The sequence below is a fragment of the Xiphophorus hellerii genome, chromosome 3 (genome assembly GCF_003331165.1).
Source record: "Xiphophorus hellerii strain 12219 chromosome 3, Xiphophorus_hellerii-4.1, whole genome shotgun sequence".
In the NCBI taxonomy this organism is placed as follows: Eukaryota; Metazoa; Chordata; class Actinopteri; order Cyprinodontiformes; family Poeciliidae; genus Xiphophorus; species Xiphophorus hellerii.
The window spans coordinates 12,106,857-12,230,805 of NC_045674.1; the positions used below are offsets into that span (position 1 = coordinate 12,106,857).

At 40.0% G+C, this 123,949-nt stretch overlaps 1 protein-coding gene across 5 annotated transcripts; it reads right to left on the reverse strand.

The window, feature by feature from the left end:
- Window positions 1–25,878: 25,878 nt before the first annotated feature.
- pou2f2b (POU class 2 homeobox 2b) lies at window positions 25,879–93,468 on the reverse strand. 5 transcript variants are annotated; one of them, XM_032557533.1, is made up of 16 exons: window positions 91,233–93,459; window positions 49,998–50,063; window positions 49,784–49,818; window positions 47,741–47,797; window positions 46,911–47,030; window positions 46,417–46,755; window positions 46,073–46,178; window positions 44,051–44,142; window positions 43,782–43,937; window positions 43,556–43,697; window positions 43,333–43,481; window positions 41,748–41,945; window positions 41,433–41,659; window positions 39,975–40,043; window positions 39,638–39,711; window positions 25,879–36,122 (listed from the first exon to the last, which is right to left on the reverse strand). In XM_032557533.1, exons 1-16 carry the CDS (start codon window positions 91,330–91,332, stop codon window positions 35,794–35,796), a joined length of 2,259 nt encoding a protein of 752 aa, XP_032413424.1. In that variant the 5' UTR covers window positions 91,333–93,459; the 3' UTR covers window positions 25,879–35,793. The 5 variants fall into 5 exon arrangements, with proteins under 5 accessions (XP_032413424.1, XP_032413426.1, XP_032413430.1 ...); XM_032557535.1 differs by lacking the exon at window positions 91,233–93,459 and adding an exon at window positions 55,690–55,821; XM_032557539.1 differs by lacking the exon at window positions 46,417–46,755 and having other exon boundaries at window positions 91,233–93,465.
- Between the last annotated feature and the right edge of the window lie 30,481 nt (window positions 93,469–123,949).

A 123,949-nucleotide genomic window follows, 5' to 3' on the forward strand; every position in this document is an offset into this window, starting at 1 on the left:
CATTTGGAGATCAAGAAGATACAGTAAACATCTTATAGTCTCACTGGAAGTACTTTACCCTCTTCTAACATATATACACACTACGTACAACAGTATATGTTTAATACTGGGAAAAAAAATAGATTTAGAAAAATGTTTTTTTCTGCATAAAATTTGTCATTTTGTAATTATCTATTTGTATCATATTTTCATTTCAGTCTTCAAATACCAGAATTTGCACATATTTTTATATTTTTGTCGAGTCTCATGTCTTTTGAATCCGTTTTATTTTGGAAGGTCAATGCTTCTGATAAAACTATCCTGGCCAGAAGTCTAATAATAATGTATGAGTTGATGCATTACTGCACAAAACATGCAGTGATTATTAAAGTGTCACACGTACAGGCATTAATTGATAAGATGCACCACTACTCTTCATTCAACTTAACAGAATATAATAGAATAGACTAGAACAGAATAGAATAGAAAATACTGTATTTGTCCGTAAATGAACGAATTCAGTGTGCAACATAAGTTGTACTGGAACATAGAGAGATATGTTGCATTTAAGAATCAATATAAAAATCAAATATGCATAGATTTTAACCGAATGAATGTTACCATTCAGACATAGCTTCAGATATGTAGAAAGACACTGAATATTTTACCAGTCCCTCTCCATGTGTCCATTGTGGCAGCAAAATATTAAAATATGCATTTCTTAAGCTCCTCAGTAAATACCTTGGATTAACCCATTTGCACTTTGGGAGCCATGTCCAGTGAGCAGTCATCTCAACCTTTTGGAAAACAGGTGAACATCCTCAGGAAACAAGAGAAAAAGACTTGTTGCCTTTTAATGAAGCACTTTGGATGATTTTCCAAATCAAGGTTTAGCAGCTGTATGTTTTCAACTTCAACACTTGCCTGCATGTTCTTTCAAAATCTAAGTTCTTTTGTAACAAAAATAAAAATAAATAAAAATCTATGTCTAAGAATATCCACTATGATTCATCGGTGACTATTTGGATAGAAAACTACTTTGCCATTTGGATTTATAGCTTTATTAGTGTTTTATTATTTGCTATAATCACTGCTTAATAAGGACAATAATATATTTTTATAGTGCCATTTTCATTTCAGGATATGAAAGGGCTACAAAAAACAAAACAGTGCTAACAGTTTATTTAAAAAACATCCAAGAGGGTGAACAAATTGTTTTGCCAAAAGGACATTTCTTAGAACAGTCAGTAGATTGTAGTGCCCTCATTTTCCAGTTCATCAATTTAACTATGGGATGTTGTGAAAGGATAAAATAATAATAATTTAAGTTATTTTTCCTCCATTAATTTACCAGCAAAGCGTGTCGAAATTGACATGGCGGTTTGCTGTTATAGTCCACTAATTTTATGTTATTTGCTTTTGCACATATAAAAGCATAAAAATTGAAAATAAAACAATGCCAGCCTTTTCTTTATATTACATTTTATAAACTGCTTTATATCACATTTCACTTATACATTTATTGGCCCCTAACTGAACATTTCAAAAGTTATACAGTATATTCATTCATTGTTTGTTTATAATTGATATGTTTTAAGTTCTTCTTCATTTTATTTTAATGTGTTAAAATAAAATGATGCAGAAGAAGCAGCTCTTGAGGAATGAAATGCTTCACTTTGGCTGCTGTAAACAGTCAACAATGACAATGTGATAAATGCTAAAATCAACAAAACCAACCTTACTGAAAAGGGAAAAAAAGATGTGTAAATGAATTCGAGTCATCATTTGTAGAAACTCTAACTATGTTTTCCTAAAACATGCAGTCAGCACGAGCGCTATTATGTATTTCACCCACGAGCATCACAAGCGGCTGTGCTGTGACCCGTGGCATTCATTTGCATACGCTGTAGGTGTGGGCATATTAAACATCTTCACATCACAGATTTATGTAATTTGTAAACGTTCTCTTTCTCAAAGGTTCAGCATGACCTGTTCGACTGAGACCACCGGTGTTAAGCCCCGACTTGCTTCCCGTCACCTCGAACACGCTGACCTTCTGCTTCCTCTTGCGCTGATAGCGAAGGGGTGAGGCGTCAAACATGGGAGGTGAAGTGAATCTCCTTTTGTGCCTTCTTGAACACTGGCACCTGGCTGAACAGGATGGAGGCCTGATATGTGTTTATGTGCTTCTTTTTCCCGACTGCACTGTTACATCAGTGATACACACCGCTGCCCTGCCCTGTCAACAGGATAAGACAGTGGTAGTAAAACAAAGTAAACAGAGTCCCCTGGCAGCAGCGTCCCGGTGGGGTGATTTACAAACAGGATTTCTCCTCCCTTCGCTGCCCATTCTTTGACAGTCGCAGGAAACGGACTCTGCTCTGCCAGATAAGAAACTAAACCAAAAGAAAAAGAATATTCAATTGGACACTGACGCTGTTGGTTTCAGAGCTGCTATATTCTGCAGGGGCAAGACAACCACAGAAACAAACCTGGATGACATGTTCCCACACTGACAATGGGACAATAGGGGAGCACTTTTCTCCTTCCTTCACTGGATGCTCTGTCACTTCCTCCAGCATGCATCTAAAACACTACATCTTCATTCAATGCTTTTCAAAACTTTGAATACCTCTTGAAACTTTTCACATTTGCTCATGTTACAACCATAAACTGTCATGTATATTCTATGACACACCAACTGAGAGTAGTGCATAATTATGAAGTCGAAGGAAAATGAAACATAATTCTCAATAATTTCTACAAATAAAAATGTCATGTGTGAAATTAAATGGATGATCAGTGAAGGCCTCAGAAGTTTGCTGGAGAATGTTAGAGGCCAATGATATTTTTAGAGGCTCTGCAAACATCTGGTGGGAGAATCATGTCCTCCACTTAGTCAGGCCGTTTGGGAAAGGGGTAAAAAGAAAATCCTTGTTGAAAGCAGGTGACAGGAAGTCTCATTTCCCTTTGACCACAATCCTTGAGAATCTGATAGAAGATTGGATGACATGGTAGGAAACAAAAGTTGCACAACATCCTGAAAGCTAGCTCCACCTTCAAACACGGTGGTGGCAGAATCATGGTGAGCAGATGTTGACGGATGACGCTAAATACAAGACAGCATTGAATGTTGTCTGACAACATTGGATGGAAGAATCCAGCAACTTTTATTAAAAATCAGACTTTAGCATACTCATTCAACACAATGGCTAAATACAGCCAGTGTTTTCAAAGAAACACTGACTCACATCCTGTTTTTGTTGTTAAAAAAAACACACAAAAATTAATAAATTGTCCACCTTTCTTTTAGGACACGTTTGCAGTTCCAATATCCTTTCAATCTCTTAGATCTGCAATGGCTTACAGATACACTATGTTATTGGCTTAATTAAAATATTACATTAGTTTGGGACTTCTAATTTAAAAATATACATTTTTGTGGCCAACGAGTAAACTTTTACCCTGACACTGGCTTGTATTAGAAAATTTACTTCAGAATGAGTTCAGAAGCAAATCATTCTAAAGTTCTCACAATTTCTTAGCTAAATTTCTCAAATTCATTTCCTTTCACTTCACAATTATGAACTAATATCACATAAAATACATTCAAGTTTGTGATTATGACCAGAAAACCCACTAAAATCCTTTTGGCTTTGAACACCTTTGTAAGATATAGCACTGCAAATGAAAATAAAGGAGAAGAAATGAGCTAGAGGACAAGTTTTCCAATAACATGGTCACATAAGAGATAATTAGCGCTGTGTGGACAGATGGCTGCCTCTGTTCTATAATTCTGGGTCTTTATACCTACGTGTATGTGTGCGCATGCTGCGGACTTGTGTGAGCGTGCACTATTGTAACTCAAGTGCAGCAGATGACATTTACAGACAAATCTACAGCACAGTACATTCTGAACACTAATAAACACGGCGGTTCGCTCAACCCGCTCCCTTTCTCCCACCTGTGTTCTCCTCCTCCTCCTCCTCCTCCTCCTCCTCAGCTTCCTCCTCCTTGTGCACTCTGATTGTTTTTCTCCCCATTCTGTCTTTGCTGTGCTTTGTCATCCTCCACCACCCGTCATACACGGCGTCCACTCTCCTTTCCTTCACTCTCACACCTCTTCCTTTCCTCCTCCTGCCTCTGCCTCTGCCACCTCTTTGCGCCTCCACCTCCTTTCCTCCTACCTCCTCTCCTCCTCAGGTAATGGTTTCACCTACATGCCTGATGGATGGAGGAAATGAGATTCATTTTGTATAATTTTGCTCAGTTAAAAGATTTTTTTATTTTATTTCAGTAATAGTGCTAATTTGTGATCTTAACCTCAATCGAACATTAATGAGACCTTGACATCATCCATGTAATTATGAGACACAGGCAGAAACAATATTCTGGTCCTCCAATTAATGCTCACATGTTGGCTTTATTTAGCAGCTGCTTTAGCACTTCTTTAGCTTTAGATGCTGATCCTCTGCAGTGCATCCATCCTGATAAGTTCACAATTTGGATCCTAATCAGACAAAAGTTTCTTCTAATTAACATGACTTTTAAGAAAGTATAGGTGAAGTTTTGAAGTTTTAAAAGAAAAACAAAGGTTTAGACAAACTTCTGTGACATTTTCTTATTATTTCTGTTGTGATTTGTGTGCTTATACTGTCAAAAATAAAGCAGCCTTTGATTCTAACTTTATTCTAAGCTGTTTGATTATACGGTTCCACAAAGGTACTTATACTTCTTGAACCTTTTTGCTTTTTTCCTCTGTTGCAACCACAAATGTGTTATTTTGGGATTTCACATGACAGACAAACACACAGTAGCCCATAATTGTGCTGTGCAAGGACATTTACATAGATTTGAGTAAATACAAATCAGAAAAGTGTGGTGGGAATTTCTGTTCTACTCCACTGAGTCAACACTTTGTAATTCACTTTTTGTTGCAATTAACCTCCAGGTCTTTTAGATGGACATTAATTGTGAACAATCAAAAACACTTTCAGCTCAGGTTATGTGCTGATTATGTCTGAAGAGGAAAAAACTTCAGATGTTACCCCACATATTTGTCTTTATCTTGAAGACTGATAAAAATCCACTGTAAAGACTCAAATTATTTTTGTTTGTTTTGAGAAATCCATGAATAATCATAAAAAGCGATTATAAAACCAGTGATAGTAAATTAATTATTAGATAATGTGAGGTCTTCTGAAGGTGGCAGAATGGGCTTCTGTGGAGAAACTGGAGCCCCAGGTGGGAGAGAAAGGAACTGGTTTGGTGGAGACGACACTTAACAGGTTTTCTCCGCAGTACTTCCTCATCCATCTTCCTGTGCATTTAGACCAGCTTCCCTGCTAAGGAAAGCACCCTCAAACCTGGATGCTGCCCATGGTTTTTTAATGTGGGCACCCTGAACTCAAGTCACGGTTGGGTTTCTGCCATACATCCCATTTTACTTACGCCAAACAGATGAGATGGATTTTGACGTTTTCCTCCCATTCTTCCCTAACGGTCAGAGTTGTGTAGTGCACAGCTAATTGTGTTCGTGTCAACAGATTCCTCCACCTGAGCTGCAGTTTCTCCAAAGTTATTATGAGCATCTTTTCTGCTTCTCTGGTTAATTAACACAGGGTACTGAAACATAATGCCTGAAAATGTTATTTCAGTTAAATAATTTTGTGATGTACTAATGAAGCTTCCGAACCAATGAAGAAGCTTTGTTAGTTGCTAGTATGACAATAACAGCACTTTTAAACAATTTCTATCAGTTTATTGTTTGCATATTTTGTATCTCTGCTATGATTTGTAGAATGAATACCCTTCATGACCTATTTTTGTGTTACTTTGATTTCTTAGTGAACTTGGTGATTTCAGATCCCCAGTGGGGGATCCAACCTCCACTTTGGATACCTCCGTTTTATGCAACAATATCAAATGCTTATCTCACACTCATTTGTAAGCCACCAAAAAACCCACTTCAGAAGTAAAGCATTAGTCAGAAAACTAAGGATGCGTGAAAAGTTACTCTTTGCACCAAAGAGGAAGATGTTCCCCCACATCCGCAGTGGCAATTTCTGGTACCATTTATTTAAATGAAATTCAAATTTCCAGCCGTTAAAGCTGAAGTGGCATGGGAAGTGAACATGCTAATGGCTCTGACAGACAGTACATCACAGAGGAGCCTTGTGTTATTGGCTCCACATCATCTGTAACTCCCTCCATGTCCCATCCCGCCCTTTTTGTATCACCACCCCCCCACACTCAGCTTTATGCGACTCTGTCCGTTCCTAATCAGAATGACAGACAGACGCTCTGCAGAGAAAGACGAAGAGAATGAAAGGGAGAGCTCGGATTTTGTCGCTGCAGTGTGTGTGTGCATCTGAATACACTCCAGACACATTTTCCTATAGATGCAAACCTTCATTCATATCCCCCCGCAAGCTCCCCTTCATCTTCTGAGAAGACTGAATTGATGCATCCTCTAAACCAAGAGCAGCCATCGCGACAGAAATCTTTGCCAACCACTTGAAGCTGACATATATTTTAGGCTTTAATTACCAAGGATCTTAAAACCTCAACATGCTGTTTCTTTTCAGTGGACATCAGTGGAGCAACTGCATACCAGGCCTTACAGTCAGCACTGACACATTCACTGATTTCCTCCACAACGCAGATGGCTTGAGTCTAGGTAATTACCGTGGACAATGGGTGTGGTAACCCACTAACCAGAGCCACCGCAGGCACAGCAGGCACACTCAACATTCACACACTTGCATGCATGTTGGACGCAAAACCTGATTTCTGCAACCAGCGGAGACCAGGCAGGGATTATAATTCCTGGACGGGGCGTTGAACAGCCAACAGAGGTGTAATACAGTATGTACACACTGAATGAGATGATTCACTCCAATGGGGAAGAGAGTAAATGCATTGACAAACAATTCATGCATGAATACACACTCACTTCCCCCTTTTATCCTCCTTTATTCACCCATGTCACATCTTTCTCAAACTTTGTTTCCTGGCCATTAACTGAAACAGTCAACTTCGGATAGGTTTATGCAAAACACCAACAAAACACCCCATCATTCCTGTTTCACACACGCAGAACTTGAAGACTGAAAATGTGCTGCCGGACTAAAAGCCACTGACAGTTAGCGCAGGCCAGATAAAAGAGACAGAGAAAAAGGCATCAGCAGGACAACAAGTGCGGCGAGGGTGGCGGTTAATACCCCGCCTACTCACCCTGCAACCTCATCACTTTGAACGACGAGCAGCAAGAAAAGACAGAGAGGGAGAGACAGGAAAAGAGCGAAGCTGTGGAGAATAAGGAGTGGGAGAGGGAGACGGAACAAGGGAGTCAATGGGTTCTTTGTCTTTGCAGAACTTGTTTATTTTCAAGCTTGCAAGTCCAACAGTCAGGAGGCACGGCCACACATCACTCACTGTTTCTCTCTCTGTCTATTCTCTCAGTCTGTTACCCCTCGTAGGATAATCAGCGCAAAAAAATAAAAACGCTGCAAGTTCCCAAAACGATAGGCGAATACTTATTTTTTTTACTTCAGCGTTCACAAATCTGGTCCTTGAACCTTGGTATTTCTAATTATGGTGGGCAGTTTGTCCTTAAAATGCTAAGTGATAAAGGAAGGACAAAAGAAGAAAGGATTAAAAACATTTCAAGCTGACAAACTGCTAAAGGATTTGTTCTCCTTGAACTTAACATTTTGCTGTATTAAAACTACAAACGTTATTGTACTATACCGAGGTCTTATGTCATAAACGGACACAGAGCACATATCTGTGGAATGGAATGAAAGTAAATCATGGTTTTCAAAGTTGTGGCATTTCTGAGTCAGTAATATTGAATTCTTCTTTGCTGCAACTCTTTTGAGGTGCGTCTCCACCAGCTTTTGCACACCCAGAGACTGAAGTTGTTAAGTATTTTTCTTTGATACAAAGCTGAAGCTCAGACAGATTGAATTTTAATCATCTGTTAACATTCACTTCAAATATTGCCGTAGATTGTCCATTGGGTTTCAGCCTGGACTTTGGATCTAAAGCAAGGGTGCCACCTCATTTTTATTTCTGGCCACATCAAGATTATGAATGTACTCAGAGGGCTGTTGTGGAAAAAATTATAGATAAAACTACCTATTAAAATGCCTGTCAATAAGTAGGTGTCTCGTTATGGTAATTCAGCCTTTTGGTTCAGGTGTGTTGGAGTAGGAAAGCATCAAAAAGTTACAGGAGAGGAGATGCAGACTGCTGTGGGGGTGTTTTTTTCCCCACTAGAGAGACTTGTTAGAGTGGAATATAAAATAGTAAAAGCTAAATACAAACTAACCATTGAATGAAATATGTTTTCCACTAAATACATTGAAGTTCTCGGCTGTACTGTCCTACAATGTCGAAAAATTCAGGGAGTCTGAATACTTTTGCAAGGCATTTAACAAATATTTCCCGTTGGTTAAAATCTTTTTTACTCTTTCAGTCTTTTCAAGGACATAAAAAAATCTACTCTTTTGCACAAAAAACTGCCGCAGCAAGCCTGCGTTCATCGCCTTTCCTACTGAAGGATTTTAAAAACATGTCTGAAGTGAGGCCTGCAGACAGTTTTCAGCTGTGCACATGTTCCCTCCCTCTCTGCCCCAGCTGGTATTTTCACATGAGTAATGGGATTACCACAGCAAGTAGTGGGTTAGTGCAGCGGGAGAGTAAAGGGAGAGCATGATGTAGGAGGAAAAGGAAGAAGAGGGGGATCAACAGGAGGGCTGACACTGGAGCAAAAAGTCCAACCAGAAGAAGACAGATGATTGGGATATTCATATGCGTCCATGAATGCGTGCAGAGCTCCAGATTTACACAGACTGATTTCTCAGATTCAGGGCCACTTAAAGAAACTCATCGTGACTTACTATTTTCATCCAAGAGGCCCTAGACAGAGAAACCGCACTCTCTTTTTCTGCTGGATTACCATGGCAATGAGGGAGCTATTCAAGAACAAAAAGCTCCCTTTTTGTGCAGTGGGTAAAGTATGGAAAAAAAACAAAAAAAACAAGTAGCCAGTGCCCATATGAAAGCCGGGGTGGTGGGAGTCGGAAAGAGAGGGTAATGTGGGAGCGGGTGGCAGCCACAGAGAAAGCGTGTTATATTAAGCCAAAGTCTGGCTCCGTGTCAAGTCTATGTAATATATACAGTACAATGAGGTGGAGGAGAAAGATGGGGAGAGAGCTTGGGAAAGGAGGGATCAGTTAATTTAGCTCCTAGGACGTGACATTGATGGACACGGGTTGTAGGGAGGAGAGGAGAGGAATATATAAGGGAAGAGACAAGAGGCACATGAGCAAGGAAGGAGAGGTGTTGAGGAAGGTGCAGGTGTCAGGCTGGAGAGGAGACGGAGGTATGCTTGGCTGGGTGACAGCAGCTATATTGAGCTCAGCGTGTGTGTTGACACTGTCTCCTGTATCTCGCCGAGGAACAAACTCTTCCTATTGGCACAGCGCAGAGCTTCCTCTTCCCCTCGGAGAGCAAAGTGCAATCTCTCTGTCTCCACACGTCGCCTCTGTTCCTCTGCCTTATCTTCTCCTCGCACCACATCTGTCTCGCTATCATCTGTCCCCACTCAGTACAATCACCTGGAACGACTCAGCTGCATACGTGCCCGCTGCGCCTTCTTCCTCTTTCTGGGCCAGTTGAAGCCAGTTGGGTTTCATTTGCATGAATCAGAAGCTAATTATCAAAGCAACAAATAAACACCGAGTTGAGCAAAGGCCTTCGCCAGCAAGTATTTTCTCTTTGAGATATTTCTTTCACAGGCAACATGAGAAGAAGAAATAAAACATTGAGCTGTATCAGCTGAATGTCATACTCAAAGGCATCATTCAAATTCAAAAAGTACCTCATTGATCCCAAAGGTAAATTAAATGTTGTTGTAGCTCATATTATTCGAGGTTCTTCAAAGAAATTATTGTTAGTTTTTTAACAGTAATAGTCAAGTTAAGTTTATTTGCATAGCACATTTCAGCAACAAGTGTTTCACATGATAGAAACACAATGAACAAGCAAACCCCCCCCCCAAAAAACAAACATGGTGACAAAATAAAGAGAAGTAATGAAAAGATGCATTCCTAACTAAAATAAATTTATGTTCCCATTGTTATTAAACAAAGACGACTCTAAGCAAGTGGGTTTTTTGACTTGATTTAAAGGAACTCAGTGTTTCAGCAATTTTATAGTTTTCTGGAAGTTTGTTCCAGATGTATGATGCATAGAAGCTGAATGCTGTTTCTCCATGTTTGGTTCTGGTTCTGGTTCTGCTCTGCATTCCCAGAACCAGAAGACCTGGGTCCTCTGGAAGGTTGGTACGACCTTTTTTAATGTATTTTAGTGTTAAACTATTCAATGACTTATAAACTAACAAACATATCTTAAAGTCTATTTTCTGAGGTTCAGGGAGCCAATGTAAGAACATATGAACTGGTGTGATGTGCTTTATCTTCCTGATTTTAGTGAGAGCGTGAAAAGTTCTAGAAAAGTAGCGTTATGCATCAGCTGCAGCTGGAGGATTGATTTTTTTAGCCACTGCTGCAGTAATCAACGCGACAAAAGATAAACAAGTCCTTTAATCCTGGAAATGTCCTTCAGGTGACAGAAGCCCGACTTTGTAATTGTCTTTATGCATCTTTGAAGGTTCAGGCCTGAGTTCATCACTACCCCCAGATTTTGAGCCTGATCATTAGTTTCTAGCTGTAATAACTGAAGCTAGGAACTGACTCTAGATCAGTTATGTTTATTTTTATCTGCATAATTACTCTAATCTGAGTTGGAAGGAGACATTAAACATTAATATAAAATATTAGTAATTAATAATATTATAGAGATACTAAATAAGAGAGAGTCAGGATGGAACCTTGAGGTACCTCACATTGGATTTCAGTCCATTCCGATGAAAAGTTAACTATTGACACAAAGAAATCCTGGTTCTTTAGGTAAGATTTGAACCAGCTAAATACTGCAGCAGAGAGTCCAGTTGCCTCAATAATATGTCATGGCCAACATTGTTGAACGTTGCGCTGCACCAGCACTGCAGTTCTTCCGTCTGTTTTTAAGTGGATGTCATTGACAACTGTGAAAAACTCAGTCTCTGTTCCTTGGTGAGCACTAAAACCAAAATGAAAGACTTTAAAGCTCAAAGTTGTTGGTCAGAAACTATATAACTGTTTTTGCTGATGAATGGATAGCTGGAGATTGAGAAACTTGTCCAGATTATTATGAAACCTTGAGGAAAAACACCTGATGGGAGGAACGAGTTTACTCTTTGAATCAGATCAGATGCAGCGACAGACAAAACTTCCTTTAGGAAATCTGTGGGTAGGATATCAACACAGCAGAAGAAGGATCGAGGATCCTTTTGGTCTGACACACAACATTTTGCTTGAAACATTACTTTTACATTATTATCAAGGGGATATTTTTTGTTTGCTGAACCAATTATTTCAGCAGTGACCTTTAAATCATTCAAGAATGAAAAAAGCCTGCTAAAGGAAAGAGAGTCAGTTCTGTGCCAGCACAAAAATCCCAGTTAACCAATGACAAATTAGTTTTTACCACCTGTTTGCAGAAAATACACATTTCCAATTTAATTTGTGGCATCTGCAAAAAGTCAACAACAACTTAGTTTACCACTCAAGCCTTAACAAGACTATCCTACAAAGCTGCTGGCTAAATCTGTGACATGCAGTGGATGGTTCTATTAAAATCTGTTGCAAAATAGCTGAAGACTTTTGCTAGACTCTTTGGTAGTGATTAATATTATTTCTCTTTTGATCAATTTTTAACTTGTGGTCTTGATAGGTAAATAAAGCTTGTTAATGTTAACTTTGTTCATGCAAACTTTTAAATAAATTAATCTACTGGATCTTTTTTTGTTTTCTTTTTAGCTTTTAAGGTGTTAAAAGGGAAAACTACACAATAACTTGCAACCCTGTAGTTGTATTGTCAGACATAGGGAATGAAAATGGACAAAAAAAGCTGTCAAAATGTCTGATGCAACGATTTGATAGACAGTTTTGAAAGGTTAGAAAAAGCTTTTGGTGTCATGGATCACGAATTCAGAGACATAAAGACAGAAATATGTTCAAACACCAAGGTGAACATGAACAAATTCAGATTTTTTTAATAACACATTGTGATTCACTCACAAATAACAAATGCACTTAAATTTAAAGTCAGATTTTTCTATGTTGTTAGATTAAGCTTCTGGAACACAAGATTTATTTAAAACTTTTGAAAGATCTTAACCCCTAATCACAAATATTCGTCTCGCCTGTCCTCTCATTCATCAATATGTGCCAAAACAACTGCAGAACGAGATCATCAGAGCAGTGCAGATCTTATGCTGGTGCATGCATGTGAATTATGCACGTACTGTATTTGAGGAGGAGGTCTGGGTCGGATCAAGTAACCGTTCCTGCTTTAATTCGTCATCCTCACAGCGGGCCAATTCAGGGTCACTCAGATTGGATCACCTGGAAGTACGCGGCTGCAGGCCATCAAACTCCCCCCTCCTCCACCACCAGCCGTCCCATCACATCCAATAATACACACAGACACTCATCACATTCAGAGAATAGCTCTGAGCTTACGACAGATGCAGTCACAGAACACCCAGAGGTCCGTTTGCAACATGTTTTCACATGTTGGGCTGCTGGGTGAGAAGCAGCAGCAGATGACTATTAACAGTAAATCAGCACTTTGCTTCGAAGTGACACTTGGTGATATTTTCAAGTTAAAAAGAGAAACATCTGAGCCAATCCAAGAAGTAATTCTCCACTCAGGAAACAGCCTGAGCTTGTAAACACTTTCATTCAGAGGACAATCGTGTAAAATCCGTCTCCTTGGCTGCTACCCTCAGTCCCCCCTCTTCCATCATCAGCTGGGCATGGAGACAGCAGGCCTGTAGGTGGTTCAGCTATGTGTCATGCATTACATGCCAGTGCAGGGGAGGAGGACTGACACAGAGCATGTGTTACACTTGCTCAGTTTGATGTGCTCTGCCCTCACGCAGGCACCACTGTGGGTGGCATAGCTATGTGTCATAATCACCATCATCCTTTCTGCTTTGTCGGATTTCTCCACGAACGTGCGTGAGTGTGTGTGAGAGGGATTGTTTTTGTGATGGTACAACGTAGGTCCTTTTGTGGAGGCGCCTTGCAGTGGGCTCATTCACAGTGTGGGAGCTGCTGTTATACAGTGGCACTGATTCATTTTTTCTTTCTTTTCCGACCTGAGTGTGCCGTTGTGACGGATAATGTTTTACATCATGGCAGCCCTCAGCTGATTAGTTGCAGGCGGCCCCTCTGCTGGGATCTGTTCTGTGTGCGCAACGTCTGAGCACTGCAGCTTATCCTCAGGGCTGAAAAACAGCAACTTATTTTTCATTAAAAAATAGTTGCAAATGATTTTTTAAGAGTGTCAAATGAAGGATTTATCCACCAATCTTCTTAAAAACACCTTTGTTCTTGTTTTCTTCAGTAGCTCTTAGCAAAAAGGTGAAAATAGTTTGATGAAGATAAACAAAATATCCACTCTTCAGCTAAATTCATTTTTATAAGTGAAGATTGACCTTAAACAAACCAAAACTCAGTATTTACATACAAAAAACGTTATCTTCTTTTCTTTTAGATCAACTAAGATAATCAACATTTTATATATTTGCTAAGAAAAGAGTTTGCTTTTTTTAAAATTCAGAAGTATCTATACCCAGATTTCTAATTTTAGTTAATGGAGCCACAACTGAAGGTTTTTTTTGTTGTTTTTTTTTAAAAGTAAAAATAAATCAGACAAAATGTCCGGAGCAGAGCTGCAGACCTCCATATCTCTGACTGGTTAAACTTTAGGCATATTCCCAGATTTCTAAAGGTGTTCATGTTTGTCTATTCAAACAGTTGCATGCAAATAGCAGCATCGGGAATATTCAACCATCATGACATTCAGGAAGGAGACAGATTCTGTGTTGCAGAAACAAATGTGTTTTGATGTGAACTGTGCATCAAATATGGAAAAAAAGCAAATTACCTTGTAAAAATGTTGGCTGAAGCTGGTAAGAGACTTACAAAATCCACAGTGAAGCAAAACCGGTACCAATAAAAGTTGAAAGGCCAATCAGGGAGGAAGAAGACGTAACTCCTAAACAAACATAAAAAAAGACACATTTCAGTTTGCACTCAGGGACAAATGCCTTAATTCTTGGAGACATATCCTATGGTGATGATTTTAGTTTACTGTGATGAAACTAAAATTAAAGTGTTTGGCCTTGATGACCATTGTTAAATTTGGAAAGAAATGTAATGTAAGAAAGTGGCAGCCTCATATTGTAGGGTTTGGTTTATTGTAGGACAGATTGGCGCACAGGCGGTTTCACGAGAAAAGAAAACTATGTGACAATATTGAAGATACGTCTCAAAACAACACAAGACATCAGGAAGAGAGTCATTTGGGCACAAGTGGGTCTTCCAAACGTCCTTGGCCATGTCGCCAAATTAGCTACAAAGTGGCCAAAGGAGAAGAATGTCAAAAGTTTCAGAGTAGTCATCACAAAGTCAGGATCTCACATTGATTTGTGATAATGTCTCTGAGCAAGGCAGTCTGTAAACTTGTCTCAGTTACAACAGTTTTGTCAGCAGAAATGGGCCAAAATACTAGCAAACTATTGTGAGTAGTATAGACAGCATGTTTATCCAAAGTCAAGGGCAACTCCACCAAATTTCAAATGTTTACATGCATCCTGAGCATTTTTATAATGTAAAAAAATTGTAGAAATATGTATATTGCAGAAAAATTCTCTCTCATTTTGGCATTTAGGGGTTAGTAATAATTTTGGTGACCTAAAATAGAAAAACCTTAATTTTGTTTTAATACTTTATTTTTAATATAATTTTTATACTCTTACAACAAGGCAAACCACAACAACAACAACAAAAAACCCCATGAAAAACCTTAATTTGTTTTAATGTCAGACTGTCAATCATATATGTATTGCAGTTGTCTTGCAGTTTGCTCATACTGTTAGATATTATTTGCCCCGTGTTATTGACTCGCCTTTCTATGCAGCAAACTGGTAGTGAATGGGGCATATCAGTTATCTCGGAGGACCAGGTGTATCAAGTACTCATGCATAGCCGTATTCAATAACTCCAGTGGACCAGGAAATGTCCATGTTCTCCTTCAGAGCCATTGTACCAGAGGCTCAAATTGGAGTCCAAACAATTGTGAACACATGCAGTGCCTGGTAAATTATTTCTCGACTTTTTTTTCATGATAGAATAGAATAGAATAGAATAGAACAGAAATACAGTTTATTGTCCCACAGTGGGGAAAATCTGGTGCAAACAGTAGCAAAGTGACAGGCAAAGTATGCAGGTTCACACAAAGAAAAAAATATAAAACATATAAAAAACAAGAGTTAAGAATAATATACTGTGCAGAAAGTGAAAAATACAATGCAAATATTAAAAATAGCATACTACAATCTAAAGGAGTGTGCAAATAAGTAGGATAATTTTTAAAAAATTACAAAATGTACATGTGAATTTGAGCATTAAAAGAAATGAGACTATTTACAATAAGTTATAATAAAACTATGCAACAGCAGAGATGTGCAAATAATAGCAGAAATGTTATTTAAAATGAGAAAAACTGAAAAAATCAGCAAAGGTGTAAACAACTATTGAGTTTGTTGAAAACAGAGACGATTATAAAGGTTTGCAGCTCCTTTGTGCAGTTAGGATGCAGCCACAGTCGCAGCTACAAACATCTATGTATTTAAGTGGAAATTATATAAAATCTTTTGGAATATGTCTGTAGCAGCTTTTTTCAAACTCAGTCAAAATGTGTAAATATTCAACAGTTACAAATGATTTTAGAATCTGCATGTATAAATCAAGTTATTCCACTGGAAGCCTTAAGCCATGAAAAATTTCAATCTGTGAGTGTGTTAAAAAGGTTTACAAATGCCTTGAGTCACAATTCCTGGAGCTTCTTTGTAAATATGTGAACTGTGAATATAAGTGCTTAAAAATTAAGTGTTACGATGGCGACTTGGTAACCCCAAGATGCCACTCTGAGCTTTGGAGATGTTGTCTTTACCTCCACTACGACCCTGCTAGATAGGCTTGCTTGTCATATTTCCAGCTGCTTTATTTTTTTTAATTATTGCTCCGACTGTATTTATGGGCAGGTTTGGGCTTGTGCTATTTTATTGCTTCCACTTTAAGAATTTACAGCATCTGCTTTCTGACTGGATTGCCTGATTCATCAGAGTATCTCCATCCAGCTAAAGCATCAAGAGAAATTTAACATAGTTGCTTGCAACCTCAGCACCACAAAATGTAGAAACCTTCAAAGAGGAAATTAAATTAGACCTATATGCAGAAGATCACAAAAGCAGCTTGAATTTCTTTACAAAAACTTTACAAAGTCTGCAAGGATATTTAACGCTTTTTGACAAATTTTGTGTCAATGAACGCCTGCAGTTAATTGAACCTGCATTAAGCTAATGTCCTACTATCCAGTGAAAAACACACAAGAGAAAACTGCCCCAGGGCTGCAGTATCTGTTTGTTCAACATATGCTTGAGCTTGAGTTGACTAAAGGCAAACTACAATGAAACCATTGTACCATTGTTTTAGGAGAACACCCACTGAAAAGAGTGGGATGAAGTTTTTTTGTTCCAATGTGATAATTGCTCTAATTATTTCATTTCATTCATGAGGATGAACCAGTAAACCTTTTACTTTCCATGATCGGCATACACATCTACCCATTTGTTCTTTGGTTTGTGACAAAGAGCTGCGGCTCATCAGTCTCAGTTGCTGATTGAGCTGATTACTGCAAGCTGGCAACTATTAGCATATTTGCAGATTCAATTGTTTCTTTTTAGGGTTATGAACGGACTTATTACATAAGGAATGAAGCTGTTGCTGTAACTTAAAGAAATGGGTAATAAATAAACTTTTCATTCAGCAATTTAAGAGTTGGTGCATGAAAACGCATGCAAAAATCCATACTTTAAGTTTGTCTTGGATGTGTGAGACAATATTGTCCTTACAAGGTGTCATGATCTCCATTTGTTGAATGGACCAAAATGGAGCAGGTGGAAACGTCAAATAGAGTTTAGTGAATTTAATGAAAAAAATAAACAAACATACAAAAATCACAGGGATCCAGGGCAAAACACAAACCATAAATCCAAGGGAAAAACCAACAAGGAGAGTCGAGGAAAACGCAAGGTAGAGTGAGGACATAATGGGATTAGATAGGAGGAACCTGCAAGGAGTATCTGAGAATGAGTTGTATACTGGGGAGGTTGATTACTGAACAAGTAACTGGTGGCTGATTAGAAACGGGTTGCAGGTGTGAGGGGAGATAAAGAGAAGGAAAGTAACACAGGAGACAAGGGAGAGTACAAGAGACTAGGAAATGAATCGAACACTAAAGAGAAACTAGAGATAAGAAGCAATTAAACTAGGGTAACAAGGAATAACTCGAAATAAACAACTAAAATACTAAGAAGGACTAAAATAAAACAGAAACAAACTGATCTAACCAAAGAAAGAGACTAAGGAAAACAGAGTAACCAAACCTAAAAAATAACTCAAAACAACACAGCACTTTGCAGAATAAGCAAACTTTGCAAATCATGTGTAGATATTTAACTTTAACCTTTGTTGCTGTTTCACTTCAAATGAGGTGTAGATGATTAATGTAAATGTGTTTTGCAGGTAAAATAAGATGTGCTCATAATCTACCCCTCACAAACCACTGTGACCCAGAAAGACAAATCTGACTAGAGCAAGTTTTGCAGATATTATGGTCTTTTCAGTTCTCTCTATCTTTACCATCTGGTGCATTAACATCTGCTAGTGCAAACATCTGCAGTGCATCCAACAGGCTGATATTTGGCAATATTAATGTTGCACACACGGATATAATAAATTTCTTTTTTCTGACATATTGCACAACCCTAATAAATATGTTTTTGTCCATAATGGCTACAACTGAATACTACCTTAAAATAACAGCGGCACTTCCACCTTATGCAAAAAATATGGCACTAAACAAACATGACACTAAACAAATTCATTTAAATCAATAGAGTGTAGCAAAGGATTTTGGTTGTCGCATAAATTTGGAGTCCAAACTAAATGGAGAATCAGTAAAAGTGAAGCATCCAGGCAAAGCTGATTTAAGGTAAAAGCAAACTTTACACTGTGTTGAATTTACACAACACACATTTGTAAATGCACAGTCAATTACTATATGTACATAGAAAAACCTTGGTAGTTATACTTTACTCTTCATGTGCACTTTAACTGTAAACAGATAAATGAAAAGTATTTTTAATACTCGCCCATCCTTCCCAGATCTCCTAAGTTGAATATTTAAGGACTTTTCTGTATCTTTGATAGGCAGGTTGTCTAAGTTTTCAGCCGGAAATAAAAAAATACATCATTTGAAATCGAAATTTAGTTGGCCAGGGATGAAACTGTTGAGAGATGTGCAAGGAGGAAACATCCAAATAAAACATAGACAAAGACTAGGACTTCTGGAGTAATGTTCTCTAGATATACAGTACAAGTCTAAAGTATTTCATGTTTACTTGCATAAATTTCACACAGCATTCCAGAAAAAGACTCACACCTTCTATGAAGTATGGTGCTGAAAGTACTTTGATTTGAGGATGGTTTGCTTCAGCAAGACCTGATCAGCTGACAATCATAGAATCAAAAGTGTGAAAATGTGAGACTATCTGTGGAGAAAAATAAAAGCTGCAGTAGAACTGAATCCTGCAACATACCAATGACCCCAAAACATACAAGTAAACTCACCAAGAACTGGCAAAAGTCTAATCTTCTAAATAAGATCAAGATTTTATTTGGAGACAGGCTTTTACCACATAGGGTGTCTTAACCTTTAATCAGAGGTTATCAAAAATCATTAATAGTTGATTTTTCTGCTATTAATTTCACAACTAAGTTTTCCTGATTGGGAATAATCCCAGATGATAAAATCTGACCATGGTTAAAAAGTTTTATGCTCATAATATAATATTCCTGGATGAGGAAGTATTAGATTACTCATGATGAGCCGTCAAGCGCCTTAATGAAACCAGGTTGCATCTAGAAGCTGCTATCATGCAGAGTCAGATTTCACTTCCTGGAAAAAATCAAAAACCTGGAGCCCAGCTAATTATCCGGAAGCTTTAAAACTTGTTTCCCAAGTCATAACTCTGTGTAAAAAGTAAGCCTGTCTAAATGTGCCCCATTGATGACTAAACGCGGTGATACTGCTGCGTGTAAACGCTGACTTGACCTTTTAGCAATCCCACTTAAGGCCCATTTACTTTTCCGAGAGGTTTTCTTGATTTCCTCAGCAGAAGGAGCAATCAGAGCTGTTTCAGCGCTCAGAGTGGTCTGAGAAGCTTTAAATCAGAGCAAGAACTAAAAGAGTGTTAGATTTATGGCGTCATATTGTTTTTTTGTTGTTTTTTTTTTTTTTTGGTGGAGGCAGCACGGACTTTGGGTGACGTGTGATTCAGGGCGGGAGGTGGATGACTTCCCTGTTGTGCCCACTGTTTGTGTAGACATTCATAAGAGTGCCTTGATGAAGGAATGGAGTAGGCACTGAATGTATCTCTCCTGGAGCGCTCTGATGTTAATTTCCATGAAGTGTCGGCGTCCTGCCTTCATTCAGGCTCTCAGCAGTTTACTGACAGGCTGAATGCAGAGAGAATGACAGCACAGATAAGATTAGCAGAGTCATACAACACATTAAGGCGATGCTGATTACACCATTGTCACAGATTTACCCGGAAACGCCAAGCTGAAACAGTCGCTTCAAATGAAAAGACGACAGGGAGAAAAACAGATCAAACAGCAGCAGAATTAAATGACGGCTCCTCAGACGCAGAGCCTGATCAGGAAGCAGCGCTGCCTGCAGACGCTCGCTGCTTCTTCCTTTATGCTTTATAACACACACATCTTAAAGTGACTGAGTAACAATGCAGCTGACAAGTTGAGGCCTTGTCTTTGATCTATTCAAAGAAATCTCTTAGAAGAATGGAGCAAAATTGACTCATTTAGTGTTTTCAAGACATTTTTGGTAGAAAGGTAAGAGCAGGAGTTATTTTATTTTATTATTCCTTTCTTGCTCTGATGAAAGGACTTCTGTAGAAATGGAGCTCGCTCTTGGTTTCTCATAAAGTAAGCAAAATAATATTTTGTCAAAGGATTGCAAACAATGACGCTGTCTTTGTTAATTCACGACTAAACTTCAATACATATATTAAATAGAAATTAAATAAAAATACATCCTCAGATGTTTTTGAGTGCATTTTGACATCTGATCTGCAAAAGATGTAGACGATAAAACTACACTGACAAGATAAGGGGTTCCTCTTTTTTGTGTGTTTTAAGAAAAGTCATGTATTTAAGCTGTGAAATTAAACTTTACACTAAATCGTGAAAGAAACACATGCAAAGTAAGTATGATGCAGCACTTTTCATCAACATTTCTCATTGCTGCTTGAGGGTTTTATTAAAAGTGCTTATTTTTAACTGTGGCTGTTTTTTCAGCCACTTTTAGTAAACATAATTATTCAGAGTAGAGAACAAAAAACACTAATCCTATATGGTCCCTGGAAAAAAGACATGTTGACCATAACCAATTACAGCTTCTAACTATACAATAGTAAGAACGATAAAATAATTTTTAGTAATGTTTCATTATTTTAATATTTGAATGTCTTGTTTGGCTGACATCTCTTTCCTGATTAAAACTGAAAACCGTGTATGATCTTACCTTTATTTTATTTGACGTCAAATGTTTCTGTCATTCTGTTGTAAAAAAAAACAACAACAAAAAAAGCTTCCTTGTCCCTCATTTTTCTTTCTTTTTCAAGAATCTGGCAGCCGGGTCCGTGTGTTTGTTTTTTCTGTGTTGTCAGTCTTTTCAATGCGTAGAAGAAGATCACTGTTGCTCGTCGTGTTTATGGGGCTCAGCACTGCCCCCTATCAGTGAGGCACGGTACGTTCTGCCTCACCTGCCGCATTTTCATTGACTGCACATTTATGGCTAAATACGTCACACGCATCTTAAACGTAGCAAACAGACTGTGTAACGTCAACGTATGTAAAAATGTGTAATTTAACAATTAAATGGGCGATATGAAGATAGACACCAATGGACAAGCGCCAAATGCCTGCTTCGTTCACTTGTGTAGTACAGCGCCCCCAGAGGTGAGGCACAGGACTGCACTGCCTTGTCTCGGTCTTGTTTTATGTATTTCAAGAGGCAATGGGTAAATTCAGCAATTTTGACCATAAAATTGTTGATACTACCAATTAGAAAAGCAACTTATTAAAAATAAATTGCCTCCTCTGGTTCCCCTGATTGCACGTATACTATACCGTATATTTATTTCCACTTTTCTTTTCAGATTTTACAACAAGATGGTAGCATTGTTGCCTTGCACCAAAAAGGTCCTGGTTTAAAATCCCAGGCTGGGGTCGTTCTACCTGGAGACTGCATAGAGACTGCATGTTCGTCCTATGCATGTGAGGATTCTCACTGGGTACTCCGGCTTCCTCCAATAGTTCAAAAACAATTTATCTCTCTAAATTATACAAATATGAGTGTGTGTAAGGTTGTGTCTCTGCATTGCCCTGGGATGGACTTGTACCCTCTGCAACCTTGCAAGAATAAGCGAGTATAGAGAATAGACGGATAATTAAATAAACGTCTCCTTTTCTTTGTAAAACTTTGGCAGCAGGTTGGATTTAAAACAGAAAAATGCAACAATAGCTGACACACGAAACACAGTCACCTACACAAAATGTGAGCACATTGCTGCTCAGAGAAGGAAACCAGATCTGCTAGTGGCACTTCACTGCTGGCACCATCTCTCACTGGCACCAAAAACACAACACACACATTATCATGGCTCTCCTGCATCAGACATTACCCTAAATTTAATCAACACCACAAGAATCCCACAAAACTCTTCAAACAGTTGTGAGGAAGATCGATCTCTGATAGTCCGAAATGTCCCTAGTCTGTTGAGCTACAGCTCACGTTTGTCCTCAAAGTGCTGAACACCCTCACCGTCCCGTTGGCAGCGTTCCTGGTTAAACCGACAGCTGGCGTTCAGTCTCTGCTACCGCTGACACACTGAGGCCCTTATTCGTGGCCAGGTCCACTTTTACTGGGACACTTCCAATCCTGGAGAAATTATTACGGCGTTAACTGACTCCTCACCTAACAAGATATGCTGTTCTCCAGTTACATGTCTCAGGGCCACGGAGAGACGAATGCATCTTTATTTAATCATGAAACACAGTCATTGGTGGAACAGTTGATAAAAGTTGTGATGTTTTTAGTCAGACAAAAAAATAGCAATTTTTATTCTTCCTTCTTGTTTTTCATCATTTATTTTCTTTCATGATTTGACATGTAAGAAACTCTAACTTAGGCCACTCCTTCACCACACATTCACTTAATCAGCCATCTTTTTCTCCTTTCCTGGTCAAGACTTTTTGATGGGAGGCCCCAAGTCTTAACCATTACCTTCCTGATCATTTATATCCTGTTTCATCCATCATTGATAATCCTTCATCCCTGATTCTTCACCTCTTATTTTTAATCCCTCATCCAGAGTTGGGTAGTAACTAGTTACTTTTGTTTGTAGATTTTTGGAAAAACTTTCCTTTTAGGAGTATTTTCACTATGCAGTGCTTTTTGCTATTACTAGAGTAATTTTTTTAATGAAGTATTGCTAATCTAGCTTGAGTTTCTGGATATTCTGCCTACTGTTAGTAACTTCACTGAATGAAGAACAAGCTTCTTTTAACCAAAAATTCATTTTCCTAAGTTTTATACAGAAAGAAATTGATTTGGAAAATTTGTTCTTTTGCCTGATTTATTTTATTTATTAAATGTGTTATTTATACTAACTATTTTCATTTTGGTTTTTAAATTACAAAAATTTCCATGTAATTTTATGTTTTGATCCATCTGATAATATAATGTCTAAAAATTAAATGATTGATGCTTTGATCAGTCACTTTGTACTTGAGTAACCTTTTTACTAAATACTTTTTTTACTCTTGAGTAATTTCTTGGATGGCTAGTTTTCACTTACCTGAGTAAAACAATGTAGTAGTGCTTCTATTGTTTTATTATTATTATTATTATTATTAGTTCTCTTATCCAGTTATTTTGAAGATTAATAATTCTTTTTGATGGTCTGTAATGTTTGTTCTGTGTGCACTAATTGGTGAAAAAAAGGAATTAGACATTTTCAGACTGAAACAAAACAAAGTCCTGCTCTTACTTGAGAAAAATGTGAGTTCTCCACCCACCTCTTCCCTCTTCCCTCCTTTTTGTTCCAACGATTGTACATAACAGTGAAGTTCTTGATTCAATCTGACAACTTGAGTAGTTTAAATATCTAACTCATGCAAAAAAAACAACTATGTTCCTCTTTAGTTTTTGATCGTTGTATGTTACATCATGGCACAAAACTGAATTAAATGAAGGAAACATTCAGCACTTACTGATACTGATGAGCAACAACAAACAGAAAATGTTTTAACTTTCTAGAAATAAATATGATGTTCAGATTCCTCCAAGATGTCGACATTTTGAGAGAGAACAAGCATTACTAAACGATGCGACAAACACAGCAACGCAGATCTTATCCGAGTCACCCTGGTGATGGGATCACATGCTCTCCGCTGCCGTCCATGACTCAACTCGGAGGTGGGTGTCTGAAAGCTGTCACACTTACACACTCCAGCATCCTACCTAATCATCCACCTACTGTGCCACCCAGCAGGGGGGAGCAGGAGACAGACTGAAGGAGAGGCAGTTAACGAGAGAGGGAGAGAGCGATGAGCCGGAGGAAGAGGAGGAGGAGGAAGGAGAAAACATGGAAAGAGACAGCAAAAACAGTTAAACCATGAAACAAACACATGCGCTTCTGCTGGAGGAAAGTGAACAAAATTATAGGGATGCACTTTGTCAATTAGCAGATGTCCCTGTTACTCAGCAGAGAGGATTTCACTAGAGGAGGAGATGAAGATGAACCGACTCCTTAACTCCTCCAACACCTACAAGAGCCCAAGGTGAGAACTTGTTTTAACGGAGTGGAGACACAGGATGAGACGCTGCAGCCCTCAGTTTCAACATCAACCCACCTCACACGCAGTTTTTATTTCCTCTTTTTTATTAGTTTCAGCCAAGACAATAAGCTGTTTGAGCCAGAGTGTTTTATTACTGTATTGCAGTTCAGAACGGCTTCGCCTCACCGGTTATCAGCTCAGTGAAGGAAGGATGCTGCCAACTTTGCTAAATTCCTCAGAAAACAAACTGCATGAAACTCCTCACTTTACGTCCTGGCAAACTTTTTCACTGCATTTACTGCTGGAGAAATAAAAACAATCAGCCTTCAGATACGGTGTACAAGCATGGGTTTGACTTTAAATGCAGAGTTTACTGTAATAAAAACAATGTAGATGACATTAAAACAGAATATTTTCTACTGTAAGGATGAAATAGTTACACCTGCAAAGCATCAGATTTTTACATATTTGTTAATTGACATCCAGCAAGAAAGTAAATGTTTTCAGTACGTAAAACCATGCACCACATCTATTCTAGGACTGAAGAATTTGAAAAAATGAAATCCCATTCATGCATCGCCACAAAAAGAGGAGAAATTTGAGTTATTTGTGTTTTGGCAGTGTATCTTATACCAAGATTGTTAAACTTACTTTTATTTTAAGCAACATAAAAATCATATATGTTATTAAAGGGTCGACTGTGGCACGATACAATGAAAAACTGATTTGATTCCTAACATATTTTTAAGCATCGTAGTCAGAATGTTAGTGCTTCTTATGTAGGAAAAATGCTACTAAGTATCTAGTTAGTTCTGGCTAAAGTGGAATAATAGGCTGGAAATGTGCAGGAGAGCAAAAAGTCTGGAGATGAAATGTCAAAAAATGAGGACATTGGGAAATTAAAGCATTCTTGTATTCATGTGCAGGGTTGGCTACCATCTAGGGAGTGGATCACTTGGCCTAAAAATACATCCAGGAATAAAAGAAAATGTGTCAAAAGATCATCCAGGAGCAACTCCACCCAGTGAGATGGGACCAATTAGGTGATGAGCAATCCTTTTTACAGCATAGTTTCCCATGTCAAAAGAAGTTATTACTACAGTCATACCAAAAAAACATCAGGACACCTTATGACAATCTGTGTTTTTGTAACTTATTCAGTAAAAATATTAACAGCAGTGAAAGCCTCAACTACTATAAACAATCAAGAAATTAGGAGAACTTTTGCAGTCTTCTGTGAAATGTAACAAAAATGCTTTTGCCTTAGCAAATGAAATGATCAAAAAAACAAAACTTTGTTTTATGTTCTAATAAATGAAATTGTCATTTGAAAAATGTGTTTTCTATTCATATCTTGATATTAAAATGTCTTTAATGATCTGAAACATTTTAAAAGTGACACAAAGCAGCACTGATGCTCATATTACGTCAGTGAAATTATATTGTAAAGGAACGTTAAACATCTTAGATTATAAACGTTTGTGATTTGTGGTCGTTTCTATCTATCAACAGGAATCAATGTCAGATATCACCTGATAGAAACGTAGTAAACCGGGCGATAATAAGTCTAACAGCCCCCTCTTCTGGTTAGAAAGAGGCATATCAAATATACGGTGGCGTGTGTTTCCTGTTTCATCGATGAGGTTTCTCCAAACCAAGTGAAACCTGTGGTTCAAGATAAAAACATCTCAACATTCAAGAGCTCAACAAACAAAAAAGGCAAGAGGCGAAGGGGAAAAGGGAGATCATCTGTACAGTTTTTGTCTCCTGTTTTATTTGGATGAATGAAACACTTTCAGTTACAAAAATGACTTAAAATGAACAACACTGTACAATGAACAAGCAGTTATTTTTCTTTCTTTTTTGGGGGTTTTCAAGATAAATACACTAAAAGTCTAAGTTGCTACCACGGGATCGGAAACGGGGAGGATAGGAAAAAAAGTGCAGATGGGAGACAAATCACAGAATGGAAAGAGACAAAAGGACTGGAAACGTTAACACAGCCGTACCTGCAAACACACACACACACACCCACACACACACACACACACACATGCCCACACACACAAATCCTACGCGCACCCCCACACATGCACGCACACATAAAATTAGGAAACACTCTGTTGTGACAGAGGTGGAGAGATTAAAGCTACATCTTTTGGGAAGTTGGCAAACAGTACAGATCATGAGCCGAGATGCATTATTGTTACAAGAACAAGGGCTCTTTTTGTCCTTTAACAGCCAAAAAACCCCCCGCCTATTAACCAACCGTGTACACACGCACCCCCCCCCCCCCACCCCACCCCCCCATACACACACGCACACACACACACACACGCATACAGGTACGGTTACAGTTGTAACAGCCTCCTCGCTGTCTGTAAACATGAACCAACTTCCAGAGAAAAATCCCAAACTTCCCCATCAGGATGGTTTTACAGCTCTCAGACAAACGCAGAGGGGGTTAAAACTCAGACAGACAGACAGACGTCAGGGTCAAACATTGGGAATGAATGAGCGTGGAGAAGAAGGGGGGAGTAAAGCGGTACTCTGGCAGCACGAGCAGAAAAAGACACAAACTTAGGAAGGATCTGAACAGCTACAAAGATACCAAGAGAAACTTCTTTTTCATCATCATCACCGTTGTCATCATCTTACTCATGAGAAGTTTAAGGTTACTTTTTTTCCCCCAGTGACAAATACTTAAAAATATACATTTCATCATCATCAATATCTTAATTATCATTATTATTATTATTATTATTATTATTATTTCCCTTTGGATAGCTGAGGTTAATGCTTCAAATTCTGGCTCACTAGGTGACGAAGGAGGGCAGACAGGGAAAGGTGAGGGATGGAGGGCTTGAGTTTAAAAAGAGGATCAAGTTAGAGCTCTTTGGTTTTATTCTTTAACATCTGACTTTGCTTTGCTGTGTTGCTGCAGAACCTTTGGACTAAAGCTGTATTGTAGAAAAGAGAAAGAGAGAAGAGTAGAGAAGAGATGAAGTAGAGGAAGAGTGTGTACGTGTGGATGAGAGTGGGTGGAGGAAGATGTGGCAGCTTTGTTGAGGGTTCCTTTTGCTCAGCTTGCTCTGCCTCTCCTTCTAAATAAAGGAAATATCGCTCACGAGTTTGGGAAACTGCTTCTCTTCACGTGAATCCAAGGAATAGCTGTAGTTTTAATAGGAGGTTGCACAAAAACAGAGAGCCATGCAGGCTTGTGGTTGGTAAGCTTAGCTTAGCACAAAGACTGGAAACAGATGGAGGAGTTGGCTTTCCTCTGCCTAAACAAAGTGGAAATTATGAATCACTGCTGATTCAGACCGTTTTGCTAACCTCCAGCATGTGCCATCACTGATTGTACAGATTGCATACCTTTTTCTTCTTCTTCTCCTCGTCATCATAGTTTAAATGCACTTTCTCACTCTATGTTTGTCACGCTGATTCATTTTCAACTTCACCGTTTTTCTGGTTCACTTGCAACTTTCGGTTCAGGACAGAAAAGCTCGTATTGCAGTTTTGCTGTTTCTGTGGCTTTTGCTGTCTATTAGTGAGACTTTAACAGGCTGATGACACATAAAGCCTCAAGCAACAGTGGCTTCAGTTACCAGTGAGGGGAGCTCAGCCACCGCTGCTTCAAATGAATACCACGCCTTGTTAAATCGTTATCATCTTCAGTCATCAACATGAAATTCCAAAGAACTGCTTAGGTGCAATATTAGGGAGAGTATTGTATTTCAAGAGCAATGCAAACAATACATTTTCCCAGCTAAATTCAAAATTTTCCACAGAATGTAGTCATCCAGATCCAGTTTAAATTAATTGCAAACAAAACTGCAACAATACTTTGTTTTACTGATCTTTCTTTTTTCTAATAGTTCCTACAAGACGTTACATGGATAATCAAGAACTAATGAAAGGGAAATGATTCATCTTCATTTAGGGAACCATCCAAATAGTTTTACAGGAACTGTGCACGATCTGCATGTGAAATAATCCAGACCCCAGTGGTATTGTATTATAAAAGTGTGTGCTTGCATCATTTAGGAGGATTTTAGTTCAGTTGAATAGGTTTGTTTTAACAGTAATAAATCCTGGGATTTAGCCAACTTCCCAGCTTCCCTGAAACTAAGCGAGGATCTTTTGCTGGTTTTCCATTCACAGAAACTGGAATTTCCAAGTTCCTTGATGGAGAAGTGGAAGGGAAGTCCTCTTAATGTTGTAATCCTGACTTGTAAAGTTGAAGATTTCTTAATCAACTCAAAAGCCAGCATTGATTTTCTGAACCAGCTGAACAGATACCCTTTTTATTTTTACCCCTGGCACTACTTTACTGCTATAGATTTAACACTTTATTCCTATATAAACAATTTTTAGACATGTTACTTGACACTACATTACACCCCTAAAACGTGGTTCAACACACATCATGGATTTAAAATCAGTGTGTTGAAGAAATGGTCTATGAAAACAGGTGAACTATTATATTCATTAAATTTTTTGCTCAAAAATGGTTCTTAGACAATCAGATTTCAATCTGCTCACTTCTGTCTCCTTTCAGAATGAGCGGTTTCCTGTCACTTTACATACAAATAAGCTGCTGCTGGCCACGCCCCCGACTTAACGCTTTCACTCACACATGAAAATGGCTGCAAACAGGTGCACAATTACACAACTGTACGTATTTGAAAAGCAGAACTGGAGCCTCCTGCACAACCAATGAGAATGCAACAATTGGTTCATAAATGGTAAGTTAAGAATAAAACACTTGTCTTTTCCAGCAGCCATTGTACAGCGCATTCAGCAGTAAAACCAGCTGACCAACATGGTGGAGTTCCAGTTGAGTTGCTAGGTAACAGGCTGGGCTACCTTAACAACTCATTTTTCAGACATAAGAAAAATTAACTTATTGCCAAAAAATGTCCAGGTGTGTTTTAAGTGCATTGGCTGTTTTCAGAATCAGTAGAGACCCAAATGGAAGTAAATTTGAATTTTGCATTACATGTCCGCTGTAAGTGCGTTAATTCCAGTCTTTGTGCTAAGATGACAAAAAAGAACCCTCTAAAGATCCTTGCTCTGAAATTGTTAAAGAGTATAATTTATGTACTTAATGCAAACCCTGCTGCCATTGTTTTGTAACAGAGCTTCTCAGCAAACACTCTGCCAGTATCAAGATTTTAGGGAGTGTGCACATAATGCTGGATCCATGGTGGGGCATAGACTTTGGTATCATTCGCTTAGTGGGGTATCCCCACCACGGTCCTGCACTGTGCACCAAGTCCATCAAACCCTGAGTTGCACAGCAGAGTCGCTCTTTCTCCTTTCCTCCAAAGGGGGAAAACACGGAGAATCCAGATGTTCAGACAATGTGCTCACCTCTCCCTCCAGCTTCCACTTCCTCAACACACACATACACATAACTGTCTGTACATGTCACCTAGTTACCTCAGTCAGCTGCTCCCTGGCATTAAACTGAACAACAAGCCCCCTCGTCGGGCGTTAGGGACCAGAGAGGGCACAGCTTTGGTGATAAAGCCGCTACGAGGCGGACCCAGATCCGGAGCTGATCTAAGATCCGAGTCAAAGAGCAGCATCAAGCCCACAGTCCAGGTTTGACAGGGAGGAAGCAGTGAGGCTCAAATGTGAGGAGAGGGTTGAGTTCCCAGGGAGGGTGGAGCAGCGTGCAGCTATGTGGAGACTGAAGAGGGACCAGATCTCACAGAGCAAACACACCGTCCTGCACCTGGACCCATTCCAGGACCCTGATCCGCACCTGAACCCCGCTTTTTAAAGCATTCATCTATTTGGTTTATCATCAAAGAATATGAGGTATATGATGAACTATCTCTCTTTTACATCCGACAGTGGATGAAGAAATCATTTTAAAGCAATCGTACAGGAAAGTGAAAACAAAACAAGATACAGAAGCAAAACGAAACAGAGACAAAACAAGAAGTTAGTTAGAGGGTAATGTGGGACTCTACCTCCTTCTGTTGTCTCTGTCATGAAAAAAACACTTCAGCTTTTTGCCACCGTTGATACTCCTCTTCTGTGTTTTTGGCGTAACAGTAAAGCTCTTGGTTTGATGTGGAGAGTATTAAAAGAAAGAAGCAGCTCTGTGCCACAACGACCTCACGATAAGACTCACAGTCAAATCGCTTTCCTGTTTACTCATCAGAGTTTGAACTTCAAGGAGATTGAAGGGAAAATGTAAGTCAAGGAAATCAAAAATGTTAACTTCTTCTGTGTCAAAACAATCATGAGGTGTTTTGCGCACAGTGCTGCCACTTTAAATTCACAGGGCCTGCAACATTAATGGAAACACCTGGTAGAGATGTGCAGAAGGCTTAAAATAAATTCATAATTTATTGCAAGAAGAAAGTTCGTTGTGGTGAAAATACCATATGGTAACTAGTGGTAAAATGGTTGGTACTCATGTTGTTAATTCATTTCACAACCACCTTTTGCCAACAGTGTGTAGGTCTGGGGATTGAGCTGTACTTCATTTTTCATCTAGTGGATCATGTTTTCATTATTTCGCTCAGTTTTTGAAACATTAATCAGCTGAATGATCTTTTGATGACCCATACTCATTTTTCTGGATAATTGCGTCAGGTTTTTATATAAAATATTCTGGTAGTTCAAAGATTTGAGGAGCTTAACTAGCTATTTTTGTGGCAAATTAAGATCAACACATCGGCCTTATTTAAATAGCATGATCTCCTGAGAGTCTTATTTTGAGATCTGTCAAGAAAAATGATCTTGGTGTCACAAAATACATACCCAAGGCAAACAGGAAGATGTGAATTATTAATTAGAAAATTATACTTTGATCCACAACTTAAATTAAATTGATGCAATTAATATAAAGGAATAATTAGATGCCCTAATAAGTGTGCCATCAATGATATTAAAAACAATTATCACTTATCATTGGATTTTCTAAAGATTTTCAGTGTAGGATTATGTTATTGCAATAAAATATTAATTTATTTAAAGGCTTGTTACACATCTTTACTGATGTTGAGTTGTATGTAGAGTATCTACAGGGCTTTTAAAATACATTTCTGGTATTATTTGGTGTAAAGAAGTAAAATAAAGACCTTTCACAGGGGGCATAAAATAAGAAAATCCATTACAAACCCATCACATGATCAGAAAAGCACCTCTAGAAATAAATTAACGAATAAATAGACAAGCCAATAAATCAACCCTGAATAAATAGTACAATCAAAAGTCTAAATCATGATTGAAAACAGAGAAATAACAATAAAAAAAAATCCAAAGAGAGATAGTTAAAATTTTTGGTCTAAAATCAAGTTATCAATGTTTTAAGGATCTTTTTTCTCAAAGTCTTTTTTTTTTAAAAGTTTTTTTCTTTTCAGTACATCAGCGATAAGTAAGCAGTAGAACATAGATCTTTTTTTCTACAAAATCTATAGAAGCACTAACAGATACATTCCGTCTAAGAGTCAATGTGGAGAGAAGGCCTCACCTTTAAGGTGCAAACCCTCCCTTCCACATCTAAAGCTTGGTTCGTGAAACGATTCTCGTGTGTCGACTGTTTCGCCCGGCGAGGATCAAACCAAATATTCTTTGGATAGAGTCCAACTCCCCACGCGTCAAATAAACCGAGGCCTACGCTGCGAGTACAGCTCTGCATCTTAAAGTGTAGCTCAGATTGCCGTCTTTGGGTTCAAAAATTACAAGACATCACTCCTGACCCAACCCACGTCTTCATTTTTAAGCCTCCAACGAACACTTGCATGCAGAAAACGCTCACCTCAGACAAACTGACCCGTTTTCTTTGTCCTCGTGCACAATTTGGTTTGCTTCAGTATTTGGTTTGACGAGTTCAAGGTTTGCTGCTCAATTTGGCTTTTGTGTCGTCTATTTGCCCCCCCGCCAGGACAGGCTAATAAAAATCTGGAAGCTAAATTTTCACAGTATTTTTTTGTTTTTATCGTCAACCACCTGATAAAAATCTCTAGCACGACTACAAAAAAAATAAGGAGCTCTTGTAGTAAGTAAGTAAGCGAGTACGTTATTCCAAATAAGTAATAAGCACTAAAATACAGTACATGAAACGGCATCAAGAGACACAGCAGAGGGGACAAAGGAATCAGAATCAAAACTAAAAACATTTGAAATAAAAACAAATTTCAGTTCAGTGAGGTCATTTGCGTTTAGCTCCATCCAGGACCAGAGAGCCGAGCTGGAGAGAGGGAGGCAGAGGAAGGGAGGAATGGACCCATTCTTTGTTTTTCTTGTCTTTCCGCCTGTCTGTTCATCCCTCCATCAGTGCTACACAGTTTCAGAGCAGGCCGCAGTTCTGCAGGCCTAAAGCTAACAGACGGACAGGCGGATATCTGCTGGTCCTCCTCCCCTCCTCCCTCCAGCCACATTTGGTTTGGGTTATTTTTGGTTTGCTTCAGTCATTCCTTGGGTAGTGAGAGTTCGCCGTTTTGGTTTGGTTTGGGTTTGTTTTTGGTATCCTCTTTACAAAAAAGTGTGACTACCCTTTGTTGTGTGTTGTGTGTGTGTGTGTGGGGGGGTGTTCAGAGTAAAAGATCAACCCCTAAATAAAGCTTTCAGGTGGAGGAGATTCTCCAGTGGGGCCTTTCAGTGGCAGCATCCTGTTCTCAGCCCCGTCCCTCAGAAATGCCCCCCACACAGGCGCCTTTTTATTGTGTTTACGTCTCGGCTAAGGCTCGAGAAGAACATAATGCTTTGGTATCTATTTGAGGATTAATGGAAGAGTGGGGTGGAAAATGACATGTGAAATGTGACTGATGAAGCGATGATGGAAGCAGACATATACATCGAGACGTACAGATGTCAGGCGGTCTGTGCTGATAGACGACGCAGGGACGAGAGCAAGCTGTGACTAAACTTGGCTTTATTGACTTATTTAGCCTTCAGTCTCAGTGGTTATTCCTTCAAATCTCCCATCACAGCCCCTATTTCATACTTTCAACATCATTTTCAGCGTGCAAAGTTTCCTGGGCATGTTCATTTAGACACGGACTGCCCTGATAACGAGCTCAACAAGTATCGAACACATCAATGCTTCTCTCAGTAAATATATTTCTAAAGTGGCAGCTGAGATGAAATCCAGATCAGATGTTGATAAAAAAACCCCCAAAAACAAAAGAAAAAAACAAGCAGCCCCAAAGAAATCAAAACAAATTAGTCCATAATAAAGTTATCTGTAGTAAAGTGGAATTTGATCTGTATTAAGTAAGCTTTTTATAAGTTAAATAAATATTGGTTAGTCCACTAAAGGTGACCTGTTGTGCTTCCTTCAACAGTTGAGGATACGTGTTTCTATTTCGTTTTTTGCACAAAATTATTCTTAGATAATGAGATTTTATCTATTTTGAGCTACTTTCAGAATGAGCTGTTTTAAGTCATCTTGTCACTTTAAATCCAAATAGGTTGCTGCTGGCCACGCACTTTAACTCAACGTTTACACGTGAAAATGGCTGCAAACAGATGAGTAATTATGCACCTGTACATCTTTGAGAAGCAGTAGTAGAGCCTCCTGCACATTCAACAACAATGCAGCAAATAGGTTCTGAATAGTTAGTCTACAACAAAACACTTGTCTTTTCCAGCAGCCATTGTACAGCACATACAGTGGTAAACTTGCTTAGGTTGCCAAGTAATGTTAATGGTGTTGCTAGGTAACGGCAAAGTGCCTGTTGATTGTGTCTTAACAATCAGGAGATTCATTTTCCAAAAACATTAACTTATTGCCAAAAAACAGCTGGCTGTTTATTTTAAAGCTGTTTTTAGAAGCAGTTGAGACCCAAATGGAAGCATAAAAATGTGCAATAAGTGAATTTTGCATAATAGGTCTTCTCTAAAAGCTTACAAAGAGCATGACAATTATCTACTAAGAGCTTTCCGAAAACCTTATTGTTGCAAATCAAAGGAATGCCGTTGGTTGCTGACATGTTTCTAAGGTTCTGAATATTCCAGAGAGCACTGATTGGGCTAAAATTAAGAGTTGAGTAGAACATCATTTCACCATAAACCAGTGAAGTGAGGAGGAGACCAGGTGCTCCTCCTAGTACGCATGATAACTGAGTTTAGTAGATAGTCAGAAGAGTTTCTCAGGAGAAAATTAGAGCCTCCAACGGCTTTAGAAAGAGTTGGACTCGGCCTCTATTAGGACACAATACAACAAGATTTATTTCATGTGATAAGCTGCCATTACCAAAAAAATACTTTTGTGGCTCAGTATTTAATACATTTGATCAATTCTTTTACATATAAATTCATTTATGGACTAACTTATTAGGATTTTTTTTTTTTTACTGAGAAAGAAACAACATTCAACACTTTCATCTTAAAGAGTGAGGGTCGAGCGATCTAAATAAGCGCTTCAAAATGTCAACCTGTTCCTAATGAATGAATTTGCACTGTAAGTTACAACAAAGTGAGCCATCTCGATCTGCGAGCTGGCGGCACTTGGCGAGGACTGGATCACTTTCGCCCTGCTGCAGGGAGAGTCGCGTTACAAACAAAATACATGGCAACGATGATGACACAGACGAAGATGATGGCAATGATAATGATGAGAGCTAAAACTACAGTAGCACACAACAATAAATAGGAGCTGAAATGTGTAACAGCACTAATAAATAGTAAAAAAAAAACTAATGTTAAACTGTACTTAGAAAATAACGTGTTAAAAAGTTGGACTTTAGAAAAACGAATGCAATTTTATGCTCTTCTAGCAGACGCTCACACATATGATGCAAAAAAGTAACACTATTTTACAAAATTATATTAAAAAAAAAATCCGTGAGAGACACATGAAGTGAAAGACAGAATGAGTCAGTGACAGGATGAGCTGGTTCTTCATGTTTCATATGCTTGTGTGTTTGCTTGTTGCAGTAGCAGTAGAGTCCTGGTCCTGGATAGCTTCAGTATTTACACGTCCTTTGAATAAAGCTTTTCTCTCCGTATTTTTGGTATTTGTGATTTTGGTTTGGTTGTCGTCTTTTTTTTTTTGTTTTGTTTTTTTTTTTTTTTTTGTCTCATTGTGTCTCCTCCACCTCCTCAGGTAAAATTTTTGGTTTAAACGTATCCTCCTCGCATCGCCTCTTCTTCTTTCAGACCCGCAGCTTTTTGGAAAATGACATTTTTTAAAAAAAAAGGATAGTTCTCCTCTTTGTTTCTTTGTCCGTGCTGCCATTCCTTCTTGTCATATAGTCAAAGTTATCTTTTTGTCATTTTTGGTTTATGCACTCGGACGTGCCGTCTCTTCCACCTCTTTGTTGCAGAGTCATTGGTTTGTTTTCCTTCAGAGAAACGTGCCACGTCGCACGTTTTAGAGAAAAATGTCCATTGCTGTCTCCGTTTCATCCGACTGGATACATAAAGATTTTTGGTTTCAATCTTTCTCCTCCTTTTCCCTTCTCTTACTTCTTTCCCTCCTTCTCTCCTCTTTCATTCTGTGTATTTTTGGCATCGAAAGACTTGGAGAGAAAGACGGAGAGAGACGCCGGGAAAAAACAAAACGAGAACAAAAACGGAAGAAGAGCACAAGAGAGAGAAAGAGATAGCTTTGGTGTGAAAGGCGAGGTTCTTCTTTAATCCTTTCTGCTCCTCTCTGATTGACCCCCAGCTGTGGTCACTCAATCTTGGGCCCCCCCAGGGAGGACGGGCTGTGTGCCATTTCGCTGGAGGAGCAGGAGGAGGCAGGGCTGGAGCAGGGGGAGGGGGAGCAGGGCGTGGGGCTGATGCTGCTGGCCGAGGGGAAGTGTGAGGGCTGGGAGACTTTGGCTATGGCAGCGCTGACCAGACCAACGCCGGGGTTCTGACCCATGTGAAGGAGGGTCGGGTGGTTGAGGAAGAGGGAGGAGGGAAGCCCGCCTCCTTGACCCCCAGACGACCCAAGCATCACCTTGCTGCCGCCCTCAAGAGTGGAAAGAGGCAGCTGGCCACCACTGGCTGCTAGGGCTGGGGACAGAAAAGGAGATGCTATAATTAAAAACAATAACTTTCATCATTTTATTTTATTTATTATCGTCATTTCAACATGGTTGTCATTTGAGCCTGTAGTTTACACACTGAAAAAACAAACAAAAAAAATGGTGATCCACCTTAAATATATGAATATATTTTAATTTATTTTAAAATATATATAAAAATATATTTTAAAATAAATTTCAACATATTTGAAAAGAAATATGGGTGTATATTTTCTTAAATTATGCAAAACATTTAAATAGATTTTTTTTAATATAAAAATATCTCAGCTGTTACTTTTATTGCAATGATCAACACAGTCCTCCACATTTAGACTCATTAAAAGCAGTTGATAAGGAGCAGATGCGGCTCTTTTGTGCCGCTTGCTGTTTCATATTAATTACTTGATTCTTGTTCGTAATTTTTCTCATGGTGGGTGGAAGATAAAAATCAGAGAAAGTGATTCATCGACATATTTTAGCATATGACCCCAAGATGAGTCACTGATTTTCCATGTAATAAAATCTTAAATGATGTCAAAAGAAAAGTCAAGTCTTAGATAATATAGATAATGCACAGCGCTCTGTAGGTCGTAAATCGTGTGTCACACAGCATATGATAAATAACGTCAAAACGGTGACAACATCCTAATGCATAAAAGTTTGAATTAAAGAACATCAAATGAACATTATGTGGAAATACTGAAGTAACATCTAAAGGCATCAGTCAGGAGGATAAAGTTTGGGAGCAAATGGGTCGAAACAAACCATCAAATTTGTTACCATGCAGCTTAATGACACCAAAGTCAATGTTTAGGACTGGCCATTACAAAACCCTGATCTGAGTCAGATAGGAAATCTACAGAAGAGACGGCCTGCGAACCTGACTCAGTTGCACCTGTTCTGTCAGGAGGAATGAGCGAAACTTTCAGCAAGCTACTATGAGAAACTTGAGCAAGGAAACCCAAGATATTTCACCCAAGTCATAAAGTTTAAAGGAAATTCTGTCAACTGCCCAGATGTGCAAACCTCTGAATTTTAACAAATAAAAACAAACACATGCATGTTTACTTGTTTACTATTCTGCCAGTAAGCAAATTGAAATTAGGATTCTCCATAATCAGACTAAGTTAAGTCTGACATTTAATCCGACTTAATATCAGACAACGAGAATAAAAAGGTAATACATGTAATAAAATGCTAAACTAAATATATCGTTTCAAGATTCAAGCTCCAACTAAAGTCCACAAAAACATCAAAACTCCCATTTTATTGAAGAAAAGCACCTCTTGGTGGCTGGATGATTATTTTTGAACATTTCTTGACATTAAATCAAATACACTCATGATCATATGATTCCTACACAGAAAATGAGCTTCTCAAACAGATGGTTTTCTGACTCAAAGAGCAAAATACTGACGTTCAAATGATTAAAAAAAAAATATAGAAAAAACAGACGAAAAGGGTAAAGATGAGCAAAACAGGACCTGACAAACAAAAACACGATCCCACACATTAGCGTAAGCACAGTGACACACAAGCACACACATGCTGGGATGGATTAATGGCTGTAGATGGCGACGTCTGATGAAAAATAAGCTATTTATTTCCTAAGGAGCGCGCTCTCTGTCTCAGCTGTTTCACACTGTTGATGAGCAAACACACTCGGCTGCCTATTCATCCGTGTCTCCAGTCGGTAGTCAACCAGAGCGCCTTGTGTGTAACAGTTACACACCCACTGTGTGTAACTGTATTAGTCATCATCGCCCTTCTGTTTTTGATGAGCCCCCCTCCCCCCTTCATCAGTCTCTCTCTCTCTCTCACCCCGTGGAGGTGATTAAAACCGATCGGTGTCAAACTGACGCTGGCTCTTCAGAGGTGGGGGGTCACTGCTTGTTTTAAGGCTTTTCTTGCGCTGTTCTCAAGTGTAGGAAGGTGAATAACGACGCGTGTCATGTTCTGTGTGTGCATGTGAGTTTCAGTGTTCACATCTGTGTGGGAGTGAGTGAGACTGTAACTGCTTAAGAGGAGGAAAATCTACTAACATGAGTTTATTTACAGTGCCTTGTCAAGCTGTTCATACCCCTCAAACATTTCCACATCTTGTCACATGACGACCACAGCCAGAAGAAAATATGAATATGTGGTTTTACAAACATTGCAAATAAAAGTAGGAGAAGTATGGATTTGTTTGTAGCTCCCTTTATTCTGAAAATTAAACCCAGCGCTTCCAATTATCTTAAGAAGTTGCCTGTTTAGACGATTAGTGTAGTGTTGAAACTAAATCCTGAGCTGAGCATTTTAATAAGATACAGCTGAGGCCATTATCTGATGGTGAAGAGAAACCTATCAACCCACTGAAACTGACACGGGGCAAGAAGCATTAATCTCTCATACAAGAGCAGCTTCAGAAGGGGCTGCAGAGATCCACAGTTCAAATAGAAAAACTTCTTCATGAGAAACCTATTACTCATTCACTTATTCATTAGGGTACAAAAGAAAGTCATTGCTGAAAGAAAGCCATAAAAAGTCCCGTTGTTTCATGCCATAGGGTGTGACACGGTATGTGTACAGTATGTAAGCTGCTCACACCTTCTCCATTGTGAATCAAATTGGTGGCACCATCAAGCTGAAGGGACGCTTTTTTTAAGCAGGGACAAGGAGTTAAACGAAGAAAGATGGACCTAAATAGAGCCTGCAAAACACTAGAGACTTGGGCCAGAGTAATGGTCCATCCATCCATTTTCTTACACCCTGGTCCCTAGTGGGGTTGGGAGGTGCTGGTGCCTATCTCCAGCTAATGTTCCGGGCGAGAGGCGGGGTACACCCTGGACAGGTCGCCAGTCTGTCGCAGGGCAACACAGATGGACAGGACACACAACCATGCACTCACACACACTCACACCTAGGGAGAATTTAGAGAGACCAATTAACCGGACAGTCATGTGTTTGGACTGTGGGAGGAAGCCGGAGTACTCGGAGAGAACCCATGCATGCACAGGGAGAACATGCAAACTCAGTGCAGAAAGACCCCGGGCCGGGAACCGATCCCAGGACCTTCTTGCTGCAAGGCAACAGTGCTACCAACTGTGCCACTGTGCAGCATATCTAACTTTTTTCCCACAAGAAAAGACCTATATTTTAATCTCTAAATGTATGAAGCTGATAGAGATGAACACTAAAATGCACAAGTTTTGAGTCACGGAGGCTGGGTACAAATGCACACCACACTTTTCAGATTTTTATTTGCAAGACCCCTTTTAACACAGCAAGTAATCACTCTGTATGCACCAACACTACTGTGGTTTTATTGGTCCATTACATAAATCGTAATAAACTAATATAGATATTATTGCAAGGCACTGCATTTTTTAAATAAATATATTGTTTCACAACAATCTTAACCATTTTAAGGATCAAGTGTTTATTAGCAGTTAAACTGTTAATTTTCCTTCATTAATTATTAAATGCCTGTGCCTCCGTTTCCCTGCTTTTACAAACACACACCTTGGATAGTGGCCAGGGGATTGTTACCGAGGAGGGCTTGGTTCATCCCCGTGTTAACTCCCATCACAGTGTTCCTGTTGCGGCACACGCGTGTGCAAGCATGTACACAAACACAGACAGGCAGAGGAGAAGAGGTGAGGGGAAAAAAGCAAGTTTAGCAGCAAGAAAGCAAAGGATAAACTCATCCACTTAGACAGACGTCTGTCTGAGGAAGGCTCAGAAAAAGCAAAGAGGAAAAACTTCAAAGCTCTAAATATCTATTCATTTTTTGCAGTTAATTCACACAAAGCTAAGGTGCACAAACTTGTTTTTAAGTGTGATGTGTAGCCTGTCTCACCTCAGGTTTGCAGCAAAGTCAGTGATGTAGTTGGACATTTCACCGTTCTTTTTACCCATACGCCACAAGCTGTGAACACAACACACAGACACACACAGGATTAGATTCTGTCGCTGCAAAGAGGAAGTTGAAGGAGAAAGTGGGATGGTTGATTATCAATGTAAACATTTGTTCTGGGTGTCAATAATTTAAATACAAACTGCAGATGAACTCTGCAGGCTGCTGTGCAGCGTAAATTGTAATTATATTTATGGAAATGTGTGGCAATGTGAAGCAGCATTGTGGGTTTAATTTGCCTAAATTTAATAACTTGTGATGGGAAGTGTGAAAAAAGAAACAGTGATTAACAATGCATTAAGTAATTGTGTGTTTTTTAAAATTTTTGTTATGAAACATCACAGATAAATACATTTTTATATGTTACAATTTTTCTTGATATATATTTTTATTTGATACTGTAAAAGTTAAACAAAACAGATTATTTTTACGTTGTACTTGATTATCCTAAATAGTCAAATGCACTTAAAAGTTAATTTCAGTGGCTAAAACAATTAGAAATATTTTCCTAAAAGTACTACTCAAACATGCAGTTTTTTGTTTTTGTTGTTGTTTTCCAAAACTAAAATTTCCACCAGACTGAATTCTGCAATCTAACCGAGTAGGCCTTTAAATAGAGTATTATGTAAGAGCCAGTCCAAAGTGCAAGCAAACCAAGCAGCTGCTCAGGGCTCCAGGGCAGCAGGGGGCCCCCAAGAGCCTTTGACTCATTGGAATACAGATGTCAAAATTAATACGTTATTTCAGGAACTAATTCTATATTAAAAATTTTTATTATTAAAATGGAAAAGAACTTAAAAAATATTTTTCATTAAAATTTTATATTTTAATTAAAAAATGAAATAGTAAAAAAAATAAAATAAAATCCAGACCATAAAATTTGTTTTCAGACACTGCACATTATTCACCTGCTAAGTCAAGTCAATAAAATAAATAAAGAAAAAATGTATTTATATTGATAAATATAAATATTTGGATCTAAGAAATTTCACTATTTGTCCCAAAACTTCACTTTGAAAATTGGACCATTGTGCCATAAATTGCAGGGTCAAGATTAAAAGCTTGGGAAGGTTCGGGTCTAATGTAGAATAAGCAACAAGGACAGCATTCTGCTGGCTTAGAAAGATTAGACAAGTTTTAACATTTGAAAATGCAGACGTGTCTTCATATAACCGGTTATTGAACACTCTACTTTTAGTTACTGAAGAAAAGTGTTAGCAGCTGCTCATTTTCTATCCACTACTGGGAAATCTCTTTACTGGTTTTCTTGTCAGACTCAAGCAGATTGCAAGTTTTTACTGCTCTAAATGGCATGGTGCCTTCATTCAAACATTCTCCTCCTGGGGCTCCAGACAGTTTTGTGCCGGCCCTGCATTCTGTGAACGTCTCCGGGTCTCTTACCCTGTGTTTAGGTTGAGTGTACTGTGGCTGGGAGTGGCAGGGCTGGCTGTGCTGCGGGGAGGAGGTGGAGGAGTCGCTGGGGAGGGAGTGGAGCTCAGAGGGGGGTGGGCTGAGGTGAGAGAGGGGTGAGTGGAAGTGAGGCTGGAGGTCAGGGGGCAAATGGAGGACATGGTGGTCACCGTTGTGCTGTTGAGACTGGTCACGGCCTGCGACAGCTGGCTGGACATCTGGTCAGAAAAAAACAAAACGGCACCGATAAGACGCTGCGAGACAATAACACAGTCTCCAAACGGAGACACGTCGTCTGATAGTCACCATATGAGGGCTGTAGCAGGGCGGCTTGTGCGTTTGTGGGGCAGTGGGGGGCTGGCTGGGCAGCGGAGGGGTGGCACTGGTTGGGTTGATGCGCTTCTCTTTCTGCCGGCGGTTGCAGAACCAAACCCGGATCACCTCTTTCTCCATGTTCAGCTGCTCCGCAATCAGCAGGATCTCCTCCGAGGTAGGCTTCTGGTTCTGAATGGAAAAACGAGTCCACATTGTTTCAACTGTGCTGAAGGAGCCAGGGTTATAAAAACGAGAACAAAAATGTTATTAGCTGTAAAGTTGGTATAAAAAACCTGCCAGTGTTTGCACAGAAACACAGGTAGCTACCAAAGGAACATAGAAAAGTTCAGATTTAAAAGTCACATGAGCCCTTTGTTAAAAAAAACAATCGTTACTCTTATGGGTCTATTAATGAGCAATTTATAGATTTGTGTTAACAGTTTAAGAGGTCAACACTGTGGGGACTGTGTAGTGTAGCTTTCAGTATTGGTGTTACTGAGGGATGTTGCTAACTTTGGTGACGAATAGTGACCTTGATACAAGATACAAAGAGACATAAAGCTGCCACAATCAGAACTGTAAAAGCCTACAAGACGACAAAATAATTGTTGTGTTTTTATGTGTTTTAAAAAAAGATTTTGTAATTTCCTGTCCTAGATCATCAAATCAGCAATTGTTAAATTTTAGTGACATAAAATACATAGATAATTGAACTGAAGCCATATAAATAAATAGAAGAGAAGAATTAGAATCTTCCTCTTAATTTATAATTACTATTAATTAATAAATACAAACATACAAACTTTAAAAACTAGGTACAGTGAACCCTCGCTATAACGCAGTTCACCTTTCACCGTTTCGCTGCTTCACGGATTTGCATCGTGTTTTGTGTTCTGCATTCTTATTGGATAAACGGTCTCTCTGCTTCTTCTCCACCTGTGTGTCAATAACGTTGCGGTTTAATATGTACACGTATGTAAAACAGCTTGTCAGATTTAAGTTTGCAAAATCTCTTGCAATTTCAAGTTTCTCTAAAACCCATAATGTCGACAAAATGTTCTGCACCGACAAAGGCACTTGCGGTCGGGCCCAAAAGGCAGCGGAAGATGCTAACTATCGCAGAAAAAGTTGAACTTCTGGACATGCTAAAGGAAGGTAGAAGCCATGCGGCTGTAGGTCGCCATTACGAAATTAATTAATCTTCCATTCGTTCCATAATCCAATGACTCGGGTCGCGGTGGGGCGGTGCTGATCTCCGCAATTTGAAGCCTTCAGTTCGTATTAATGATTAAAATTATTATTTTACAGTACAGTTGTTATTTGTAAAAAAAACCAAAAAACATTTATACAGTACTTTTATTTGTTAAACAAATGCTTGAGCCTGTAAAAGGGTTTTGCTTTTTGGTTTCAATGTATTATGGAGTATTTCATTGTATAATAATTGTAAAAAAAATAAAGGTTACTACTTCACGGATTTTGCCTATCATGGCTTCTTTTTGGAACGTAACCCCCGCGAAAAACGAGGGTTCACTGTAATAGATTTTAATAATAATAATGATAAAGCCTGATATCTTACCGTCAGGAATGAACGCTCCAGGGCCACACGTACATTCGTCTCAATGCTGGTTCTCTTCTTTCTCCTGCGACCAGGAAGGCCATCGAAGCCCAGAGACGGAGAGGACAGGGAGCTGGGACTGGGCAGGGTGCTGTCTATGGACATGGTCTCTGCAGGGAAAAACCCAAAGTTAGTCCTCAGTCAGAAGGAGTGAAACTGTAAATATATTTTAATAAGAACTCACCTGCATCATTGAGCCACTTTTCCAGCAGTGGCTTCAGCTTGCACATGTTCTTAAAGCTCAGGTTGAGCGCCTCGAAGCGAGAGATGGTGGTCTGGCTGAAGTCATTGCCGTACAGCTTCCCCATGGCCAGACCGACGTCTCCCTGTTGGCAGGGTGGAGGAAAACAGTTTGAGACAAGTCAAAGCAGAGATGCTTCAGTGCTGACGCAACATCTGCCTCTGCTCACCTGTGTGAAGCCCAGCTTGATGCGTCTCTGCTTGAAGGTGCGGGCAAACTGTTCCAGCTCCTCCAGGTCGCTGGGCTCCTCGGGGTGAGAGGTCACAGAGGGCACCGTAGTCATGCCTCCGCCTCCCCCCACATCTATGCTCTTATCTCGCTGCACCTGACAGGACATGAGATGAATGAAAGTGAAAATGAGAAAGGAAGTGTTTTTTTTCTCACCGTGCTTGTTCAGGGAGTGGGTTTGTCTTTTCCACTGAGTAAAAAGTTTCCTACCTGCGACTGGAGTCCCATTCTAGTTGGAGCAGCCAGGAGGCTCCCTTGGTTTTGCTGAGGTAGCGGAATAAGATTTGGTGTCGATAGGAGTCCTGATCAACAAGAACGCACAAGACACTGTGCATAAGTCAAAAAGGAGACTTTGTCTACATCAGCAACCATTGAACCCTTTCACACATCGACACGTTAAAATCAAAAACATCAATGTAGAACAACACAAAGCAGAATGTATTTATAACCTAAAAGAAAAATAACCCAAGGTACTCAACATTATTTTACTATAAGAAATCTTTTAAAGGGGAGCTATTATTATTCACATTTTGCATGTTTTTGTTCTGCCATTTGGGTTTCTGCTGCTTTTAAAAGAAGTCCAAGTGTTTGAAAAACCCACACAGTGGGCTTTTTGTCAATAAGTTTATTTCTTTTGGTGTCTGAAAAATTAGTCATTTCAAAAACCTGCCAAAAGTAAAGTTACAAATCAGCAGGCACTGGCCCTCACCTCGCAACTCCAGCAAATCCCAGACTGTTACCTAGCAACCCAAGTGCAGCTCCAGCACATTTGGTTGGTTTTACTGCCGTATGGGGTGTACAATGGCTGCTGGAAAAGTGTTTTTTTTTTTTTGTTGACTTACCATCCATAAACCACTTGCTACATTCTTGTTAGTTGTGCAGGAGGCTTTACTTCTGCTTTTCAAAGATGAACAGGTGTATAATTGTGCATCTGGTTGCAGCCATTTTTATGTGCAAGTGTAAACTTTGACCAGCTTATTTAGATTTAAAGTGACAAGACGCTGTACAACAGTTCCGTCTGAAAGGAGCTCAAAATAGTCAGAACTGAGCAGCTAAAATCTCATCATCTCAGAATGACTTTAGACTTATCCTAACCTGGTCAAAGAAGCATAATATGTGACCCTCAAGCAGGATGTGTTTTTGTATTCTCTGAATTAATACCGCCTTTCACAGCAATTACACTGTAAATTATTTGGGGTACATTTCTGCAGTTTCTTAGAACGTTTACAAATTGTAAAGAAATTGTGAAGACAAGCAATCCTACAGCATCAAGCTGCTAACATAATGAGCACCTTCTTCTTATATAGCTTGTGGCAAACTGCAAACAGGACTTTGTATGGAAGACTAACATTTATTCCATCAATAGATTCTGTGGCTCCTCTCAATATATCATGGACCACTTTGCTGTTTCTCCCTCTTCTCTCATTTCAGGTGGACAGCCATGTCTTAAGGAGTTTCTTGCTGTGTTTCTTGGTCTTCATGATGCTGTTTGGTCACTAATATATATATATATTAAAAACCTCTGAGATAGAGGTGGGTGGATCAATCTGAAATATTGATAATATCAATACCAAGTCATTATCTGTATCAGATTGATACTTTAGTTTCAGATTCACTGTTGATTTCTTATTTTTATTTTTGTATTGTAGTTTCTCAACTCTGCCTCAAAATAAATTTTGTTTTGATTTGCTCTCAAATAGTAATATTTTGCACTTTGTTTATTTAGGAAAAAAGCTCCCAAATCATGTCAATATGTTATTAAATGACTTTGTAGACGCCTTTAAACTTTGTCCAAATATTTTCCTAGGTTTGAAAAAAACAAGAAAAAACACTTTAAGTTCAGATGTTTGATGACATATCAAATTTAAATAAAATGTATTGGTATCAGTATTGATATAGGTCCTGCATTGGATCCAAAATATGCAATAATTTGGTATCTACTCTAGTCCAAGGACTTTCAAAGTGCAGCTGCATTATATGTAAAATTAGAGTAAAAGTTATTTGTAAATAATATTAGAGTAAAAATCCAAATGGCTGCTTCAATTTTCATAGTTTTATTTGTAAAAATAAATTTAACTGTGTATTCCAATTCTTTAACTTCACAATTGCGTCCGCTTTGTGTCGGTCTGTCACATGACATCCTCTGAATAATGTGACATAATGAGAAAAGGTTCAAAAGGCATCAATACTTTTATAAAACACTGCATAAATCAAAAAGTCTGGCATTCCCACCTTGCTGGCTCTGCTGTGCCTGCGGGAGGAGAAACTGGGCTGGAGACGGAAGTGGGTGACCGGGCACCAACACCAGCTGCTGAAGCTGCAGCAGCTGCTGAATGTCCTGTTCAACAGAGAAACAAGTTCATAAATGTTAGCAGGCGGGAATTGACTCATATTCGCAAGAAAAGGATTTCATAACGAAAAGGCGTGTTAATACATAATTTGTTTTCATTGGAAAAAGAGAATGGGTCTGGATGCGGAGAAGAATGATATGAACAAATAGGTGAATCAGGACGAGTTGTTCGACTGACTGAAGGCCCCTCTCTGATCAGGAAATGTCCGGGACTGGCGGTCAGTACCTGGGCTGTGAGCTGGATAGGCTGGGAGAGTGTGAGCTGAGGTGGAGGAGGCGGGACAGAGACACTTTGGGTGTTTTGCTCCTGTGTGCTCTGTCCCTGTCCCTGGGACTGAGCCTGCTGCCCTGTCTGTCCTGTGTGTTGCTGCTGCTGTTGCTGCTGCTGCTGCTGGGCTTGCTGATTTGCTGCTGCAGCTGCCTGAGCTTGCTGATTGGCTTGAGCGGCGGCATGGGCAGCATGAGCCGCATGGGCTGCATTGGACTGCTGCACGGCGGCAGCCAGGAGCTGTGCCTGAGCCTGCTGCAGCAGCAGCTGTTGCTGTGCTGGCAATAAAGCTGTCAGCTGCAGAAAGAAAGAAAGAGGCAGGTACAGAAGAGGAAAAGAGCAAGAAGTTAGGATGAAGAAGGGAAACAAAGTGTTCAAAAAGCAGCACGAGTAGAAGCAAGCGAGGTAAAGGCCTAGCAGCGAGTACGGCTGTGAATATTTGTTAGTCTTACCCCTGCTAGCTGCGAGCCAGTCAGCATGAGCTGAGTGTGTTGCAGGGCTGTCTGGGAAGGGGTCGGGCCATGAGATGGAGGAAGGCCTGGAGACATTTCTGGGCACTCATCCATCTTATTCTGGTTTAAAAACAAAGATCATATGGGGACAAATGTAGAAGAAAATCTAACAAAAAAAAAAAAAGCTGGTGGTGATATCTAAACAGTGAAAAGAAAATGGTTAAACGTAGAGGCTACTTAGGATTGAGATGAAATTTAAAGTTTTAGGACAAAAGGTTAATAATCTACTGATCCGGATTTGTGAACCTCAGTGGGGTTAGTTTGCTTTCTCTGAGTCAGTTACAGTGTTATTATTTAACCATAGTTGAACTGTGTTTCCAATCTGTGTTTGCTCAGCACAAAGGGATGATATTTTTTCTCCCAGGTCGGGGCATGTTTAGACTGGAAGACCAAGCTTCTTCCAGTGTACTGATTTGCATATCTCTCGTGGTATGAAAACGAAGTATAATAACTTGGTGAAATGAGTAATCTCACAGACTTACTTAATTTATCATTGGGCTTAGTGACAGCAGAGAGCCTTAATGCGCTTTTTTTGTGAATTTGTTTACACCAAAGACGGGGCGGAGAGTGGACACATTGTCAGCCTGACCATCCGATGCAACAAAAGAGCGATTCAGAGCTTAGAAATAAGCACAAAGCTTCAGCAGCCATACTGTCAATAAGCCTACAGCGTGACGCCACGATACAAAAGATGCACAAACTCTGAAGCAGAATCACGCAGCGACATGCAGGGGCAGCTCGTTAATACTGACACACAACAGTTCGCTCACCTTGCTGCTGTTCAGGTTTGGTGACAGAGAAAAGGGGCTGACTTTCATCGCCTGAACCTTGGAGAAATGAGTCAAACACTGAATTACATAAACAACCTGAACAATGACTGTTGATATTATGGACTGATATCCAAATGCTTTTCTGTCTAAATGAAGAGAGAAATTTAGAGATTTTCTTGGGGACATTTTTCTAAATGCTTTCTGTCTTGCTTTAATGCAAAATCTCAGCAGGCACACTTTACAAAACAACTTACATTTTATTTCAGTCCAAATTATTCAGACACAATGTATTACATTTTAAAACCTCGCTCTTAGTACATTTATGAGTAGGAGAAACCACAAGAAGAAATTTACCTTTGTAACTAAATTGTTTGTGCCACAATTATTAAAAATATCCTATGAAATGAAAGTAATTCAGACATTTTTGTAATTTTTCTTTTACTTTTTGAAGTATCTATTAACTTTTCATTAGTAATCAGTGGCTACATATAAACTGAGGTATAAACTAAGAATAAATGCTATTTATCAAATGTACAAATGAAGGGAGAACATGCCATTTACAAGAAGCAGGTAGATGTTAATCTTCCTAAGAATAGAAAGGACTTATCTTGCTTAAAGTTGCTCATAATTGTGTACAGTCAGAGAAAAAACTTTAAAAACACTGAAAAGTAACAAACAAAACTAGAACAAAGCTAAAAACTATCTTCTTATCAAGCAGACTGAGAAAGAAGGCAAAGAATGTAGATACAAAATCTACACCAAGTTTCCAAACAACTATTAGATGCTTGCTGCATGCCAACTGAATGCATGATAGAAATACATTTTTCCCCCCTGAATCACAAACATAAACATATAGAGCTTTGATAAGACTGAGTTTCAACTTTTTAGTGACAATCATTCCTGCCTGCTGTGAAATACGGTGGAGGATCCGTAATGCTGAGGGTCTGTTTTTCTTCCAAAGAGCTGATTCTTTGAAATGAATAGATACAAATCTAGTTTCCTAATAAACTAGTAATGGGTCATCATTTGATTTTTTGTCAAGGCCGGGATACAAAACAGGTACAAAACAACTCTCTTCTCAGTTCCCAACCTTTTAGAAAAGAATTAGGAGAAGCTCAAGAAAAGATACTCAGGACTCTGGATGATCAAACATGGTTTCATACAGACCATAAATATTAATGTTTTTATTTAAAAAGGAAAAAAAGAAAGTATTTTTTTGTTGCGCATGCTAACAATAAACTAATTTTAATTAAAGTAAGATGTAGGGTTTTGCTGTACAATAATTTATAAACTATTGTAGATTCGAAACAAAAAGAGTCTCATGTCCCTTATTGAAAAAAAAAATTAATACAACTTCTTACATTTTAGGTAGATTGTTTTCTGTTCTCTTCCTTATTAAAAAGTTTAGTCTGTTTAATTTTTTGTCTATCCTCAGAAGCAAGAGCAGGATATGGATCACTCTTTATTCAAAAGTTTCATGAATGGATTTTACCCAAGTTTGTTTTTGAGTAAAATTCTCTGAACATTTTTGGTCCTTTTTACTTAGAAGATTAAAACACAGGCAAAGAAAATGTGGGCAATGATGAGCAAGCTCTTTGTGTTGTATGAAATACTTTCTTTGGTTAATCTTTTTTTAATTATTTGTCAGTGAATTTATCATATTAAAATATTAAAAATGTGACTAAATTTACACCATTCCCAATTTGGATTGTGAAATTTTGTAGAAGAGCCATTTTACTAGCAAACGGGATTCTACAAAGTATTAATTACTGTACACATAATTTCAAATAAAAACAATTATTTCTTATTCATATCCCCCCAACAAAAAAAGTATTAAAATGAAAACTTTGATTGGAAGTGCTCCTGGCACAAAAGATGCTCTTATTTGACGGGTTGTTGGACATTTTTACCAAAATATTGTGAACTTTATTGTAAAAAACAAGTTCAAAAATTACTATTTGGAGCTGTTATCTCATTAAGCAGATCAGTTTGTAGGTAAAGGAGGCGGAAGATGATTGTAACGATCAGAAGTGTAAGACCTACCTGGTGATTTGATTCAGGTCCATTCCGCTCTGACTCTGCGTAGGAGGCAAAGGAAAAAGTGATAAATCTCATCTCCAGCACAGCTCTCTCTCTCTCTCTCTCTCTCTCTCTCACACACACACCAGTTTACACAAATACTTTCCAATGCCATGTTTGTTACACATCTATACTAAAGGAGTAGCTATTTATCCGAAATAACTGAGGCCGATCCTACCTGTGCCTTCTAACGGTGAGTCAGCCCCGACTTTCTCAACCTCTGCTGGCTTTGACATCCTGATATCTGCGGCAGGAAAGACACGAGTAAAATGTGTCACAGAAGAAGAAGTGCAGATGATAGCAGAACATGTAAGTGACCAGAATCTAGATGAGAGCAGGGGAAAGCGGAAGGCCAGGGCGGCGATCTCCGATGTGTTGGGGTTGAGTGTTTTTCAGGTCACAGAGAGAAGCCTACACACTGTAAACTTAAACTGAATCATTCACAACTATACATCCGACCCACATTCATTCACTCTTTCCAAATAGTGGTTGAACATAGGAGTGGGTTGACCTAAAGGTGTTTGCTTGTTCTAAATTTAACCTGGGTGTTTTCGTGGGAGTAAAGGAGCTCTGAAAATGTCTCATGTTGTTTGTCATTCATCACAAGACCGCATCACTTTCTGGTTCTTTTGTTTGGGACAGTCCCAGCGGCGACAGTCATGAATAGGGCAAGGCTGCAAATTTAAGTCTTTGCTTCTGTTTGTCAGGACAAAAGTGGAATTTAGGCTTGGGAAGACAGGGATGGGGATGTTTGAGAGGAGTTTACGCAGAATACAAAGGTGTGTGTGTCTATAGATGTGCCAGTGTGCGGTAACTTATGTTTGGTTATCAGCCTGTGGCATTATCTGCTACAAAAGCCTTTTTATTTATCTGAAACCACAAACTGTAAAAGAAAAACTTTTTGTTGTGTCCATTTGAAACCATTTCTCCCCCCACTCTCTTGCTCTGCCTTCCCTTAACACAAACACACACTCACACACACCCACGCCCACACATCCCCCCCCCCACACACACAGAGCAACTTCCCTTTTGTGAAAACATGCAAATCTGCCCAACGATCAACTAATTATATCTGCCACCTGCATAATAAACTCTCAGTCTCCCTTCTCATGTTCAGCCTCTCTTCTCTCCCGGTTCTGTTGTCGCACATGATGCCTCGATTTCATTTATATTTCTCCATGAAGACAAATGTGACCAAAACATGACCACTCGCTTTGCAAATGGTCAAGCAGTTTTTCCGCCACTGGGTGGCAGCAGCGACACACCGATTCCCTGACCACTGCTGACCAGATGTCCTGTTTTAAGTGAGCCAGCCATCAGTCAGATGTCACCTCTACAGCTCAGAGTAATTTCACCTCATCATTGGCTTGGGTTCACATTTCCTGCCTTGCTTGCTCTCATTTCACACCTATGCACTAAAAAACCTTTAGTATTCTTTAATTTTTCTTTTTTAAGGAAGGTATTTTCATAAATTATGGAGACCTCACATGTAGTTTAATTCAACTCAGTTTAGTCTAATTGAATTTTTGTCTTCTGACGGCTTCATTTTACTCCTTATTACTGTCAACTCTGATCAAACCAAAAGAACTGAGGGACTTTCAGTTGATAAGCATCATTTATTAATAGTCATAACATTTCCTTACAGTTGAATACAGAAAAGTGGCAGCCAAAGCAGGCATTGATTGATACATGGTCACTGCGAAGATGATTATTGCTTCTATAGCTAAAGATGTTGGGCTCAAAGCAACCAAGTCTACAAACAGAATGTTTGTAGACTTCTTAAAAAGTGTAAAGGTCTAAATTTCAGACCATACGATAATTAAACATGGTCAGACAATAGGCTAAAAATGATGTTTTTATGTATCTGTGTTTATTCATTTCTTTGGACTAAAACCTTTAAAAAAGTAAGCTGTGACAAAACTACAAATGTCATGATACGGAGACGCAATAAGCCTCATCTTAGGGACATTTAGGTTTCCTAATAAAATAGTTCAACCTGTGAAAATGACTTTCCGGCATCAAATTATGTTTAGGTCAATACATTTATAATATTCTTATTTCACTCCACAGGCTTCTTAAATCACTGGACACAGATATAATAAAATATAACTTGAGAGCAGCGATTATAATCGCTGTAATAACCATCATAAATTTTACTATCTGGTGAAGGACGGCCTTGAAGCGTCATCGAAATGCGTTCGAGTCGCATAGCACAGCTCAAAATCTGTGGTTGTTAAAGTTATTTTAAATATACTTAAGCTATTGAGCAGGTTATGTTATCTTTCATGTGTCTTATCTTTAATTAGTAATGATCTTACAAACTTTTAAATTAACTTTCTTGAAACCCTGAACAGCTGAATAAAGGAAACATTCAGGCGATGATCACCGCAGAACAAATATGCAGCCTGACAGAAAGTTTTATGCAAAACTTTTTAAAAACATTATTATTACGACTTTAAAAAACACAACACGTTTTAAAGAGTTGGAACATTGATTTTGATGTTTAATTTTGCACAGGTTATGCTTTATTTTCTTTTGAATAGTATGGCAGTTTTGAGTTTCCATCAGTCGCTCAAAAGCAAAAATAGAGCCACTTGATATTCTGATACGGCTCATTCTTTTGAAGCACCACTTCACCATTGTAAGTTGAACCCAGACACAGTTAACATTTACATCTGTTTTCACAACATGGGTTACATGCTGGATCAAACTAATTAGCTGTACCGATTTGATGCAGAGCAACTCCACGTAAAAAATTCAAACTGGTTGTAATTTTTAAGCATAGATAGTTAAAGCTGCTTGTCCAGATGTAGTTCACATGAAGTCAGTGCATCACATACGACAAGCCAATATTGAAACCAAACCAACTTGGTGTCCATCCAGCGTCAGCAGAATCCAAACAGAACCCACATACACATGTTGGCTGGTTCCTGGCTGGTTCCCTGCAGCAGCAACATGTTTGTTTTAGTGAACCAGATGTGAGATCAGTCAGCTTCAGAGCATGCATGAATGTCTTTAGGGAATGGAGGAGTTTAGGTGACGATCTGCTTGAGAAGCTCCACTCGCTGCATGACGGTGAGGGCCCACACACATGCGTGCAAACCAACATGCTGACTGCAGGATTTCCCTCAAAACGTGGAAGCTAATTTGGTCAGGATGCAAAATTAAGGATGCTGGTTAGTCTATTTTCAGGGTCAGTTTGTGGTTGTTCCCATTTTACATACAGTAAGCCCCCCTGTTTTGGGGACTTTGTGATGGCGGCTATTAGGGAAATATGAGAAGTGTCCACTGTTGCTCAATTTCTGCTGAAAACCACAGAATTTGCCCCAAAATAGCATCTTCCTCTTATTTACAAAAAAACTCACCACAAAATTGGTAAAAAGACACAAACGTTACTTTAATAGCTGCTTGGATCGAGACGTTTGGAGCTTACGGTCACAAGACCAAAATCAAGCGGATGAAATGATGCATGTTCTTCTCGTCCATGTGTGCAGCAGACGGGGAAAAGGTGTGTGCCGATTCATGGCGTGAAACGGCCTGCAGACGGTAGCATGGCGGATAATGTGGTCAGTAATATGGTGGCGGGACAGTATATCAAGATGCTGTGTACTTTTTCTCACTTCCCCTCCCGACTTCCCCTTGTACCGGGTTGAATGCTGAGTGCTAAACCCGACATTTACTGTCAGTGTAGCTATTAATATTAACCTGCTCTCCCTCTCTCACTCTCTCTTTCACTCCATCTTTTAAAAAAACCTGCTTATCTTTAACAACACACTGCTGCGTGTTCAAACACACAACTTATTTTACCCATCACAATAAGTTAAAGACGATAGTATTAGGAGCAAGAAGATGCATATTTCTGCACAAACACAATGAAAACCAGCAGAGAAAAGCTTTTTTTCTTAGGTATCTTCAGGGTTCATGGGGTTTGATCTGTGACTTTGTGAAGCCAGAAGGCGAAACCAGACGAAACGCTTAACCAGATAAAAATTAATGCTGTATAATCCTGTGTCATGAATAAATGATGCAACAGAAAGGAACGAGGAACAACGCAGTCTGTGCACAGTCTGGACTGTTTCTGTTATTCTCCTCTGGGTATTTTGGCTCAGATAAACTTCACTGCAACAAGTCTGAGCCCCAAAGCCCTCACCCCACTTCCTGAATCAGCTTTGGATGTGGAGTTATTGCGATTATTGTTCAATAATTTAAAAAATAAGAAATATAAATCCAGCAAGACTCTCACTTTAGCTGTAATAAAACAATTTTTTAGCATCAGAAAGAAATTTAACTCCTTCCAGATACCAACCAAACGGAGCAGCACGTAAACTATTATTGAATAATAAAATAAGACGACAAAATATTTTAATCAAATATCAACGTAAGAAATAAAATAATACAGAAAGACGTGTAAATTAAAACAGAAGTTGCTGGTTAGTGATGAAAGTTTGCATTTCATCATTGATCATTTGAACGATTTGCAACTTTCAGCTTGATAAAACAGTTAAACATGAAATAAAATAAACTCATAAACAGTCTAATGTGATAACTGAGGCTGATCCCAGGCTCATGTTTCTACATAGAAAAATTTCACATATTATAATACAATTTTTCTGCAAAAACAATAAGAAAACGTCACGGAAAATGAATTTGATGGAAATTAATGTAAGGATTTAAATGAATCAATTTTAAATGAATATTAAAATTTATTAGTTAATTTCTAATCTTCTCAATTGAGAAATTGTTTCACCTTTACACTCAATTATTGAGCTCATCCTCCAGTTGTATGCAAACACATGCAAAATAACTGCAGACTCCGTTATCAGAGCTTCTGACATAACTTTCTTCTTTTACCAGTTTCTACCTTTGCTTCGTCTGCATTGTTTTCCACTGTGTTACAGTGAAACTGTTACTGTTTGCTGCTGTCTGTGCGGCTGATGTGTCACCCTGATGATCGGAGCAATTTCTCCGAGGCCGCAGAGAGTGACCACATCGGGGTTAAGATGTGACTGAGCTTTTTCAAATCCGTGAATCACCCTCTGATAAAAGGTGGCACATCAGCGCATGAAAATTCGCAACATGTTTAACAAATTGAGTCTTGACGACGGGCACGGAGAAAACATGAGCTAATTGACATTTGAAAAATTGATTTCTGGTAATTGGTGAGTCAACCAGCAGCCCTGCTGTGTGTGTGTGTGTGTGTGTATTGGCGTGTGTGTGTGTTTAGCCGGTCAGCTCAGGCTCTCTCGCACTTCTCGCAACCTCTTTTGACCACCTAACTGAGGTCGTGAGGTGAGAAGAGCTGCAATTCATTCTGCTTTCCTCCTAAATATTTTTAACTATTGAGAAGGAGGATTATTTTAAGTGTTTCCCCTTTTGATATTCTGTTTCTTTGTTAACGTACCGACAAATTAAGGCTGGTCAAAGCAAAAGCAAACCCTCTGTGGCATGCAAAGTTTATACCACTTTAAAAGTTGCATGAAGCCTTCCTTATCAGTGAAACATCATTGAGGTAAAACCCTAATGCTACAACACTTGAGAAAAAAAAGAAAATGTTGTTGACGGTGCAGCACATTTTTCCATCTTAAATTGAATTTCCACAAGAATATTTAACATGTACCATTAATTTAAAGCATGCACACACATGAACACACGCAGGGCAAGTCAGGTGACCTTTCCCTGCGTCCAGTCCATCCTTTCACCTCTCATCCTTTGATGTTCTCTAATTAGCTGAGCTTGTTGGACCCAGTGGCATTAATCAACAGCCTAGAGATGACTCTTCCTCACACACACAGTTCCCTCTTCCTCACGCCTAATTGGTCTTGGCAAATGATGGGCAGCAACGACAGAGAGCTGCACAGACGGCCACTCACCTGGCAACCACATACTGGAGAAGTCCTTGGCCGCTATCGCCGCTGTCTTGGTCATATCTGTGTGAGAGCGTGCGTGCTTCCTAAAGAAAAACTCTCACTCACCCTCCCCGTGCCGAGTGTATTCAATCATATGGTTGAATTACCCCTCCCTCCCGTGCCTGCCTCTCTATCGCTCTCTCTCTTTCTGTACCAGTCCACACCCCCGAGGCCCCACCTCCTCCCCACATCCTGCAACATAACAGGAAGTAGCTCTCAAACGAATAGGAACTCAAACACAGAGTGGAGAGTAAAATACAACACATGCATAAAAAAAACTGAAAAAGAAAGGGGGACACAGCAGAAGAGAGTGGGAGCGAGAGTGAGTGAGCGAGGAGATTGATCAGATAGATTGAGGTGAAAAAGAGGGGGATGATAAGTGCCGTCGGAAAGTGATGGCGCGGCTGGAAACAGCCACTCACACACACTCGGTCACACACACTCCTGTTAACGCGCTCACACATGCGAGCCGAAAACAGCAAGCTTGACGAGTTTATGACGGATGGCTTGAACCCTGACCCATTGTACTTTGGGCCAGGGTACTTTCAAGAGAGAGCTCTTTAAAACTTTTACACCATCACAGTTTCTTTCGTCATACCTGTGTTTATATTTTGACTGAAGGGGGCGAGAGGGGGCACACGGGTGGGCGTCCGGTGGTCTGTCAGCCCCCAGCAGCAGAACAAGTGAGACATCCTCAGCTAAGTTTAACAATCTAACCCAAGAGGAAGGAAAAAGTCAGTCAGTACGCTCACTGTACCACTGACCACGCCACACTGAGGGCTGCACACAGTGACACACCACAGAAACCCACACTATGAATCTCTACACGTGACGGGTACACGGGGCATGAGTGGAACATTGCAGATAAAAGTAAATATGAGCCACTATCAGCGCCACCCACTTGGATTAAAAGACTAAACCGATAAACAAGTGAAAAGCTAACGTCGAGGAATGATGCTGCGGTTGCAGAACGGCGCGTTTCAGCAGGATTTATTCTCACCAGATTCTCGTATCTGAATGAGTCAGTGGGCTGCTGTGGCAGTGAGCCGGAGCGGCCACAGGGTGGCACTCTTTGTTCTTCTAAGCCGGGATCCGGCCCCTAAAGAGAAAGGTCGAATCACTCCTCCCTGTCCCCTCTCCCTGGGTCTGAGTTCACTAATTCAAAAGCTAACAGCAGCAGAGTTCCCAAGTTTAACCTTATAAATACTTTATGTGGTGATTTACAACAACCCCATGTTCTGCAGGACACAGTGCCGCACTTCAGGTGCTCAGTTAGAAAGAAACCGGATTGTTTTTTTGGCTGGACCCCATTTCTAGGTTTATCCCTCCCAGGTTTAGAAACAATTATGGCGCACAAAAGTTTATAAAAAATTACAATCGATTAATATTTCAATGTTTTCAACGCTTGTTGACCGCAAACATTTTTGTACCGGTGCTTTCTCAAAACAATACCTTTAAAAAGAAAGGTCTTCAATCATAAGAAAAGAGGAAGAAAAATGTTACAGCAGAAATGTTAGAGCACATTTTTACAGGGAATATTAAATATACATAACTTTATTTTTCTAACAGTCTGACGTTAAATCAGACAAAACGTTTTCTGTTTTAAGTCGGTCAATATTACCAAAATTATTTCTATGCACTGAATGCAAGAATAATGAGAGAGAGATTTTAATACGTTCTGTAAATTCAGACGTTTACTTTCACTAAAGTCAGTGTCTTTATGCAATTTGGGGAAGCCCATTTGATGATGTCATAGGGCGAAACCATTGCTTCCTTGTGTGTCTTTACAGGGAAACTAAAAGAAACCAGTGAAGCTCGCAGGAAGAGAACTGTAAAAAAACATGGGAATATCCGACCATCAGGCCAGAAACTGGATGTTTGTCCCACAGATAATATGGTTTTGGTGTGAAATGTGCCTTTTTATTTTATTTTATTAAACAAAAAGTATTTTTTATAATTGCTTTAACCGTTCAGCAATAAACTTTAACCATTTTCTGCAAATCATAGTGAATATAAAAAGATTCTCTCTTGTTTGCTTTATTACAAGAAAGGCACACAATTTCCAATTTGAGAGTGTTTTTGAGGTCAAAAATAAGTTCTAGTTTATTCTCAGCAACAAAAGAACGATGCGTTTTACTCTTTCGGTAAAAGTAGAGGTGTGTTTCACCGAGCTTGATGTTCAGGTGCATCCATGTCTGCTTTTGCAGCGAGTCACTGGGCGTTAGTGGTCATATGTACTATGTTTAAACAAAACAAAAAACATGATTAGTCAAAGAAGAATGCTTTGTGTTGTACCAGATACTTTCCTTTTTTCTTTTGTAAGTGAAAATGTCAAACCAAAAAATGCTTAGAAAGTGTAAATCTGCTTGAAGTATCTACGAAGTTTGAAATTTGCTCTATTCTTGTATTTCACAAAATCATAATCCAAAGGCTGCAAAAGATCCCCAAGCCGCACACTGGACTATTCTGCGATATGGACTTAAAGATTTATCACAATGTGACTTTTCTTTTAGGCAACTATGGGTGGCACTGCATGGCACAGCAATCAGAGCCCCACAAACACAAATACTGCTTTTAAAAAACATTCATTCGTAATAGGCTTCTTTAGGACACCAGTCACATAAAGAAGTGTGAATTTTAAAACTTATTGATATTGATATAAGTAATATTTCCAATAATACTAACAGTTTTGGTTTTTTTAAACAAGATTAATCTAAATTTAGCTTGAAGGATAAATTAAATTTCTTATCACAATAAATAATAAACTATACAATAAATCCCCGACACTACACTGGACACGTCATTAAAGGTCGAAAGTTTTAACTTACTGTATCAGATTTGGAAACCACTCAGCTGGACCAATCAGTGACAGAAGGTATTTTAAGGGAGGTCGGGGGGGCGTTTGGTGGGTTCTTGGGTCAGGGGTCACTAAGGCAGCCTGGCTTTGGCCGTGACCTTTGCTCAGACCAAAACCAGCCCACATAAACCAGAGTAAATATGCATGAATGCATAGTTGATTGAGAAACTCAAACAAGCTGTTGCAGTGAAATTACACAGCAAGCAAAACGTTCACAACTTAAACCACACAAGGACTTTATTCAGTCATTTACACTTATTTATTCAGACCAGAGCCGTGAGCCAAATCCGCTGTGGAAATTGATTTATACCAGCTGGAGATTTCAAAGCTTCAGCTGTTTATGGTGAGAATTTGCTCACTACTAAAAGTTGTGTTTGTAAAACGGTGAACACAAGCACGCAATCTGATTGTGCGACTCCAGGGAGGAGGATGGGAGGAGGCTGGAGCCTCTGGAGTGCCATCAATCACTCCACTGTCAAAGAATGAGGGAGAGGCAGGGAGGGAGAGTATTAGATGCTACAAAAAGAGAAAGAGGAAGGGGGAAACTGCGAGGGAAGGAGGAAGGAGATGTAAAGGTGACGGGGATGAAGGTGAGAAGGGGATGAATAAAGAGATTGGAGGGTGGATGTTAGCTGGGAGGAGGATGTTTGTATAATGGGTCATCACAGGGACATTTCAAAGGTCTCCAACTGGTTCAGTATAGCGCTACGGCGAGGCCCTCCTATATCTACCGCAGCCTCGGGCCTACAGCACACTCTGGCTTTAATTCATATAATCCATCACATTCCTCTCCTTCTGGATGGGGACAGAACGGGGCTCGGACACGAACCCCAAGTCCAAACAGTATGACTCGATTATACAAAGGGAGAGATTTAAAATCCACTCCCACGTCCAGGTGTGTTTGTGTGTAGCTCTACGAAGACTTGCAGGATTATAAACAGTAGCTCTAACAGTATGCGCTCTACAGAGGTTGAGGTAACCTATGGGAAGCAGCAGGGGCTAAAACACACTAACCCTGCTGGTTGCTTTGGGACCGGCGCCATCTCAACCACATACACCTTCACAACACCTCTTCCTCTCCTCTCCTAATACTTCTCAATTGCTTCTCATCCTCTACGCCCTCTGCCCCTCCATCCCTCTTCCTCCTCTCTGTAGCATCTCGGCAGCCCATTGGGAGCCAGGTTTGTCTAGACAGACACTGCTCTCTCCCATGGCGCGACCAAGGTTGAAGCTCAAATCTTTATCTCTGCTCGCCTAACCCTGGCCTGTTCTTTAGGCACAGGAGGGAAGGGACTGGCAGCACAAAGGGCCACCAAGGCCACTAAACTGCTCACTGACAAAAGAGGCTGCAGCGAAAAGCCATCCATGCTCTGCTTATTAAAATATGTACAGATGGACATCAGGTTGCTGTGGTTTCAGAGACCTCTCCCCCTTGTGGCCGCTGAGGGACATGGCAACGTGGCTATCAAATTTAGATTTGTTAATTTAAATTTAACCTCCTGGAGATGATGATGCTAAGAGGGATTCTTCATGAGGTCAAGAAAATTATGGACAACCCTGACCATCCTCTTCATGAGACTGTCTTGGGAAAACAGAGTTTCTTCAATCAGAGACTTTTTCAGATTCGCTGCAATATAGACCGTTACAAGAGATCTTTCTGCTAACAGTAATCACTAACTACAATAACCCTTCGAAGGCTTTGAAAAAATAAATTACAACAACATTTATCTCCCTTTGGGATTAGTAAAGTATTTTTGAACTTGAATTTAAAATTATTTAGACAACAATAAGTAGAACTGCAACTGAGGAAAAGAAGAACTAAAACTGAGTCTCGATGTTTTTCTGTTTACAAACGACTTAGTGTGTCTCTGCAACACAATTAGGTGCAAGAGGAAGTTAGAAAAAAGCCCATTAAATGTTGTGGGACTTACTGGACTACATTTTTACATCAAATGCAATGTTGTCTGAGTTCAAAGTTAAAAAAATTAAAAATCGGCTTAACCCTGAAAGATTGACATCTTTCCTGGAAAGTCATCAATTTCAACCTCAAAACCCAATATGGCTTCAAACACATACAACGTACAAACACCTACATTAAAGATGTGTTTAAAAGCATTTCTATCAGTTTGCATTTCTCAAGAATGTGTATACTATATAGTAGTAAAAGCATTACTTTTTATTTTTTCTTTCTTTGAATCACTAAAATTATATAATAATTTTATAAAATGTATTGTAAGGTGGGAAAACAATTATAGCCATAAGTGACACTGACGTCTGTCAACTGTGACTCATGAGGTTTTTGAAGCAGCAAATTTTTTAGACATTAATTTATTGGCAAAAAATAAGTGTTTTTAGAAGGAGTTGAGACCCAAATAGAAGAATAAAAACATGCCAAATTGGAATTTAACATAATAGATCTCCTTTAAAAGAAAGTAATTACTGTCCACTTTTGCCACATGCTTACTCAGGATGAGCTATTGCCTGAGATTCATCAATAACTTTTTACCAGTCAGCCATTATTACTCAGTTAAATCAATTAAACAAAAGTGAATCCAACTGGGTTTAAACTAACTGCATAATTTAATAGGAATTGATTGGATTGAAATTAACTGAATCTGGAATCAAGTGGATTCTATGCAAGTAAGATATAGAGTTAGATGGTATATCTTTTAAAGTGGTTTGATATATTTGTTATAAATAGGTATTATCTAAATAAAAAGAATTGAAAAGATTACAGAACGTTTTAGAATGACCTCGTTCACAATAAACAGCACATAGTTGCAAGTTACAGAAACAGTATGTCAATTATTGTTATTTTTTTTACAGAGCATTCCAAAGTTCAAGTACAGACACTGATTCCAAGCTACATATTGGAAGTATTTAAGATTATAATCTATTGTCCTGAATATTTGCTTACATTCCTCCCTGGAACATTACCTTCTCTGCAGACGGAAGCTCAAGTTCAGAGATGGACTGAGAAATGGTTTATTGGGCAGAAATGGAAAATTTTGGTTCTGACTTTTTTTTTTTTTTTACCAACCAGTTGAAAACTTGTATCTTTCTGTAATCAGTGAACTTTATTTAACTGCTACCATGTTTCAGTAACCACAGCTGTATGTGGATGCTGTTACTGAGGGGAAACAAGTTTGATGTTTTTAGCTTCAGAAAAAACTCAGAGACTCAGATAATCTTTTCTAAGTCAACGCATTTGCAGTTCATTCAGTCTGCGAGGGAGAGCAACAGTTTAGCAGTTAACAGGAAGGCTGCACAGAAAACTTGCTTTGTTTCATTCATTGTACGTTTGAATCTCTGTTTGCTACGGATCTGCTGGATTATCAAACATCAGCCTCAAATATCAGAAAAATGCTGCTTTAGTAACACTATCAGCTACCATAAGATGGAAAAAGTTGGTTTAAAAGATTTTCCCTTTGCCTTAAAATGTTAGCAAACCCCTGTTTTACAGCGTCTGATCTCTCACACGGCATCATGACATTGCCTCTGCTAATATAAATAATTAATGATGGCTCATGGCAGGAAGGCTAAACAAATATATTTTTAATTCTCCTCTTGGCTCCTTACATGATAGTTCTTAAAACAAAATTGGAATCGACTAGATTTGGTTTTGGCAGTTTGAAGATGTACCAAACCCAGAGATTCACATAATTCAGATCAGAACATCTCTAGTGACTTCAGCTGTGGTCATCTTCAGCCTAATCTTCATCTCCTCTTCTTCTTCTTTCATGCCAAACCCTGTCATCATCATCCTCATCAGCGTCCTGCTCTCTCTTTGCAACCTTCCTCGTCTTTCCTTTCACCCAGTTCAAACTTTCTCCTCTCCTCCTCTGCCTCTCTTTCTCCCTCAGACCTGCTGGTCAGCAGCAGCTGTGACATCACCGGCCACCGTTCTCCGCTTGGATTGGACACTCGGCCACGTTGCCAGGCAACAGCAGCGAAAGGTCTCGGTGAGAGCGTGCTCGCTCGTGTGTGCGTGTGTGTGTTTATGTCTGTTTGTAGCTTCGTGAGTGAAAGGTGTGTGAGCGATTTTCCTCGCCTTGCCCTTTATCTGTGCATGAAGAATGATCAGAACAGATATACCTCCATGCTTTATCACAGATCAAAGCATGTAGATGATTGGGCTGCCTCGGCGCCGTCCTCCTCCAACGCAGAAGAAGAAGAGGGATATGTGTGCGTTAATAAAGAAGAAAGATGGCACAAGTGTGCACGCGCGTCAGTGTCCAACTAAATGAATGCGCATGTTGGTGTTGGAAATGGGTATATGTCTGTATGCTGTGTGTGTGTGTGTGTGCGGGTGTGTGTGTGTGTGTGTCTAAGCCCCCGGGAGCGGGTGGTTATTGTATCTGACACAGCGGCTCTTTCTCGCGCCTCATATTTCTGGGCCGATCGATTCCTCTGACTCCCGACAAGACAATAATCGCACCTCCCTCTCTCACTCCATCACAACCATTATTACTGACCTCCCCAGGGAATGAAAAAGGGTGGAGGAAGGGAGAGATGAGGAAGGAAGGAAGGAAGGATAGAAGGAAAGGAAGGAGTCTGAGGAGTGATGGAGGGGGACGCAGAGTTGACAAAATGAGAGTAAGGTGATGAAAAAATGAAAACTGGGAAAGGACGGCAGCAGGAGTCGGCCTTGGATGGTGCTGAAAGGAGAGGTGCTTGGAAGTTGAGATAAGGTGATAGAGGGATGAGCTCTGAGGGAAAAATACAAGACGAAAGATGGGGTTTGATAAAGTGGACGGAAGAATTAGAAAAAGACAAGTGATGGGGAATATGGTGAGAAACAGGAAGGACAATAACAGGGAGAATTAGTGGAGAAAGAGATGAAGGATTCACACTATCTCCTTCTAATAAAGGAGAGAACAGGAGACAGGGACAGAGGGAGGGAGACGGAAAGCAAAGAGAGGTGAGGAGGGGGGTTAGACTGAGGTGAAAGAGGTAGAGACAGAGAAATATAGAGGAACACACTCAAAAACACCCCTACACACACACACAGAGAGTGATGGCTGTGGAGAGCTGTGGAGGTCAGCGCTCAGAAATATTATTAAATTGACAAGAGCACAATAGTTGATTGGCAGCCTGACTCCTGCACCGCCATTCAGTGGAGAAGAATGGAGACGCTCGCGCTCACATGGATCTGCAGTTCTTCACAAGAATCAACACAGCATGTAGACACACACACACATGCACACGCGCACCCCTTTGTCTGTGGAGTGTGTGTTTGTGTGTCTGCTTTGAATCTAGATGACAATTACAGCGATTGGCTCTCAATTTAAGGGAGTTGCTCTTTGACCCCATCACCTCTCTGGGCCTTCTTCACACATTTTCTCCTCAACGCTCCTGCCTGCCTGTTTCTACAGATTCACTTCCTCCCTTGTTCCTTTTCCATACTATTCCATTTCCCACCTAATACCATTATTTTTGCAAGAACAGACTCTCCTCATGTTGCATTTATAGTGAGAAATATTTGTTCAATTATGCAGTCAAATGGATGTATTGTGCAAAGAGGTGAAAGAGGGATAGGTAAGAGAAATAAGAAGCTAAGGAAGGGGGTGATATAGGTGGTGGTGAAGCAAACTAGAGAAGGGGGGCGCAAGGAAATTGGTCTGGCTAGCGGAACAGCTTTTCACCTCTCTCTCCCTCTCTTTTCTCTCCCTCCCTTTCCTCCTCTCTCCCTCCCTCTATTCTGCTTTGTATTCTGCAGAGATGACAGGGGGAAAGCTTTATTGCTCCGAGTTTGTATCGATCGGGGCCCCTGTGAGGGGGGAGGCCGGGGGACGCGCCGAGCGGGCCCTTTCTCAATGACGAGGCTCCCCCTCTCCTCCCAGCCCCTCTCCTCCTCGCTTTTCCTCCCGACTCCAAAACCTTCTGCTCGCTCGCCGGCTCACTCTGAAATTCAAATTCGAGGTTGGAGAGCTCAAGAAAGAGAGACTGGATGAAAAAAAGAGAGAGAGAGATGGAGGCGTCTGGCTTCTCCCCCTGACTGAGGCCTTGAATGAAGCTGGGATCTGATAAGGAGGGCCCACAAACACAAACAGGGGGAAGAAATGGGAGGAATAAACGAGCAAAAAGGAATAAATCAGCTCCTGTACTCCTTCTTTTCTCCCCCTCTCACAGTAACTGTCCTCCTCCCAACCGTATCCCCACTCTTTTTGTTTTTTTCCACTTGTGTATGGTGAGAAGGAATTTGTTGACAGGTGAAGAATGAACCGGGCCCAAGCATGCATAAAGCTCCCTGTTTCTGTCCTCGTTAGAGGGACAGCAGGGGAGACTGTACCCACTGAGTGACAGGAAAAAGCCCCTGAGGATGACGCTCTGTAGCATGCTGAACTACTTCAATGAGCGCAAAAAGGAGGAAACGCATCTCACGCCGACGTACAAATAGCAAATATCAACAAACAAGTGACAAGAAAGGGGAGAACTGAAACAGCAAAATGCCACTCCTCGCCCCACTCTTCTTCTTCTTTTGTGTTGAAGAAGAGATTTGAAGACGAGGCCAGCTAATCAAACACTTGACTTCAACATGGCTGGATGAGGGGGCTATTTATCCGTTGATAGGATGCGCAGCGCTGCAGCAAGGCCGGGGACTGAAACAGATTGTGTGTCACAAAGGTTACAGGGTTCAAGTTTATGACCACAGGGCTAGATGGAGGTCAGGGGTTGTAGGTTCAATTCCCAGCGGGCAAGGAGAATCCCCTCTGTCTCCCATCCAAACATCCCTCTCCCACTTAGCCTGATCCCATGTAAACCTGGGGCTGGACCGCCAAGCCACTGGCAAACAAATACACACTCACAGCGATAACTCAGTGGAACATATTCATAAAACTCCAGCACGCTCGTACAATTCAAAAACAAATGTTTCCCTCCTTGCTGTTGTCTGTTTTTTCCCCCACATTACCACTGATCATGTAATTCCCAGCCCCCATCATGACTGAAACAATCGCTGCCTTCGCCAACTCCATCTCACTTACTCCAGAAACATGTCAGGGCCTCAGATATCAGCAGCAGCAGATGTGAGTCAATGTGACAAATTCCTGTAAACAGTGGATACATACACTATAAATATATATTGTCATTGATATTGCCTGTGTGGTTTAGCGCAGCTCCAGATTGAGTTCAGTGATAGAGTATACATCAGAGACTTGGGCTGGATACTACGCGTTTGATTTGTAGAAAGATAGACACATACGTGTGCCACTGCACACACTCACATGGAAACACACACAGGCACGCACGCACACACGCACACACACCAATAGTACAATAACCTGCAGGCCCATAACCTGCCTTGTTGGCTGGATGGGTAAATGCATTATTAAACACATAGGATTTCATATGTAGAGACAGAAAATGAATGCTGCACTGCTGTGGATATGCACTCGTTCCCTTCAGTTTTCACTATTCTGGACCAAATTTACTGACTGCTTTTACCTCATACATGTTAGTGTGTTAAATTAATAGTTTAATAATAATTATTATTAAAAGATTATTGCTCTTTTTTCCTGCAAAACAATTTTTTTCTTAATCATTTTTCCTGTTTTTACTCTTAGCAAAATTCCGACTGTTCCAGAAAATAATTTAATAATAATTTACATTTTGATTCATATTAAAAGACAGAATCTTTGGCAAAAATGTTTCATGTGTGCTGATTAGCCAGGCTGAACATGGCGGTCACACTTGACAGGTGAGGCAGGAAAATTGTCTTGTTACAATGCAATGTTCTGCTGGGAGACAAGAGAAGCTGGCATTCATGTGGCTGTTACACTGACACATGCTGCCCACCTAAACATAGCAGAGCATACAAAGTGCAGACCACCTCCATGATGGCAGTCTCTGACAGCACCCCCACCCGTTTCCAATTCAGCAGGTCAACTTGAACTCGAACAGCAACTACTTTCCAGAAACGGCTCAATAGAGGGCTCACAGGATTGATTGGCCTTGAATAAAGGGTCCAAAATACTGATAATATCAAGTTAGTATCACTATTGGACCAGTTTAACTTCCATGGCTTTGCATGGTCAAACTTCTTTGTACATCAGGAAACTTGAAGAATCAACTCGACTCCTCAGGTCCTAAAAGAAATATAATTTACATTCAGAGGCCAGACAGTAAAAGTTGAGGCAATCATACTTTTCCACTTTTAATTTTATGTTCTCTTGACAATTCAATGTTTTTTTTATTAGTTTCTAATTATCCATACAATTAAACATTTCTTTTTATGTCTCTATTTACATATTTTGTCACAGAACAGGTCTCTTCAACACACTTCCAACTTGATTCTTTGACAGATGTGTTATTTGTTGCAGAAATATAGACAAAATAATAATTAAGAAAATAAATATAAAAATTAATAACCAAGATTGTCTTACAACATAGATGTAAACAAAAGATAACTTAATCTGATTTGTCACGTTCGAAAAGTGGTTAAAAAATAATTTTAAGAAACTTCACTTCATCACGCCAGACAAACAAAAATTATATCCATCAAGCCAACCAGTTCTTACTTTCTTAAATTAATTGGAGCATTTAAAAGTTAGCAATCACAATATTTTCAAATGTGATAATTAGTTCAATATTTTAGTTACAATCCAGATTAAGCATATTCTAACAGTTTAAAGAAAAATGCTTATGATTTACAAAAATGTTAAAAAATGGCCACACCACGTTTTAATTCTCATTCCTCGACTCTGTAAAGGAGCATTTTGTGATTTTCTTCTGTAAAAATTGTCAGAAAAATAAACTGTCCTTTACTTTCAACATGCCGCCAATGGAAAATATCCAGACCATTTTTGTGACAGCAATAAGTGACAGTGACACCCCTCAGCAGGTCAAGTTGTTGTTGCTCTTAATGGAAACACTGTACGTGTTGTTTAATGAAATGTTCTGCAGGAAATCAAGAGGCCCCGACATTCATGTTGTTGTTATGTTGACATATTCTGCCCATATGAACATATAAAAGGACCATGACCACATTCATGACTGCAGTCCCTGACAGCTGCCCGCCTCTGCAGGTCAAATGTCCAAGTTGTTCTGCCTGCGCAACTTTTGGTTGGTGGCTTTAATATTGTAGTTTCGTAAATGTCTGATAGGGTCAAAAAGATAAAACAGAAGATCCTCTAATGAACAAAAATATAAATCTTAATGTGAGCCATGTGTATTTGATAATTGCTCACAATGAGGGTGAGCAAGAAAAAAACAAAACAATCGTCCGATTAACCAAAGGGCCCACACACGTGGAAGAGTTGAAGGGCAACTAAACCACAACACGAGCGCCGTGTGTGTTTACATCTGCAGGGCGGGCAGGCCGGGCCCCGACTCTCACGGTAATCGATGAACAAGGGAGGAAAGGGAGGCAGTGGGTGAGGAAGGGATGTGTGTGTGGGGGAGAAAATCGGTAAAGAAAGCAGGTTATCTTTCGTCATTATGGGAGGGGGAATCCCCGTCTGGGAGGGGGGTGGGGAGGGCCTGGTGGGTGAGGCGGGGTGAGGGAAGACCGGGGGTTCATTGATAAAAAGGGAGAGAGGGGAGAAGGGGAGACTATGTTTGGCATCGAGAGAGAGAGCAGACAATTATCTGTATTGATTAGAGCGGCCCAGTACTGTGAAGACTGAGAAAACTATGACTGGATCAATAGAGAGGGAGAGTCAGAGAGGAAGGGAGGGAGAGGGAGGTAGTTAGAGGATAGACAGACCAACAGAGAGAAACAAATGACACAGATAAAGAATACGTATAATGAAAAATATGAAGAAATAGATTGTTTGCTGGGCAAAGCAAAAGGCAAAGACATGAGGTGGCACAAAAGTTAAGAAGGGAGTCTGGGGTCAGGGAGTGGGGAAAGGAGCATCAATAAAAACATTAAGAGGTGCATTGTGCTGTTGATGTCATTCCTCTTTATCATTGATTTGTTAGTACAACCACAGAGTTCATTCAACAAGTCATCCAGTGCCCTCCCATCACCACAACACATGGCTGCACAGAGGAAAGGGAGGAGCAGGAGGACGAGCCTAGAAAAGACAAGAAATACACCAAGAGCAACTTAAACTTGACCACTGAGTATAAATAAACTTGGCTCACAATGATTTGGTCCCTATAAATCAAAACGAGGGGGAAAAAAGTTTCCTCAGTTTTTACTGATGAATTCTAATTTCCCTAATCATGATAAGAAAAGTATACACCATGTTCCAAATTATCATGCAAGTGATATTTTCTCAGATTTTCCTAAATGGTCAATGCAAATGACATATACTGTATATAATTTTTAAGTCATGAACTATTACAGTATAAATAAAATTTTACTGAACAAAGCTCCCCATGAGAACAGTATTTTTTTCAAAAATAAAAAACTCAAATTGCACTGTTCCAAATTATTATGCACAGCAGATTTTCTAAACATTTTATGGATTATGAAGAACTGCAAACGGTCATTCTATGAATGTGCAGCATTAAGTGGTCACATGGACTAAAATCAAAGCTGTTTCAATCAAAAACATCTTAACAGACCGAATTACATGTTAACATAGAACCCGTTTTTTGATGTCACCTGCACAATTCTTGCATCCATTGAACTTGTGAGTTTGTGGAGTTTCTGCTTGAATTTCTTTACAGGATGTCAGAATATCTTCCCAGAGCTGCTGTTTTGATATGAACTGCATTCCACCCTCAGATCTTCTGCTTGACGAAACTCCAAAGGTTCTCAGTAGGGTTGAGGTCAGAGGAGGATGGTGACCACACAATGAGTTTATCCCCTTTCATGCCCATAGTAGCCAATAACACCGTGGTATTCCTTGCAGCATGAGATGTTGCATTGTCATGCACAAAGATGATTTTGCTGCTGAAGGTACTGCTCTTCTTTTTGCTCTGGTTAGGGGCCCAATAGTAGGTTCATGCACCGTAAGCCTCTGGAGGATCCTCCACTTTGAGGTTCCAGAGGCACCAGCAGCTTCAAATAACTGTTTGCTGCTTGTAAGGACATTTTAACAGCAGCTCTCTTAGTCCAATGAATTTATCTAACAGAAACCTTCCTCATTATGCCTTTATCTGTACAAACCCATCTTTGTTCTGAATCAGCCACAAATCTATTCACTGTATGATAACGCTTCAGTTTTCGTTAAATATCTAATGTTTTCATACCTTGTCATAGGGCACTACACTATCTGATGATTTTCATCAGCAGAGATCCTTTCTCTTTCCCATATTGCTTGAAACCTGTGGCCTGCTTAATAATGTGGAACATCCTTCTTAAGTAGATTTCCTTTAGTTAAGCTCACCAGACAAACTAATCAACCCAGCTCTCTGAAATTAATTATAGTGATTCAAAGAGCTCTGACACACAATACCATCATAATAGTGAAGTGAGTGAACCTTTTGAAAATTTGTCTATTTTACGATGCCTTTTTAATTATGTGAATTTTCAAAGAACCAGACAGATGTTTCTTTTTTCATTTAAAACCATTAAAATGAAATCAGTGACATTTGAATCAAATTAAAGAGAAACCTCACTTTAATTCAAACATCTATGCTGTAGTTTCAGCTACACATTTACAGTGACAAATAAAAAGTGAAATGAGAGGCACACATAACCAATGATGTCCTTCCACAGACACAGATCTGTGTGCATAGAAGTTTAAAAATTTCCTGTGTGCATAAACACACGCAACAAGTCAAACGCTTACCTTTGAGGGTTAACGTAATTTCTTTTCTGCATAAAATACCTAAAGTTTTGGGCGTGCCGTGGCGGCGTAGTGGTTAGCGCGACCCATATTTGGAGGCCTTGAGTCCTCGACGCGGCCGTCGCGGGTTCGACTCCCGGACCCGATGATATTTGCCGCATGTCTTCCCCCCTCTCCTTCCCCGTTTCCTGTCAGCCCACTGTCATATAAGGGACACTAGAGCCCACAAAAGACCCCCTGGAGGGGTAAAAAAAAGCTAAAGTTTCTGCTCTGCAGAGCTGTTTGCAATGTTTTGCTCATCTGTTTTTTGTGACAAATAAAAGTTAAAAATTTGAATAAAGAATTCATGAAAGTATTAATGCCTGCTTTTGCCACAAAATAAATACATAAAATTAGGCCAGCAAAAGACTTCAAATAAAATACTAAATGCAAAAGGACTTATTATCATACAAAATATGCATATTTGCTAAGTTAAGATAATACATGAAGTTGCAGATAAGAATAAAGTAAGACTGTGAGCTGAAGAAGCCGGTTCAGCTCTAAAATGTGTTGAACTTTCCATCACTAGTGAGAGCAGTGCTCAGTTAACAACTTATAATGCCTAGGATATTAATATTAATGTAAACATTAACATTAAGTTCAACAGGTTTCAAAAAGACATTATGATTTTATATTAAAACTAGTCCGTTTAGCTGCTGACAAAACATTTGTTCCTACAAAATACTGAGGTTTGAGTAAAAAATAAACTGGGGAAAAAAAGCAAAAAGAAATGAAAACCAAGATGTGATAGAGATTTAGAAGAATGTCAGGTGGGAGGCAGTGAGTTGCTCAGGTAGGGGGCCTTTCAGTGGGACCTCTCTTTTTGTCCTTGACAACACCCAAAATGGTGGAGAAGGGGAGGAACAAAAGGCACACGAGGCAAAAACAAGAGAGTGACAACCTGTGCTGAGTTCATTATATATAAAAAAGCTCCTACTGCCACATATTTTCTACAATGCCTTCCTTTTCTCCCAGCTTTCTATTTGCAGACGTCTAAAACTCAAAACTCAAACTGGTATCGGTGAATCTAGCTGTACCACACATACATACACTCATGCCCACACAGGGTGTGTCTTTTTATGGTTGCAATAACTTTGCAAAGATTTCTATTCATTTTTCATTCATTTCTAAACCCTAACCTGAACTGAATTCGCACCGTAGACCTAAACCTAACCAAAAAACAACACATTCGTATGAGGCCTGGGCTTTGTAAGTAAGTACAATTTATTTTAAAGCACGTATCACAGGTATTAAAATCACACTTCGCAGTTGGTCATCAGAATGTTGCATTTGTTGGACCGATGAGCCCCATAAGATGACAAATGCTAGACCTAGCCATTACCAGTACATGCCTGACCCTAATCCTAACCTAAACTCAATTCACACCTAACCTAGAAACAGCACTTCTTCTTATGGGACCCAGGCTTCTGGCCCCATAAGGACTAGTGGGACCAGGGAATAGGTAGGAAAATGGTCCTTACACTGTAGCAAAAACAAGACCACACACATACACACAGGATAACATCTGTCATTTCTTAGTTTATGGAACATTACAAGATGATAGAAATCAGCCGCCCACTCATTTGATATTTTCTGACACCAAAAGAGCAACATATTGTCAGAAAAGGTTTATACAAACGCATATAAATAGATGGGAAAACATAAACTCTGATTGAGCGAGCCGGAGCTGGATATTGAGGAAACCTTTGGTAAGGGCAGAAAATGTCAGGTTAGACAAATGACCTTTTAAACATGGAGCAGATGTAGAGAGTTATGCACACTATGGACAGAGGGCGCCTCAACTGTCCGTCTCTTAATGGCTAGTGAAAAGATAAGTGTCACGGTTTCACAAAGCCCTGGAATAAAACTGAGTTATTCCTGAATCAAAGGTGAAATTTTATAGTTGATGGTGCCACTGCACGTTTGGATAAAAAACACTGGAGCATGCCTACAACAGAATATTCAAGAAAAAAAGGGGCGGGGGAGTATAAAAGATGCAGTACAGAAAGAAATAAGTGACAGTGACAAAGAGGTTGGGAGAGTAGGCCATGAATTACAGGTGTGGAGTTATGCATGGATGACATCACTGCACCCCTCCTCCAGCCCTTGGGAATGGGCACCTTGGAAACGGTCGCGAAGGGAACAGAGTAGAGGGGGCGGGGGGAAGGTGGAGCAGGTAGCATGGAAGACTGACAGCTAATCCAGCACTGAATTTAACCATTTCAACAATGTGTTTTGCTGATAAACAGCAAAAATTCACGACATACCAACATTTACCTTCCCTGAGTCCGATTCAGCCAATGGACCACCTCTGCTCATAAAAGGCAACGAGGAGAGGCTCTATCACAGCCACAGCCCGCATTGTCCTCCTCCTCCCCCATATACTGTGACCTCTCATCCACTCCAGTCATTTAGGAAGGGGAGATTTAGAGCGGCATGATGGTAAAAAACAGGCACATGACAGAGAGGCAGGGACGGCCTCCATTGTCTCTGTTTTAACACATGGAGGAATATTGATGGAAAAACATGTACACGCAAAAAGAGAAGCTGTCATAGTGAAATGTTGGCCGTTAATGTATATACGGGTGCTTTGGAGGTCATTCTGACCAACAAGCAAAAAGCCAGGAGAGTGCACTTAGGAACTAAAGTTAGCAAACAACACGTTCCTTGATCTTTTCAGGCATTGCAGTAATGAACAAACATGGCTGTGGCCACAAACCACTCTGACCTTGGAAGGCTCTCCATGTTACTGTAGCTCTGTCTGTCTTTTCCTACAATTAGTAAATAAAGCATTCTTAACTTTCTACCCAGCCAACATTCATATATCGGTAGAAAAAAGGCAAGAAGGTACAAGATGGCCCTGTGCTAATTGCAGTATGGGCTCTATCTGTGTTTCTTGATTTGAATTGGTTTGCTTCATATCTAAGATCCAGATAAGACTTAAGGTACCAAACTGTTTTTTTTTTCCATATGGGATGCATTTAGGAAATGCAATTGATCCCATATGAGAAAGCTATTGTGATCCAAAACCCACTCCAACCTGACCTGAATCATTGAGCCCAAGTATGCTGACTCAGGGTGTTTTCACACCTGATAGTCTGTAACTCTGGTTCGATTGGGAAACCAAAATTGCAACATTTGTTACTTTTTCAGCTGGTGTAGTTCACTTTCACACTGGACAAAGGATCCAAACCTTTTGAAAAACCTGTTCCACTCCTCACCTCTAGTGGCACTGCAGCAAGAACCACTGAACAAAACGACATAAAAACCTCAGAAGAAGATATAATCTCAACTTCCTTCTTCAAATAATGTAAACAAAAATGGAGTATCTGCAGATTTTAGTAGTAGTAGGATTTCTCTTTTTTCTTTGGTAGAAGACCATGAGTCATTCCTCTAACAAGCGCTAGATTCATGCTTTGTTTTGGTTGTATTTTCCCAGAATGCCCTGTGCTATAGTTCGCTTCGTGCTTTTGGAGCGGTCTCTGGTCCTCCTTGTATTCACATACGCATTCGAACCGCATATGTTCGAACCTATGCACAACCGAGGAACAACCAAAACCGAGGTTTGGTTGTTCCGAGGTTCAACCAAACCGAGGTTGAACCGAGGAACAAGAGTTTGATTTTTTGGTCCTTGTCAAAGTTCAATTGTGCATTCAAACTCCCCAAACGAATCAGACTACTTAGAAAACCTAGAGTTCAATTAACACAAAATAAGCAAGACTGGTGTGAATGCATCCTTAATTTAAAGATTAACATAACAGAAACATAGAGAAAAAGGCTGAATCAGATGATATTCAGCTTGATGAACACTGACTGGTGAAATGCTGCTTCAAAACTCAAAAAAAACAAATTTTGGGGGATCAGAGAACGCAGCGAATGATTTTCAAGATCAGAAGGATTTTCAGAATGAGATCAGAGGGAGCACAGAGATTTAGGAAAGTGCTAAAAAAAACTTGTGAAACATGGCAGGTCTCCATATACTGTTGGGTCCCATCATGTTGAGACTGCAGCCTGCAGTCCTCTCAGGCTGACAGAAAGAAAGAGCTAACTCCTCCACACATAACAGGAAGCCTTAACAAAGTACGTAATGTTGCTCTGTTTGATGTTTTTGAGGTTTTAACCATCATCTGTTATGGAATATGACTGAATTTGAAATGTTGCTCAACCTATGGTACAAGAAAGAAACAACATTCTCTATAGAAACCACACAGAGACTTTGGTTTTAGCTGCCTTAACCATGCTAATTATTAAAGTCAGAGTCTACTGACAGGTTAAATAATAATATGTAATCATACTGTAGTTATTTACAGTGATTCCTCTCTTATTCAGCATTATGGTGTTTATGGTGTAGCTTCTAATATAAATAATTATTAACTGTGAGGAAGGGAAGGCAAGGAAAACATTTTTGAGTCCTGTTTTAATATTGTCTTATGATATATATTTTAAGAATAACCTGTATTGATAGGCAAAAATGAAGCCCAAAAGATTTTTAATAAGCATAATCCTACAAATCAGTATTTTGGCACAAAAAAACATATGCTTTGCATCATACCAATTCATGCAAAGTGTTCTAGCAGGACACACCTCTCACACATGCTAGAGGTTTAAACTTAGCATACAACGCATATTAGATATGCATGCGAAAAGTGTGATCAATATCTTTTGCTGAATAAAAGATGCAGCTGCTTTTTGACTGGGGTCGATTTGAAATGGAGATGCTATGCTAATACAAAAAGGCTTTGGTGAGATTGGCCCTGAACCTTCCACATACCAGCAGTTCACATTTAGACGAGCTCACCTGCACTCTCCATAATGCATGAGCTGACTGCATATATATCATCCTCTGCACAGCTCACTCACACACTCCGACACGCGCGAGAAGGCACGAGGCCCCCGGCGTGTGCGCAGGTATGCACAAGACGGCCGAGCCGATACGTTGAGACAAGATTGAAAAAAAAAATAGACTCTGTTAAAAAGTAATTCAACATGAAAATACTTTATGTCCTATAGACGTGTGTTATGTTTGGTCTAATGGTATAGTTTCTGGCAAAACTTTGCTTGCAGAAGCTGCTTTGAAAGCGTTAGCTTGCTCTGAAGCAAGTTGGAGACATAGCTGGTTTAAAAACAGATAAAAAAACCCGTACTTTGATCAAGCGGTGTGAAACACACAGACAGTGCTTAATCAAAACACTGGTAAGCCATCCTGAACTTCCAGGCTTTCGGCTGCAAGAAACAGGGTCAAGGCTGCTGAACAACTCAGTGTGAGCCAGCTTCAGTGTGTGTGGGGGTTTCTTTCACTTTTTTTTTTTTTTTTTGGAGGGGGAGTTTGGTGTTTGTCTGCTAGAAACCATGTCAGTGATGTTTGTGTGCTGCCAATTAACACACAGACTCAGAGTTAGCTGGAGCGGGAAATGAGGAATGGGAAGATAAAGTAAAAAAAAAAAAGAATGAAAAAAGCACAGGAGGTGGAACAATTGATGTTGCCTCAGCATGAAAAACTGTGGTTTGCATTACATTGTTATGTCAGTGGACGATAAATATGCATTCACGGGGGCAGTATGTCTGATTTAGAAGACAAGTGAATTTACTTTGCACTGCTATCTCTTTCTGTCTCTCTGCCCCGGATAGTCTTTAACCTTGGCCTCTGGTGCTTCTGCCTATCGCAATAAAGTCACCCCTCCTCCTCCTCCTTCTTCTCCTCCTCCTCCCCTCTTTCCGTCTCTCTCTCTCTCTCCGTGTCCCCCCGGCACCACTGTTGTCCACTGTTCCACTCATTCATAGTAAACACTATTGATTTTCAGCAGGGAAAATAAAAAAAAGAGCCATGAATTTTAATGCCCCTATCTGTCCCCTTCTCCATGCCTCTCCCTTCTCCTTCCTCCACCTCTCCTCCTCCTCCTTCACCACCAGCACCTCCAAACCGTCTTTCCTGAGGGGAGGATAAAGAGATGGGGATCGTGTGTCCACGTGTGTGTGTGCGCTGGATATGTGAGTATAAGGTAGTGGTATGGAGAGGGGGGTTGCATTTCTCATTTCCCAGCTGTGCCTCTCTCACACAACAGCCAGCACCCCCCTGGATCCTCTACCCTTAATACAAAAAAAAACACACACACACACACACGCACGCCCCCACACACCTCTGTTTTTCCTTTTCCTTGTCCCATCCCTTTCTCATTGGTCCCCCTTTTCCTCTTCACACCACTTTCAGCTCTGGGGATCGGAAGACGATGAAAACAGATAGGGGCTCCAACTCAAACAACCGCCGGCATTCACACCACAAGTGATGCAAACCGTCACCTGGGTCAAGGCCATCGACAGGCTCCACAAACATATACATATAAATGCGCTGCTCTCCTCACTTTGCCCTTTTCCAGTTTTAAATCTGCTTACAGTTGTCCATCTGATAGCAGCATTTATCTACCTCCAACACACACACACACACACCCACACACACACACACTAAAAAAAGCCCCGTCTTCCCACCCATCATCTCCAACCTTTTCTTTTTCCTCCATATCTCCCTCGCCTGGCCTCTCTCTTCTACTCTGTGTATTGATTTTGCTATAAGCGATGTCCCGGTTGCGACAGGTTAGCGCAGACAGACAAAGGCAGACTTCATCAACCAGTGTTAAACACAGGAGCCACGTCCTCAATAATCACTCCATCACACAAAAGACGACAAGAGACAGAAGGAGAGGAAGGGAACCATGGAGAGGAAAGCGCTGATGACGAGCAGTGACGACTGGGGGGGAAATGCGTTTTCAAGGTTGTCTTTTTGTTTTCTGTAATTTGATGGAAACAGTTTCAAAATCTAAGAAGAAGTAAGACTGTTTTGCAGTACGTCTGTTTTGTATGAAAAACAAGCACATTAATCAGAAGTCCTGCCAATGTTAGCCCAGATTATTTTCAGAAACAAAATTTTAAAAACGCAAACAGCGGCTTTGGTGAAGAAAAACTGGTCATATTAAAGAGAATGCTTATCAAAGAGGATTTTTTTCTATACATGTGAACTGGATATGTGGAGAATATGACTTAGAAGCCCATTTTGCCCATTCCTAATCTTTAATTTTCATGCTAGGAAACACAAAAATTTAGTAATTTTATGTCAGTTATTCTACACTGGTATTACTTTGTCCAGATTCTGTTTTCATTAAACTTTAATTATAAGCTGAAGATGTTGATGACTCAGAGAAAAGGGTAAAATCTTTTATAAAACATAAGTAAAACTCTGCTTTAGGACAACCTCTTGCTTAGCCAGAGTTCCCAAGAATCAGGAGCTTATTCCTCTGAATATTATATTATAATATATTTGTCTAATGTTGACCTGCTGGTGTGTTGCTGGCATTAAAGCATAAATAGTGTAATATTTGTCAAATTATAATTATAAAACATTTACACCATTTTTGAAAACGTAAATATGCATCTACAAAATCTTTGCTGTTCTCATAAAAAACACACAAACATGTCCCATCAGTAGGAGTGATAACACTGATATTAATGTTAAAATAAAAAGATTATGGACAAAATTAGCCGGTCATTATTGAGAAAGGTACAAATAATTTTTAACATCTTTTTTTTAATAAAATGAAAATAAACAGATAAGCAATTTTCTCACAAGATATAGTTTCTATACATTGTTTTATATCTTTTGAGAATTACTTTTCGGTATGAATACTGCTTGGCTTAACTATATGTAGTGATGATGACTTAGCTGTAGCTATTTCATCTATGGCTAAAAGACGTTTAAACTAAAGAAGTATTTTTTACTCTAATTAGAAATTTACTAGAACTACAAACAAGGCCAATAGAAATGCCAAAACAACAACTATAACTTAACTAGCTTGACAGTGTTGTGATATGACTAAGCAATGAAACTGATTTCAAAATGCAATAAAGCATATGAATCCATAAGACAGAATTATTTATTTCAGTGAGAATTATTTCAGGATTTATTTACACCTCTGCTATTTGGTTACTTGGCAGTATACTTGTTTAAGTGAGAAAAACTGAGAAAATAATGCAAATGTGACAACGTATTTGCAGCTTGTGTTCCAATTTAATTGAGTAGTAAAGTTTGCAGGCTCAACTTGTAGTTGGGGTCACAAGTCGCTTCCTTCCTCTGTTATTCTGAGGTTGGAAAGCTGAACAGTTTGTGAGTTTTGCTTTTGGTTCCAATCTTATTACAGGAGTGAGCAGATGTGAACTTTGCTGATCTTTTCAAAACACTCTGAGTCATCTGTCTCCGTGTGTGCGTGTGTATTTGTGTGTGTATACACAGACCGTTTTCATCTCCTCTTAATCTCTTGCTCTTAATTCACAGAGTACATTGAGCCGCCTAATAGGATGTGACTGCTGCAGCGCTAGCCACAGCTAGCCGCTAATGAGAAGGCCGCCACAGCCGGAGAATCAAAGCGCCTCATCAGCACTTCTAATTACTCTAAACCTCGTTAGCCGGCTGGAAAGCCAACATCTGCTCTCTGTGACTAGCTAAAGCAAAAATGTAACATCAACATGGCCTGACGTAGCGGAGCAGGAAAACAAAGACCGAGCTGGTGCCACAAGTTGGAGTTTCAAAATCAAAATCTGGTTTATTGTCAAGTTGTTACATTTGTCTCAGAGTTTTACATGAGTAAAAAGATGACTCCAGCTTTTCAGTGGTAGCAAACACACACAAATTAGGGCTGGCTGGTCTAACTGCGAAAAGCAATTAGTGGTTAAGATGTGGCGTCCACCACGTGATCTTTCAACGAAACATTGGTTCAAATTCAAACTCAGAAATACATCAGTTCTCCCAAAAGGAAATTAAATGTTGTTGTAACGCATTCATTCAAATTCTTCAGAGCTATTATAAATAGTGATGGCCGTTAGCAGAAAGGATGTAGCAGTCAGTATTAAAGTGAATTTGAAGAAGCCTCTGACTGAAGACACTCTGTTACTTTCTGAACATTTGTTGCACTGAGTCAAATGCTAAAATCTCAACAGTTCAAAATTGGATATTGGAAATCAGGAAGTTCAAAGTGTTAATTGTAGAGGCAAAAACTGCTATTTTTTTATGTAAGCTCCTATAAAAGGGCATCAGATTGAATGGTGAATACAACTTCAGGGGTTTATGTGATTTTATCTTTATTTTTTAAGGTTATTTTCCTTATTTAGTTTCTCTTATTTGTTCATTTTTGTTAAAACTATTGTCATGACTCGGATCATTAAGCATCTGGTGGTGAGTGGGGACGATGGGGTGTAGGGTTGGCAAAAGTTAATGTGAGAGGTTTTGGGATTTTTGGGAAACTTTGAGATGGGAATGTGACATTTTACAGTGTCATTTGTGCTAAAATAATAAAAACTGTTACAAACAAAAACGAAATCACAAAATATTAAGAACAGACAAGATATCTCAATAGAAACGCATAGAAAAATGTCCAAACCTCTGTGCAAAAGACTGAAAAGTGCAAACTCTGGCTGAATTTTGTAAATACTAATAAATTACTATTTAAACTCTATTTAGCATGAACTGTGTTCTCCTTATCTGCTGCTGTGGATTTTTCCTGAGCTGTTTTGTTCCACTGTGAGGTCCTGAGGGTACTAATGCTGCCCATCTCTGAAGCAGCAGGTGTGTGGACAGCAGGTTTCCATGTTGCTCTGTCAGTTTACCCACTCGCCCCCTCTCTGCCTCTGATCAAAGCGCATCCTTTCAAACTCACCCCCCACTCATATCGCCTCCTCCTGCCCCCCAACCTCCTTCTGTTGCTCCTCTCTCCCACCTCCACCTTCCTCCTCCTCCTCTTCGCATCATAATTTGACTGATGATTACACTTGTCACTCATGGCAGCATGTGGCCAATTAGGAGGACGGGGTGAAGGGGAGGGAAGGGACAAGCAGGTTGCAACGTGGGGGAGGGAGATTTTAGGCCCATCACTGCTTCTTCCACTTAGCTGGTCTTTTCAGCTCTTACCTACGGCGGAAACCAATATTAATTCCTGTTCAATCTTTCGTACGGGATTCAAGAAACAAAGCAGAGAAATGCACTTTCCGTCTCTTTCCACGATGCTTTGGCCTTGTCTCACACTCTCTTGGCCACTTCAGCGTGTGCCCATGTTCCAAGGTAATCACAGACTCATTTAAAGTCACTTTTGCACACTACCTCTGACTGGTGGTTAAGAGTGCGACGGCAGACTAGGCTTTTATGGGCCTTAATGTGTCCTAGAGACACTTTGGCAACAAGGCTGCGGTCCCCCACCCCCTCCACTCCCAAGAAGATGTGAGGACAGCGCGAGGGAGAGAGGGCCAGGACACGCGAGGCCGACTTAACCAGGCTGAAAACTGGGGGAACGAAACAGGATGAAAGGGAGGGAGAGGGACAAAATGGACAGAACATGGACACGTCAAAAGAGAGGGGAGAGAGGGGTCACTTAGTCACTCCCCCGGTACCCCCGCTCTGCGCCTCCTCCTTCATCCCCCCTTGTTTTTCTTTTTTTTTACAAGCAGACAAAGGGACAGAGGGGTGCAACCCTTGTACAGAGGAGGGAGGGGTTTGTGCCTCCCTCTAACATCCTAAGATACCTCCTCTCTTTTCTACGCTTGCTAATATTTCCAGACAAGCAGTTAATACCACAAGCGTATTAAGATGGTGGGCAAAGTGTAACATTTTTATTTAGACAGCATCTAGATTTTAAGTTAGGGGTTGGTCAAATAAAAATCAGAAAAATGTGGCTTGACTATATAAATAGTAACCAGAATATTCAGAAATGAAGATTCTGAAAAGTTATGTTTGCAAACTATGCAAGAAGATGCTTTGATTACCCTGAAAATACTACTACCACTTTAAAACACAGTGGTGGCAGCATCATGATACGGGGATGCGTTTCTTCAGAAGAGGCAGAGAAGCTAGTCATTATGTAAACACAAAGCAATCCTGGAAGAAAAACTGTTCTGCCTGTTTAAAACGGCAAGATTTTAATATTTTTCATTGATTTTCCAAATCGGAGAGGCTCCACACACGACGAAAACAAATCATGCATATAATAGACACAAGCAGATTTCACTCACAAATATTTCAGTTGCCGGAAAGAAAATCTCACAAAACCTCTCGATACAAAACGGTAGCTCAGAGTACGTAAACAAGGCCGATGAGGAAGAAGCAAAGGTGATAGTTTGTGGATTATTTTTAAAAGAGAAACAATAACTCAAAAATAAAAGGAGTTAGTTGAAGAAGTTATAGTTTTTTAATAGGTGAGGGTTTAATTATTATCATGTGTTTTGGATTCCCCTCCATCTTTCTGTCAGTTCACTTTCTGACTGGCTACAGGTCACATTCAAGAGGCTGCATCCTCGTTTTTCCACTGGGAACAACTCACACTCCGAAATATCAGACCAAGACAATCCGACTTGTTCAATATCCCCGATTTGAGGTCATAGCGGTCCAGACATCCTTCCGAGCAAACCAGATCACTCCTAAGACATCACACAGAGCAGGAATATCTCCTAAGATTATCTTAAGAGCCATCACGATAATCGGAGAGACCTTTAGACTGGAGGAAGACGAAGATCGGGCCGAAAATCGGCATAGAAATCAACCAGGCTTTAGAGGTTGAAAAAGACTTGAGGCTAGGCCAGAGGTTCGGCTTCAAACAGAAAAATGACCCACAATCCAGAGCTACACTGGGATGAAACCATATTCATGTGTTAGAATGGCCCAGTCAAAGTCTGAACCCCAACTCCAACAGAGGCAAAACCTGAAACTTAATTTTCACAGAGGCTCAGTACGTTCGGTTCAGTTTTCTTCCAGATTTATTCCAGCTATGCACTATATGTGTTGGTCCATCATATTAACTTCTAATAAAACACATTGAAGTTTTGTTAGAAGTTAAAGTTTGCCGATGAAGTTTGATGATAAAGTTACACAATTTTAAATGTTAAAGAACGTGAATATTTTTGCAAGGCAACAAAGACTGTTACATGGATTAAAAACCATCAAATAATTGCCAAAGACTGTCACGTGTTTGCAGCTGCAATAAAAAAAAAAGTTTATGCACTTTTTGAAGAAAGACCGGAGTGAGAGAAGCTCCACAAGGGAGGGAATGAGAAGCAGAAGAGGTGGTGAAGTACAACAGATTAATTTCAGAACAGAATGCTCCTGCTGAGAGAAGGACAGAGAGCAGGAAGGATAGAGGGGATCAGGAGCGGGGAAAACGCTGAGAAGAAAAAGAAGAGAACGGAGATTAAACATGCATTCAGCTCTCTCAAAGGGCTGCAGTGCTTTCCTTTTTTTTTAGGGGAGTGGGGTGTGTGGGGGTCTCTGCTGCCTGTGAATGTGTGTGAATGTGTATGCATTTGCAGTGATGTGACATAGCTTCTGGAAGACACATTCACCGGCGGGTTGAAAACCCCGAACGCTGAGCACTCTCATCCGCCTGCACTCTGAAGGACATGCGATGGAACCCCGGAGGTTAATAGGACGTCTTCATTACCATAAATCTTATCAGCTAAATGAAATGGGCGAGAAGGGGCTCTGATTTAGGCCTCCTGCTCCGCTGGACTAAAAGGGAGACACCCAATCAAACCCCTGGGTTTTATTGGTCTTTTTTATTATCTAAATGTACTGGCACATGAGCCGGGTGGCAGAGGTGACAGCCCGTAGCAATCAACAACAAAAGAAGACAACGGTCGGGGGAAACACAATTGGTAGTCTGTAAATCAGTCATCTCTGCAGATGTTGCACAATGTGCATGAAAAATATGCATGAAATGTAGCCCTTATTTATGAGTAAGAGGAGGAGAGTAGTACACACAACTCCAATCCAATGGAAAAAAGAGGGAGGAGAAAATGGATTTAGCTTCAGTTTAGGTTAGTTTAGTTTAGTTTATATCCACATTTAGCTCCATCAATGCTGCCACTATTCTTACAGTGATCCACGCATCACATGAGTCACATCACTAAAACAGTTTTTAGAAACTAAATAAAAACAAAACAAGACAGCATGGCATAAATCATATTATACAGTATATATACAGTATATGTTAGTGCAATATATTCAACTCACAACCACAAACTTACATTGTCTGCAGAACACTAAAATATTTGACCTTTAATTTCCTATCATTAAATATAACATATGCTGGCGTTACACAGAGCAGAACTGTACATTAGTTCTAACCTTTGGAAAAATGCATTTCTGTTTAATAGCATGCCTAGTAAAGTGAAAAGGTGTATTTTGGCTAAATGATACATTTTGAAATGAAATCACTGGTGTTCAGCGCGAGTAGTGAGTAGTTTAATCTACCTTTAAGAGAAAATCATCCCAACATATCACACAGTCTTCTAACACTTGTAGAGTAATGACAACAAAGCACAATACAAGCTGCTCTATTACAGAATAATTTCAGTTTTATATTATGAAACTGAGATTTCATATTCCTAATGTCCCAGGGAGGACATTAGGAGTAAACTGTGTGGAAATAATATATTTAATAAGTTAATAAAGTGTTAGAAACAGTCTGGTGCGATTCATACTGTGACTTCCTGATAGTTTGAGGTTTGTGATTGGCAGCCTGTTGAGACGTCCACTCAATCCCTGATAACAGAGCTTCTACCTCTGACCAAGCATCCAAACGCAGCCGGAGAGAGACGCTCCGAGAGAAAGGGTGCGAAAGAGAGAGAGAGGAGGAATGGGAGCAAGAACCAGAGAAAGGAGTATAAATCAATATCTAGAATGGAGTCAGGAGGTTTGTATGTGTTTAGTCCTGCTGATGTGTTGATTAACTGCACTGCACACACCTCACCACATACCACACACTCTTCTTCCATCGGGGTGTGTATGTGTGTGTTCTGCAGCTGATTAAGGTCTCGGGGTGTGATTAAGTGGCCCGCTCATCCAGCTCCTGGTTGGGGCTAACGTTGGGCTTTATTTCACCGGACACACACCGACCAACACCACAAAATGCATCTGCAGCGATTCAGTAAACAAATTCAGAGCTAATCAGGCTGTAGATGCAACTCATCGAGGTCGGTGAGTGATATTTTTTTAATGACGTCCAGCTGCGTACGCTTCAAAGTGTCATTGTGGAGGTATGGACATTTAAAGCATGGCTGTAAAGGTCACTTTCCCTTCGCGTCTTCACATCACTTGAACTTTTTCACCCTTTTTCATGTGACAACGTCAAAATTCGATGGATTTAATTGGGAGTTTATAGACCAGCACAAAGTAGTATATAATGTGTTGAGGGATCAAGGATGCGTTATTTCCAATTTATTTTTTAGTGAAGTAAAAATCTGAAAATGTGTTGCTTGTCTCTCTCCACTGCCAAATCAAATCTTCATATGATTACGTTTTGCTCTCTTTAAACACCAAATGACTGATTTTTTTTTACATATTCTTTACCGCAAAGTTAGGCAAGCTTGGTCAGAGTGATTGAAGATAATTTGTGAACATCAGTTTTAAAGCTTTACCACAGATTTCTAATCTGGACTTTGACTGGACCATACAGAAACATGAATATCCTTTAAACTGATGTGGCTCTGGCTGTATGTTTAGTGTTGTTGTCCTGTAGAACGGAGAACCTCCACCTATCAAGTCTTTCACTGCCTCTGACAGGTTTTCTTCCAGGATTAATCTGTATCATCTTCCCATCAACTATTACCAGTTTTCCTGTTCAGGCAGAAAAAGCCATTACCACATCATCACACTGCCACCACTGTGTTGTGTAGAGGTAGAGTGAGACCCGTATATTGAACTTTGTAGCAGCAATCCAGAGTTTGATTCCAAACTTTGGGACTTTTGCTGCATTTACTCTCTTCTTTCTCTGCCCATTTACTTTCTGAATATTGCAAATAAGAGCCACAAAAACCTTTTAAGAAAATGTATAACTTAAGACTGGTCATTTTCTTTACATTTACAGTAATGCATTACTTTGTATTGATTTAGCACACAAAATTTTTGTTTGTAGTTGTAACATGAGAAAAATACATATTAAGATGCCCCTTATATGTATGCATCTTGATCCCTGTGGTTCTTAAGGGAAATTCAATACTACTAATGCTGCTAATGAGCATTAATACTAAGAAGTACAAATAAGACATCTTAACTAATGGTGTCATTACATACAGTCTCAGACTGAATCTGTGTGGATTAATCCAGAACCACATAACAGGTTTAACTCCCAGTGAGTATTTTAGGAGAATGAAGTCGCTGTAATTAGAGCGGGTATGATTACATGCTCGTATTGCCATACGCCGATTTTAAAATTAAATCCAATCCTGACTTCCATGGCTAAGGCATTCCACATCAGCTAAACATAAACCACCCCGCCTCCAGCGTTCTTTGGGTCTTGTCACATTGTCAAACTAATATAGACCAACTGATAGCCCATTAGCTGCTGAAGCATCCTGACATAAGTGTGCTACATTCAGGACTCCGCGGCTGCCTCATAAACTGCAATCTAATTCTACTACCACAGGGAGAGCGGAGCGGAGCGGAGGGAGTGAGAGGGATTCGGGTTGTGACAGAGAGCAGAGAGTGGGAAAGAAATGGGAAAAGAAGAGGAGAGGGAGGGAGAGAGCCACAGAAGAGGAGAGAGGTAGCTTAATGCAATAAAGCATGTAGTATTGACATCTTTCTCGTGTCTATTGATTCCCCATTATGTTGCTAACAAACCCAGGTTGACATTTTGTCATTTGCAATCATGTTAACACTGCGACTTGCACGCTCCCCCTCCACAAGCCAATCTATACCTGCACACACCAGTTTGCACACGCCTTCTTGCTTGTGCACATTTATTCCCTCTTCATTAAACACACACACACAAAGTAGATGCATGCATGACATTACATCATGTTCCAAGTAAATAAATGAAGGAACAAAAAACATGAGCAAAAGAAGGAGTTGAAGTGTTGAAGAATGAGATGCACCAATCAACCAACCAGAGATTGGAATTCATCAGTTTTCACTGATTAGCTCTGATTGGTGGAAAAATGGGGAATGCATTTAAGCTAAGAGATCCAATCATTGAAAAGGGCACTTTTTCAGTCTTGTTACAAAAAGGGGGCATTTATTGCCCTTAAAAAAACCCAAAAAACAGAGAAAGCCCAAATCAAGCAGAAATCAGTATCAGTGTGTCAAAGCCTGACTGTTGCCTGTCTTGAATTATGGCAAAATCATCTTATATGAGTAGAAATATGACCTGAGTTTGGATGCAAGGTCCCAAAGGAGCCAGAGTTTGGCTTTGAGAAATATGGCTCAAAAGAATTTCAAAATATTAAAAGACTCTGAGGCAAATTTCTGCATAACGAAATGTGGAGCTCAGACTTCTACAGCAAAAATGTGATGAGTGTAAATGGAAATGTGTTGATTTCATATCAGCATTTATGGCTTTAAGGGAAAAAAAAACAACTAATCAAATAAAAAAAAAAACAAACAGAAATTTGTATCCCTCAGGAAAATCCTGATCTGGATTCAGGTCACATTTTTAATTCGTCATATGAATGAAAACCATGGAAGAGCTGCACAGCGAAAATGTCTCTAAATGTCACTAAATGATAAAAGCAGATAAAGAAATATATATATAAAAAATAAAAAAACAGCATTTTAAATCTGAAATTTGAAACCCATTTGTAAGTGTAAGCGCTTGCATGCGTGAAAGAGAGTCAGTCTTGTAGGAAACAGTGGCTAATGGTGTGTGACAGAGAGTGCATAGCGAAGATGAACTGAATCTATGAGTGTGTGAGGAAAAAGGCAGTTTTTGGCCCCATCATATCATATCCCAGCAAGCCCAGCACTGTACGGGAAACTCACCGGTTTCTCCTCTATGTCCCATTAAACTTTCATACGCCGGTTAATGCTGATGGCTCTACAAACCACTTTACTACGTACACACAGGTAGTTCACACAGCGATGCCACTGACCTGTACCTTTCACAGACACGGTGCCATTAAAAATAGAACAAAACCTGGATGGGTTACAGCAGCTCGCCATCCAGGTGGAAAAGGGTCTAACACGCTTGTTTTATGCTACTGTATGTGATGGCTTGTCTGTTTCATGACGGTGTGTGTGGGTGTCTGTTGGGGTGTGTGTGTGTGAGAGCCCCCACAGGGGTTGTGCATGAGTGCTCGAGGCCTGTTGTAACATAAAAGAGAATGAACACACAGGGGGGCAGAGCAGGGTCAGGTGGGGCTGAGTCTAACACTGCCGCTGTGACCTCTGACCCCGCACAAAGCTGTGACGCAAAGGAGTCAAGTAGCTGCCACCAGTCAAAGAGACAAGTTAACCGAGAGCTCAAATCAAAAGCCCATCGACTACACGGGAAATCTGCAGGCCTTGCAAAAGTGTTCCCATCCGAACTTTTTCACTCTTTGTGACGTCACAATCACAAACTTTAATGTATTTCACTGAGAGTTTATGTGGGAGACAAACACAAAGTAGAGCATCATTTTGCAGTGGAAGGAAAGTGAAGCACAGTTATGTTGTATGAATAAAAATCAAATATGTGCGGCCTGCATTCGTATTTAGCCATTTTGAATCAGCACTTTGTCAAACCCCCTTTTAATGCAGTAACAGCTTTGGAGTTTGTTGCTACCTGCTTGAACGGAAGTTTTTTTTTAAACTCTTTCTCTTTGCAAAGAGCTCACAGAGTGTCTGCAAGCATCAATTTTCCACATTTGAAGCCTTCACAGAACGGCTGGATTCCTATTGAGATTAAATTACAGACATTTTGACTCTGTTTACCAATAAGTTGACTTCTGAAGCCAGCAGGTTTCACTTCTTTAGGGGGTATCAGAGTAAAAGCGCCTGAATCCATATCTTTGACACACTTTTGTAATTTTTATTAGTAAAAATCACATACATCCCTTTTTCCTTCCACTTTTCTACAAATTGTTTTTGGCCAAACACATTAAAGTCTGTGGTAGTAACATGACAAGATATGAGAAAGTTGGTGGCAAAAATACATTTACAGAGCAAAAGCTATGAACTATTAAAGCTCAGATGTTAAACAACTTTAAAATGTCGGTTAATTTACTGTTTAGTTGGTTTCAGTATTAATTTGTTGCCGAACATCCTCGCTTCCATCTTGTTTCCTCGTGTTCCCAGTCTCGTTTCACTCCGGGGTTTGTGAATCGACCCAGCACCCTTGCAGCAACAAACCCTGCATTTTTCAAGAAGGACATTGCGCCGTTCTGCTTTATCTAAACAGAATAAAATCAGCATAGCATTGTGAATCACTGTCATCCCCCTCATTCAAGTAGCTCAGCTGCCTGCGCAAACTTCCCATCCGTTTGTCTGCTTATTCAGATGCAAGGCCACGGCCCGGGACGCTGCAACATAATGGCTCATCTGTGGTTTATCCTCACCTCTCCAGCTCAAACTGAGTTTTCCTCACCTTCCTCGTTTTTCACTCTGTCATCTGACTCACTTTCACGTGATTCTCCCCTTTCTCTCTTTCTCTCCTTCCACATTTTTTTTTTTTGTATCTCATTCTGACATTTGCCATTTTTCAACACTTGGAGCGCAAAAACTCCTCCCCGCGGGCCCCTTTGCCTCACCCTCCTTCCAACATCTGTCCCTTCTCCTCTTTGTATACGTCTCTGGAGAAATGGCAGGTAACAGGTCATTCTCGTCCCTGCACGCTGTTTTTCTCTATTTATCTCCATCACTTGCCCTTTGTCTTGGCTGCAGTGAGAGGTGAAACTGGCTGTCTCCAAAATCAAATGATTCAAAACAGATTTCTAAAAGCGATACTAGGAATTTGGGACGGCTTGTTTTGGTTGTGCCGTTAAAGAGATAGTTCGTTACTTTTTTCCCCACATTAGCTGAGAAAAAAAAGTTCCTCTTCAGCCTCTGGGTCCTAGTAGTCTGGATTTATTGGGCATCGTCTCTACAAAGGGGAAATTTTAACTTTTGGGTTCCCCGTACAAAACAAAACAAGAACGTCCCCCTGAAACCAGAATTGTAACTGGTGAAGCTGGAAGTTGCCGAGAAGCCCCACATTCAGCATCCAAGATGGCTGCCATGCATAAAAATATCCTAAAAGTTGCATCTATTTAATATATAATTTATATTTACTATATGTACTGTAACACCGCTATTTGTGAAAAATGTAATTTAGTGCTTGAATGCATGAAATGGAAAGAATTGTTCATTTAAACAATAAAAACATAAAACAATTACAAATAACACTGGATTACTACATGCAGCAAGGATGCACATCACAACACATATGTGGTCCCCTACATTATACTTAATGAAAATGTGGAATAGCACATTAAAGGTAAAATAATAGTTTTTTAGCAGAACCTCACTTCCAAAATTTTTAACTGGCCCTTTAGTAGCTAATTTAATTCAGTGCACTAAGGCAACATGCGTCTTGAGAAAATCATTAAAGAGTTTTCAAAAAGTCAAGTTCGAGATTGATGACACACAGAAATATATTTCCGGCTTTTGTTGCTGTTTAGATGGTTACAACGTACAACTATTGGCAATCACAAATTAATTGTCCATCTTTTTCTACAACGCCTTTTTCCTTCTACTTAACTATCCATGAACATGCTAGGATACAGCGCTCTGTGAACATTTAGCTTTTTTTTCCTTTTTTTTTTTGTGGAGTACTCTCCTTGTGGAGATGCGCCATTTTCTGTAAACCAAAATTATCGAAATTAATACAACACACTGTGTAGTCAGGTTTTGTAACTTTAGTTTCACTTTTAAAATAAATTACTTAATTAAATAAAACTTTTGATAGTATAATTTAAGTTTTATGCAACTGCATAAAACTTGTGCATTTGTGCAACTATGCAGGTTCAAAGTTTGCTTATACCTCAGGCCATCTTCACAAGCTATGGAGATCTACTATTACAACACTTTGCTGAACTATTTTGATTTTTATTCGTCCACAAACGAGACAGAAAGAGGAAGCTGTTGCATGTCTAGAAATCAGACCAGGCTGGACTGCGCTCAGAGTCCTCTGACAGCAGCACTTATATACTGAGGCCGGTCTGGATGCTCCCAACATGCGTCCCTTTTCTTCCACATGAGCGCAGATAAAACACAGACGGCGCCACTGCTTCATCCCCCCCTCTCCCCCTCATCTTCCTCTCCTCTTCCTCCCTGACTCCACACTCCCTACGCGCCCAACCGCGCAGCAGCCAAGCCATGGGACTGAAAGAGACGCAGTCAGTCACTCCAAGTAGAGATTTTTGCCAAGATGGGAGCATTCGTGCGCCTCAATAAACAATGATAAATACTAGTATGTGGTTCCCCTGCAGATTATGTTTGTGAATGAAGCTCATGCACACAATTTTAAAAAATAAATAAAGGAATAAAAGGGTGTAATTCTATTCTCCTTCAGCATGGTTGCACTTCTCCGTACACCTTGCTCTCTCCTTCTGTCTCCCCCTCTCACTTCTTCCACCGGCCCCGGAATCGATCTCCGCAGGATCGATAAGTTGGCATGAATATTCCCTGCCTGCCGAGAGTCTAGTTGGGGAGAGTCGGAGGCTGAGGCTCAGGCGCAGGCAGCGGAGGAGAGGGGAAGGACGGGGAGCGGAGGCTGGAGAGCGAAATACCCGGAGAAAGGAGCACAGAGGCGGAGAGGAAATAAAACATCACACGCAGGGGGTGGATGGAGTAACGGCGCATCGGACTGGACAGCAAATACGAGGATATACATCTATATATTTTTTTTATCTTAATGCACGGATAAATTAATTCCGATTCAAACAAAAGGTTGCACAGGAATCTGGTTAGGAAAAAAAAGAGGAGACCGGGGGAAGTGAGTGTGTAAAGTGGGTGTGTGTGCGCCGACAGCTCTTCCAGCTCTGCAAGCGCATCGGGGCGGGTCTGCAAGGCTGGCCGACATGGAGGAGGTGTAGCACAAGGAAGATAAGGAGGGAAGATAAAACAATATAGTAAAAATAAATACAATTTAAAAAAAAAAATGTCTTACCAGAGTTGGAGCGGAGAGCCAGAGGAGACTTGAGACGCCAGGCGCTGAGGTCAGGGGCAGTTCTCTGAAAGACGAACGGCACCGGCAAGGGAACAAACATGATCTTCTTCTTCCTCCTGCTTCTCGTTTGGATGCAAATAATCTGACACAAGCTGGGTGACAAGCTCTGTCCTCCGCTGATGCTTCTGGCTCTTCTCTGGCAGACAGCTTTGGGGGAATATTTGGTTTGTAGAGCTCACAACATTCGCAGTTAGATGTGTGCACATGTAGCCTCGGCTGCGCACTTTTCTATGTACACGTGTGATGCATTAGAGTTTTGGTGTAGCCTAAATGTGCATAGAGCATTCATATATAGATATATATTTATATAGACGTGGTCCCTTGAGTAACTATCACGCAGACGGGGAAGAGAGGAGCTCGACTTCTGCAGCTACGTAGAAAGTTCCCTTAGAATTAAAGCTTAGAATAAAAGCTGATGCACCTACGCCTTTCTTTCACTACCTTTGCTCTGTTAAAGCTTTCTCCTTGAGTAAACATAGAGGCCCCCGGAGCTTATTTTATCCTCTCACTCCTCAGCAGTTCCTGTAGGTGTGAAGAAGGCATGAGAACAGTCGCTGAGCCTATTCCTGTGGCGTCGCCGCTTTGGTATTCGCTTTTGCAGTTTAGAACAACACCATCGGAGATTACACAAAGACAGGACAAGAAAAGACACGCAGAGTTGTTAAGATGTATGCATTTTGTGGGGATATTGTATATATATTTGGTCTTTAGCTGCTCCTTAGTCGTCTACATTCATCCAATACGCGCAAACGCGCCGGATCCCGCATTCAACACAGCTCGGTTTAAGCGGGGTTTTTTTCCCCTAAATCTAATAATAAATAGGTATAAACAAATGGTAAATAAAAGGGGGCACAAACAAACAGGAGTCAGAGAACACAGCAGCGAGCGCGCATGGCACTGACGCTCCTCCTCCTTCGCTCTCTGTCACAAGGCAGTAATTAAAACGCAATCAATCGATAGATAAATAAATAAACATCTAAATAAATAAATACTAAAAACGGAAATCCCCACGAACAGAAAAGAAACAAAAAAAATAAATAAAACCACAAGACGGCGTTGCTATTCTAGAATCCGACCATGGTGCCGCGTCTTATCGGAACACTTGCCTATATCTCCGTCCATCCGCCTGTGTGTCTTTGTTTTTGTTTTTGTTTTTTTTTGTTTTTTTGTCTTTCTTTCTCTCTTTTTTGATTTTTGTTTGTCTCTTTTTGTCCCCCTCCCGTTATAATTTGGGAACCCCCAGAAAGCTCACTCGACCCGGCTCCCCTCCAGGATTGTAGCGATCTGCCACCAGGCTGGCCGCAACATTGAGGCGAGAGAGGAGCCGCTACTACTCACACATCACCACCCCCAACCTCCGCACCTCCCCTCCTCCCTCCTCCCTCCTTCAATCCCTCCCTCCTCCTGCCTCCTACACCCGCCTAAGCACCTCACCACCGCCCCTCCTTTCCCACCTCTCTCTCGTTTTCACTACCGCTGCAAAAGGTATCCTGTATTGATTTTTTTTGCACCGCCACCATCACCCCCCCCACCAACACCACCTCCTCTTAATAATACCGACTATAATGATGCCAGCGTTGATCAGTGCATTACTGTTTAGACTCCTTGAGAAGGGACAAAAGTCCCCATAAGAGGCGCCTATACAGCCGATATCCGTCAGGATGCAAGGCTTGCTCATAATGAAGTTATCACGCTGCTCCTGTTCAGAGCCGGCCCAAGGCATAAGCGAATTAAGCTTCCCCACCCCAGTCAGCAAGAGTGACTTCTGACAGAGGGGCAAGCAGGTACCAGGTTGCCCAGGGACGCATTGAAAGGGCAAAGAGCACCAGATAGAAACATAGAAGATATTTGTCAGCTGGGCCATGAGGAAGTTTTCTATTGCTTGATGCATGAGCGGCCAATGGGGAGCCGCGTGCCTATGGGTTGAGTAGAAACCCCCTGGTTGCTGCTGAGAATAGCAAGATTAGCTTGCATGCTTTGTGCAGAGCTGCATTGCATTTTATTCTATAAATTTATCATTTATATCGGTTGAGGGGTAAACATGTAAAACTATTTTCTATTTTCTACTTAAACTCTGTAGGGAAAGAAATACGAAATCCCTCATTTATTTTTGTTTTGATCTGGGGTCATATTTAATGAGTCACAACCAAAATAAAGTGTTTTTTAAAAGGTTTTCAGAAAATAAAGTCCTAATTAAATTGCATTACATGCCATCTGAGTATGTTTATGATTATTTATGTCTGCAGGTTTTGTATGAAAAGGAAATGAAGTGACCCAGAGCTGAGTTACCATGAGGGTCCAGCTAACCAGATTATCTCATACAGATAACTTATTGTTGCACTGCTAGTAAAACATGAATCTATGGGGGTTAAATGCAATACATGGAATAAAGATTTGGGCTATTTGAAGGGATTTTATAATGGGCTCTATTCATACTTCACAGACAGATTTTCTCTAGTTTCCAATATAAATGGAACAAATGCCACCTAAAGTCAGAATTTCGACCAGAAAGGTCAGAGGTCACAGGGGTTCTGTATCCAGTAAGGCTGCTTTGTAGACAAAATTTTATAAAACATGAAATCAGAACAAAACAATCTGTAAATATTGTGTAATACAAAGCCAGATGAGACTTTTCATGCAAAGATTTAATTTTATTAATGACTATTTATCACCATAACTTATGAACTATAGGAAAAATAAACTTACTTCCTGAATTTATGTGTAACTACATACAAAATTAAATGGGTTTTTAACTTTAAAACATAGTGGTGGTAGCTAATCATCATATAGCACATGAAATGAATTTGACTATAGATATTTAGCATTCAGATGAGCTAAATGTGTGCAAATATGGTGCTTGTTGGTATTCCATATGCATCAACAGGCATTAGTGGTATAGAAACGTCACCATGGCTGTGTGGTGGTTTGAGGCAAAAGAACAACAAGTTTCTCCCATAGTTCAATAAAATGGGTGTGAAACAGTTTGTTTACTTGCGGTAAATGGAAGTAGACAAAGACAAAATGTAAAGCATAGATGATAAATGGGGTAATGAATAAACAAACATCAGCGGTTAATAAAGTATCACTTCGTGAGCTTGAAGATTGCCTTCAAATAGCATCTGCTATGTTTCACAAAGCATAAGTAAACGTCACTGCTAAGGCAACACTGGTTCACCATTTAAACAGACTGTATATCCTTCAGTCTTTTTTACATTAAAGGTTTTTGAACATCAAATTTGAAAGAATTTAAATTGATCATAATTTGAATAATTTTTTTTACTAAAAACAGAAAGATAGTTGGAGTTATACTGAGATAAATTATAGCATTAATTTAATTATGCTAGCTTGATTATTTATGCTATTTTCTGTCACATTTCATATAGTTGCTGCTTTATTCAATGAATAAATTATTATTTTCTTTGTGAACTTGTAACCAAAAGTAATGTAAAAGTCCCCCTTTACAAACTATCTAATTCTGCATTAAAAATGTTCTCTTTTCATTTCTTATTGTTGTAGTGTTGGTTGTTCTGTAATCAAATGTTTTTGGGGGAATGCAATTAAATGTTTTGCATTTCTATAATTCATAAAAAATACTTAACAGAAAAACATACTAGCATGTGAGAGTGTAGGTGGGCCACGTTGGTACAAAATATAAATTTATTATACTTTAAGGAAACTGGAAAGAAATAAATGGCAATGTGTAGTTATGAAGTGGGGTACAAATCAGCAGAGGAATAAACTGACCCAAAAAGTATATTGTGTGACATAGTTATTATAGTTGTTAGTCTGAAGGGGTTACTTCAAAACATACAAAAAAAAGTAGAAGATGAAGAAAAAAAGAACTTAGACAATTTACTTTAAATATTATGTTTCATTCTGTTTGTACTGGGAAGTCAGAGTTTTCAAGTTATAAATACAGCAAATAACTAGTGCGTGTTGAATCGCTAAACTATTTATTAGCACTTTAGTTTCTAAATGCATAAAATAAAGAAAAAGCATTTTGTCAAGTTGGCACCACAGCAATTAGGAGACTCAACTGCTTCTGCTCCAGAGCTAGAACTGGTTCTTCTCATGTGCCACGTTATTCCCAGATCTGAGCTCTGACCTCCGAGACAAATCAAACAGGACTTTTGTGGTCCTGTTGTTGGTGATAAAAAACTGACTCTAAATCAAATTTTGCTTAGAGCTGCAAACAATCTTGGCCTGTTTTGCTCCTGACCACATTAAGCCCTCCCTTAGTGGACCAAAGTAGACTTTCAGGTCAATGCTAGAAGACAGGAACAACTGCATAATATATCAGATCACCATTGCCATGCAACAACAGCATGTGCAACTCACAATCACAAAGGACTGATTGGATGCAATATTTCGTTGGCTATGATATTTCAAGTGTAGTGCATTAAATATGTCATGGCATTAACACATTTTACCACTTGGTTTCTGTTTTATGATCCCTTGTGAGATGGATTTTACCGATTCACATCCTGAGAAAAGGGAGGGAAATAATTGGAAGTCCTTGTAGCAAATGGAAAATATTGAAATAATATTGAAATGTCATGTTTTCCTGATACAGTTCTAAACAGGAAGCAGCACTCCTGGTACGAGTAACTTGGCTGAAAAAACCCTTTCATTTATTTTTTTTTAGAGTGAACTGCATGAATCTGATAAGTGCATGAAAAATCCCCAGGATTGTATTTTGAATAAATGTTGACGATGCTCCCGGGTTACAGGTAAAATCACTATCTGCCCCTTTCGTCCCTGGATAGCTCCCCTCTGTCCTCGCTTCCTCTGCAGCGACGTGTTACATGCTTGTCAATTACGGGCCAGCATCAGTCAGCGCCGTGCGCTTACACACCAGATTATTGTCGATATAGATTTTTAAATAGAAAAATCTATACTTTAAACATCACAGTCAATACGGGCAAATCAATAGGAATGAGCCCGCTCTTGCTCTTGCTCCTGTTGGGGCTGAGAAATCCCCCCCACCACCACTAACCTCCACCTCCTCCCTCCATGCCTCCATCATCAGGGCTGCATGTTTTAGTATCTGCAGGTGATTAGGCCTGCTTGAACTTGAGATTGGATGCGTGCAGTGAGTTATTTGCTTCTCATCGCTATGTTCCCCGTTCACTCAGTCATCAACCGACATCCTAATTGCCAGAAATGTGAGCGGCACACTAATCTGGTGTGCTCTTAATTATGAAAAATGCCTCATCCCCTGCAGAAGACAACCCGGTTTTATTGTCCTTCTCCCTCCGCTTCACACATGACAGATGACATCCGCAGGTCCAATGAAGAAGAGGAGGGAGAGAGGAGTAATGAAAAGGTAGGAGAAGAGGAGAAAGGAAGAAATGAGGGAAGGGAGAAGTGACTAGTTGTCCTTCAAAGACCCCCTTCTCTCCACAAAGGGAGCCATGCGCGCCCCCTTTCCCTCCTCCCTGCACTCCTTCCAGACAAAAGCAATTATTTCTTGTAGAATGTAGTGTGGCTGTGCGCGTCTGTGGAAGAGAGGGATGGAGGGAGGGTGTGTGAGATTGAAGGAGGGGAAAATAAGATGGTGTTGGAAAGGGGTGAGGAAGATGAGGAGGTGAGGAGGAGAATGGGGGGGCGGGGGGGTGAGGGTGGTGGCGCTAACAGCATCCACCCGTTTGTCCTCCACACACTCGTCTTGCCAAACTCTTCTTTTTCCTCCACCTGACACAGAAAACTGCCAACCAGGTAATCTCCCCGACATGAAAACCTTTTTAAAACACCTGCCTGAGTTTCGGGGTCGTTCACTCACCGGCAGACTGAGGCAAACGAAGGTTTCAATTGAATTATTTTTTTAACCCAATTAAGGCGGCTCTCCCTCATCATGTTCCACTGCGTTGTGTAGTTTGACAAGTACAAACCCCAACACAAAGGGGGTGATACCTGGTGATGACACCCGTCTGCGGTCTCACATTGAGTCCATCTGTCCGTCTCAAGCCCACATCGTGAGTTTCAGCCCAGTCGGTGCTTCTCGTCTGCTGCCTATGGGGCCCCCGCAGCGAGCTTCAGTCCCCTGGGACTTCTAGGGAGGACTCCCCTGAGGTGGGGTAGGAGGGGTCGCTACAGCCAATAACCCCCACTGGACCGCTCTCACTGACTGTCCTGACTGTCCCCCCCACCAATCCCACTTACAATCCATACAGACCCATGATATCTGGCTCCATTGTTTTCTATTCGGTGCTTTCACACAAAAAAACGGTCTTATAGAAAATTGTCTCTTTTTCTCTTTGTGGTGTTTTGCTTCTATTCTTTTCTGAGATACGGTAATGGATGAAATATTGAACAGTGGATACTCTCTGCAAAGTTCAGAGATTGAAGATAATTCATGTAGTTTTGCTGCAGAATTCAAGCTTTTATCAGAGAAATTCAGGAGACTTTTCCTCTAAAATCAGCAAACTTCATTTCTTCCAGTTTTTCTGTAACATTCAGAATACACATATCTCATCTGTTAATGTATATATATTTGTTAATTTTTTTATTGTGTTTGTTATTTTGATTGCTGCTTGTTCTAAATGCTGTATTTAAATTTAGCATTACATTAATCATATTTATAAAGTAAACTACAGTACTCTTAGGAAGTAAAATATTCATGATACACATTTCTAAAGTGTATACATCTTGAGAATAAACAAGTTATTGGAATAATCAATAATTGTCTTTATGCTTGAAAGGTTTAGAATTGCCATAATCAGTTTGTTAAAAAAAACATGTCAGTCTCACCGTATATTAAAATAAACAATCATGCTTTAATTAATAAATAAAACATGAATTGTTAAACTTTTTCTGTTACAGTTAATTTGATCTCAATCATAAATGGCTATCTATCTATCTATCTATCTATCTATCTATCTATCTATCTATCTATCTATCTATGTTTTTTTCCAAGTATGTCATACTTTTTAATTATTTTGAAGTATTTTTGTTGCAGATCTACTTGATCATGTGATTTTCTATCACAACAAACAGCAATTTGTTCAATTTCTCACCACCACATGTTTTCAATGTCACATCCATGCTGTAGGTCAGGACGCTGCATGAAATATTTATCCAATCAAAAGGAGACAAAAGTATCCTCAGGCTACACATTAGTCATAAACCGGAGCCATCCATTAGTCATTTTGTTTATTGCACTCTTGGTAATCGCCCTTTTATTCATTTTTGAATGATTGATTTGACCGATTTTCAACAGGATTTGAATAATTAGCATCAGTTTTATGGGAAATGGTGCAGAAGACATAAAAGGGAAAATGAACTAAGTTTAATTTGAAGAAAAACTGGTGTGTGTGCGCGTGGGCGGGCGGGGGTGCGCGCGTGTGTGTGTGTGTTCTCATGTGACCCTGCTCTGTTGTGGGTGTTCGCATCCATGTCATGGTCACAGTTAAATGGTGATGTCACGATGACAAACGAGCTGGTTGAATTAAATTCTCACTCATCAATAACAGCTTTGGTCAGGAATCAATAGCGGGCCAACGGTGGCGTTTCTGGCTCTGTCAGCGACCTAACAAGGCCCCCTATTAGGAAGGACGCAGCGGCCCCCCCGTTCCGTCTCAAGAACCGTCCAACATGTTTGTCTCATATCCTCTCCGCAAAACCGCACCAATAACATCCAGCAGAAAAAATGCAATATTCACAGAAAACCACATTCTGACATGATGTATAGATTTGTCAAGATAATATGGATATGATGCATGGGCTTTTATGAGCTTTATTTGTTGGTGTCTCAGTCTGTGTATATGTGGGCAGGTATGTTGTTTGTGCATCTCGGTGGGTGATGGTGTGTGGGTTGGTGCGAGGTTTTCGGCAGGCTTTGGATCCCTCACCACCACCAAACTGCAGAGTTCAGATCCAACTGAGATCCAATCAATTTCCAAGAAAACACACACACAAACAGAAGCGGAAAGAGCGGCAGTTGTGCGAGTCTGTTGGTGGATGTAAGCATGAGGATGTCAATGCTGGTTCACAGTCGCACACACACACAAAAAAAGTACCACATACCCAGCAGGGAAGATAAGACCTGGGAGTCAGATACAGAGCCAGAAAATGCAGCCCATATCTCCCACCTGCATACCTTCACCGTCCACTCCCTCTTCCCTCCGTCTGATCCAGCTAAAGCCCTTGTTCTTTCTGTATTTCTTGTCTTTTTTTATGAGTTTTTATTAACTTTGCCTCCATCTCTCTGTCAGCACCCCCAATAATCAATGCTGATATATTGCCAATATCCAGCTCGGTCCCTCGTGCCATCTTTCACTGAGGCTCTGTTATTGGGGGAGATTGGCCCAATAATAATGATATTTATAATAGATATTTATTATCTGGGTTTGTGGCACTGCTGTAGATGCACCCTGCTGAAGACCTCTCACACACACACACACGCCCACCCCCACACACAGGAGAGAACACACAGTCTCTCTGGGAGTCTTTAATTTACACTGGTAATATCAGGCGATTATTCCCCACACAGATAGTGCAGGGTTATCGGGCCGCGGCCGCTCCATGCATTCACCCGGCATTATGGAGTCCTCTGGCTGTGTGTGAGAGTCCATGAAGAGCGGGAGGCTCACCTGGCGGCGCCGAGCGGCGTTTAGCAAACCGAGGGAGTTTCTACAGGAGGCAGGAAGGGAAGAAGGGTCAAGATTCAAACAGCACTTGGTCAAGGGGAGGCTATGTCGGAGAGAGGGGACAGGACAATCTGGCCTCTCGCCCTCCTTAATCCACCCCGTACGCCCCCCTCTCTTACTCCACACCCCCACAGGCCTCATCTACACCCCCCCTCCGCCTGTAGCCAGGGCCCCAGACGGTAATCCACCCCAGTGCTCCTCATCCTTTCATGTATTGATTTCCTCTCCTGCACCACGGTTACATGTCGCACCCACGTCATTGGGCCTGCTTCTTGCTACCAGCCCCCTCCCCTCTCTGTCTCACCCTTTACCTCCTCCTCACCCCATCTACCACCTCCACCTCCATCACCACCACCAGCAGCAGCTCCTTTAACAACAACAACTAAAGGTGTAGGAGGTGGGTCGTGGAGGGGGGCAAAAAGGGAGGAAAAGGAGGGCAGATAAAGCACATTGCAGTATTTCAGTAAAGCAACCAGCGTTTTACAGGGACAGAAACAAACAGGAGAGGATGGAGAGAGAAATAACAGGAGGAGAGAGGAGGGGAAAAAATCTGCCCCCAAGGGGGGTTGCAGAGGATATTGTGGAAATTATCAGAGTGCGACACATGCTGGAAGTGCATGGCGAGAGATTTATTTCGAATTTGTCTCTGACAGTGAAATTCATCACCGGGTTCGGCCAAATCTGCTCTAATTTTATAGACATATTTTGGGAAGAAAACCAACGAACAAACACACAGAGATGTGAGAAATAGAACTGAAATTCAGCTGACCAACAAAGCAAAAAAAAAAATTATTGAAAACATTTTATGGTTTAAATTCTTTACGTTACAATATTTTTTGTTTTAACTGCTTCACATATTATTTTTTTGAGTTACCTTGTTAGCATGTAACAACTGGGAGAGGAGTTTATCTTACTCCCAAAATGTGGAAACAAACATTTACAAAAACAAAAATTAATCATATCCAGCCCCAATGCAAAGGCCAGAAAAAATATTTAAACTGTTCTGGTGCAAAACTACTAAAATAAAGGCTTTGACCAACAATATTTAAAATCCTAAACCCACCATCAACCTGATAGAGAGAGGTACATTACATGCAAACAGGATTTACAGCTACTCTAGTACTCTGATAATAAAGGTCCAGTACTTTGAGTTTGTCTTAGTTACTATTTGAAGGTGTGATAAAGCATTCCTCACAATTTTGTTCTGCCTTTCATTCAATTAATAACTGGACAAAGAGTTGAATTGATACAGTCCAGCCAAAAGTTTGAACTTTTCTGTATATTAGCATATTTATGTAGCATTTCATTGGGATTGAAAACCATCACAGAGTGGCGGATTACTGGGAAGTGGGAAGATACTTTAACTCTTGTGACAGATATGAGGTATGAACCATGACTGGGTGATATGGGCTTAAGTTTATCACAATGTTTTGTGGTACTATTGTGAAAATGATAAAACCGATGAAAAATAACTATTTATTACTTCTTTTTAGGAACCTGTACGGGTGTGACTGCATGACATTCATAGGCCCACAAACACAAATATTGCTCTTGAAAAAAAATCCTATTTGTTATGTGCTACTTTAGGACACCAGTCACATAAGGAAGTGTCATTTTTATTACTCAAACTGCACACAGTAGTTGTATTTAATTATATATTAAAATTTATTGGTATTTATCGATAGTCTCATTGATCAAACAGTGGAGATAAATGGTGAAAATAATCCTGACAGTATGGACAGTTTTTTTTTTAACCTATTTGAATTTTTCATGATACACAAGACAAAAATCTTATCATGATAAGACATTTGTCACAATAAATACCAACCTCTGATGGATATTTCTAACACATGATGAATATCCTTTAGGCTATTCTGGTCAGTTAGTTTAATGTCCTGCTGCAAGGTGAACCATCACCACAAGTCTTTTGCTGCCACTGATATTCCCATCGTTTTTAAAAGTTTAAATGTTTCTTGTGAATAAAAGAGTCATCACAACATGATGCCGCAGCCTCCAAGTATTCAGAAGTGGAATCTTGTTTGCCATGTCACCTCCAGGCCCGTTAGCAGACAGCTGAAGGAAATTAACGTGGGATTCTTTCAATCTTATTTTAGTCTCTGCCACCTGAGCTGTTGCTCTTTGCAGCTCATCCAGAGTAACTTCTTGGCTGATTTTTTAATTAACGCTGTCGTTGCCAAGCCTATCAGTTCATGACCAGCCATGTCTTGGTAGATGATGTACTGAACATTTCTCTGTGGAGTCTGCAAGGCTTGAGATAGTGTTTTATAACTTAACCTTGCATTGAATTTATCCATATCTTTCTCCCTGACCTTCTGCTCTCTTCCTTGGTTTTCATGAAGCTGTTTGTTAATTAATGTGCTCCAGCAAACCTCTGAGGCCTTAACAGAGCAGCTGGATTTATACTCAGACGGTTGCACTGGGTTTTATTTAGGGGTGAAAGAGCAAAAAGGGAGTCGAATAAATGTTACACTATATAAATTATTGAAAACCAGGCAACTTATTTTATTCCACTTCACATAAATGTGCTTCTTTGTGTTGGTCAACCAAGAAAAAAAAATCCCAATAAAGTACTCAAAAGTTTATGTTCATGTGAAACAGTTAATAAAACTCTCAACATCATTTTACTACTTGAACATTTGAACACCTTAAGTATTTTCTATCTGTTCAAGTAATTTAAAACAGTAAAATATCTTCACAGCTTTTTCCTATTAAATATTGATTGAGAATAAGCAAACACACAAGCATACAAGGTTGCCAGCTCAAAAGCTTTTTTTTTCAGATCTCTCAGAGAAGACGGTCTGAATTTGTGCTTGTCGTTGACGAGTGGTCAGTATGTGCTAAAAGATGCACATAAACACGTGTGACATCCCTCTGTCATCGGATGAAGCACGTGCAGGCTCAGAGCGCTGCAGGTCAAGGGTAATTTTTGAGTTTGTGTTGAACAAAAAAGCTTGTGGGATCCAAGGATAGAGCGTGTTTGTGTATGTGCATGAGCTAGGAGAAACGTGTGTGGCTGAGTCCGTCTGAGAGAGCGGCCAATTTGAGCAGCCATCAGTTCGTCTGAGCATCATTAAACCAGAAATAGTAATAAACAGCGAGCAGAGACACATATTTTTAATGCATCCATTAGTTTGTAAACCAGCTGTATGTGTGTGTGCGGGGGTGTGTGTGCGTGTGTGGGTGTTCGAGAGCATGTGTTGTCAGGTCAGGCCTATCATCAGAGCAAACACAAGCCCCATCACTACAGGCAAACAGCTCGGCCCTGTGGATGCATTTTAAGCACTTTATCTTGCATTGTTTATTTGCACAACCCTGGAATGAATTATTTTAATCCAAACTTGCTTCTGCAAATGCAAACGTTTATACATATTGTCTGTGCTATGATAATTAAAGCTTCACCATAATCTCAATAAAACATCTGTAACAAATACAGACACAAACTTTAAATCAGATCAGAGCACTGAACCATTTCCGACAGCTGCAAAGATATTAAAGTTTTGCTAGTGTTGCTGACAATGGTTGCTTTTCCTCCTTTCGCCTTTTGAAAGCACTTATCTTAAGTGGATCCACGCAGAGTAAAGTGTAATTGCAAGAGAGTAATGGTACATATGGTCCATGTATTGGGCATCATGCAAGCCGCTTAAACCACAAACAGAATCAAAAAAGCAGCAAATGACTCCAGAAAAGGTTAGCACAATTCCATCAAGTACAGAGGACACAAAAGGAAAAGCTACGTCTGAATGTGAGCCTCAACGCTTAAGTCAAGAAAAGGTCAGACGCACACATACACACGGAAAAATATACAAACAGATTATAAAAAACACACAAAAAGCTTCCCATGCACATACAGAATTTAACGTTCGCTACACGTATAGCTGAGCCGCCGTGCACACACAGACACAGTGGAGTGTGTCAGCGTGCGCTCCCACACATGCACAGACTCGGATTCAGCCAATTAGGCCCACCACCTTCTGAGAAACACCAGTGGGCATGTAAGATTCAGAGTCTCGCAGGCCTCTAAAACCCTAACACAGTCATAAGCCAGAAATAACACACACACACACACGCCTTCACACGCGAGCGTCTCCAGTAGGCTCTGCAGACCATGTGAAATAGCAAGGCAAAGACAAAACACTCCATTCCATCTCTGACATTTCCAATATCTGTCTATCCCTTATAAACCTCTGTTCACTCATAAAGTGTCTCATTCTTCAAAGATGAACATGTTCCATCCAGCCGGCTGCCAGCTTGCCGACAGACAGCACGCCGCGATTCTTGTTACCCGCACAAAAATATTGATTCTTTTTAAATGTGGCAACTGTTGCAAAATCAGATGCATTTATGATGAGTTATCTTAAGTACTCAGGATATCTACGAAGCCTTAAAACTATTCAGACCACAACTTACACCACAACTTCATGTTTACACAAAAATGTGGGTTTTGTGTGACCAACACTAAATTAACCATAAATGTTTGGTGGAACAAACCAAACATAATTTTTACAAACTTTTTTACAACAAAAAATCTGTGAGCATTTGTTTTCATCCACCTTTACTCTGATTCCTCTAATTAGTAAACAGATTGCATTGATGTATAATTTACTCAAGTGAATTCAAAACTACTTTATTTAACCCAGAGGGAAATTAGATGTTGAGGTGACTCATATCATCCAAGTATCTTCAAAGAGTTGCTAAGGTTGGTGATGTTGAGGCAGGAAGGAAGCAGTTAGTTTTGCAACAAATCTGAAGAAGCCTCTGACTGAAGCCTGAAGACTGTCATGAAACGCTCAATATCAGGATAGCAGGGACAATATTTCACAGTAACATGTTCTTGATGACACCATCAGTCATTGGCAAAAACTACTAATCCACCTCATTTGCTTTTGCAAAAAGATGATTTGAGCATCCTCGTTCTTTTGCTGCTCTTCGGTCCTGCTACTGTTAGCCCACGTATTATTTGACCTTTTAAGATGCAATCATCTGCTCCCAACTGTAAAAAAATAAATAAATAAATAATACTAATAATAAATACCTTGTCACCATGGTTACTCACCATAACAGTTCTCCAAAAGTAAAAAGGTAAGAGCAAGAATCCTTCCAGCTACACAGCGTCCAAAACCAGAGGGAATAATCGTCAAAAAAAAAAAAATCCACTATGAACAAAAATCTACTAAACAAATCAGATCTAACATAGCAGAGCTGCTCCAACATGCTGCCACCATGAAGGAGGAAATTTTGGAGTCTCAGTAAAAATCCAGCTGTTTCCGAAAGAGCTCAGAGGTTTGTTACTGAACATTAATGACCAAACAGCATCATTAAACCTGTGCGATGTAACTTTCACAAAAGTATGATTTTAAAATATTTGTAAAAAAAACATAAAACTGTCACCATGTCATGATGATGACATGATATGAAACAGATAATCTGTGAGAATATCAATCTCCTCCTCCGCTCACAGTGGAAAACAACCAATCATAGCCAGGAGGAAGGTCTCAGCACTGTCAATCAACATTGTGTACGCGCTGCTCAATGTGGTAAAGGTGGAAAAACAACTTAATGTTACAATAAAAAAAAGTTTATCTGCCGTCATCGGTGGCCATGTTAACTAGCCTGGGCATTCACAACATGCTCTATAGCTGAGAACAAAGGAGGAGGCTGTGAGCAGAGTCTACACTAGAATGATTGACAGCTTGAAGACCCGCCTCCTGGCTCTGATTGGTTGTTTCCAGTTGGGAGGACTGGGGGAAGAACTCGATACTTTCACAGATTATTTGTCTTGTACTATACGGTCATGACATGGTGACAGTTTTAACAAATATGTAAAAACGTTGTTTTTTCTTTATAAAAGTTGCATCGCCAGCTCTAAGACCAAGGAACAGAGAGGAAGTTGTAGAGAGCAGTTAGGTTATGAGACAACATTTCAGTATCTAACAGACAGCCGTTCAACACATCATTTAAAAATGGAGATAGTTTAACAACTGCAAAACTAACCAGAACTTGTCTGGTTTACCTGAACTGACAGACCATCACAGCAAAGGATCAATCAGAGAAGATAATGGCAACTCTGGAGGAGCAATTGAGACCCACAGCTCAGGTGGGAGGATCTGTTGACATTATGTAAATCTGGCCTTCATTAAAAAGTGAGTAGAAGAGATTTGCTATGTGTTGAAGTGATTCACACCTTCTCTCACTTCCTAACTTAATCTCTGCTCTCCTTCAGTCAGTCTGTTAATTCACACCACTGTATAATTACAAAACACCGACCTCTCCTCCTTTTTTTCCCGCTTCCTCTTTCACTCCTCTTCCTCCGTCTTAGCCCTGGCGAATGCTGTAGGGCTGCGCGAGTGAGTGTGCAAGAGATTTAGAGCGAGGATCAATAAGAAATTTAAAAATCAATGCACTTAGCGCCAAGAAATCAATGGGCCTAATCGGGATGCCAATCGGCCCAGTCAAAACAATTAAGAGGGAAGAAAAATGTTTAACAACCTCCTCTTGCTTACATAGACAGAGGGAGTAGGAGGAGAGAGAGTGACAGTGGGGGAGAAAAAAAGGGCCTGGAGAGGAATATCCGAGGTAGACACAGAAGGATGAGATGGAGTGATATATGGGAGGGAAAGGCTCAGGAGAGGAAGCTCAGAGCTCATATCCAGGGAAAGAGGGATTGGACAGGGACGAGATAGGCAGTGAGTGAAGGATAAAAAATGGAGATAAAGAGTAGGAAAAAAAGAAAATGATGCAGCAGGTTGACAGTCTTGTAGGAGAAAAGAAAAACTTGAAGGATTTGTGTGTTATTTTTTTTTATAAATCCAGCCTTTTTCTCTGAGTATTCTTTGTCCAAGACAGGAAAAAAAAGAGCATGTAACCATTACAAATAAGGTCACACTTTGTGATCAGAAACACAAAAGTAATGCTGTCCCTGTGGAAGTGCAGCTATTTCGCTCATCAAAGCCTCCCGAAGCAGCTGCGCCCTACAGTCACTCACTCATCCTCACAAGACGACCAATCAAGTGACAGCAAAATCACAAACAAGCAGCACTTCCAAATCAGGAACAACACACAAAAAATGAGGCATTTTGCTCCCCACCGAAGCAGCCAATCAGAACCAACGTTCAACAGGGTGGCGGCCCAATGGGACCGCAGCCGCTGAGTACAGGAACGACAGGTTGGGTGGAGGTGGAGGGAAAGTGGGTGGAGGGTGGTGGGCTAATTTGGGGTCAATCAATAGATCTCCCCTCTCTCTATCTTCTGCCTACTCACCAAGCTAAAATCAATGGGGAAGCCAATAGTTCCCCACCCCGGAGTGGATTAGTGAACACACAACTAATCAGCCACTCACTGAAACTGACATCTCAGCTATTAACCTATTGATACAGGGAGACACGTGTTGGACGCACACGGACCGTCGCTCACGTGGACGGATTCCAACACAGAGCCGCGGGCTGAAGAATGACGAAGAGCGAGGAGAAAATACTTACAGCACTTTGTAAAACCATTAACAACCGTTGTATATTTTATTGGAATATTTTGGGATAGAGCAACACAAGCACGGCCTTGGTGGCATGAACTGAATACCATCTTTGCACTATAAAAACACAAAGACTGCCTAGTTTCAAGTACAAAAATGTTAGTATGCATGAAATAAGACAAAAACTTAGAGGTAACTTTCCAGAAATATATAGGAGCTTGTTTTAAGTCACTTAGTTCTTATTATTGATTAGAAAGTACCAGTTTTACTTTTTCTCGAGATTAAAATGTCTCGCTATTAGTGAAATAATCTGCCAGTAGAACTTGTACTTTTTCATCAATATTACAAAATTATTGACTTAAAACAAGCTCCTATTTTTTGTTGAAAATTTACTTGTAAGTTATTTTTGTGTCATTTCAAGTTATTTTTACTACCAACAAGACCAAAAAATACGTGGTAAGGTTTTGTTTTTGCAGTGTGCAGAGCTTGAAATTGTTGCTCATTCTTCATTACTGCAATCTTCAAATCTTGTCTCCGATTCTGAGTTGAACTTCAATCCGGACTTTGACTGGGCCGTTGGCATGTGACAATGTTTCGATCTAAACTGTTCCATTGTAGCTCTGGCTGCATGTTTAGGGTCAGTATCCTGTCAGAAGGTAAAACCCCGGTCTCAAAATCTTTGCAAGTTTTCTTGCTCTGTATTTAGCTTCATCCGTACTCTAAAGCATCTCCATACCTTGGTCCAACCACTCATGTGTTTCAACTACAGAATATTTAATCCGATTTATTTTTCCTCTACTAAAAGTGTTTATCCTCCAAGTCATCTATTTCAACATGTGTGCCCTGTCTCTAGTTTGACTTGTGGCAAATAGGGCATCCATCGTTTTCTTTTATCAAGAAGTTTCTTGTTGCCGATTCTTTCTGTAGATGAGCTGAAAGTTGATGTGAACAGATTCACCTGAGCTGGATCACTGCATCCCCTCTTTGGGCCTCTGGAAGGCTCCTTAAATCAAAGCTTCCCTGATAGTTCAGGTGGACAGTCATGCGTTTGGTACATTTGCACTAGTGTCATAATCTTTTCATTTTGTCATCTGTCCTCTGTTGGTTTATAATCCAACCTTGTTTCTTGGCTTCGGTTTCACCAATTTCCTCTGACAGACCTCTGCCTGCACTAGTAAGCTGACTAAGTGGGTGATTTTTAAAGTAAATTAGCTGCAGTAAATTGCATTGAGGGGTCTGAGAGTAAACAGGATTGAATGCAAATGTTGTGTTAAGAATCCTAACATTTTAGCTTTTAGTTGTAATGTGGAAAAATGTGGGAAATTAATACCTTTTCCAAGGCTGGATCTCTCTAAAGAGAGAGAAAAACAGAAATATTTAGTTTTCTTTTGCAAAACTTGTCCTGAAAAGCAGGATTTCCAGGCATGAAAGGTGGCTTTTTTCATTTTTCAAACACATTTAGTTATCTGCCTCATCTTTCCAGCCGTGTGATTTTAAGGTCGGCCGTAATGACTGCATGGAGACCGCTGTCCAGTCAGCTCCGGCCTTCATTGCAAGGATGCAGGTCCAGAGCCTGTGGAGTCACTCTTCCAGTTCTGACTGAATCATTGGAACATTTTCAAACATCTAGTTGTTAAGAATCAGTGAAAAGTAACAGCAAAACAATCCAAAGAATCAGAATTTCAATACTCACTAAAGAAATACCAGATCTGATCAAAAAAGCCTTTTACAGCGGAGATAGCACGCAGCTGTCAGAAATCACATTAAGAACAATAAAGTGTGCAACTTAAAGGAAACTGTTGCAGATTTCCTTTGTGCCAAAGCACCTCGCTGAGTGTCCTCAGGAAGATAAAATAATATGTACCTGGCTCTTAAGAGGAGCACTACACAAGGATCATTTTTCAAAAATAACAGCCCGACTAGCTTTCATCCCTTACTTTTGAAAGCCCCCTTGTTTTCTGAGATTGCCTCTCCTTCCTCTGTTCCTCCTGCCCTCCTCCTCCTCCTCCTTTCCTTTCGCCTCCCCCTCTTTTCTGTCTCTCATGTTTTAGTTTTCATATGTTGGTTTTGCTCTTCCTCATTTTTTCCCTTGTGTAAAAAAATAAAGAGCAGAAAACAGGATGAGTGAAGGTGAAGGGAAAAAGTGGAAGATGCACTGACAGATCACCAAAAAATACTGATCCATTTACATCTAACTCTGGTTAATTAATATTAATGCAAGAAAAAGGCTCAGAGTGGATGAATTTCTGCATGCAGGCAGAATATCCCTGCAGTGTGACTAGGACACGATTGATCAGCTACAGACAGATGCATAAAAATCGGCCTTTAAATTTGCCTTCAGACATACAAGTTATGCGAAAAGGCCAAAATCCAGACTCTGCATGTTTCTTTGAATCAACCATGCAGTTTGGAAGGAAAGAGAAAGCAACTCTCTTTATTTTTCCATGCTGCTTGACATCTTCAGAGCAATCCGTTTTCACACATTAAACGGACAAAGAGAATGGAAGTGAGAAGCGTATGAAATGGACTGGATTTCCTGTTTGTTTGTTTTTTTATTTCTCCTTCCTTCTTTATTTTCATGGTGGACCCGGGGTGAGCAGCAGGCAGTCATGGCTGGGGTCGACATGATTGTATGTTTAGGGCTAATCCAAACCTCTTCCTTCACACTGTTGTGGTTATGATGGAGATGGAGAGGAGGAAACATATTGAGGGGTGGACAGGGGGGGGGGGGAGAGACGGGTGAAAGTGTGAAGTCGCATTGTTGAAGATGTCCAGGCAAGCCCGGATGCATTGGTTCCGTATAACGTTCCTATTCCACTTCAGCAGACGGATGCTGCCATTCAGAGAGGGACGCAATCCTGATTTCTCGCTTGAGACCCAATATCTGCACCAATACAAATGGCAGGGATATGGAGGGAACGTGATGCAGTCGGAGAATACGGCCCTTTTCTTCTTATCCTGCTCAGCCATATTGATGTTTTCTGAGCCTTTTCATAGCTCAGCCAAAATGAAGTCTTTCAGAGAGCTGAGCCATTTGCAGATTAAGAAAACATATCCCATTTTGTAGAACGTGACAGAGCCTCTCTTGTTATCTGAATAATGTGAGTGGCGCTGAGGCGGCACTGAAACGCTGCGTGTGAAACAGTGAAATTACAGCCTGTCATCACGACTTAAAAAAATTTCAACTGTGGAAGTGAACGTACGTTTCGCTTTGGTTGCAACATCGTTTTATGTGTGACACATATATTTATAATTTTAGTTGGCAGGAAAATATCAATTTATACTTTTTTCTTAGGGGAAGCGGGACATTCACACTATTCTGCAACCAAGGAGACAAGCGTCTGAAGCTTGTGAGAGTTTTTTTGTTTTTATTTTACATCTCGTCTTGTACCATGAAAGCTCATTCTGCAGCATGCAAAAAGCTGAGTTAACATCACCTAAAAAGACTTAAAAATAACTCAACAAAATTTGACTTTCATGGGATAAGAAATAGAAAAAAATCTTGCACAAACCTGACAGAAGCCAGGATGGCATCACATCCAGAATGTTTAGACACAACTCAAGTCCTCTAGTGTCATCAATCTGAAACTTTTTCCTTCCTCCTTCTTCAACACACCTGAATCAAATCAAAGGCTTATTACCAGGTTTCTGCAGTACTGAAAGAGATACGTTGATGAGGGAAATGAGTCGTTTGAGTCAGGTGTTTTTAAGAAAGGATGCATCTAGACGTTAGCTCTCGAGAACTGGAGACGGACACACCTCGTCTAGTCAAGAAGGGTTGACTGCAAATATTCATATTCTTTCATATTACTTGTATTTTGTCACAACATAATCTCAAACTCAACTGTATTATACCTGGATCAAATGTGAGAGAACAAAACAAAGTACAGCATAACTAGGAAGCAGAAGGAAAATAATACACAGTTTTCAAAATTTTACATAAATAAAAACCTGAAAAGTGTGGTGAGCATGTTTATGCAGCCGACAGTCCAAACAGCTGCATAGATCCCCTAGTGAGCTGTCAAAGTGTTTCATCTCAGTATAAATGCAGCTGTTCTGTGAAGGAGAATGAACAGTAGCTCTGTTAACACCACTGCTGCTTTAAAACAAAACAAAGTTGAGAGTTTGAATCTCAGGCTGGGGTCTTACATGAAATTTGCATGTTAAATCAGAGAGCAGAATGCATATGCATGACCAACCTGTCAGATTATTTCTAAAAGCTTTTGAAAACCATATAAATTTTTACTCCCTTTTTTGTGTTACTTTGTCACATAAAAATATAAATAAAATAATAAAACAAAAAATGTTTGTGCTTGTAATGTGACAGTCTGTGATAAAGTTCAAATGGCATAGACATTTCTCCAAAACATTATACAACAATAATTGAATATATATTTACATTTCATTTATATACCGAGTTATTGTATGCAGCAATCACAGAGAAACAGGAGCCCTGCACACAGGACCTGAGAGATGCATCATCCTTCAGTTGATCATCTGCTGTGTGACAAGTGTTAAGAGCTCAACTCTGTGCAAATCTCATTATTTTGTGCTAAAATTATATTTTTCCTTCTGGTAAAATGTGTTACATTTAGTAATTTTTATACTATCATCAAAAGAAATAGAAATAAATCCTGTCTTTGTGACGCTGATCAGAACAAAGTGCTTAAAAATCTAATTAAACAGGTTTTCTACTATTACGGCTGTTCAGGAGCCATTTTATCACAGAATGGTCCAGAGCTCAAAATAAAAATGAATGAAGAAAGCAGCCAAATACAAAAAAAAGTATCATGTCTGACATCTGTATGTCTGACATAATGCTGCAAATTATTCAAAAGATGACAAGAAATGTCTGCCTCTTTGCAAGGAAAATATAAAGAAATGAGCAACAACCAAAGGTTTTTTTTCCCATAAAATGAAAATTTGATATCTGACCCTCAGATAAGTTCAAAATGTTGCAGAGCGAGTGGAAACACAGCGATGCCCGATGAGCCAAAAATCACCGAGGCCAAATCACAGAAAATTGATCACATCCAACAAAATGGCTGCGGCGACAAAAACTGGTGTGAGCTCACTCAAGATACAAATAAACCAGGCACCCGCCTTCACACAATGGAAGTGCTAGTATTTATATCAAAGCATAAATAATAAGAGCAAATCATGAAGAGGAAATTTGGGTGACAATTCTTGGAGAAAACAAAGAACATGTTGAGCACACACACACACACCGAAGTGATGAAGAAGAGAAAATGAGGTGTGTTGCCGTCACCTGGAGTGTCTAAGAGGGTTGTGCTGAAAGGTAGCATGTTCAGATGTGACAGAAAGAAAGATCAGAGCGGAGGTGAGAAACAGAGAGAAGAATTTGAAGGAGGAAAAAAAAGGGGGTCTGGTGCAGGAGATTTGGGATTAGGGAATGAGTGTGAGGTAAAAGGAGGAGGATTAGAGGTCTGGATGGGAGAGTGGGACAAAGTGAGAGGTAGGCGGGATGGAGCAGCAGAAAAACAGCAAAATGAGAGACACAGCGAGAGGAAACTGTACAGGGCTTTTGACAGAGAGAGCGGGGATAAAAAGATGTGTTTTTCCTGCTTCTTCTGTTGTACTCCCTCTCCTCTGGGCAACTTCCCGCTGCTCCCCCCCCCCACCCTTCTCTCTATGCCACCATCCTCCTCTGTCTGACACAGTGGGAAGATAGGTAGGAAACCTAATCAAGCCAGACAATCTGGCTGCTCTCTGCTGACACTCACAGGCAGAGGGAGGGCACTACAAATTCTGCTGACCAGGCCAGCATCCCCCGTCCTCTCTCCCGCCTTCCTCACCTAGCGGCCATCAATCCAGGACAATGGCCCGGAGGAGGCTGAGCGAGAGGGGATGAAGAAGGAGAGGATGTGGTCCTGCGATGCTCAGTGGGTACGATGAGCCACTGAAGTGTCAAAAAAACACAAGCTGAGTGAAACCTGACGGCGCCTGTGACCACCAAAAACAAAAATCTGAACAAGTTGGCAGAGAAAACGCTTCCCGGTTCACATGTTAATATAACCAACATTAGGTAATTGATTATTTGTCAAAGACAATTAATGTGTCGAGCTATTAGAATGAAAGAGGTCTAGTTCAAGTTCAAGTGGAAACATTTTCTGTTTCCTTCCCTGAATGATATGCAGGAAATTAAAAGTCAATTTTTAAAAATCAAAAATGTTTTAATAGAAAAACAGAGCATCACTTTGGTACAGCTCAAACTCTCCTGTATTTGCATTAAATAATAAAAAAGTATTACCAAAAACTTAACCAACCTAATGCAACTTTAAAATTTATTTTTTAAGATCTAGTATCTGAGATTGAACAAATTGTAACAAATTTACAGCATTATTTGGAATAAGCTGTAGATATTCAGCATCAGAATCAGAGATAAAACATTGTGACAATAAAAAACGTAAATACATAAATTATCTAATATGCAGTTTTTTTTAAATCACTCGTACTAATGACTAATATCAATTTTTATATCTGCCTTCTGATGTTAAAAAGGTGAAATAAATACATTGTACAGCACCTCATGTCAAATTTAAAAGCAATCAAGAGCTTTAAAGACAAAGCAGCAACAGCAACAAAGAAGAAACAAAGATGAGAAATTTGAGAGAAAATAAAGTGAGTTCTCATATCCTTTCTTAAAGGGTCAGCAGTTCTCAAAGTCTGTGGGATTGTGTTCCCATAATAACTAAAGCAGCTTTTCCCTCATCTCTCAAGTCCTAGTAAAATGTCATTACCCTAAAATCTAGGTGGAGCATATCTGCTAATCACATCACCAAGATATGGAAGGGCGCGAACATGAAGACGTTTAAAACCAAAACCCTTAAAATCAGTTCTGAACGCTGCCGGAGCTGATTTGAGAGCTGCTGTAAAGGGCTTCCTGCTTCCTGGGTGTTAAAATTCTGGCAGTAGTCTTCTGGACTCGCTGCAGACCTGCGATGGCGGACCGACAAAGAGAGATTTGAAGAAATCCAGTCTGACACAAAAGCAATAAACTAATTTTTCACATTGAGTTTTATAAAGCATGCTCTGAACTTTGCTGATATTACAATTATATGCAGCATTGCATATAATTTCAGTCTAAAGTAATAGTAGTAGTAATAAACCTGTACAGCTGCACGCATTTATATACAATCAATGCTGGTACCGCCTGTGTTCTACTTCCTGTTGCACACTCAGTCCATGTCATGTTAGATCTTTATTACTATGACTATTGTCATTTTACTTTGTCTTTTCACATCTATTGTTTCTCATGCATCTATTAAGCTGTGAACTTAATCTTCTTGCACTGCATTAGTGTGTATGTACACTGTATTTTGGAGATTATTTTGTGTTAATTGCAAGTATAGTTTTCAGTTAGAAATGGGACATTTTGAATTCTCAAAACACTGAACTCCAATCATGACTCCTCTGAGAAAAACCCAAACCAGTTCAATTTTCTTCAGTTGATTATGAAAGCATCTCAGAACCCTTTAGATCAAATTTATATCCAGAAATACGTTTGAAAATCAGTCCAATACAGTTCATTTGTTTGTATAATAATGCTGTATGTCATATGTCCATTTTTTAAAATCTGCCTTATGTATATATTTATAATTAAATATCTGAACACTGAGAGCAAAGTGGAACCAAAGTCAGCTTGTTGTTGTGAACAAATCATTCAAATAAACTGGTTATGATTCTGATCAAATAGATTCAAATTCATTTAAATATTCCAGTTTACTCCTTATTATAAAACAACACAGTCAAACTCTTTACAGCCTGATACTATGCATTTCAATCTAGAATATATAAACTATCTATGCTGAGTTGGTCAAACAGGGATAGGATTAATTAAAACCGACTCATTTTCTGCTAATTTTTAAAATGAATGTGAAGGTTTTTTTATTATTATTATTTATATTTTATTATAGCTTTCAGTTGATAGTTCTCATTTATATCTTCAATGTAAAGATTGCATTCATTGATTTCATTCATGCAAAATATATTTGGCAGAAACTTTTATAACTTAGAAGCTGATCTGCTACCTGGATGATTTTACCTAAACGGGATTCATCTTTTTAATCACTTTCTCAGTTTTTATGTCTTTTATGGTTTAGTTTTCTGCTACCAAAATACAGAAAGTGTTAAATTATTACATTCATGAATTATATATTACTATTTACAATATGTATAAATGTCAAATCCACATTAAGCCTGATTTCTTTTGTCATACTCAGGTCTCAAAATAGCAAATATACTGCAGTTTTATTTTAGTAGTATTGTAATCTACTGAAAACAGCTTCAATCTGCCTTCATCAGCAAGCATGTGGTAAGTATCAAATTCAATAAAGCAAGTTTCAGAGGACAACAACAACTTTGCTAAGAGGTGGAGGTCAATGAAATATGCCAACTGATAAAAAGCTTTCCAACAAAAACCATCACATCAAGCTGAATAACTGCACCAATCACTTATAGTCCCACAGTCTCAGTGTTGCAGTCTGAAACCAGGTTGGGTTACATTCATTCTGCCCTGCTTCGTACTCTCTTACCACTTTGCATAAACAGACTTCAATTATTGTTCATATAAATTAAACACATTTCCAAATGGTCATTATTGACTGGTCGACTGTAAGTCATGTTTGTGACAGTCTGTCATGGTGGGAACATGCCCCAAGTCGCAGCTCCAGCCCCCCGAGAAACAGCAGACTATATCCTGCAGGTAAAATGGACCTGCGGGTATCCTGCAGGTCTGTGTTGCGTGGGGGGGTCTTGGCGTGTGTGTGTGTGTGTGTGTGTGTGTGTGATGGGGAAGAGATAGCCATTACAGACTGACCATTACGACGACAAGCACTGACACACTGAAGATCTACTCGGGGGAATTGAATGGGCGCTGATGATGGGATGTGAGGTTCTTCAGACCATATTCACACCCTGAATTAGCATATTGCTAACTCTCTGTACATTAGGTAGCTGTGTGTGTTTACATGTGATTGCTATTGATTGTTGCTACAGGTAAATTTATGTATGTTCCTGTGAGAGACTGTGTTGTGTGTGTATGTGTGGGCGTGTGTGTGTCCAGGCTAGATAGTCCGTATTTGCTAATCTGGAGGGGGTAGTTGGATGAAAGGGGCAGGGTCAGACGCTGGGGTCAGGTGTTAATTCACTGCTTCAAACCAGAGTCGAGAACACAGAAACCAGGGGCGACAGAACCCACTCGGAAACATCAAAGGTCCACTATTGGAACCAAACACCTCTGCTTCTTCCTCTGGCTAGGTCCCGCTGTACGCTCCAACTTTTATTTCACTTTTTCTTTCTCCATCTTCCCCTATTATCCCTCTGGCCGCTCCCCCTGCCCGGTCCAGAGTGCTGCCTCCTCCCCCAGCTGTTAGACCCCTCAGAGGTCAGTCCGTCTGCAGGGTCATCAGTCTGGGATGAAGCTCACCTCTGACCCGGAGAACCTTGATGTATTCCAACCACAAAACCCCGCAGACACACTGCCATAATGGACATGTGTGGCCTCACAAGAGCCCCGTTTCATTGTGGTCATTTTTGATCAATTTATCACCTCTCTTTTGTCACTTATTGAAGTCCTGTCTGTGCTGCTGAAGCCCCCCCCCCTCTGTGCAGCTGCTGCTGTACCGGTCAAGCCAGTCGGCTTCAAAACGACAGTTTTGAAACAAAATTGATCACATTTTCTGTATTTTGCAGGCAAAGAATCCATCATCAGCTAATCAATGCGACCATGATTGGGAACTGATCATTGATTATATCCAGTAACAGCTGAAACATGATGCAGTGAAAAACACACAGGTAAGGGCAAGAATGTCAACAATCTGCACACACACACACACGCACACACACACACACACACTTCAAACTATTACAAATCATTATTTTTATACTTTACACTATTTTTCCAGCTGGCTTTTAAGAAAAATGCATAAAGCATTAGATTCTGGTCATTTTTAATAATTCTGCACAATATGCTTTAAAAAATCATTAAATAAAAATGACTGATACAGTGAAGGCATATATTCCTGAAAGTAGGCTAATTTTAAACAATGAAAAAATATAATAAAATAATACAAAATGAGGGCCTTTAAATTTTAAAAGTTTAAATTTGGCAACTTATTTTGAAAATAAATGAATGCATAAACAAATCATATAAAATAATACAATATGATATATGTTTAGTTTGCTGGTCAATGATGAATCCTACTCAGGAAAAAAAGGCGACTGGTTGTGCAACTGCAATCTCTCTGCCTTAATTGAGGAACTGGCCAGGCGACCTTTGACCTGCAGGTCATTAGCTCATTGTGCACGGGGACATGGAGAGCCGCCAGCACCATTTGGGGAGAAGAGCCGTGCGCAGAAAATGGATTAATTCCAAATATATGGCCCGTGGTGCTTGATACCGACTGAAAATTGTAAGTGACAAAAACGAACAGGAAGGGAAGAGAATAAAAAAATAAATAAAAAAATCCACACTCTCAAAACCTTTGCAGGAGCGATGCGGATGTTTTACATCAAAACTGAACCAATAAAGTTTCAGGAAGAAGATTTTGGGACATGGCTGCTTACATTAACCATGAAATGAGAGATCTGGGCTGTGATGGTGTGTTTGAAGATGATAAGGAGTCAGGAGCAGCAGCAGGATCTGACAGAGCCTCACCTCGATCACTTTCTGATCACCGATTAAATGTGATCAATTTGTCCTTTAAAGAGCTCCGTGTAAAACATGCAGAATTGGGAAATTGTTTATTCGAAAATTAATCTTAGCGTTTTTGCCCCTAAATATATGCATTAGTAATTACTAGATTAAAACTAAAGCTTTAAAAATGCATCTCGATGGACATTAATCATTTTAGACCGAATTTTAAATAATATTCTGAAAGGGGGGGGAAGGAAATTTACCTCAACGCGTTTTGCCTTATTTCTGCAATGCAAAAAAAAAAAAAAAGATTTAGCTGAATTTTTTTTCTGAAGTTACAACAAACAGTCACTTTGAACTGGGATCATTTACTGTCATTATCAATGTTGCGACTCCAACGGACAAAATCATCATATGATTCTCACAAACAATCCCCGGATAAATAATAAATCTTTATTTGCAGCATGGACATGACTCAGAGAGTTTCTACGTCAAAGTGAAGAAATATCACATTTCTAAGCTCAACTTAACAGTATAAAATATTCAGCAATATTTTTTCTGAATGTAAGTGAATGATTTTATTTGAATAATAAGCATACAGGCCTCCAAAAAGTGAGTGGAGCGCCTGACATAAGACGATTTGAAAAAACAACAACAAAAAAACCGTCCTAATATTAAAATATCCACATGCAAAACAGCCTGAATTAAAATGTACATATTCACTGACATAATCTAAAAAGATAATTAACCGAATGAGCAAAGAAAATGCTAAAAACGCAAAATATTATTGATAATTGAGCTTGTAGCCGCGTATGCAAATAATGAATCTGTTGCGTTTTTTCCCATGTTCAAAGTTTTTAATCGAGGCTGAAAAAAAGTTTAATTCGATTTTAAATCTACATTGAAGCCTAAATTTTCATAAAAATGAAACAAATTTCCGAATTAGTGATAAAACAAATTTAAAAACTGATAGAGGTTGAAGCACACACACACACTTGCACACACCTTAAAGTAGGCAAGTTATAAAAGATAAAAATGGGATACATCAAATAAAAATACAAATGAATACTTTTATTTAAGTCGTATTACATTCAGGAAGAAATTTGAATGAATGTAATAGTCTACGTCATTAGACTGGATTATATATTTCTACATAACTGGCTACGAATTGGACCTGAATTTCTTGTAAGATGCATTGAGGTGTTAGTTTAAATAAATAAACTGAACTGAACTGAATGTGGCGTTTTAGTGGTGAAGTCATTGGATAAACATTTATGAAAACCAGGCCTGGCTGCGGTATTTCCCTCATGCGTTTATAATTGTCAGGTAACTTTCGGAATAAAGCAAAAAGTACGTGTTTCATAAAACAACAACATGCGGTCATTCCATTTTCCTGTTCAATTTAAGCGAGACAAGCTGGCGAATAAAAATGACAGATAGTTATCCTCCTTTAAAAGTTTGTTTTTAATTAATCCTCTGCCTCATTGGCTTTAAAACCACATTAGGAAACGTCGCTGCGCACATTTCATTCATTCGTAACATACTTTAGCCTTGTAGCATTAATCCATATACCACATTTAAATGTGTACTTCACTGTATTTGTCACATTTATTGCGCATCATTTAAAACGCCAGAGTGGGACGTGCTGTCTGCACCTGACTCTACAAACTTGAACGACTTCACAAGCTCCCACTCAGAAACCAGTAAGACCAGTGGAATCAGGAGAATGGCAGCTCTAAATTTGACTGTATTTAAAACCGATGTGTTGTCATAACATAATGCGTCTCACATAACAGAATCTGTGTTTTACTATTTAGTTTTATGACGAGCAAAGGTCAAGTCTGAGGAAAAAAAAAAAAGATAAAATGTCTCCAAACTGAATTCTACAAATATTGTGACAGCCTGCAACTAATCTCTGGGTAGATCAAAATTAAAACGGTGCCACTAAATAAATGCACGCAGATATTTCAGTTTGGTGGATGGTGAAGATCCACAGACGAACAGCGGAGAGACGGAGCCGCTGCAGCGGAGCAGCGAGGCGGGCAGACAGAGGAGCGCAGCGGCAGGAAGGCTGCTCTCTCCTCCGCTCCTCTGCCGCTCAGCGCTTCCTTCTCGGGCTTATAAAGCCCCTCAATTCCCCTCCTTTTAATTGATTTTCCCATAATTAACTCAGTCTGTCCATCGATTTCCTTTCGGCGGCGCATAAGCTCCTACATCCTGAGGTGGTTTTGTTGCTATCTGCGGACGTCGGGAGCAAATATCGACCACATTGATTAAGAAGCCCTCAGCGCAGGTGAATCTGGCCGTCAATGCAGACCTTATGGGGTATTCACAATCGAAAAAGAAAAAAAAAATCATCCTTATACAGATCCAGAAAGAGATCTGTATTAGGATCAGCGCCACCAGAGCGCAAAAGCTGGAAATGGATTTAGATGTGTCTGATTTAACAATCCCCTTCCCAGAGATCTAAACATCCATAGATGGGCGCAGAAATTCAAATGTGAGCGCCAATCAGCACCATCACGCGCACACAACGTGCAAAACCTGCAGGTGCATGGCACACAGCGCATCCCGAATCAAATATTCCCGCGATATTATGCAACATGCAGAGCAGGCAAAAGGACTCAACGCCATTCGTCCGCGGAGCAAAGGAGCAAGGGAGAACGCAGGAGAGAGGGAGTGAGGGAGAGGTGAGAGTCAGAACAGTCAGAGGGTTGCCCCGGTGAATTAATTTCTTTCTAATCAATAACAAAGAAAAAGCCCAACCCCGCGCGCACACTTTCTCACACACACACACACACACACACCATTATGTCCTCACTCCCTTCTTCCGCAAGCAGGAAAGTTAGACTCAAATATTTTTTTTTTGATCAGACTGAACAGAACAAGGGTGAGATTTGAGAAGGTGAAAAGAGAGTGAAAGGGGGGGGGGTGAGAGGAATATGTGCTGGATGGACCCCACCCCTATCAGAATAATGTTCTTGTTTAGTTTGTTTTATAGGTGTGGAAAATTTACCAGTGCTTCCATCGGTGAACGTCTCCATCCCCGCCACGCGTGCAGCCTGTCTGGACAAGAGGAGGGATGGAGAGCGGGTAAAGCTGGGGGAGAGGCGCAGAGGTAGGTGAAAGGGGGGCCGGGGCAGGGACCGAGTGGGACGCTGGGTCTGGAGTGGGGGGCTCGGCATTAAACTGGGAGGTAGGGGGGTGCGTGTGAGGCTTTGGTGACACCCTAACCTTTTATGTTTCCCCCTCTTCCCCCCATCTCTCACCCTCGACGCGTGTCTCTCAGCGGTTTCCATAGCGACTCGGAGGCTGTGATGCTGCCGAGGAGAAAGAGGCGCGTGCGTGAGAGTGAGGAAGAAGAGAGGATGAAGAGGAGACGGTCATTTGTGAGGTGCTGGTGGGGGATGAAGCCACATCTAAGATTATCAGCAGCATCTGGACGATGATTTACAGCTCTGCACTTTTCATGTTTAAGATCCTGACTTTCATTTTCTCTGAAAGTCAGGATCTTTAGTCCTAAGCGTCCAAAGAGCTAATTAATATACGTACTGAGAAAATTATATATTTTTTTCAATCCAGTTAAATCAATAACTTTATTATTAATTTTGAGTTATGTGAGGCTTTTAAATAAGTTCTATAACTTCCTACCCGGACTCACCTGAGCAGATATTCAGCAGCAGCTCTACTGCTTTGAATACGAGGCCTCCTCAAATTTAGCATGCATCAATATGCTGCCACCTGCAGGCCAAAGAAAGCACTTCACTTTGGTCAGAATATTACCACCGACTTCTGGCAGCCAGGATGTAAGCATAGCAAGTTTTACTTGGACAATTGGTTATGTTTATAGGAAAAAGTAAAACAAAAATTAGCAGTTACAGACTTTCTTGTAAACTATCTGTTGCATATTTATGAGATTGGGAATTTTAAAATGTAGTTAAAAGATTATAAATGTTGGTCAAACAAACAGCATGGTTTAACCGTTTATCTATGCTTCTCTATATTAATCCTTTCAGCAAAAAGACAGGACAAGAACAATCATGCAGACATACCAACACCTAAGAAAAATGTAATTTACATTACCCAGAGACAACCCACAAGGGAGAGCACGCAAACTCCATGCAGAAAGACCTCAGGCTGGGATTCAAACCATCTGCTGCAGTGCTATCAACTGCACCACTGTGCATCCTGTTGTATTAAACCAAATTACATAGATTTCCATTTAAATTCTCCTGCATCAACCAATGAAGATTAAAAACACAAAGCTTGGCAATCAAAAACATGTAGGCCCTGGTGACTAAAAAGGTGAACAATAAATAAAACAATACATTCATAATAGTTCAAAATTAGGTATGGCATCATGAATGGTCGTAGGTAGCACTGTTGCTTTGCAGCAGGAAGGTACTTTAGAGAGATGACGAGGAACTCCATCGTCCAGGATGAGCTCAAAGTAGAGCTGGTGTTCCTCCATATCTACAGATCAGCTCTGAACAGTGGCAAATCTTTTTCTCCTCACACAAGTTTTCTAAGTCAAACCATCAAAATCATCAAATCCATTTTATGTAACTGAATTTAAATGTTAAATTGTTAACCATAATTCAAATCTATTAAAGTTACAGAGAGACACAAAGAGTGATAGACTTACAAGGAACATTTCCCTATACAAAGTAATAGAAAATTAGATGTTTCAAAGAACTAAATGATCTATTACCAGAAAAAGTCCAAATGAGACCAGATATAATTCCTGCTGCCAAACACAACTGTAAAACCCAACCAAAGCACCCTAAAACAAACCTCCTGTACGTTACAGTGGACGCTAAGATGCTAATGATACCCTCTTCTATTCAGGAGCCACTTAGGGCACCACAGAGACTGGAAAAACCAACAGCAACTACTTACTTGAATAAGTGGTTTACTTACTCATTTATTGATACATTCATTACACTGAAACAAGTAAACATATTCCACAAATTTCATCTGATTTATGTCCCTTTGAGGAAAAAGTCATGTTACAGCGACAAGGCACCCGAAGCCACTGACAGCTGAACACACCATGTGCAGGGGAATCAGAAAAGAAACCTTATCTGATTCTTTTCTCCTTAATAAAAGCAAAATATTTCTCTGTCCGATCAAAGGGATGAGCAATATGCTGCAGGGTATACATACAATGAAAGCGGGCCCAGCGGGCCGACAGCAGCCTATAGTGTCTATCAGCTTTAGATGACACGTTTCGATAGCGGGGCTGATTTAGGCCTCAGCTATCACAAGATGACTGGAGTCGCCATCCAATCAAGGCGGTCGGAGGAACACCTGCGGACAGTGGAATAAAGTCTACAGGAGAATGATGAGCCGTCCCCTGCCACACAAAGCAACATTACATTTAGCTTTTTGTACAGCAATACAATTTGCACCACAGAACACGAAACCGTCTCTGATGTGTCTCTGAAGTGGGCCAGGTAATAAACTGGACATTCGCGTCAGAAAATGTTCAGTGTGATGTGATGCTTAAAAAAAGTAAGGGGTGGTTTATGTAGTTTATTTCAAGTTATTCCCCAGTGCAGGTCATGGAAAGTGAAAACATGTGTCAAAACTGATTGATTTCTTCCTTAAAAACAATTTTTTTTCTCACATTGTCCTCGAGTCATAGTGTAGATTGCACTGAAAATTTCCCACAGAATCATGTTCACTGAAACTAGTTGATCTTAGAACCCGTCTGTAGATTCTTCGGCCTGGATGTGGATCACCAAAGCAGAGTGACTTTCCTTGTACTACAGTGCACATTTGAAACAGTTTTCACATAAAATGCAACATTTGTCCAGTACAATCCAACTGGAAAAGAAACAAATCTATTAAAAGGAATTACACC

What these genes read in the sequence shown, in the direction of transcription:
- pou2f2b (XM_032557533.1), bottom strand. Translation starts at nt 91,332, where the DNA reads ATGTTTGTTCCCTTGCCGGTGCCGTTCGTCTTTCAGAGAACTGCCCCT. An exon ending in CCTGCTACAGCCCTCATATG is followed by an intron (nt 41,660 to 41,747) that starts GTGACTATCAGA and finishes TTTTCTGACCAG; the next exon opens with ATGTCCAGCCAGCTGTCGCA. An exon ending in TCCCCTGGCCACTATCCAAG is followed by an intron (nt 36,123 to 39,637) that starts GTGTGTGTTTGT and finishes TTCTGTCCCCAG; the next exon opens with CCCTAGCAGCCAGTGGTGGC.